Raw genomic sequence first — 121,896 nt, forward strand, 5'->3', positions numbered from 1 at the left:
CCTGAGTTAGTACACGTTAAATCCATAGAAATGCCATTTCACAAATCCTCCAGAGCCGTAAGCAGTACTCTGAAATGGCTAGTGCATAGCTAATTTTTCAGTATCTACGTGTTCCCATATGGAAAGACATTATGTAGAGACAGAACCAGAATTTAATGTTATGTTAGAATCATATCTCCTATGATACCAGCTGTGGCAAGTCTGGGTTTTTCAAAATGTATTGCAGGACTGAGATCTGTGAATTCAGGAGATCATAGGTGCATAACATTAGGTTATTTAGTTTTAGAAACGTTACAGTGTCAATAAATCCCAGCAGGATGTGTATCAGTGAGATATTGTAATGTTAAGTGTTCCATGAATCATTCAAAGCAGCACATCAGAAGTCCAATAATGCACAGTTTGGCACAGTGTATGACAGAGAAGAATGTGTTAGTTTGAAATGATTCATTTTAATTTTCTAACATTCTGTATTTCAGAACATGGACAGCTTCTGTTTGCACTAAGAAGAGATAGAGAAGAGCAAAGGTTATTTCTGTATTTCTGTTAGCATTTTCAGTGCATCTTTTAAAAATTAATTTTGACTTCTTTTAAGCAATCTGTGAAATGCCTGGTTCTTTTCTTCCTGCCACTGTAAAGTTCCTTCTTAAACTTCAGGAGCAAAGTTATTTGAACATCCTGCTTCACCTTAACAAAACAAAGCCAGCGATCCTAAAAGATTTACGTGTTTGATGAATTGTCTTATTGCAGCCGATGATGCTACTCATGTGAGTAAACTTAAATGTATATGCAAGTGTGCAAGATCAGGGCTCAAGTCAAAAGTATTGACCAAATCTTTGGATGTTTATGATAGAAAATGAAGGATGAAGTTGTGGGAGGAAAATAACCTTGTGGTTGTGGGATACTAAAGTTCTTGTGGCAAAAGAAAATTATGTAATTTGAAACTGCTCGTTTTTTTCTTCTAGCTGTCTCTCTTTCTCCTCCTTTGCCAGCTTTGTGGCATCTCACTTGCCTGCCTCTTTTTCAGGCAGATAAGATGCATTGAAGTGTTAATCTAATCTAAAAAAACTAAATTGTGAACGGTATTGCATTAAATGCCATCTGTGAAAGCTTACTGAGTGCCCTGGCCAGTCTGCAGTGCTGTCTTTCCTGCCCTGTTTTACTTAGTACTGCTATTAGAACTACTTGATAATTTTAACTGAAGAAGACTGAAATGTGAGATTCATTATGGCTTGAAATCTATTCTTATAAGACCATCATTTAAAGTACCCTGGACAACACTGAAGAAAGGCTGCTGGCACTGAGAAAGGATGAAAGGAAGAGCTTTCGGTTATATCTCAAGTCCAAAATTTCTTTGACGCCGTCCTCATTACCCTTACTGTTACCCCACCAATTTCGCTGAGCGCAAAAAGACAAAATGAGGTTTAGTACTTACCTAATGAAATGATTGTTCACAGAGATTATTTATCAGTGGCAATAAAGCTCTAGCTGCGTACCTTCAGTTGTATCATGGCAAAGGCTCGTTTAGTCAATAAACACCTCATGTTGCAGTGAGTAGTTCACTTTTCTGTTCTGATATGAAATAGATTTAGTGGTTGGAACCTGCATGCAATTTCCAGGCTGTATAGTCGCATCAGTATCAGGGAGGGCAACTTTATGTAAAGCTAAGAGCCTCTTGGCAAACATAAGACTTGAGATATTTCTTCAATCTCAAGTCGGAGCAAATGCCTGTAATCGTGCAGTGCGCTATAAAGTGATGCATAGTTTTATATACTTCTAATATCAGCATTGGTTTTTGGAAATAAAGTACTTGTAATACTGTATTTTAAATACTGATGTTTTCACAGCTTCTAATGATATATATGTAACATTTTTCTGATCTGAATATCTGCATCTCTGATCAAGTATGCTCATGTCATTTACCTTAAATATTATAAATCACTTCTTTTACATGATGATAATAATTTGTATCTTTTTATAATTCAATTTTTTAATACCAAAATATTTAAATTCCTTTAATGTATCTAGGCAGTAATGAATTGTAAAAAAAAAAAAAAATTATCTGCAGTGTTTTTTCTCTATAATAGGGTTTAAATTAAGAATTAAGATCTTGGCAGCTAGGGCTTATAGCACTGCAGAAGTATAGAAAATCCTACCAGTTCTGGGGTTTTTGCTAAAAGCATTTTTCTCAAGTGACAAACCCATGAATATTGAAACCTATGGCTAGCAGAAGTTACTCTTTTTTTTATAGTATGAGACCTATCACTTGTAATATTATGGGTAAAAGTCACCTAAGATCACAGAATCATAGAATCATAGAATCGTTAGGGCTGGAAGGGACCTTCAAAGGTCATCTAGTCCAACCCCCCTGCAAGGAACAGGGATATCTCCAACTAGATCAGGTTGCTCAGGGCCTCATCCAACCGATTTTTTTTTTTTTTTTTTTTTCAGCATATTTAATTATTCCCAAAGTAAAAATCACAGCATTATTTTCCTATACTCTATAATAAAAGAATCACTCTCTGATTCTCTCTCAGTCTATAAAGATATACATCTCCTCGTGATATATACATCTCTAGGAGGAGATATGTCAGTCTACCTATTTCGTGGTTGAGCAGCCTGGAAGTGACAAAATTTACCCTTTAATTATTATTCTAGGATTGAATTATGTAACTAAAGCAACTAAAAAAATATTAATGACTTGGCGAAAATGGTATTTAGGAGAAAAAAAAAAAAGATGTTTAGCAACAGATTTTGAAATAAAATGTTTTCATAGAATCAAAAAATGGAACATAGATCATTTTGATTTAGGGAGTACATTTCAAAGATTGCTTTATGATACCCTTAGGGAGAAGTGCATGGACAGCAACTGCAAAATAATTTCATTAAGTGTATGACTTTTTATAATTAGGCATTGCATTATTACAACAAGTAACTCTTAAATCTAGTATTTCATTTACAAAATAGACCAGAAGATTAATGTTTCTTAAGAAATCATTGTTTGGTATTTCTCTGACTTTCATCTATATAACTGTCTGAACTTGAGCAGAGCTAGTGTAAAATTCCTACCAGTTAGCCTTCTGCATTTGCAAAAGTGTGAATAAATACTCAGTGTTCAGGAAATCTTTTAGGCATCTCTTGCCTGGGAAAGAGGAAGAGCAAGAACACAGGTGTCACTGTGTCTTACCTACATCCATGGGAAAATACAGCTGGTGACATCTGTAGGTAGCACCATTCACACCATTCTCTTGAGTTCCTATATAGGACACTGTCTATTGTTCTTACCTTTATCCTACATCTGTACCCTCTTGTGTCACCTCCAGAAGGATGGCACAAATCTGAATGATGCCACTTTAGCTTTCAGGGAAACTTAATGTTAATTCTGTAGCTTGGACAGACAAAAGGTGCCATAAAGAGTAGCTGTCAACATCATTTCAGTCAAGCGTTACTCCAACTGGTGAAAGTCTTTGGAGGGGGAGAAACATGGAAAAAACCCATGAGTCTATTTGAAAGGGTTTCTGGATATGTTAGTTGTATTCCTTTTCCTCTGACCACTTTGGGACAGCTGCAGTGGTTAATTCCTCCCTTTCCTGTTGACCAAGCACAACCTATTTTAGTAGTTACTTTATCCTGTTTGTGCTCTTTATCCATACTTTCCAATGTCTGAGCTTTGTTAGTAGGCCAGTTTCTTCAAAGCGTTCCATTTTCTGATTAATGTACACCAACATGGTGCTGTTGCAATGTTTGGTGAGTTGACTTGTGAAGAAAGAAAATTTTCATTTTTCTTTTGCACACAAGCATTACTTTGAAGCTAAACATAACTAATTAATTTTGACATGTGTTTTATCAGAGTTCTTCTTTACCAAACCTACGTGTTGGCATATATGGTTCATACAAGTCGTTCTGACAGTTACATTTAACAGAGTGGAAAGATACAGCAAGGCTGAATGACACCCTGTGTACACGTCTGTATGATGGGAGTTCCTCATGGTAAATGTTTCTGTGATTCATGTTTTTATAAAGAATGCCAAAGGGATGACTACGGATATATCAGTTGTCATAACTTGTAGTTCAGTTAACAATAGTGGAGTAACTGTTTAAAAAAACAGCTATTGTACAGGAATGTCCAGTTATGTTTGCTTTGCAAGACTTCATGCAAGCATGACGTGGGTTGTCTTAGACAGTCTGTCTCGTGACTTTGGAATCGCTGCTCTTCTGCAAGTAAGAACAGATTTGTTGTTAAACAACCCTGTCTGCCGGCATTCCCGTGGTAGTATGTACTATTCTGACTGAACACCTTTTGAACAGCAGTGAAAGCTTTCTTTTAACTACATTGCTAGCATGCGGTGCTTAGTCACATGTCAATCTATGGAAATACATTGATGGAACTACAAGGAGATAAATTGTTCCGATATCCTGGACTTCTCAGGAGGACAGAACACATCGCTATAGTGGTTGCTTCTGAGGGCTTGAGGCTTCTTCTGACGTCATCAGCATGTAAGTCAGAAGTGGCTTTAGTAATACGAAAGCAGAGAAAAAGAAGTCATGTTACGTGATGCGTTGAGTCAGTTCAGTTAAACTGTTAGGAACTGCTTCTCTAGATCAAATGACAGTAGAGCTATTTCTTAATAGAAAGATATGATCAGAGTTGAACTGGTGAGATACTGTCTGCAACAATACTAATCAGAGAGGTCCCTAAAGCATTCCTGTTTGTGCACTTCCTTGCGTGAACGACTTAAATTCGTAGTAAGAAGTATGGATAATTTTTGTCATTATCAGTAATAATAACATCATTATCATAAAGAAGAACCACTAGTACCAATTACCAATTTAGCCTGTTCCTCTGTAATAAACTGGAGAGAGATGCCTGATTTACAAACAAGCCAAAAAGAATTTTGCTTCTATTCCCAAAACATAATGCTGAGAGGATATCATGAACAACAGGGGGAAACTCTCTGTTGAATTCATGCAGAGGGATGATTGACTGACTAGTAATCTCAAATATGGTATCTGGCTTGTAAATCTGTTTAATTATGTCCTAATTATGCAAGAACTATGAAGCTGATTTGAAAACAGTCGTTAGGTGAAGAAGTTTATTCTGACAAATTCAGGAGATTTTTCTTTTTCTTATTTTCAAGGTATCTGTTCCTCCCTTCCTGCAGGCTGACTTCTACACTATTCCGCATTAGGACTTTGATATAGTAATGCATTTCTGCAAACAGATAAGAGGCTATTTTTGACCACAAAACCGTGATGAAGTTGGTAAAAACAGAACAATCTTGCAAATGTATTGAGAGATCAGCAATCAACTGATAGGATTGGTGTTCAAAATGATGAAAAATAAGAAATCAGCATATATTGAAAATTAGGCTATAGATTAAGGAATATTTTCTTAAACAAAGAGGTGCTGATTTTAACTCACAGCAGTTCCTTATACAATTACTGTACATGTCTGTAAATAAACTATATCACTGGTGCGGGTTATTTTCATTAACATCCACATATAAATAAGTATTCATCCTAATATTAAGGAAGATTTGAGGAAACCAGTTTAAATATCTTGCTGCCCAAAGGGAAGGCAGAGACTTAATTCTGAATATTTGATTGAGACGGCTAAGCTGTGCTGGCAGCACTATGTACAAGTATGTAAACTTTTGGTTTCTCATGCTAACGTACCGAAAGTGAGAAATGATAGTGCTGAAGTCTGGAACCTAACATCAAACTGATGAGCTCTCAGAGCACACTTGCATAAAAAAAAATTAAGGTATTGCATTAAAAAGGATGAACTCTCTCAGAGGTGGTGAAAAGGTTGTGTAATGATTACCTATTTATGCATCTATTAATACTCAGATCTGGTTTTACTTAATAAATAGTAAAAGCAGCAATATTGTCATCACTTTTTTAAGAAATGTGGGCAGCTATTTTCTGTAGCTGTATTGCACAACTGTGCTTCTCTCCCCATCTTTCTGTGTCAATACTGAATCAAAATGTTATATTCTTTTTGATGTGACTGAAAATGTGGTAACAGTGCTGGATTAAAAAATCCCATGATACATACCTTCATAATCCTAATCCAGGATCTGCTACCTATGAGAACTAAAACTGAATAGGTACTCATATTCCATCCTTCTAAAGACTCTTAACATTACGTTGGTTCCAGGCAGAGAACGGAGTAAAGGAATGGATAATCTCTTCAGAATTTTTTGTATGCCTTTTACAGAGAATAGTGGATCAAGTGTTTTAAACAAAGGAAGGAAGGAAACTTTGGTTTCTTGCCAAGAGATTGAAACCTCCTGATCTCTTACCAAGTAAGTTTATTTTGCTGCCAACAAACAGTTTCCTCACCTTACACAGCTCCTTTCATCTGTGAAACTAAGAGCAGTGAGGGAAACAGGCTCTGCAGAACGGCACCACTGTAAGAATCTGCTCTAGTTAATGTAGGGACTGACTCACGTTCATTTTTAGATATGGAACAGAAAACATGCACAGTTACCCACAGTGTGGGCTGTCCTCAAATGGTTCCTAACCAAATTTTATTTTTCTCTAAGTTCATGAAAGTTGCTGGTTTTGTGAATGTTGATCTTCTACTGCACAAAAAGCATTTAACTGCCTTTACTATTGAATAAAATATGACGCTGATTTTCTGTTCTTTTAAAAAATGTTGAGATTTACCAAATTTAAGAAACAAAACTTCTTTGAAGTGAACTGAATGCATCAGTTCTGAGACTTGGCCTCCCTCAAAACTGGTGAGTTAGTTATGATGTAGTTTACACCGTATCTTTATTGTTTATACTAGTGATTTCAGAACAGTCTCTTAGCAGAGGTGGAGCACAAGTTCTTAGATATTTTGCATATCTCTTTTCAGTGGGAAAAAGATGAAGGTGTTTGGTTAAGTCTGAAGCAAAGGCTGGCTGTGGGTACCACACGGCATGGTTTTTAGTTTTATTATGCTAATAAATCCAAGAGCAGACATGATGAAATTATCTTCTGTGTAGCAATAGAGCACAAATCCTGTGCACTCCTTCAACCTTTTATCCCAATCATATTTATGCAGGGCTAATTAATTGAGGGATTAATCAGCTATGGGTGTCTGTTTAATCCTTAGTTTAGAAAAAATAGTTTTTTAATTTAATTACAATTTTAAGTTTAGTTTAAAAAGTTTTTAATTTGAGAATTATAAATTAAAACAATTATGGAAGGTACTACTTTTGAGAGGAGGAAGTTGTAATTGGTGAGCTGTATTAGCAAACATCTTCCAGTTTTTTACTGGATGGACACAGGGATAATTTGTTATTCTGAGATCCACGGAAGAGCTGCTACTCCAGACTATAAACCGTTGTTCTGAATTGACCATGATCTTGACATTACCTGAAAAATAAACATTTTAAAATCAGGTTAAGACAGGATGTACAGGGCTTTAAATCTTCATTTTAATCAGGAATGGCAGCAAATGCATTAATTGTGTTTTGTTCCTGCAGTCTTCCGGTAAGGAAAAAAATAGACTTATTCTGTAAAAGCCATTATTCTAAATGAACAATGTTTTTTTTTTTTTTTTACAATAGCAAGAGAGGAAATGCTGTTTGAATATTTTTTTTCCTTGTGAATACATTCTAATTTGTAGTAAACCAAATGAACAATCCTCTATTAATTTGTTTTTTCCTTAGCAGACTGCAATTAATGCTTCTACCAGCCAAACTGATAAATCAGAAAATGAAGAAATAATGTTTCAGACTTTGACGTATATCTCTGGGTCACCCAGATGATAATAACATATTTGGACTGTGTAGAAGAAATTAATTTCTTTTCCAACAATAAGTGAAAAACACTTACATAGCCTGCAACCATAAAGCTAGAGCTATGCCATCTGTCTTAACCGTGCGTACCAAGCTAACTGCAATGAAGTTTTGTGTAGTCATCTCTAAGAAGGATGGTCTATTTACCAGTTTCTCAGTTGCTCAATGCATGATTTAAAGATTATTGCATAGCCCTTTGTATAGTTTTCTGTTTCTAACTAAAACATACATGTTTTTGTCAACTTAAAGGGCTTTTATTTCATTAAAACAGCAAAGCAATGGGGAGGGAGCCACAGAAGGAGACACTTGAACAGCTTGAGAGCACAGTATATGTGCTCAGTAGAACTCAAAAAAATCTTTTCATTGCAAGAGTCTGTGTGATCACAGATGCTTATCTGTGTACTTCTAAGTGATAGCCTAAGGATTTTTTTAAAGGCTATCCTGCTGCTTCAAGTTCAGGCAGCAGCGTTTTTATTTACTTTGTGCTTGATGTCAACCTTTTTTAGAGCAAGACGAAGTCTTATGAAAGAGAAAGTTAGAAAAAAATATTTTTAACTGTACAGTAGGAAATGTCTTTAGAATTGCACATACCCTAATGAAAAAACATAGTCCCTCTTTTCTTATTTGAGCAACAGCCATGAGCTCTAGTGAAGGAATACTTCATACTTCCAGATGCCAGGAGGATTTATTCTGAAATAAGTTGTTTAAAAACAAAACAAGAAGTGTACTGAACCCAGCACTACTTGACTGAAATGGCACACAAACTTAGAAAGGTGAGTAATATGAAAGAAGGAATTTTTTTATTAATAGGAATCTTAATCAACTAACTAACTGTCTAGAAACTGATTTATTATGTACGATTTGACCTAAAAGAAGTGGAAATCTTATGTCTAGCAAACTCCAGAGTACGTATGTCACAATGGGATTTTATTTTTATTGGTATTACAGAAACCAAGTTAGAAAATAAGATATTCTAATTTTTTTTTTTCAGAGTTTACAATTCTAGCATTAAAATCAGGGAAAGTTTCTGTATGATTAACAATAGAGATCATATTTGACTATTCAAGACATCCGTTGTTGGGAATTCATCTCGTGGGTTTAGATTTTAAATGAGCCTTGCTGCATTTTTCCTGCTACTAAACTGTGCTGTTGAACAACTCAAATCACAGAGGACGTACTAAAACAGAAAAGAAAAAACTGGAACTGAAGAATTATGGCTAAATTGATTTCAGGAATTAAATTTTGTCTTGTCAGGAATATGTGTCATAATACATCTCATGTATCATTTTTAGCTGATTGTTACATTTACATATTCATATATATACTTTTCATATAATGGCATCATGTATATTTATCACTTCTAGCTGACAGAGCCCTGAGTCACCAAAGGCTATAAAGCAGACCTACTCGGTCTTTTTTAGAGTGAGCATGCTGAAAGAAGCCAAAAGCTTCCTATCTCTAAAGCGGGATGGTGTTAGCACACAAAATAGCAAACAAGAGCAAGAGAGTTCTTCATAGGGAAAGCTGAGGCTTATCAATGGAGTCTGATTAAAAAGTCTGAAATAACCTCCTGTCAGTGTTCCATAAAGGACGAATCCCTCCACTCAATTTTGCCTTCCATTTGGGCAACTTTCAGCAGCTTCTTAATCTGTACATAATTTACACAGCTCCCCATTAGGTTCCTATAGAAACACCCTATATGTCTAGGTTGGGCTCTGAGCCTTTTCTCTGCTGTAAGCAAACCCTTTTGTTTGTTTCAGCTTTTCCTGCCTGCTATTCCTTGCTTGCCGTGCCTCTGCCTGCCCTCCCCACCCTCTGCTCCAGAGCTGCTTCTCCAGAAAGGTCAGTGCTTCTCCAGGCAGCTCTCATCTCCTCAGGAGGCTGCAAGCAGAATAAGGGAAAGGGTAGTCTACCACTCTGCTCTCTATACCATTTGGATAATATACACACTTAGACTCGATGCATAAGCCAGAAACAAATTAGTAAAAGAAATACAGTCTTTGTCCCATCTTTAACTCTTCAGTGTTATTTTCCCACCTGCGTGTTAAGCACAGAATAAGAAATCTGCCCCAAAGGTAATTAAAATTGAAAGATGACAATGATAAAAATAGTAGAATACTCACAGCTTTGTAAATAAATGCAATGCAGGAAATTCAAATTAAATTATGATTTTTGCACAAAGATACAAACTCTTTCAAAGTTAACAGCTGAGGATTGCAAATGAAGTTTTGTATCTTTCCATTATCTAATGGCAAAACCTGAATTCCCACTGGCTTGCCCTAAATCCAGAATTTCTTAGGTCTGTGTTCAAGAACACTATTTAACAATAATTACTGACTGTTCCTTATTCTGTATAAACAATTCCTTCTCCCATCTAAATACAGAGTTTCCAATTTGTGGCTTATTTGTCTCCCAGTTTACTTAAGGGTATGTGGTAGATCAGAGTAGGTAGGTAAGATGAACTAAGTTTGTATCTTGGTAATTTGAGTTCTGAACCATTAAGTCAAGAAGCCTAATTTAATATAAAACTTTGAAATTAAGCCTCCTTCTAAGACTGTTTTAAAATAGAGAATGCATATTTGCAAGACACATTATAGCTGCCCTACTTAGACTTCACTGTGGGTATTGACATAATGACTTAGGGTGCTAACAAAAAAATCTCTCACTGAGATCGTCTCAACCGCTTGACAATCACCAGAGGTGAGGGAACAGGTATAACTGTGTTTCATGGTTAAACTTAAGGCGGATGTTTAGTATTTCCTGGGGTAGTATTTATTTGATTTGTTCTCAAAACCATCTCAAACAATGGTTTTGAGAAATCTGCTGTATAGCATACATTCTGTTAAGAAAATTAATTCATTGCCTGCTGTCCTCTGAAACAGCCTATGCAAATAACTGTTTCCTCTTCAGCGACTTTAGTGTTTTAAACATGATTAACTCTGTATATTTCTACTATAGTTATACAGGGTAACAGCAGTCATTCCTCTCAAGTATTGGTTAATAACCTTAATAACCTTTTCTGTGTGCCAAATTTCAGTAGTCCAACTTGACACAAGTGCAAGGATAGTAGCTTTACAGCAGCCTTAACACTGCAGAGGTCTTCAATGCAGTGACTACGTTTAGTATGTGTTTGAACGCCAAGAACACAGCCCTAGTCTCTATAGCACATATGAAGTACAGTTCCTTCATCAGCTTCATAAATAATCTTCCACACAGGGAAGATGCACTGTGATTTCTGCCAGAAATCACAACCAGATTTGCTCCTTAGGACGACTGTAAGTACTTTGTTTTATTTGTGTTATGGAATTACTCAAAAAAATCCATTTCTATGGCCCCAAATTTGTTAACAAGTAGATCTCGTAAATATAATCAATATGTCTTTGGACTGAATGTTAGAATGTGCAGTTATGGTTGCAGAAATCTACACAGATGGGCTTCTATTATAAATGATCTTCTCTTCTGTTAGCAAATAACTTAGTAAATAAATAAAAAATGAAGATTGATGGTATTATAACAACAAAGTACCCATTTAAATTACAGCAGCAGAGAACTGCAATAAAAAGGATGTAGAACATCTCAGTTTATAATACTCAGGGTTTTTTTTTGTAGTTTGAGATTTTATTTTCTCATAGGCTCTGTGATCATAACCACGTTTTGACAGGCTTTTCTTTCACATTTTCAGTGGACTAAATCCTGCTCGTACTACTCAAATACTTCCATTCCTTTATGGGAAATATCCCAGTGCTGTATGGGTAGTATCTCCCCATGCACAGAGGAACAGCATGGGGAGAGGCCACAGCAGTTTTACTTATTATGTGGACACTTGAGTGTGAATTTTTGTTGGTTTTATCTGCAGTATGAATCTGAAAAAAACTTTCCCCGAGACACTATCTATTTAAAAACTTGTATTTTACCATCATCTGGTAGTAACTACTGTTGCCCTTAAAGTATATGGAGATCAGTTAAATGTACTGGTTGAAGTATAGTTTTCTTTCAAAGGATTGTATCTGGCAGTAGGAGGTAGAATGAACATTTTTAGATTGTATTATGTTTAGAGAGCAATGGAAAGGGAGGCCTGTTGTGTATGCTTGTTCAAATGTGAGAGAAATTAAAAAATACAATTTAAAAATAATTTAAAGTCTCTATTGATGGCACTTTTGGGAAAATGTACCACTGGGAATGAAATCTACAGGAGCCTGCAGGATCAAAAGAAATGGGCATATGCATCCTATGTAGCTCTGATCCTCTTTTATATTCATAGGTTCATAGATTCATAGATTTCTAGGTTGGAAAAGACCTTAGAGATCATCCAGTCCAACCGTCCCTAATCTCCCATTAAACCATATCCTGAAGTAGTTCATCCACCCTTTTCTTAAACACATCCAGGGATGGGGACTCAACCACCTCCCTGGGCAGCCTATTCCAGTGGCTGACAACCCTTTCAGAGAAGAAATACTTCCTAACATCCAACCTGAATCTCCCCTGACTAAGCTTATAGCCATTTCCTCTTGTCCTATCACCCATCACTAATGTAAAGAGCCCTTCCCCCACCTCCCCACCATCCCTTCTCAAGTATTTGTAGGCTGTAATCAGGTCTCCCCTCAGCTTCCTCTTCTCCAGGCTAAACAGCCCCAACTCCCTCAGCGGCTCCCCATAAGTTTTATTTTCCAGCCCCTTGACCAGTTTAGTTGCCCTTCTCTGGACCCGCTCCAGGAGCTCAATATCCCTCTTAAAGCGAGGGGCCCAAAACTGGACACAATATTCCAGGTGCGGCCTCACCAGTGCCGAGTACAGGGGCAGGATCACTTCCCTGCTCCTGCTGGTCACACTATTCCTGATACACACCAGTATCCCATTGGCCATTTTGGCCACCTGGGCACACTGCTGGCTCATATCAAGCCGGTAGTCAACCAACACCCCCAAGTCCTTCTCCACCAGGCAGCTCTCCGGCCACTCTTCCCCGAGCCTGTAGCGATGCTTGGGGTTTTTACACCCCAAGTGAAGGACTCTGCACTTGGCCTTATTAAAGCTCATGCCATTGGCCTCAGCCCAACGATCCAGTCTGTTCAAATCCCTCTGAAGGGCCTCCCTACCCTTGAGCAGATTGACGCAGCCTCCCAGCTTGGTGTCGTCCACAAATTTACTGAGGGTACATTCAATCCGCTCATCCAGGTCATTGATAAAGATGTTAAACAGAACTGGACCCAGCACTGAGCCCTGGGGAACCCCACTGGGGACCGGCCTCCAGCTGGATTTAGCCCCATTTACCACCACTCTTTGGGCCCGGCCATCCAGCCAGTTTTTAACCCAAAGGAGGGTGTGCCTACCCAGGCCAGCAGTTACCAGTTTCTCAACCAGAACACTATGAGAAACTGTATCAAAGGCTTTACTGAGGTCAAGAAAAACTACTCTATTATTCCTGTAGTATTTGTTTATAAAACTATCTTATAGACTACAAAGTGTATCTACTACTCTTTCAATACCACAGTTAAAAATCAACAAAAATCATCTGCAAAGTGATTATAGTTTTCTTTAAAATGATTTAATAATTTGCTGTAAGGATAGTATAATCTTTAAAAAATGCTGTAAAAAAGTCAGACCAAAAATAGAGTAATGGTGGAATTCCCACACATTCAGACCAGAAAAGAAAATGCTGACTGTCATTTTCCATTTTGAAAAGTTCTCTTTTTTCCCAACGTCCTCTTTCAAAATCGTATGAATAAACAGATCGACTGCGTAACATAAAAAGTTAGCATTATCTCTGTTTGCAAGTCTCATGACTTTGTGTAGGCATTCCACAATCGTACTTACTGTAGGGATACTCCCTATGAATGAATCTATCAAGAACAGATGGATGTGGGACTTTACTGAAAAAACGCTGAGCATCTTCAATATCATTTGTGGTTAATGAGAGAAGAAGGTGGTTAGCTTTTTACCAACTCTAGCTCTCATGGAGTGGCAGAAATGTTGACCAAGAGCTACTGGATAACCTCAGGTGAATACATTAGTCAAGTGCTGTTCTTGTATACCAGCTGGTTAAATATTAAATATTGTTATTACTTCAGTTTGATGCCACCAGCACCAGGGTGTATGTATGTAATACGCACTATTGGGATTAGGAGGTAAAATGAAACATACCCAAAACAAGTAGGTTACAGTGTATTTTTCTAATAGTTAAAGGAGAACTATATGACAATGGTTTATATAATACAATGAACTTTTGCAAAGTAGTACATAAAAGCTAGCTTGCTGCAATTTTTTTTAGCTAATGTATGCTCAGAAGGACTAATAATAGGCCTTATGAGTCATAAGCATTCATTAAGTAAGCCACCAGAGTTTTAAAAACATAACAGTTGAGATCTAGTTTGTTTGAAGTGAACAAGTAAATTAGTATGTTTTAAAAAGTGGTGACTCTTTTAAAAACACTGTGATAATATGCTTCTAAATGTTTAAGACCCTTTATTCTGTGCAAAACTAGCATGTTAATTACTGGATTAGCAAAAATGTCTTTCAAGACCAACTTGAACCCATTGCTGGGTTTTGAAATGCTTTTGGAATGCTTGACTCCTTCATGATAATCCCAAGGGAAAATGGGTTAGTCTCACCCTTGTTTGTTTACTCAAGAAGGCGCAGTTTAGGCAAAGCATTTGGTCTTCAGTGAAGTGCTGCTTTTTACTTTAGTTGTCCAGCTGGCTTGATACGGGTACAATTAAATCAAATCATTTGTTCAAGATCACTGAGGGAATCAGTGACTTGACTGGGAGAAAAAAGTTGGACTGGGAAAACTCAAAATACTGGTTCCTGTTGTGGAACAGTTTCTCAGTAGCATTTAAATAAATTAGAGGGGCAACCTACTGTATTTCACAGTCATCTGCACAAACTACCAGCATTGTATAGACTAAATTTACATCAGTAGGAAAATGTAGATGTAGAGGGAAAACTAAATGAAAAAAAAATAACACTTTCCTGTGATAGGTATCTAAACAGACATACTAGATAAAGAACGGGAAAAGTTAAGTGAAAATTTGTCTTCCAAAGCTAATTGGTTTTGCAGGTGTCCCTTTTAGGGGAAAAGTTTGACTGTATAATGAGTCTTTCTTGGTTGTCTCTAGTCATTTATTAACCAACCTATATGAACTGTAATTGTAGGATTTTTCTAGTTGACAGGTGCTCAAAATTACATTGTAGGGTTTTTTTTGTTTAATTATCTTTTTGCATTTTTTAACAACCTAGAGACATGTCAGTCTATCATGAGACCATCATGCTGGTATGATACCACCGCTTTTATCCATAAGATTAGGTTACTGCAGAAGGCTTTTGCCTGCTGCAGGTATTGATTACTGATAAGAGCGATAAGTTATCACCTTCTATGATAACAGAAGACAAAGAGAGATGCACATTGGCTCATAATTGGCATCACAAAATTTGGTGGTAAAAGAATAGTGAAATTTAGCATTTTCTAATTTAGTTTCAGGGGCAGGACATGGTGCTTCAGCAAGGACAGAGACTCTTGCAATTGCTTTCTACTCCATCCTCACTTCCAAATCCTACCTCACTTCTCCAGGCCTCTCCTTCCCTCCAACATCAATTTTTCAAGAGTTTTCTATCTTCACAGGCTCTTCATTTCAGCCTCAGTCTCCTGGCTTAGCCAGTGCTGGCTTTCTCCTTGGCTTGCTGCCCAAGTCCCCTGCTGAACTCAGGATGTGGTTCTGCCAATCTAATTTTGGGCTGCTACTGAAAGGGGTAGTCCCATTCCTCCTACTGTCTGCCCTGGTCTCCCTTGTGAGCTGAGTCAGGGAACTAAACTTGCGTGAGTGGTTTTATTTCAATTCAGCTCCCTGATCAGGTCATTATGGGGTAAAATGAACACCAATGCTAAGACTCACAGCCAGGGTTGGAAGGGACAGTGGAATAAGGAGAGGAGGGACCGTCTCTTTCAGTAGCACTTCACAATTAATGTGAGTTTCATCATTAGGCTTAATTTTTGGCCCCAGACTCCTCACCCTGCCTTTCCTGTTCTTCATCTTCCCTCTTTAGCCCCTCTTCCTACTGGCTTCCCATTTGCCCCTGCCCTTTCTGCTCCCATCCCAGAGTTATCCATCAGCTAATGGCAGCCATCTTGCCCAGCTCCTTTTTCTGCCTCAGTCTTTGCACTTCACTGATCTCACGTAGACAGACCTTGTCAGTAACGGTCTCTGTGGTCCCTCACTCAGTTGCTGTTTACTCAAAATCAGAGAAAAATGCTTCAGCATTAAGAAAGATATTTTTATAAACTCTTCTCAAATCAGCTTCGATTAAGAAGCTCTTTTTGTCCATGAAAAAATTCTGAAAATTCTTAGCTCTGACTGCATGTGTTATAAAAATGAATAAAAACCCTAATAGGTATGAAGTGAAATTCCTACAAATTGAGCTTTCCTCACTTCAAGCCCTTTGTGTTAAAAATAAGCAGTGAAATAGTTTTCAACAATATTTAGAGACTGTCTTTCCTACCGTAAACAAATGCTGAATATCTGGGCAAAAGTCTCCTTTGCGTAGTGCAAGTCAACTCCCATTGACTTAACAGGAGTTGTCGTGCTATATATGAGAGCAGAATCTCGTCTCTGTGAATAAAGGAGTTTTTTCAAGAGCGAGGGGGCTCTGCACAATGAATGCCTTTTTACCAGCCCTTTCTGATTCATTGGCAAACTACCAAACACAAAAACTGTTTCTGTAGTCTTTCTACTCTAACAATGACAGACATTTTCTTTTTATTTTAGTGGGAAGTCTTTTGTGTTTTGTTGGATTTTTTTTTCCCTCATGAAAATGTGTGTCTTATGTTTCTTGGTATTTTGTACAATGAAATAGAAAGTATTTCTCAGTCATAATATTTTTTAAGTTGATCTTTCCTGAGTTTATCTTGTATCTTCTAGTTCCAGTTTAAAACTTAGCGGAGAATAAAGAAGCAGATTTGGGTCTAACTTGCGCATACGTTTCTTGCAATTCAAAAGCTGCTTTGAAACTAGGCTGGGCAAATCCTTGTGGAATTGTGATGCCAAAATTGTGTCTTTCTGTGGTCTGCCCTAGACCCAAACTAGAAAAGGAGGAGGTGGTTTTCCTAGTCATCGAGAATCCTCCAGTAGGCCAAAGTGAAATTCCCTTTAGCAACACAAAAGAAATTTAGCTTGTGCTAAGAACGGCCTTCTGTAGAGTTTCTGTACTGTAAACTGTAGCAATCTTGCTTCCTATTGTATTTTATTTTCTTCCAAGAGTTGTGTGTGACAATTTTTATAAAGAACTTAGCAGGTATCTTTATACAATTAATATTTTAGACGTTCGTGTTGTATGGTTTACATTTTTATCATCATCATCCACTATTTTCTTGATAAGAGAGTCAAGGTGGTTTTCTTCCTGTTGTGCTTTGGAAAACATATATAACCAATTACACCATTGCAAAGATCAGCTGTGCAGATAAAAATGCCTTTCCAGAGAAATAGGAAACTGTAAACTGAGGACCATTCCTAGTGCTGAATGCTCTGCTGAGGGGATGAGCCCAAACCATCAGACATCCATATTCAGGCCCACCAGTGTCATTCATCCATTTCTCTCTGTGGAACCCAACCAAATATTTCAGTGACCATCTGACTAAACATGGGCCAAAACCCTGTGGACAGCAGAGACAATCGGTCTTGCTTTCTGGACAGTGTCTGCATGTAGAGGATACTGCTGCTGACCTAGAACTTTGCATTGCAATATTATTTGACAGTAAGCAAAGTCTTGCTGCCTAACTGCCCACAACTGGATTTCTTCCAAAGCTGAAAAGAAACCTGTCTTGAAAAAGTATATTTAATCTCTTGTTCAAAACTCAAACAAAGGTGTACTCACTATCTCTCCTGATATAAACTACTTAAATATTTAATCGCCTTCACAGTCAGGAAATGTCAACATTAGGTTTGTCTAGCTACCGTTTCTAGCAGATGGATATCATTGCCTTTGCCAGCAAGACTGAAAAGGTCATACTGTCAAGACCTCTCTTCTATATTTAAGTACCTATTCAAAGTAATCCAGTCTTCTGTCAGGTTTTTTCTTTCAGAAGCTGAATAAGCTGAAATATAGAAGCTTCATATTGTAAGTTAGCTTGAATCCTTGGATCATTTTTCAGTACTCTTTGAACTATCACTAATATTTCCATTTTCCTGCTAGTGTAAATGTGCGCAGGGTTTTTGTAGTGTTTATTTGCTGATGTGTGCATAGAGATCTTCTTTGTAGAAGACAAGTTTTTGTGCATGCTAGATTGCATTAGTTCTTTTGCCACAGCATTGCCTGTGCTTTGCTGAACAAATGAGCACACCAATATTTCTACACATTATCACTGAAGACTTTATACAACCACCTAGACTGCTAACACAAAATACCTTCGGCTTAGGAATCAGCATCCCAAAGGATGCTGCTAGAAACACGTCAACTCATTGATATCTTGCCACTGACAATTACATTTTGAAATGTCAGTGAGCCAGTTTTTCAGTCCAGCTATTTCTGTATAAATCAGGTGTTTTGAATCAAAATGTCTTGTGGCACTAAATCAATAGCTTGGAGAAATCCAAGTTTAAAATGGAAGTGCAATTAGTTTTATCAGCTGAACATTTAATTATTAAAAAAAAAAAAAGATGTTTCTTCCTACTCTTCAGGGCCATGAGTGCACTAATAGGCCTTAATTGCCCTGACCAGTCTGTCTTGGCCCTCGCCCCCCACGGCCCTGGAGCCCCATTTCACTCCACCCGGCATCGCAAGAGATGTGCTGGTCTCCAGCCCCGGCTGTGCCTGCGCCTGGCCATTGGCCCTGCCGATCTGCACTCCGACTGCAGGGCTGATGTCCTGGGTTGGCCTCAGCCCTGGCTTCTTGTCTATCTCCCGCTGCCCCTCAGGCCTGCCCCATTCCCTGGCCGGGGGCAGTGGGATGGGCCGGCTACGAGGCCGTGTCCCACTCACCCACCCCGCAGGGTCCCCTGGGGCTCCTGGCCCGCAGGGAGCCACTGGCCTGCACTGCACCCTGACACTGCCTTGCATAAAAGATAATGTGACGATAAGGGATGTGGGCTGTCAAACACTGCACTGTGATTGCAGCTAATTGTACAGCAGAGAATGCCGTCGCCATTCATTACTTCTTATTAACAAAGAATGGAACATGGATGGACCTTTTCATTATTTTACCTTGGATCACTGCCTAGCTAATGGGTGTGTGTGTGTCCATGAGTCAATATATTTACCCTTTTATGTCTCAGAAACAGTTTGATTTCAGTGGGGATGAGGATCCACTGCTCAATCCAAGTCAGGCTGGGCTGCATGAGGCCACTGATTTTGGAAATGAGTATGATAGTTGTTATAGTCAAACTTGAGCCTCTGAACTCACTGGAGTTGGGCACAAAAAGATTCCTGTGTTTTACCATAATCAGACTGAAGAGTTTCACTGGTTCCTGGATAATATTAGTTCCTCTATACTTTGGTTTACCTTTTCTTTAATGTTTTTTAAATATGAATATATTTAAATGTTGAAATTTCATTGTGTAATGTAGGGCATGGTCATTCCTTAGAGGCAATGTAATGTTTTTTGTCTATATTAACTCCTCCAGTCTTTGAATCTAGATTCATTGTGTAATGTAATGTATTCAAAAATATTATCAATACTCATTCTGTAGCATTTTTACACACACGTGTTCTTTACCAAGGTGGTGGCACAGTCAAAGGGAGTTCCAGGATGAGAATTTCACATGCTTAACCCCTCTGTCTTCTGGTATTTTTCTAACATAGTTATGATTCCGTAACAGCTCCCGCAGAGCTGCACCTTGTGTCCTACGCAGGCACTCCCACACGGTCCGCTATCCGTCCAATGCTGTAAAAACACAACGGTGTCAGAAAACTAACCGCTTACAGGGCTGGGAGGGAGAAAACGGGACCGGTTCAGCGCGTGAAGGTGGCCCGGAGGAAGCACGAGACTTGGCGAGCAGCCCGGGCCGCACGAGGCTCTCCTCGCGCGTGGCCGGCAGGCGGCCGAGGCGGGACCCCCGGGCGGGGCTGTCCGCTGCGCGGGCGGGGGGGCGCCACAGGTGCGATTCAGGCCGCGGTCCGCTCCGCGGCACGCCGCGCTCTCCGGAGATGGCGCCGTCTCGCCGCCGGCGGCCGCAGCCGCACGCCGCCGGCCCAGAGCGCCTCAGAAACGCCGCCGCGGCGCCAGAGCCGCCCTCCCCGCTCCGCGGCGGTGGGTGATCCCGGCGCTGCCCGAAGCCCCCACCCGGCGCGGGAGCGGGCGCGAGGCAGAGCCGCGTGCCGGCGCGGCCCCGCGCCGCGAGCACGCGGCCGCTGGCCGCTAGGGGGCAGGCGCGCGGCTGGCCGGGATTGGCTGGCGGGGGCGGCACGATGTCGCGCCGAGTCCCGCCTCGCCGCGGAGGTGGGGAGGGCCGGTCCTGCGTGACTGGTCCCCCGCCCGCTCTCCCGCCGGGCGCCGCGGCGGCATTACTTAGCGGTTGGGAGCGGGCGCTCGCTGCGGCTTTCTCTGCCTGGGAGGCTTTGCCGCCGGGGTGCACGACGCGGCCGCTCCTCGCCTCACCATGTCCAAGGAAGCGAAGAAGCCCTTCCGCCAGAGCATGGCCGAGTGGCGGCAGTTCGTGTACAACCCCAACAGCGGCGAGTTCCTGGGGCGCACGGCGAAGAGCTGGGGTAAGGGCTGCCGCGGGGCGCAGGGGGAGGCGAGGCGAGCCGACCCAGGCCGCCGGCGAAGGCAAGGGGCGGCAGGGGACCAGGCCGAGCGCGGCGGGGGGCGGCCGCGGGAGGGCCCTGCGGCGATACGGGGGCGCGGAGCGGGATGTGGGGGCCGCGGCGGCCAGGTGAGGCGGCCCGCGAGGCCGCGGCGCACGCGCCCCGGTAACCGTTACAACCGCCGCCACCCGCCGGTCTAAAAATAGCTCCGGCCGTGACGGCGTGGGGGGGGCGGGAGGCGGGGGCGCCTCCTGGAGCAGGTGGGGGTCGGGGGAGGAAGAGGAGTTTCTGGGAGCGCGTCCCGAGCTGACTCACCCTCCCGCCCCAGTACGCAAATGCAGCAAATTGGGGCCGCAGGCTCCTCCTCCGCGGAGCGACGGGGGGGGGGGGCGGGGGGAGTCCGGGGCCGCCTCGGTGCGGCTGTGACGGGCTTCCGCCGCGGAGGTGCAGGGCCGGCTCCCGCCCCGCGCTTATCGCTCCCAGTCGATGGCAGCCTGTGTGCGTATCAGTGCAGCCGCTCCTCTCCATCCGTTCCTCACCGCCCCCCCGCCGCCCCCAGCGTCGCAGGAAACGAGAATGAATGAGCACGAATTGCCTTTGTACTTCTAGGCGGTAGCTGCGGATCAGAGATGGAAAACAAAACAACAAAAAAAAACCAACCAAAAAGTTTATGAGCCCCAATTCCAAATAGTCTGCAAAACCACGATCGTTGTGTGTCCTTGCGTGTCATTTCGCTAAACTTGTTCCAACACAGGGCTTCTGGCCCTTTTGTTTTTCTTACGAAGCTTTTAAATGAAATTTCTCCAGTGAAGCTTGCGAAGGCAGTGATTGTTTTCCTACTTTCAGGTAGTCTTCCCATTGCTTTTCTCTGAGCTGGAAAGCATGTTGTTATAATCTTGTTGCTTCCAGTAAAAATATTTGGATTTTCTGAGTATGTTTTCTCATATTAAACAGTTGTATAAATGCTTAATATTAGAATGTTTCTTTAGTCCTCATGGGACATATTTAACTGACTTCAGAAAATGCTGTCTCCTCCCAAAACCTGGATCTAGTTGGGATACTTAATAGTTGTGCTTACAAAACCAACAAGAATCTCAGCGTGGCGTAAAGGAGTGGGCCAATACATCCTTGGCCTTGACACAATCTCAATGGATACTAATGCTGAAATAGCGAGGAGGAGCCTTAGGCAGACTATATATGGGCTGTGCTTTCTTTGCGGTGCCAATGTCCCCTGTCTGTCAGGAGAGGGCCCTAGCGCTGAAACGAGTTCTCCTCCATTCAGATGGAAATAAGAGCTTGCGAGCTGCTCTGCCAGTTGAATAGCAAAGGAGAGGAAATTTCCACTAGGCTGTTGTCTGGTGATCTTTCTGTACAGGCAGGTTTCCTGAAGTGCGTGGGCTGGATGAATGGGTGTATGGATTGCACAAGTCTGTCTGTGTCATGCATCTGACGAACGCAAAGACTGTGGGCACGTTAGGAATAGCTTGTAACTTTTTGAAAAAAGTGAAGTCATGACAACCTTCTCTTTTTTAAGTCTATCTAGAAGGATACGTCACTTACAATGTTACTAGTCTGTGCTAGTCCAAGGCCAATAGATAACGCTTGAAATTGATACAACTTAGTTCTTAGTTGAGTTTCTACAGCCAGCTCCCTTCGAAAAGCTGGTTTTCCGTATTGAGAAAAATAGACTTACAGACTTAAATAGCAGTTTGAATGATTTTGCTTCATTAATAAGTTTTCTTAAGTAGTTTAGATGATTGGTGTGTGGTTATTGCTATCTACCTTTTCCTTAGCCTGGACATTGAGAGCTGACTGTTCAGCAACACTGTACGACTGTACGTTGTCAGTGTATTATTTGGTTGATATTTATTTGTCCTGGCACTTTGTAATTAACGTATTGTGCTTATTTAATTTATTTATATATATATATTAAATTATAGTCTTTGACTCTTTCGAGGTGGTGTGTGGCTTTCTGTTTGGTTTTTATTTTTTAATTGCAGAACAGTAATCGAATGGCTCTGTTGGTACGGAAGAAATGCCAGGGTTTGGTCTCACTTCTGCCCCTGCAGTACTGGTGTGAGCTTAGAGCAGTCTCACTGACTGTTGTTCCTTTTCTGTTGCTGGTGTCCCCTCTGAAAGGCAAGGAGGTAGGAGAGGAGAGCTCTGGCTGCCAGTCTGCTGGGCTGTGGTGTCTCCAGGGGCAGCATGATAAGAATCCAGTTGGCTCTGTTTGGTGCATGTTTCTCTTGTCTCAAGACAGCTTCTTCGCTGAAATAAGGTAGAAGTAGAGATAATCTGTTAAATAATTCTTCACAGTATGTGCATGTTTTGCTATAGTCTGAGACAGTCCTTATGTAAAGGAAGCTTATGTAAATGGTAACTGCAAGGCAGTCATTCTCTGTGAATCTGAGTGCTATAGCATCGGAGTACTTATCTTTGTCTGCCATTTCTACACCAGGATTTGTAAAAAGATCAAACACAAGCAGCTCCTATAGTCATTTGTCTTCTAGCAGAGGTAGGCTGCCTTTTAGAGTTCTGTAAAGAGTTGCCTTTTACAGTTTGGTAAGAACCCTGCGCTAATTCTCCTCTTACTGTAAAAAATGAGAGATTTTTACTTTATTTTTCTCAGACTTGAGGAATAATTCCGTTTGAATCTTTCACAAATTAGTATCCAAATCTAACAAAAGAAAACCCTCACCAAAACCCTTACCTTTTTAATTATCTGGCATAATCATTTGTTGTATTAAAGAGACAGAAAATATTGGAAAAAGCTGTTGATGACTTGAGTTGGTGATGTTCTCAGCAACAAGGCATGAGGGGAGCTAATAGTCCTAGTAGAGGTAATGGGAAGGAGAGTCAGTTCTGGGGTTCCACACAGGGTGTAATCAGGTAGGGCAAAGAAAGGAGAACTTGGAAGACTGCCGTGTGGGGCCTTGTAAGTAAAAGGAAGATTAGCATCTGGCTCTGCCTGTAATGGCAGGGTGCTGTGCCTGCCTAGAATTATAGCAAGAACAGAGTGAGATCATCATGAAAGTATTGTAAGGAGATGCTCGCTACACACTCAAACGTGTGCGTAATCTCACAGTACGGAGAGTAAGTTCTTTTTACACAAGGTTACAGAAAAATAATTTGTGCCCAAGAAAAAAGAAAAAAAGGCAATGTACAGTCTAGCAGTACTTCATTTAGGGTCACACTAGATGTCACATCAAGCCTATTTTAGCCTTTCTGTAAAGCTAGCTGTGTCAAGGTGTTCGAGGTAGAGGCAGCATTGCCTTGAAGTACCTAGAAATTTGAACCTACTGCATATTATTTTGAATGCTTAGCTGTATCCTTCAGTGCACAAATATGTGCTTGAAATTAAAAAAACAACAAACAAAAAAACCACAAAAAACCCCACCAACAAAACCCAACACTTTATTTTTAGGAAACCTTTCCACCATGTCAGTGGATATACAGTCTTGTCAGTCACTGTAACAAAAGATCTAGTTTTGCTTCTGTGTAGTCTTCACTGAGTTCTTACTGGGACATACAGTGCTGTCAAAGTTTTAACTGCTTTTCCGACTTGATTCCTGTGTGTTCTTTATCAGTGTTTTGAGCAGAGTTTTGTTGTGATTTAGCTTTCTTCACAGGTAGTGTAATATTAAACATTCTGGCATCGCTGTCTGCCATTGCAGTAGAAGCACTTGCACATCCAAGTTTTGAATTGGAGAGAGAGACAGTGCTCTTTTTTCTTGTTGTGGCAGATGAACAGTTCATGTAAAAATTCCTGCACAGCCAGGAATATGACTGCAGTCAAAATCTTACTAAACTTTTCCATGATACTGCCTATCGTAAGAAGTGAATATTTGAGAAATCAGTAGAGTGTTTTATTTTCCATGACAGATTGCTTTGAAGAAAGGACGTTTCCCTTTTCTTGTTGCAGGTATCGGTAAGCTCTGGTGAGGATATTTAGGGGGTGTGGGAGGTTTCTGAGTTGTAAATGTTTAATCATGACATTAAGCACCGGCTTTTGTGATCCTTTGCAAGTGTTGCACTTGACAATTTTCATCTCCTGAAGTGTTTAGCCATGTTGTATGTGTAGTCCTGGTTTATTATGAAATAAACTGTAACACAGAACCAAGGTTTTATTTCTTCCTGAAGTCTTCTTTCCCTCTTTCTTCCTCTCCCTCCCCCTACCATCCCCAAAAGTTGGAAAACAGTAATTTTCAGATGGCTAGGGAATAAAGTTGAAACGTGATTAGTGCTTATCTAATATATATAGTTATGTCAGTTTAAGGCAAGGAAGTCCATCTGCAGGTGGACCAAAAGTCTTTGATGTTGCTGGCACTGGTGGTAGTCACTTGTAACGTTACTTAGGTATTTGAATCCCACTAGTTAAAGATACTGAAGAATGTTCATGCAGGTGATATGATGAATGCAGCATGGAATTCAACAAACCATAAAGACATCCTTTCCTTTTCATTATTGCAGATAATCTTGAATAGTTGCTTCCATATCTGTTGTGAGAGTGTTTATATTGATACCTGTATGTATCTACCTATGTACTGCATAAAGGTAGATCACTTTTGCCATGTAAAGTTTGGAAAGCTTGTGTTCATCATGGAAATGATGGCCAGATATATGATATCTTACATTCACCAGAGTCAAAAATTCTAATTTTTATAGTGGAGAAGTGTTTTGATTCCTGAAAATGAACTCCAACTAATGTTGACACCAACATGTTGATTCAGAAATAGCAATTTTCCAGATTTGACTGGTGCTTGTCAATGTGGTTAGGATATGAAGGATCTTTGGTACTGTGATGCCCTGCAAAAAGAACACGCCCCCCCCCCCCCCCCAAAAAAAAAAAAAAAAGCCAACTGAGTAAATTGTAGTGCAGAATTTTGGTATTGACAGTTTTCCTTGTGTGATAGTGTCAAAGGCTAGGAGATTCAGGTTTGGTGTAGCAAGATGTTCTGCAACAATTGAACTGAGTGCCTGTTAGATGTGGTAGCTGTACTTGGAGTAAACGTGGAGGATAGCTTTCCACTGCTACTTGGGTGCATCTTGTTTCCTGAAAAGAAATCCAGTGTTCTGTGAAGTTATTTTGGCAGAGCTTCTTGACAGGTTATGGCTTGTTCACTGCGATTAGCTTAGGATAATTAATACTAATAGGCTCACAAAGAGCAGCTTACTCAGTTTTGGGCGGTTGGAAGCTGCAGAGAGGTTTTTTGTTGTTTGTTTTTTCCCTCCTTTTAATGTGGCAAAGTAGCATAAATGGGGCAGTTTAGCCTAGTGGTCAGTGTTCTGCAGTGCATTTGCAAGCTGTATTAAAATAAAGATTAAAAATAATATGTGTGAGCACGCATGTGCACTTTGCTGGGCTGGGGCTGTGAATAGAAGCCGTCTTTCTAGCCTTGTTACTGCTGCAGCCCTGTGGGTGTGATGTTGCTGGTAGGGACAGGGACTTCGTAAGGAACTGTTCACACTGCAGTCTCCGCCACGGAGCTGATCACTGCGTTTTAGACGTTGGGGTTCCTCTTGTTTTCCCCAGTATTGGCACTCCCTTTGTGGGCATGAGGGCTCCCCAGGGACTGCCTGCACGTAGCAGTTCTGCCCCGCTGCAGCTCTTGGCAGGGGAGGGGGACCCCAACAGCCGGGAGAGAGCTGCAGCAGGCTCAGATCAGCTCTTCAGGGTGCTTTAAAATGAGGTCAAGGCCAGTATTGCAGATGTGATGGTAGTGTAGGCCCAAGGCAGTGCTATACTTAGGGTCACGTCTGCTTAGAAGTGCACCGCCATGGTGCTGTTATGTCCATCGGTAATAAACAAGTGGGCAGGGTTATTTTTTTATTTGTTTTTTACCCAGTGAAGTTGGGCATTGTCTTTTGGAAATTAAAATACAGATGTATTCTGAAATAGCTCAATGGAAAAGATTTCCCTGGCTTTCTTGCTTTTATACTAGTTGCTACAGAAGCTGCTTGTCTTGTCAAACTTCTTTTCTGTTCCATTGGAATTGATTGATGAATGTCTTGGTCACTTGATGGAAAGTGTACTTTTTAGACAGCTTGATGAAAGTGTATTCCAGAATTGATTAATTTGTAGGTATTAAAATGAGAGCTGACCAAAGGTTTTGTAAGGGAGACTTTTTGTTTGTTTTTGTGGTGCCCGAAATACGTTGTGATGCCCAGAAGATCATTGCTCTGTTTTGGATCCTATTAAACCAATTGTAAGCTTATAGGTAAAGCAAATTGATGGCGTGCCAAATACAGTTGCAATTTCCGTAATGGCTTTTGCTGATTAGGATTTCTACTATGTGTTTTCATATGCTCTTTTCAGCTCTAAGTAGCTTCTAAATAGCCTTAGAAATAGTTTATAATAGATGTCTAGCTGCCTTGTTCATTATAGAGTAAGCTTGTTCTTGTGTTCACTTACTTTGCTACTTAACTTCTAATCACTGTGTTGTATCTTACATCTCAGTGGTTCCCAAGTGTATTTTAAATAGCTGATTGCTTTCAGATTATTGCAGATTCGTAAGTAACTTTATCAATTTGTGAAACTGAAAACTAGAACCAAACCAAAATCCAGTAACATTCAGCTGGTTGCGGCAGAGAACTTATGTTACGGTAAAGATAATTTGGGAACCTCTTCATTATTTTAATATATGAACACTGAATTTTTTCAGGAGAAGTGATACAGGTACTTACATCTTTAGCAGTCATGGACTACTGGAGGCTGTGGTACATTAAAAGATATTTCAGTGCAACATGCAAACATAGTTTGTGGGACAGGAGCTAGCCATTGTTGCTTTAATGAGATACACTAATATGGGTCCATCAAGGTCAAAAAACAATGCAAGAATACAAAACCTTTTTTGAAAACTTAGTCACTGAGATAGTTGAGCTGTCCCAAATTTTAAAATGTTTTTAAATGAGGGTTATACATTGTACCTCTGAGAAAAAGGGCAGAGAGTTCTTTGAAAATCTGTGCAGCTGATCTGAGTATTATCTCTAAAGTGAGATTTTAACTTTGGCCTGTCTGTTACCTCCTCTTTTCAGTAAACAACTGATCTGCATATCCAGAGTGTGTGTCTGTGCATGCCTAATGAAAAACAGGACGATGGGGAAGAACAGGGAACACTTAGCAATTTGTTGCAGCTAAGTGATGGAGAGGTACAGCGTTGTAATAGGCTGTTTCCTTGGGGCTGTTTCCTGAGGTTTTGAGGAGCTCTTTGTTAAGCAACTGTCAAGTTGAAGCTTGTATTTGGTGAAATCCAGGAACGCTGCCTGGTCCCTGGGGTAGATTGGTTAAAGCAGGTGGATTTGTTAGGCAAAGACTTTTGATAAGCCTGAATAGAAGGCTTGGTTTGTTTTCAAAAATACGCAGCAGAAAGCATTTTCATCTTGAGAAGTTTCTTGTAACAGGATGTACGTGTGTGTGAATGCTTTGTGTGGAGTTCTCTCAAATATCAAGTATGTTATTAAAGCACCAATTGCTTCCTACCTGTTCTGAATCCAGTATAATAATTTTATCTTTTCACTCAGTTCTTTCTTCTTCCCTACTATCCCTTCCTTTCCAGATACAAAACTATTAATTCCGTTAAATGAGTTAAACTTTTTTTTTTCCTTAATGGACTGCTTAGTCATCTTTACCAGCTTTCCTATATAGCCCAAAGAGCAGTTTTTAGTGCTTCTTTCCTAAAAATAGAGATGCTAAAATACCCTGTAAATTTTAAGAGCCAGAAAGTACGAAGAAAACTTTTTTGCACTTATTATTCTGTGCTGTATGATACGTATGTATGCTAGAAGCATATTGATTTGTAACTGCAGTTAGGAGTGGCAAGGGATTGGAGGAGGGCAACCAAAACCAAACCTTGTATTGCTTCTTTCCCATTTTGATTTTCAAAACAGGTAATGGAATTAGCTGAAACAAAAATAGTAATTTCACCTTTTTCTTTACAGGTTTGATCTTACTATTCTATCTGGTATTTTATGGCTTCCTAGCAGCACTCTTCACATTCACAATGTGGGTTATGCTTCAGACACTGAGCAGTGATATACCGAAATATCGTGACCGGATTTCTAGTCCAGGTAACAGTGTGTTGACTTTTTCATAAACCTTTGTCTGGTTTAACAGCGAAGTTTTTTAGAGTTTGTTTAAAGCATGAACTGCCTATGGGAAGGTGTGGTTATTATTCAATTACTTGCAAGTTTCAGAGGTAAAACTTGTTATGTGGCAAGTTTTATACATTCATCGCATAAATTCAGTCTTTTCGTGTGTATGGGCTAACTTTTGCTGGTTTTGCTCTAAGTTCTTTTCAGTTGAATTTGTCATGTATGTAGACTGTAATTTTACCTGCACGTCCACACAACATGCTTGTTGCAGAAGTGGAATTATCATTTAATCAAATTGCTTTAAAGATCCTATAAATCAGTTCTCTTGGATCAGATGGAAGGCCACCTGTGATTAGTATTTGATACTTAAAAAGGCTGTACAATGGGGGTGATCTGCTCAAAAGCGTGTAAGGACTATGATATGAAAGCCAATACAGCTGATACTGATACAGAGTTTTCATTGTAGTATTAGATAGCTTTCAACCAACATGAAATGTCTGTGGATTCCAAGAGTTGTTGACCTATTATACAGGGATCCACTGAAGAGAGAGGGCTCCATTTTATGATGAAGTTAAGTCCATGTAACATGTAGCTGCCACTAGAAGTGGTGTCTTGCTTCCTGGAACTACTGCTTCCTTTTTGTGTATGCCCACCCAGTCCCACTGTTGGCTGGTTCAAGGATCTATATGTGACAGAAAAAAAGCCCTGCACAAATAAAAATGAATAATAGGGTGGTTGTCTTTTTTATTTTTTTCTATTTTTTTTTCCTTTTTGATTTTTTTTTTTCCTAGATTGGTTTAAATATATCACACAAATCTGTCATTATAGGGTCTATTTTGGTGTATCACCATATTGGAAAAAAATGAAGGATTTTCACTCTGAAAGATTTAAAAGATGCTTCTGCATACTTTAACTACACCAAAGAGATTAGTGTTTTCTAGTTACTCTTTCTGGAGATGTGTAAGTATTTGATTTGTATACGCAACTTAAATGATTGAGCCACCTGAAAATTTGATAAGATACCTCAAATTTTATAATAACTTTGCTTAGGGTACAACTTTGTGTGTAAACCACAACAAAACTAAATGGCTATGCAATATTAATATTTTGTTGGAAGCTAGGTGACATTGTTTTTCAAAATACTTTTTCCTGGTTTTGAACTCCAAACCCTTAAAATTAACCAGCATCTTGCAGCTGCATCAACACTTAAGCTGATACAGTAATCTCTGTGTGAGCAGTTTGCAACTGGGCCAATGTGATAAATGTTGCTGGATTCTGAAAAGAACTTGTTTTGATGTAGTGTTCAGGCCTGCTCGAACAAGTGTCCCCTTCTTGTAAGAGATTCTTGAGGATTTGTGCTGTTTTTTCAAGCTAAGAATGGGCTAAATGTTGGAAAGAATAATAATAATAAGACATCCTTCATTTAAAAAAATAGAAATAAAAAAAAGATAAAAACAGAAGAAAGGTGACTTAGCTGACTGTTTCTCCCCATTTGCTTTGTGGTAGTCAGAACCTTGGTAGTGGTTGGAGCTGTGGGCAGCTGTGACTTAGTACTGGACTTGAGTGACGTTTTTTCTCTTGTGCCTCCTGCAGTTAAGGGTATTAATTGTCCTTTGTTTTAAAATAAGTCATAAGGAATGTTTGTTTTAAAAAGTATGTATGCCAGAATTAGTTTTTAATTTAAGAGTTCCTATAATGTTTCTGAATTTTTTTTTTAATTAATGATGTCTTTAATTACTCATACGTAAAAGTTATTAAAATTGGTTATTTCTGTTTTAATGTTTCTCTTTAACTCTGTCATTTTTCACTTGCAGTGAAACATGTCATGTTCCTGGCTGTAAAACTTTAGATTATAAAAAAAAATTCTACACACAAAACCTGGATGGCGTAGGTCAAAGGTTTTACTCTTGTGTTAAACTTGGAAATCTCACAGTTGATTTGTTTTATAATTGATATTTGACTTGCATTGTACACTGGGATATAATAGTATCAATCAAATCCAGATGATTTAAAAACTCTTTTTAAATCCCCCTCGGAATTGCAAGATAATGTAATTTCTGCTAGAATCCTAGATGTGATCCTATGTTGAGGCTGCTAATTCTTTCCCTCTAGAAGAGCCCAAATCCTGCATCTCTTACAGTCTATGCATCAGTCCTTCTTCAAATAGCTTTTTCTGTAGAATTTACACCGTAGTCTCTAGGCAGACTCTGATCCACTGGAACTGGAGCAGTCTCTTCCTTTTAGGAAGTTTTGAAGTTCCCCTGAAGCAATAAATCTCTCCAAATTATTGTTTCATTCAATGATAACTAGTTAGTTACTTTTTCGTATTCACTTTGAAAAATAGCATCCAAGTCCTTCATTTACAGTATAATTTTACAGATAACAACAATCTCTTCTCCTCCAAAACCCTTTAGTGTGTAAAACCCCTTCAGCAATTTTTCAGCCCTGTTACTAATTATCTTGTATTTTGTTGAATCCCAGTTCAGTGTGGAGGCCAGATGACGACTGTAATGGTGCAAAGTAATTTGCAGTCAAAAATGGTATTGGTAGTTTTATATGGACTGTCAGTCATTAAGGTGTTTAGTTCTGTCTTGCCTGGAAATAATTTAACTGCTGCTAATGCAGAAAGGAGGATTTATGAGAAATCCTACCAAAAACATAGAGTAAAAAACCATTAAATTATATCTGGGGTTTTTTTAGAATCTGAAATATGTTTTGTCTATCATAAATTTCTAGTATATACCTTTATTATTTCCCAATTTGAGGTATTTGTAATAATTTCTGCCTTTGGATGAGTAGCTTGGTCATTTCTATAGGTGAATTCTTATTAGACCAGGGCTGCTTAATTGCACTTTCTATATGCTTTCCAAAAGCTTACTGTGATTGATTAACTACAGTAATGTATTAAGAATCCAACATTAAGACAATTTATCCAATTTTGTCTTCTCACTGTAGCCTTACCTTCTCAAACGTTTATTTTGTATAAAGAAAGCCTGATTTTATTTTTATTTTTTGATTTTGGGAGAAGAGGGTTTTTTTTCTGCCTTAAATTGTATTCATTTGGGAATCTAGTTTTAATTGGTTTTGCTGGAGGGTAGGAAACTACATGGCATCCTAAGCTGATACAATTAGTTGCTGCTGTAATTGCACTTCTTCCCTTATGCCAAATTTGATGTTGATCAAGCCCTTTTAATATTCTAACTTAGAAGAAAACTAATCTAATAAAAAATAGGTTGGGTTGGTTTGTTGTGTTGTGTTTTTCTTTTCTGGAACTGCAGTGTCAGTTCTCAGCTATACTAGAAGAGACAGATGCATGGACACTCATCTTTTAATCACAACTGCAGGGTTTTTATCCATTCTCATAATTTATATTAACTAAGAGTTACCTTAAGGTCGTGTGAATAAAGCAATCAATCGTATACCCCTTTTTGAACAGATTTGATCTCATCTGCAACATCTGGTGGTGTAGTGCTATTTCTTCTGCTACTGAAGCTGTGATGAATAGTAGTAGCATTAGCTATCCATGTTAGTGACAACTCCTGATAGTACAAGGCTGTATGTATTAACAGAGAATGCCTTTTGTTTTTACCCACTACAAAAAAATCCCTAAGATTTAAGTCTGTACCTTTCTTTACCCGTATCCTGGGAAGAAGGTCAGCTCACCTCTGTCAAGGGCCCAAACTTCGTGTCAGTGTCTGCCTTTTTCGTTCCTCAACACAAAGCTGGACTTCAGCATTCGGCAATCTGTGTCCTTGTTTCTCCTGCCGGTCCAGCTCCTTGGCTGTAGGCTGCTCCTGTTCCAGCACCCTCAGCCAGCAGCTGAGCATGGGCAGCCGTAGGCGCCCGCTGCAGCAGACGAGGAGCCTTCCCGCTGCGGGGTCTGGCGCCAGCAGCCTGGGAGACAGCTCCAGAGCTTTCCTAGTTACCACAGCCTGGCTAAGGTGCACCCCTTCTGAGTTACAGGCGTGCAGCGGTTTGATAAAGTTTATGAAACAGATGACATGTAAACTTTCTGTTTGGGGAGAAGGGGGAGAGGGCTTGTCTGTTTTGATTGGGAAATCTTTCAAGCCATCTTTATGCATTATAAAGTTTATAAAAATACTTTGTTTCTTGTGGGTTTCTATGAGAATAATACAATCATAGCTTCTCTCTACATTGCCTAAAGCTTTGAAGCATAGCTTTAACTGGAGGCTTTGTGGGTGTGGTTTTTGGTACTTTTTCAGTTATTTTTCAAGTTTAATTTGCTGACTGTGGAAAGTGGGAAGTGAATCAGTAAAATTCTTTGATTGAAAATGATTAAGTTGCTGATTTTGCTATTTCTAATCAGTTGGATTTGGTTTGTGAATTGCAGTTATACATTGGATTGAATTTAAGTATTAATTCATGTAATGTTGATTTTGATAACTGACTTAAAACAAAAACTACGTTCCAGTAGTGAGGAATATAGAGGTAACATTGATGTTTCTTTACAGATAGGTATTTCCAATTTATGGATATGATTTTTGGGTAGGTTAGAGTGGGATAGGAAAGAGACGTTGTTTAGTTCTTTACTTGCACTTTTTCTTTTTAAGGACTCATGATTTCACCAAAGCCAGACACTGCATTGGAATTTTACTTTAACAAGAGTGACGCCCAGTCATATGCAGAATATGTTTCTACACTTAGAAAATTTCTTGAATGTAAGTAAGTTACTTAGAACTTCCTAAGTAATTTAGGAATCTTAGTGTTGAGCACATTAGTTTCTTTTTTGCTTGTAGTTACCAATTGCTAATGAAAACTGATGCAAGTTTAGGCTTACTCTAGATATATGTGTTATTAAAGTATATACTTTACAGAAAATTGTAAGTATTGGTATCTATATTGAACAGGGAGCCTGAGGAACAGTGGAGAACATAATGGAGAGCTTTGGGTCCTAATCCAGTGTTTTGGTGACATGATTGTTTAAATCCTACAAGATGTAGAAATTACATATGCCGAAAGAATTCAGTGTAAAATAACATAGGTCATGTTTTTGGAGGCAAAGTTTAGTAAGACTTAACTGATCAGTCTTCATCTAAGTGGCTTGGTAACTGAGTAAGAGTCCTGTAGTCTTAAAAACTTGGGTGTTTGCGTGCTTAAAATAATGAGGCACACAAAGATTGCAATTTAATTAAATTGTATATTATTCATAATAATTAGATGTGAATAGATGAGTGTTTGTCACAATGTAATCTGCATACTTGTGAAACACAAGAAAGTCAGAAAAAAGTTATACTACCTGATGTAAATGTAGAGGCAACTTAATATTAGTCATTGAAATACTTGAAGTTTTCTTGTGTGTTTACAAAAGAAACAGATGCAAAGGGAAAACTGTTCTAGTTTCCAGGTAAAAACTTGATTGTTTATATTTTAATACATTACTAGTTTAATACATTATTAGTTTAGAATACATAATTAGTTTAGAATTAGTTTATGTACAGAAATTAATGAAGCTGTGATTATTGATACAATTTGAAAAGCAGGACAGCATTATTTCTTTTGTAATACTCTTTTTGTTCTTTCATTTAAGTACATTTAAGTACACTTCTCGATAGGCTTTGAAAAAGTGCTTGTTAAAATGCATATGAGAGACATAGTGCTCTGAAAATAGTCCTTTGAGACTAGACTAGACTCCTAGACAAATAACAACTATAAATTAGATGTTTATATACAGACTTCTGCAGTTTTGGGCTACTTGTATGCTTTATACCATTGATTTATAAGCTGTTTATGTTTCATAGCATATGATGATTCAAAGCAATCTCAAAACATAAACTGTACACCAGGAAGGATTTTTGATCAGAATGATGTTGCTGTCAAAAAGGCATGTCGATTTAACCTTTCTGAGCTTGGACAGTGCTCTGGAAAGGAGGACAAGACCTTTGGCTATTCTAAAGGAACTCCGTGTGTGCTTGTGAAAGTGAACAGAGTAAGTGCCTACTTATTTTTTAATTCTTAGTCTAAGTGCTTCCAGCTACCACTATATGAAAAATGATAGTAGAAAAGGACTGAAGTACATGTTCAGTTTGCTTCTCGAGATATTTGCATTTCTGGAATAGCGTAATTTACTGAAATATCTAGCAATTCATATGTTTGAGAGTGTAATGGAGTGAGCTTTTTGCGCATTCCAATACTTAGAAGTATTTGGCTTTGATTGCTTGGATCAGGCTATCTGAAACCCCTGTTTTAAGGAGTACAGTGTTCTTTGGGTTTGTTTACTGTTCTGTGTAAAAGGTTCTAAACCACTATGCAGGTAAAGTGTGTTTTACTTCATGTCTGCGTTCTAGAAATGTAATTAGAATGTCATACGTTCTGTGACTCCTAAACTGTGTAAGGTGATGCAAACTTTACTGAGTAAGTATTGGACCTTTCAGTGATGTTATACGTTAGTTGAACTGCTAAGTGGTTTGAGCCATTAATGTTACACACTGAATATAAAATAAAAAAATTGTCCTTTCTGTGGCCTCTGTAACTATTTGAGCTTTAACTTAACAGTGCTTTAAATCTTAGTCCTGGTCTAAAATTGTGCTTCATATAAAAATGACACTAGATAGAATTGCTTCCTGTATGAACTGTCATATTAAGTGGGGGAAAAGTTCAAATTCGGTCTGTAAAGTTGGAAAGGGAAAGAAAGTCTATAAATATTTTAACTTTCTCTCCTTTAGATAATTGGATTAAAGCCTGAAGGGGAACCACATATACAATGTACATCTAAGGTCAGTTCTGAAATAAGTGTGCAGTTAATTTTCCTTGTGATTAGGATAAAAAGTGAAGTATTATACTGTGTCAGAACATATATTTCACTCTGTTCCTTTCTTGTTACACTTTGTACTCTTTTTTCTTTGTTTTCATCTTATTATATGTCCCGTTAAGTTTTAGTGTGTTTAATTTCTTCAGTGTACTTATAAAAATACTTTTTTTGTTGTTGTGTTTTCGTCTTTAAATGTATTTGAGCTACCTGACTTGCTTTAGAGTCAATGAAAATGCATACATGTAATTTGTGGTCTTTCTTTCTTATTTATTTGTTTCTTTTTCTATCTATTTATTTATTGTAAGTTGTATTTTATTTTCCCATTTCATAACCTATATTTTTATTTTTTTCTCCATGCTGCAAGAGCACCTTAGACAATTTTATAAATGATGGGTAAGACACAGTGTGGAAACTAATGTTACTGTTCAAGTAAAAGTTGCCTTCAAATAACAGCTAATTTGTGCATATTTGTTGTGTACCAATGGATTTACACAAATGTATTATGGCAACTATATATTTAGTTTGACTTCTGCGTATTTTTCCTAGACTGCTTGGGAACTGTGAAAGTCTTGGTAAATTAGTAGCTTGAGCAAGGGATTGAGTCATGGCTTTTAGCTTGAGGTGGTTGTTAAAAACACATGCTGGGAAATTTCAGCAATTAATGAGACAAATACTGTAGGTGTTCCTGCCTTCATCCTAGGTACCTGTGGTAGGCATAAATTTTAATACTTGATTTTTGTGGCATCTTTGAAAGTTTTGATCTCCCCATGACAATCTGTTGCAAGTAAAGGTGATTCCTTCTCTTATTTGAGACTGATTTGTCTTCATTCTTAAAAATATTGTTCTGTTGAAGGAGATAATTTGTTCTTTAGAATAAAGCAATGAAGTTCCTTCTACTTTTACTAGTACTCTTTCTTCTTTGACTTTTCTAGTTCATCACTTTTCATAATGTGTTACCCTAAACAGACAGAAGTTTGTCTCTAGCTGAGATATTGTTAATGACAGAATTTTCCCCTGTCATCACATTGGAAGTAGTAATGTCTCTTGAGGTGCATTTGCCATTTGTAATACATTGAGTCTTATATTAATCGTTTTACTACTTAGATCTTTCTTTTGGCGATTTCCCAGTATGTATTTGTATATGTAATTTCTTAAAGCTCAGAGCTTTGAATTTCATGTTGCTATTTTTGCCCCTAGCCCTGTAATTTTTCATAATCATTTTAATGGGATCAAGTTTTCTGAACTATTTTGAACTGCTTTCAGCTTGGTGCCATCAATGAGTGAATTTTCTTTTACATCTCGCAAATCGTTATCGAAAACACTGAATAGAGGCCAGGATGGTCATCTTCATTTCCACTTGAAATGCCTTGTGAGATGTTGAGAACTAACATTCAAGTGGTTTATAAAATATCGATGGTAATCCTATGTTTTTATGATCGTATTTCTTCAGCTTTCTTCTATGAGACAGTGGTAAAATTTATACTAAGAAAGCCACAGATGATGCTTTTTCTTATCCTCTTAGCTGATTTCACTAGCAAAAGAGTAAGTTTGATAAGAACTTAGTTGATCCTGGTGGCATTTTTTTGCTATTTTTTTACCCTTTGAGATACTTACACATAAATTGTATTGTATGTTGTGCTATGTATTTTCTTGCATCCTCTTTCTTTAAAAATAAAGTACTGCTTTTTAACATATCCAGTTAGAATTTCTCTGATCTACCTAAGTGTGGTGGTTTTAAATTTTAAGATTACTAATCTTAACTAGTTCTTTAGTGACTTCCAGGGAAAATACTTGTCAGGCTTTGCCACTTTGAATGCATCTACTTTATCTTAAATTAGCCTATTCTTGGCCTAGCTCATCATGATTTACTTGCTTCGGAAAGCTTAAGTATTGGTTACAATTCATCCTTCTCTGTGGACAACAAAGTAGAGAAGCAGCATGAAGAACTTTCATTTTCTCCTTTTTTCTATGTTTCATTTTTACAAAACTTGTCCTTCTTTCTGTTATACCCCTTACTTGTTGAAACTCTTTAAATGAAAGGATTACACTATTCTTTACACCAGTTTATGAGGCCTTGTTTCCAATTCTACTTTTATTTCTTTGACTCTTTAGGATATGAGTGCTGTGTAATGGTCTCTTCCTCTTCTGTGGTGGATAAGGTTACCTGGAAATAATATGTTGTGGCTCTTCTGGGTTGTCTTGATGCAAGGGTGTGAATTGTGACCCTCTTGTGTGCACACTGGAAAGACGGAGAAGAAAGGCCAATAGGCTTTTGTGCCTTTTGCAGATGAATTTATAATCACGTCGCATCTGCGGCTGTAGTTGTATGTTCCCTAAACACTGGCTCATAACAAAAGTTGAAGTGTAGTGGTCATTTGGACTTCTCTATTACTTACTCAGGATGTTTACCTAGTCTTTAAATAACTGATGTGTTCTGTTGTGGTGTTTTGGGATTTTTTTTTTTTTTTCTTTCTGCATTGCTCTCAGCAAATGTAGATTAAAAAATTCAAGGTGTACTGCAAAATTTAATCCAGGTGACACACATTTCTGAAAATGAAGCCTGTGCTAGTATTAGCTTCACAGAATACATGAGCATGTTTGTGTAGTTTATAGCACAAATGCAACTTACTAGTAATTTTAAATTTTACATCAGAAATCTTTAACATCTGAGTGACAAAGATAGATTTTGCTTAAAAGGCGATTTAATTGAGCAGAGTGGAAATCCTACTATCATGGGGGGTTTTTTGTTTGTTTTGGTTTTTTTTTTTTTGTTTGTGGGTTTTTAGCCTGTGAATTTGCTGTTTACCAATTTTTCTGTCCCCTTAATCCATGTTTTAAAATATTTCTTGTTCTTTATAGTTAGAGTTTTTACATATATTGATAATAAAATGGAGAAGTATCTGCCTGTACTTAACACAATCTTTTAAATGGAAAAAAATATTTTTTTAATTAAGAAAACAAGTCTCCCAAATACAAAACAAGGTTAATAGCTTCTGTCTGCACATCCTGCCAGTCTTTGCCACCTGAAACGTCATTTAAGGTTTTCACTTTAAAATTTATGTTCTTCAAGCATTCTCCTGTGAGGCGATTCTTCTTTCTTCTCCCTGCACCTTTCTTACGGGATTTTTTTAAAACAGAAAATTTTTAGATAGATCTGGGATTTCAAAGTCAGCACACTTGATAGCTGGGGATGCTCCTTCCTTTGCTCCCACACAGTGGTAGGTCTCATCACTGTAATTTCTGTGGATTAGGCATGTGAGTCTTCGCAGTGTCAGACACTAATTACAGCTGGTGCTTCCTCCTGCACCCTGAGGGAACTGACCTGCTGTAGTCTTGAGGATCTCCACAAAGAGAAACAAGCCGAAAAAGGATTGTATTTCCAAGAAGTTTGAAGATCAGCATTTTAGGTCTTAGTTCTGGGATGGAGGTGCACAATTTCATGTGCACTGGAACATCTTGCAGCAGTATTCTTTCAAGTTAAAACTACCTTTACTGAAAACTGGTAGATTAGATGCATGAGATATTTTTTTTTAACCACAAAAAAATAAAAATAGCCTTAATTCCAAAACATGTATATTCTGCTGTTTAGTGACGATCTTGACTTTGTATTAGGTATCGCCTTCTAGTTTACCAGAACTAACAATGGCTGTATGAATGACACTACATGCCTTGCTGTTGTCAACATACTCAGCATCTGGGTTACCTTGCATTTTGGGACAGAAATCTTAGATGTGTTACAGTTTCTACTAGTGGATACTGCTCTTATCTATGTAATGATACCATTTCTTCTTCTCAAATGATTACAGACCAGTCTTACCCAGGTTCTTTCCTTGGGTCTTTGTACATTGTTTTAACATCTGAAAAATTATTCTTTCTAAGCCATAGTCTTAATAAAGACTCAGTAAGTGAGGTGGAAGTCTATCTGTCCAGCTAAGTGGTCTGATTTTTAGATTTGCTGACTGCCTGCAACTCTTTGTGGAAATTATAAATGGCAAACAGAAAAAGCGGCACTCAGTAATGGACTGATTCCTGAAGCTCTTCAGCAAATGCAGCTTGTTTAGGTGTTTGGTTTTGTTGTTTTATTTTCCAAATTTTGTAGGGAAATTAATTAGGATTAACTAATTATTAAAGAAAACCCTAAACCCATAGCAGTTGCATGAGATGAGCAGTTGCATGTCCCAGAACCTCTCTGCTATTGCCTTGATAGCCTAATGTGTGTATATTCATGACTGCATGCATGCCTTGTATTTACCTGCTCCAGAAAGCTCTATTCCTATTTATCTTTCTTATGTTATTCTGTGTTCTGATTTTTTTAATAATTATTTCAGAAATATATTTGAAAAATTACTATTTTCAGCTGCATGAGCTTTAAATAAAATAAAGAACAATGGTGAAAAGCAACACGTTTCTACTTAGTAATTAAATTTGCTAGCTCAAGGTCCAAAATACTTAATAAACGTATACTGAATAACTGCAATAATTTAGACTGTAAAGGAACATGAATGTGGCCATATCCTAAACAATATATCATATGTTCTTTTGAGGGGGTGAGGAGAAGGTATTCTTAAGCTGTGGTTTATTCTTTGCTATTTTTTGATCTTTTTACTCCTTTTTTGCTTAGTTCTATTACTGCAGTTTTCTTCTGAACTTTGTAGTGTATCATTTTAAAATTGCAGCTGTTGTATATGGTTGGATAGAAAAACAATGAAAGTTACTAATGCACTTTGCACTTGTGAATTACACTTACGTTTACCTTATTATAGAAAGTTACATTAGATGTAGGCATTTCATAGTGACTTGTATAGTCATTGTCTATGTCTTTCATAGACAACTTGTAGTAGTCTGACATCCTGCCAGGATACAGAATCCTGAGGAATATTGTATACAAGGAGATGTGTCTGTGTATTGCTATACTGACAGCCTGTGTCTGGGATGGCTGAATCATATCCACATATTTTGTATATCATACAGATCAGGTGACTCCCTAGTCAGAAATTAGGCAGCAACTTTGTAGGTAGCTGCTTCTTATTACAAGGTTTGGGATTATAGGGGAAAGTTTAACGATAAGGCATGCATGTGTATATTGTTCCTCTAAGGGGGCAATGATACTCAGAAATTCCAGTAACATCACCATTTTAAACTTAAGTTTCCTTTTAGGTAGCCTGTGTTCCAAGGCTAGCTGAAAAAATATTAGGAATAATACACCATTGCAGGGAGTGGGGCTATAGTTCTTTGTGAAGGTTTGTACTGTTCCAAACTTGAGAGGCTCAAAAACTTGGCATTAAACAGAAATTAATCTTTAATTTAAATACAGATGTGCTGTTGCGTCACCAAAATATACAGACTTGCTTGTGGATACTTGGGATTTTAGCTTACATATGGGGTTTTTTTTGGTGGTTGTTAAATTATTAATTGCAAAAAATATCCTCTTCCCCCTCCCTTTTTCTTTGACTCATAAGGGAAACATGAAGTCAAGGTGTCTCAACTTGATTACTAATTTAAATACTACTGGTAATAATCCTTACTGTAGCAGATGTGTGCTGCATGTAACTGTTTGCCAAAAATAATCTATTTTGGAAATTATTCTAAGAGTTTGTAGCTCAGTTGCCTTTTTTTTAAGGATCTTGCACTTTATCATTATGTTATAATTCTAATTTTATATTCATTTTTATGCAAGCAAATGTTAACTTTTAATTTTGTTGCTATCTCAAATCACAGGAAGAAGGCATGGTTGAGATAAATTATTTTCCTCCTGGAGGCATGATTGATTTAATGTACTTTCCATACTATGGGAAAAGCTTGCATGTAAGTATGCCTTAATGATAGTCTTTATTTTGTAAATGTTTTGTTTCTGTTTACATTTACAATTACTAATATAATATTGATTCCGAAGTTTGAACTTTGTAATGAGGTGCTCATAAGGAATATTACATATGCAGGAGATTAGAGATAGCCTTTAGCAGACCGAAGGAAATAAACAGGGCACTGTCCTAGTGAAGAAGAGGCTGTATACTAGCAATGTTAAGGGCATCTGCTGCTTTTTAGTCACTGGTATCTTTTGGAATCTTTTTGAATGCAGGCAAAGGCAGGAAAAGTAACTGGTTCTTCGGATTACAATACAATTTCTAAGAGTTAATCCTTGGGTTTTATGTATAGGATATTAAGTTTCTAATTCGTTATGGTATTATTGATTATATTCCTTTGTGGCTCTGCAGTCATGTTTTCTATTTGCTCTGTTTTATAAAAGAGCACTTCAAGGTAGCAAATAGATTTTATTATTATTATTATCATTATTTTTATTATTTTATTTTTCTAGTCTTTGTTTTTCTTTGCTTGCTCCATTTATCCTCATTGAATTCTGACATAAACTTTATTTATCTAATTGAAGAACACTTAAGTTTAAAAAAAAAAAACAAGCTCACTACTTTATGGACACAGAATATGTAGAGTTACAACTCCAATTTCTTTTCAAACTTGAATTTAGGTTTTTTTTTTCTTTTCTTGCATCAACTTGTGAAAATCTGTACTATCAAATATAAAATTGCCTCTTATTGACCAAGTTACTTAGTCTAATAAACATCTTCACTGTTCACCATTGAAGATAGAAGCACTTTTTAAACATAAATCTGTTAGTTTACCATAGTATAACACAGTGGTTGGTTGTAATATTCCCAAAGTGATTTTTGTACTAAATGATTTCTTTATCAATTTTATTTTTCCAGTGTACTCTATACTTACTTGCAGCAGTTCACATAACCATTTTTTATCCTTGCATGGCTTTTGCCAAAGGGGAAGGAGTTGGTTTTTCTTCAACATTTGCTTTCATATTATTTATGGGTAGTTCAGTGTTTTTCATTTTGTTGCCAGATTTTTTGAATTGGTAAACAATCCATTTTCTTAGACATACAAGATTAGAGAAGGACTGTCAATGTGTGCTTCCAACAAGCACAGTCAGTCCATACTCTGTTCCCCTTCTTGGAATGAATGAATAGGGAAAGAGCGCACTGCTTTCCTAAGAAATGCAAAATACAACATCAGTAGACCTTGAGACGTCAGGAGCTAGTTTGTACCAAAGGCAGAATGAAGAACATTCCTGACAAAATTCCTGTCTTCCTGCTATACTGAGGGAAAAGGAAAGGCTATGAAAGGAGGGTAATGAAGTCAGGCAAAACTCAATGCTATTCTGTGCTTGACTGAGGTGGTTAAAAGAAAGATTTACTTTTTTAAAAATTAAACTTTTATATTTTTAGTTAGTTTTTGGTTCAATGTCTTTTCATGCTCACTTTGCATGTGGGATAGGAGCTATGTTTTGAGGGATTCTTGGCTTATGTGAGGCTCACTTCTTGTAACATCAGTATATCGTGAAAAAGACGCAGTAAGAAGAGTCGTGAGAGGTTGAGGTATTTGACTTGGTCTTAAGAGACTGGATTGACTTCTTGGCTATACAACCGAATTTTTATATTATATCAGTGTGGGATTGTTGAATTACTTTATTCTGTAAAGGCGTTAAGAAGACGTAACTAATCTTGCTGCTCTTGTGCTAAGGTAGGAGCCATAAAAGTACTAATATCTACAATTTTATGGTCCAGAATGGTTTTTTGCCTTTTGCCACTCGGCACAGTGAGCCCAACTCCCTGACCTTAGGGAATGTTACCTTTTTTTAGATGATCTGTAATGCTTAATGAGGATGCTGTTTCTCTTCCCCCCTCCCCTACAACCTTATATTGAATAAAAGTCCATTCTGGTATCATCTGTCTTACACAAATTTCTATGATGTTTTGATCTATTTGAAAAATGTTGGCGATGAGAGGACTTCTCTGAGGAAACACAGGAACTGTATTTCTGATTTTTAGAAAACTCAGTTAGTGCCTCAAATCTGGTATCACCCTTACAACTGGAGAATTTTGAGAGTGCTTTGCCTAGCTGTATTTCCTCCTCCCAGTTTGAAGTTTATGGGAGCACAGGAAAATTTCTGATCCAGTAAAATCACTATCCAAGGAAAACAGTTATTTCAAATCTACTTCTTCCTAGTACTTCACATTAAAGATTTTAGCACATCAGCTTACATGCCATCATTCTTTTTAAATGAGATTTTTAGTCTGTAGTTCTTTCTTTGGTAGAGAAGTAGAGAAGATAGCCTAAAAATAACAGAAATGTATTTAGGAGTCTCTTAATGAGAAAAAAAAAATAACCCAAATTTTTGTGCAATTAAAACTTAAGGCTTATACTTTTATAATACTGTAGTGTCTTGTTTAGTCCACTGGCTTATATGAATTTTTACCAAGAAAATAATTTTGCTTAATCAGCAGTCAGCAGTATTGACCTAAAAGCTATACATAAATTACAGAAATACTTAATGAAAATGTGTATAATAAATAAGCTCTTATGTAATTCTTGAGCACTTTACAAGATAGTTCAAGTTGTCCTAACTGAATTCAACTTGAGAAATAATATTGGGTTGACAAAAAAAATTAATTCTGCCTTCATTCTTACATTTTAATTTTTATTATAGCGTATGGAGTCAAGAATTGTAATTGTTCCATTAAATGTGATTGACCAGGATATTGTCAGTATGTTTAAGGAAAGATTTCTGTGTAAATCTATCAAACAGATGACACATTTTAGAATGGATTGTTGCTGAACAAGTAAATGGGATAGAGTGTTTACTAGTATTTGTTGAATCATGGTTTTGGCAAAAACCACGTAAAAACATGCTAGAAAAGTTATGTTCTACAGCAGATTTAAAAAAACCCCACAAACACCCAAAAACAACAAAAGCCAAAAACAAACAGAAGAGAATAGAATCGATAGGAAAGAAGACTGTCATTTCAGAGGCTGTTTCAATTAGAGGTTTGTAGAAAAATTGGACACAATGTAATAGAAAGAGGTGAAGTCATATGCCTCTTGAAGATACTGTCTGTGACTTAAATGTTGATTCTTAGTGAAGAAATAGTATGAAGAATGTATACCCGACTGTCTAACTTGGAAAAAAAAGTCTTACCTGAGTCAGATTGGGCTTTGAAAGGTTGGGTTCTTAATTAGCTTTTTTTCTTTAACTGTTCTGATGGATTATATGTTAATTTAAATGCTAATTTACTCTGGTATCTCAAATATTTTCCCCATCTTTCTGTTTACTAGGCTCACTATTTACAGCCTCTAGTGGCTGTTCAACTAGCAATTAACTCCAACAGTACCAAAGAAGAAATAGCAATTGAGTGTAAGATCCTGGGCTCACCTAATTTAAAAAATGAAGATGATCGTGACAAGTTTCTGGGACGAATTGCCTTCAAAGTTCAGATGACTGAATAGCAGGAGTAAAAAATTCTCCACAAAGTAAACATTGTGTTGTCTGTTTTGTATCAGCTGGACATGCCATTCTAGGATGTGAGACCACCTTGGAGAATGTTAAGGTGGTTTATGGCGTTCAGGGTAGCATAATAATATGCTTTCAAATCCTATGTTTAAAATCCCTTAAAATAAATGCCTATCCTGCTTCTGCCTGCCCCATTGGAACAGTGTACAGACTATAGTCATGTCATAGGGATCTGTAAATAGCTGTTTTCAAACACATAATAATGGTGACCTTTGTCCTGTTCTAAAATGTGGTTTCATCCCCCAAGTGAGTGTCTCAAGCTTAATGTGCTGTGCTATGTAAATATTGCATTGATTTAACACTGGTTTAACTGTCATATCTCAATGCTGACACAGTTATAGGGATAAACAATAAATGGTACCTGGTTGACATAGTGATTTTTTGGTAAGAGTAAACACCTCCAACGTAAACTGTGTGTATGGGAGTGGGTGGGTGGATGGCTGGCTGTGTGGAGAGGCCTTAAATTGTAGACTGGGTGGCGTGGGAGAATTTAAATGGCGTTTAAGAGTTGGTATGGATTTCTGAAAGTAAGTGCTCAACTAGTACTTCCTTGTGCTTGTCACCGTGCAAGTATTGTGTATATGTAATACTTGGTATAGAGTTTGGTATTCTAGCTGAGGAATTGAATCTTTCTTCGTGTTGTTAATTGCTTGCAATATGTGGAGCACAAATAAAATCTATACAATATTTTAAAACTTTTTAGTTCAGAAATATCAATATACAATGATTTAAATTGTTTAGGGTCCTGGTAACAGTTGTACAACAGAGCTGCTTGAAAGAAACGGCCTCACTATTGTGGGAATAGGCTTTCATTTTCCAATTAAAAAATTTCCTGAAGAAACTCTGTTTAAAATAAAGAAACAAAGGATTGTCTTGATTAAACATTCCTGTTTAATTTATACACTTTGTTTCGTTGTATCATTTTAACATGCTTCACGTCTTTATCTGCTCTTTCATTTTGGATTTTATGTGTATTTCCTCATCATCCATTTAGAAAATTGGTGTCATCAACTCTTTATAGAAATATCCTATCAACTTGGAGAGGATTACTTGCAGTTTAACTTAAATATTTTTATTAATCTGGTTGCTAAAATGACTACAGATGTAGACTGGTTTATTTGTGGCTGTTTCTCACATTAAACCAAGTTGGCCCATTATACTGGGTTATAACTTCTGCAGTTGTGCTGACATGGGACTTATATTACTCTTCCCTCATGTTTTTGTTTGTTTCTTTTGGTGTTGGGTTTTTTTTTTTGAGCACATGGTTCACATTCTGATGTCTTCTCAATATTGAAGACCACAGCAAATCAGCATTTGTGTAAATACCTGTATGTTCTGCTAGTCAGGCCTAAATTTGTTACTTAACATGCTTTTATGCCTAATTCTTATAGTGACTTTTAATATGTTATTTAAACAAATTAAATGAATCATTACTAAAATTCAAGATCAAATCTTAATGCCCTGCTTTGAAAATGTCTGAGGCCAATCTGTGCCACATTTTTTAACACCTGTGCAAGCTTATACTGGTGCACAGTTGGAGGAAGCTGCTCTTAATGGGACTTGAACAGTGTGTTAAACCTCATGACAAATAGATTTATACTGATCTAATACCATTCAGCATGCTTTGTTGTCTACAAAAGAAAAACTGTTATTCCTTAAAATATACAATGGATACTTTTGTAATAATAGCATGCATTAATACTGAATAAGAATGTTCTTTCAAAATATTCCATTACTAATGTTTTAAATTGTGCACTTTTAGAGCTGGGATACCTGGGTTCTTGAAGATGTGACTAATTGCTTCTCTGTATATTAATACTGCCTGAAAATATTTTAATAGTCCTGAAGAAACTTAAATTGTAGATGTTGCACCTGAAAATGAAAAGGACTACCTTCATGTAAAAAAAATTTTGCATTTGTGTTTACTTAGGAATGGTAAGAAGTTCTGGAGAAACACTTGGTTTTCAAATGAGCTGATTTTTGCAACAATTTCTCTTTCAACTTATCTATATAAACAAAGCATGAAATGGCAACTCTTCACCAGCACTTTTCAGACAGGTAGAACTCAATAAACTCCTGTTCTCCCTAGATTTTGTAGAAGTGGTTTTTTTTTTTTTTTAATTTAATCACATAAGGATTATCAGTTGGGGGGGGAACCTTTGAAAGGGTTCAGGTATCAAAATCAGCATGTAAAATGTATGTAGGTAATGAGTCTAGTGTTAAACTATTTAATTAAACTGAACTATTTCCTCAGTTTTATTTCTATGTCTTAAGAATTTGAGTAAGTGAATGATATAGCAGTTATTTATAAACGGATGTATTAACTATTAGGACATGATAAAATTTCTTATTTTCTTCATGTGAAATTTGCAGTAAATGTTCCTTGGACTTAATTTTAAATTATGATTAAAGATTTAAATTTACTAACTTGTTACCTGAAACCTGTAATGTTTAACTTTTATACTCGCAAATACTTACTTGTCTTATTGGGTAACTTTTAGTGCCTTTCAGTCTGGAACAAGGACTTTTAAACACTGTGAAATTACCAGTTGTTGCAGGTGCTGTTCCAAACCACCGTGAAAACCTACTTATATCCAATTCACTTGAGGTACCTTCTTCGCTTTGCTGTGCCCCATTCCCACTCCCCCCACGAGCACATACTGCAGCGTTAAAGGGGAAGCTGAAGAGAAGACTGTTAAGAGGCAAAATTAGCTGAAGGTTTTATTTACAGTGATCATGCAGTAGATAAGATGATTCCTTGAGGACAAATGATGTTTAGCACTGAGCAGCAATTACTTCCTGCTGGAGATGATGCTGCTTTTAGGACACTAGTAATGAAAACAAAGACACCCTTTCCTTTAGTACTGAAATGTCCTCTCCAGTAGTTCCCAAGCAGCAGAGAGAAAAATTAAAAATATGGATGCAAATGTAGAGTAGAAGGAAGAGTTGTAGAGTAAAGGAGTTGTGAATCTATATAGAGACAAAGACAAGAGATGAGGGGGAGGGTGGTGGTGGTGTTTTTTTTAATCTCCTGCACCCTGCCTCTCTCTCAATAGGAGATTTGGAAAGGAAAAATACATTTCTCTTCACCAAGCCCTCCTGACTGATTTCCTACAATGTTTTAAATGCCATGTTCTCGGAAACCTGGCACTGAACCTCGATTTTTCCCATTTCAGGATTTTTTCTTCCTCTCTGTGAAGCTTATTCATCATAACTTTTGGATTATATGAGGCAAATAGAGCTTGAAACGGAACATGAATTTTTGTGTATTTAAACATTCAGAGAGTACACTTTTGTCTTCTTGCAAAATAAGATGGGTCTCCTGTGATGGCGAAAAATATCTTAATTGTATAATTTAAGGCTGAACTGAAAAATTAGATTTAGATCCTAAGAGTATGTGGATTTCTAAACCTCAGAATGCTTGAAGCTTCATTCTTAAGTTTATCTTTTTGCAATTATTCAGAGCTTTGTCTTCCCTGTTAGTGAAAAATGCATTCATGCTAAATCTGTCAAATTACTGAACCCTTGTAATGAATTTATGTTAATGTTTGTAGTCAATATACCTGAAAACTAGTGCTTTTTCTCTTATAGAAGAAATCATTCTGTTAATACCATCTACATGAAAAATCTTTAATTTAGATTTTTTTTTTGGCATTGTATTAATAGCATATTCAAGACATAAATTTGTTCAGAAACAACTGTTTGATTTTGCCCGTAGGTCAGATCTAGCTCTGTACCTGTTGAGAGCAGAAGAAACTTCACCTACAACAGGCAAGACTCTGGTCTCCCTTTGCTACAAGCTGTTGCAAACTGGGAAATGGTCTGAGGTGATGGTGCTTTCTACCCATGCTGTACGCTGGGGGAATATAATATTCAGCCCACCCTCTACATCAATACTGAGTTGTTTTTCTGGTTTAGTGTTTATTTTTTTCTTCTAGGTAAGAATAACATGGGTTTTCCTTCCAGTTCACTTTTGAAGAATATCCCTTCTGTATTGGGAGCTTCACTGGTGTTAGCTATGCTGGGGGGAAGAATAGTTGAACTAACTTTTAACCTCAGCTGTTTCACATCACGAAGTTTTGTCCTGATACTTGTTTGGTTACAGGTGTTGGGCTGCATCAAAAACATGACTCCTCTTTTACCTTCGAGAGTTACCTGACTGTGAAGTCAGTGTTGCTGTAGACAAAGATTCCATCATAGAGGCTAGATTTTACAGTAGTCTTAGTTGCCTTTCCGTTAAAATACATAGAGTCACTGTCATTGTCTTGTTAGAAGATGCATTTTATACAAAAGATCAGAGTGAGTTCCCTTATAGAATACTTTCCGTAGTTTTTCTTCCTGTCTAAATGGGAGGGAAGAAAATCAGAGAAAAGCTAAGCTGAAAATTCAGGTTATTGCATTTTGAAGTCTGTTATTCTGGCGACTGTGATTCTTAACGTAAAATCAGTGCAACATGAGGGTTATCAGAAGCTTGCATGTCACTGTGTAGTTTGTTTGAATCAAATAGCTCTAATAATTCATGACTAAAAGTAAGACTTTTTTTGTCTCTTTAAATCTCAGGCAAGCACCTAAAGAAGCCAATAAAGGAAATTTCAAAGTTATGTTCACTAGCATGTATTTAAGTCTTTTTATGTGATGCAACTTTGAACAGTGAGTATTGCATGTAGCTGTGGAAGCAGTGCCTCATTTTGATTTTGCATTAACTGAAGGGAATTGCTAAGAGTTTAATCTGGATTTGACAACAATTCCTTAAAAAGGCTGATAGGTTTCAATATATTTGAAACAAAAAATGCAGTCCAATATTTTATTTTAGTAAGTATACTTTGCTATGTATATTATGTGTTAGAGAGGATTATAATCTTTTGCATTTGCTTTACAGTTGTATGGAATAAAAATGTGCCCTTCTAGTACCCAAATATTCTGTGACTTGTGAGCATGTTAACGCTATTTCTGTTTTTCTGACACAAGAGAGCCCCTACAGTGATAACTCCTCCAGGGTTTATTGTCCCTAACAAGGTCTCTGTTAAACCCGCTGTGGCTGTAGATTCTAACTTCAGAAACTGCCACTTTGCTATTCATTACAAAGGAGACAGATGCACTTACTTAACCTTTTAAATATTTTAATGGCTATTACTTAGTACCAAGTTGTCTAAACACTTGAAGTGTTCTTGTGAATGAAATAAAGCATAATGCATCAGAGCTTGAGGGAGTTTTAGTGTAAGGAACGGTATTTGGTTAACTCCTGACTTTTTGCTCCTTTTGGCTATTAAAAGTTTAGGGAGAGGTTAGCATGGAATTAGCACAGTATCTGTAATTCTGAAAATTTTTCTCTAAATTTGTTTGGGTTTAGAAACTTAGACACTACTTACAAGTGGTAGTAAATTTCAGTCCAATTGGTTTAAATTTTAGTTTAAAACAAATCCGCAGATAAGGTATAACTGATTACAAATCTTAATCTATTCTTAAGAAAAGTTGCACAAGTGGCTCTGCCTTCTGTTGATCTGGCAGGTATAGTGGCAGCTCATTATTTTGTCCTACTAAATTCCTGCACAAACTGCTCAATAATTCATTGAGCTATTCACTTAAGGCCATCTATAGCCACAAGTGTAAAGTTAGGAGCTTCCAGAGACTTTTCCCCTGTTGCCTCACCCTCTGCATTTCAACTGACTAAAGCCCAGCATGGTGAGCCAATAAAGTACAGAGAAGATTAGCTGCTAAAAAAAAGTGAAATGGGATTTTTGACTTCGTAAGAAAACAATAGAAAATAAATCCACCTCTCAAAAATTAAAGCTGAATTCAGATCAATTTTTCCAGGTGGTCAGAAGTATCTTTCTTACTTCACTTGCTGTTTTACATGTATGTCCTTTCAGAGGATGGTGCATGGATGTATACGTCGCATGGCGAGAACAAGTACCATCTCCTGAGGCCAGCCATACAGTTTGAATTGGATGAGTTTGCCGTCACATTGACCAGACTTGCAGGTTTGTTATAGTGCAGTCTCATCTTCAGGCTTATAACCCTTGTGGTATGGAAGAGAAAGGAAGTTGTGTTGAGGATGTAAGCTTTGAAAGAGGGGAAATGTTCCTATAGGTAGTTCCCTCAGTCTAGGTTTACAGCTCTATATGCTTATGGATTGAGGAAACTCTTTTTTGCCAAAGGTAACAATAGCTTTTAAGAAAAGGAGAATGTAGTGTGGACTGGTTGGGAACTGGGGAGTGTGAGGCATGGGACAGGGAAGGTTTGTAATGTTTCTGTGGATTGTATAGTAAGGCAAGGCATTTCAGAAAAACAGAAAAGAAAGATCATTGGGGGCACTGTAGTAGTAAGGTACAAATTATACTGGAATGTCAGGGCAGAAGTGATAACTATTTAAGAAACAAGGCAAAATAGCTGTCGGTGAATAATAGTGGATGTCATTTGGACTTAATTATTTTGGCTGCATGGGAAAAGTGCTATAGGGTTAAATTAGTAATCAGCTATCAAGACTGTATGGTATCAAGTACATGAGATTTTAATGTCAAAATCATATCTAAATCTCTTAAGGTGAGAGAGCATTATTCCATTAATGCGGGATATAGAATGACCAAAGAAGATACAGGAGGTGATAAAACCACTAGGTCAGAATAGGGAGATGTTCTGACCACTGACACAGAACACACGTATGTAAGTAAACAAGTCAGACGATGGTGTCTATTGTGTTTGCTTCAGCCACGTTTAAAACTTTTCCTGATGTCTTAATAACAGAACTGGGGGAGGACAAAAAAAAAACCCCAACACAACGTTCCAGGATTGTTCTGAAAAAAAAGCACTCTCTAGATCTTGAACTTTAACATATTTTGAAGTGACAAGTGTCTGCAGGCCCACTCAAATAACTGTGGTCAGACACCTTAACTGGATCACAAATTTTAGATGTTTACACTGTGGAATGTGACTTCTAACTTTTAAAATCACTATATCGGAGTCTTGTTTCTCATATGGGTGAAGGAAGATGGATAGTCATCCCAATTTTTTTCTTGCTACTTCCCCCCTGTTCAAATATTAGTTCTGATTAATAGTGGGAATATTTCTATTTGCTATCTTTCCTTTAGTAGTGGTGTTTAGCTCCCCAGCTGTTCATATTTGCAAGTGGAATAACAGAAGAGTATCAAAGATCCTCCTTGATAAGACCTTTAGAGTTCCTCAAAGACCTTTGGTTTATTGCTAGAGTTCAGGAGCATGTGTAGAAGACGACAGCTTTCTTCTCCAATATGGCTGTCTGGTGGGGCAAAAGAAAAGATCTATGTATCGCTAACCCTGTAGTGTTTTATCATAACACACAAAAGCCTTAATCTGAGGTGTTAAGCGGTGGACTTCAGGAAACTGCAGCCTAGACAGCTTGAGAAAGAGCGCACAGGTCAGTGTTACGTAACAGCTTACTAACTTTTTGAAATAGTGTGTACAGTCTCTAGCTGAAAATAATAGGTATGATGATTGATCTGGATGCTCCTAATGGTTTGGCAAATACCTTGAAAATTAAAGTTGGGGTTTTTTTGTCACCTACATTTTTGTAGACCAATGTATTTGTCTAAAGACTTGCTTCCTGCTGCAATGTAACACAGTCAAGCAGAAAGCTGCTGCAGTGGATGTCGTGTTTCCAAATGCCCCAATGCGTTAAAGTAGGTCAAAAATTGCATAAGATACCATTACTGGAAACTGCTGTAGGCTGACTTGCATATAAAAACTCAGCAGTGCGACTAGCAAATGCACTCTGACAAACAGAAACACAGCCATGACTTAAAATATGACAAGAGAGTTCTCTGAAATCTCCCTAGGACATGAATGGCTGTTGGAATCATGAGATGTCTTTGCCCCTTGAGTTCATGTTCCTGCTATCTACTGAGCCAGCCGCCTGCCTGGCTTGTCAGAGGTTTCATGTTGTTCTTGTCTGCAGGCAGCTCAGGCACAAGGCTCCTTAACTCGTTCTGGATTGCAAAAGATGTATTCTATATTTTCCTGCTTACCAGGCTCCTCTTAGCAACAAACATACATAGCACAGTGAAAATCATGTCAAGTGAAGAATCTATAATAGCTCTTCCAGTTTCTGCACACAGGAGCAGCCACTGCTGTTCACTGGAACACTAATGTGCCCTGTGGAGTGCTGAGCAGAGTACAGTGCTTGCGTTTTCCCTCTTTTGAAGCACTGTTTCACAGCTTCAGTACAGAGAGGGAATACATGCCTAGGTATCCAATTTATATTCTACCTTCTTTATGGAGTTACAAAAATGTGTAAATGGAGAAGAAAAAAAAATAATTCTGGAAATACGTAGTACCACCTTCAAAAGCTTGTCAGTGTGCATTCTTTTTCTGGTATGTGTGCATGGTGTACCCATGAAACCAGATGCCCTTGGTTAGCAATGTCTGTCAGCCCACTGAGCTTCCATGCCCTTGTACATCTTCACTACATTGGGCAGCATTGAGAACAAGATGGGGGCCACTTACCTTCAAGTTTTGTACCTTTTAAGAGTCTGACTGCTGGTGAGGGCAGTCTTCTGTATTTTTTTTCTTAATACTGATATTTTCATATCATTTTTTTCTAAAACAAGTTTAAGTAGTTGAATAGAAACATGAAAAAAAATCTCTTTGAGGGATTATATCCATTAGCAATCAGAGCACAGTATATTTGTAATTATATTTATTTGTAATTATCTTTTAGTGCAGTATATTTATTTTAACTGAACAGTTTATTAGTCATAAAATATATTTTTCCAAAGGTTTGAAATAAGGGTAGTCCTCTGTGAAATGAATTAATGAGTCCTATGTCTGAGTCTGGCAAGAATTCTTTGGACTCTGCAGTTATTTATGAAAAATCTTCGGCAATGAGTATTGCTTTATTTCCTGGAAACGTGTCTCTGATGATATACCCATTTGTTATCATGCCAATCACACATTTCCCATATTTAAATAGATGGCTCAATACCAGTCATCTCAGGAACACACACAATCATACATGGGCTTGAAGGGTCCTCAGTTAATGTACAAACCTGACCAGGTCTCTGCCAGTGCAAAAGCTTCTGCCCCTCATTTGCTGCCCAAGGGCCAACAAATACTGCTGTGATAAATGCTCTGACATAGTTGACTCAGTCATGTGGCAATGGACCCTAGACAGAATAGACCCATCATTCAATCAATTTAATAGTCTTAATATATTGCCTGTTGGAGAAAACTGTAGGTAGGAGCTTGGCAGAACATGAGTAAAGTTTGTAAGCCTAGAACATTTCCAACTTGGCTTTAGTTGTGCTAATGAGATGATGAGAAAATATCAAAGGTGAGAGGGTTTGAAAGTAATAACAACAATAAAAATCTTGGCCTTACATCAGAATGGCTGGCCTGACTGCAAACAGCTGTGTTCATTTACATCTCCTACACAGGTGTCTTATTAGCAATAGGTGTAGCAGCTTCTTCTACAATTTGGTTAATTTACTATTAATTACTTTGTTATGGTAATGTGAAAATGTTATCTTAGTGTTAAGAATATGATTTAAAAAAAAAAAGAGGTCTCCCTTAAAGGGTGTTTTGCAAGCGCTGGAGACTTACCATCTTGTTTTCGTCTGCAGATTCTCCAGAGCTATTTTTATTTTTTGACTCTCCAATGTATTTAAAACAGTTAAGGTTTTTCACCTACAGAGGTTCGCCACCCATTAGATCCAAGTGCTTAATTGAATCACTTATTTTTTCTCTATTACCATATAGATTTCACACGCTTCATGTATTCTCCCTGTCATGGTTATTCTGTATTACTCTGATTGTATTTTCAGAATTTTCAAGCAACGGCCCTTCTTTCTCATGGTGAGAAGTCACGCTCTATGGGAGTGGCTCCCTGAATTTCATAAATCCAGGCAGGGAGTCCATACAAGGACTAACAGTTGGAGAAGTCCAGGCACTGCTGTGGAAGGCTTTAAAAGGAGAATAGGTTAACGCATCTATCAGAAACTGTTGGGTTTTGGCCACTTTTTCTTAATTATATTTTAATAAAAATAGACTCTCCAATTCCAGCAGCGGAACACTGCTGACCTACAGCATGCTTCAAACTCTGGAATTTCCTGTGAAAGTCCTAAAATAATTCTAATGGTGGCTTGTGATGATGGGGCTTGTTTTGAGCGGGGATGATGGCAGCCAGGGCACGCTCCCTGAGCGTGTCAGCGCAGCTGAGGAGCCCCACTGCAGACAGCGACAGGAGGGGTCCCCTGCAGAGGAGGGGGTCCGGGTCCTCCTCCTCCTCCCCGGTCGGTACCAGCCGACATCACCCGGCGAAGGACGCGTGTGTCGATTCCTCTTCCAGACTTGCACCACATCGCTGAGCGACTGGAGTCGTGCCGCAGGCAGCCGTCAGCCAGCGACTGTAAGAGGTTCAGTTCGGTGAAGAGGGGCTGCCGCTCAAGCTTTGCTAATTCCAAACCCTTCAAAGATCAAGAATGTTTATAAAAGGCTGATTAGGCTTTTCTTTGCCTTCTGGTTCTGAGCCTATTTCACTCCTACAGGGACGGTTCTACGCCAGTTCGTTTGCTGCAAAACCGGGTGTTGAGCACCGCGGGTGCTCCCCCGGGCAGCCCCGCCGGGAGACGAGGGACGGCCCCGCGGCCTCCGCCACCGCTCGTTCGTGCTGATTTTTGATAGAAATTCGACGGGACTTCAAAAAATGTAAAAAACCTGCTGTTAAACCCGCCATCGCGTGCCCCTGCCCCGCTGGCAGGTGGGAGCCGCGGGGGCCGCCGCCGCGCGGCCGGGGCAGGGGCGCTGGCGCGCGCCGCGGCCGTTGGCCGTGTGGGGGGAGCGCGAGGGGCTGTCGGAGCGGCCCGGCGGGATCGCCGCTCCGCGGGACGGACCGGGGCAGCGCAGGTGGCGGCGGCGGCGGCAGGTGGGGCAGGCCGCGGCGGGCAGCTGGTCCCGGGGCGGGGGCGAAGGGGAGAAGGGAGAGCTGCCCGCGCCGGGCCGCGCCTCGGGAGCGGTGAGAGGGCAGCGGTGGAGCGGCCGCAGAGCTGCGTGTGCCGGGCCGGCCGGGCAGCGTCTGGCGGCGACGGAGCCGCACGGCACCCCGGGGCTGGGAGAACGAGCGGCCTCCGTCAGACGGAGGGGCCGAGCAGGTGGAGCCCGTGTGTGCCCGGTGCAGCTGTAGCCAGGGGAGGGCGGTCCGTCGGTGGTTCGGGCCGTGCGGTGCGTTTCGGCCTTCTTCTCTGCAGGTGTGGGGATGATGTGGAAAATAAGCGTAGCTGGGTGATACCGCAGGTGTGAAAGCTCCACACGTGACGTTGCTTTCTGGGAAATGAGCGCAAAGCCAGCTTGGGAAGCGTTAAGGCAGGGGCAGGTGGCGTTGCGTTGCACCGTGTGTGGAGTACGGCGTGGGTGTCCTGCTGGCCTTGGGCAGCAGCCTGTTGCCGCGCGGTGTCCCCGTTGTCACGGTAAGTGCCAGAGCTCTCCGCTTGCGGGGCGCGCTGTAGGCACCTCGCTCAGGCGCAGCTGTGCCTCCGAGCCGGTGTTCCCGAGGTGCCAGGAGCTCCGCGTCCTCGTGTTTGAGAGCAGACCGAGCTGGTGAGCGGGTATTGCTCTATCACTGAAACAGGAACAAAGCAGATAGGAGCAAATGGGGGAACTTGGCAAATACAGGGTATTTCCTAAAGAGAGGGACGTAGCATTTTGGAAAGGAGAATAATACGGCTCATCTGGTCTTAAGTTGCTATTCTGCAATGGCAGATTCAAAGCATAAGAACTGTCTCTTAACAAAATACATGAACATGCAAACATCTCGTTTTCTGATGCTTGACTAAGGTGTGGCCTTAAAGCATGCTGGCAACTGTGGAAGCTTCACTTCCCCACCCACCCCCCTCTTAAAAAAAATAAATCTTACCTTTACTCTAGAGGAGCTTTCTGTGGGGTGCAAATTACAGCATGTGAGCTGTCTGTGGTGAGTTCACACCCTTTCTTGCCTTGCAGTAACTTGTTCTTGTCCATGCCCTCAAACTAGTCCTGTTAATGAGAGCTCTGAATGCTATTTAATTTCGTTCTGGAAAGCCGGAGGCTTTAAATTGTGCACAGGTTAAATGCTAGAACACTTCCCCATTGTCTGTGTGGTTTAGTCATTTGAAATGCTTTTTAACTCCTAAACATGCTAAGGAATTTGTCTTTGTGGTGCTTTTTTATTAAAAATAACTATTTTGTTTATGCTAGTAGCTGCTGTAGAAATGTAGTCTGCTGCTTTTTACATAATATGGTATTAAAGAGGATTTTTGTTATTTAATATTTAAAAAATAATGATCAATGAATGGTGATAGATGAGTTAAATATTTGTGTATTGTCATAGCTGCATAATCTGAACTTTAAAGATGATGAAAACTTGGGTTAGCACAGATCATTTGAGCCAAAGGAGCATTGGTTTCGTGTGTTGTAAAACAACAGTGCTTAGGTAACTGCCATTTTGTAACTCTGTTTGCTGCCTTATGCTGGAAGAACACGAATGCTTGTGTTTGCCAGTACTTCCTCCTTTTGGTGTCATCTCGGTGTTGCAGGCTTTTACATTATTTCCAGCTCAGCTATGCTGAGGACAATTGTTTTCAGTTACCGTTGTGGATCTGTGAGTTCTCTGAATGACTGGTGAGGGGTTCTCGAAACTGACGAAATCAAGCCTGCAGTCAGTTGTCTGCATAGCAGCTTTAAGAACCAATAGGCAGGAATGCAAATCCTGCAGCGACTTGTGGCTTTTTCAGTATAACAGCTTGTTCTAACCCCTGCGACAGACAAGAGGTACTGTTTGCCCGGCGAAATACATAGGAACGGTTTCTTGTGTTTTGTTACCCTTGAAGAGTGGTTTCAGCAAGGAGATGTCCCAGTGATGTTAGGTTTCTGAGCCTTTTAAATGACCTGCAGTTGGAGCAACAGAATAGGAACTCAGTGTTACGTAGGACCCCAAGAGCAGAGATATGTTGTTCTGAGGAGGGACGGGCGCACTGCAGTAATGCTGAACCGTGCTCAGGAGCAACCTACACGAGTCACACGCAGTCAGGGACACGACTCGTGACAGCAGACTCCCACAATGAAGTATTGTTCACATTTATCTCCTATTCTACACTTGGGGTTGAGACAAAGTTTAATTAATAATAAACCTACACAAATTTGGTGGATTTCTTTTTCTGGTCTCCCTGAATGTTTTGAGATCTTTTTGTTTTCTAATGGAATGTGTGTAATTCAGCAAAATACCATTTTAAAGACCTTTTTTTTTAACCAAGGAAAAGATTTCTTGTTGTCTTAGTGTTTCTGTTGTTAGTGTTACCACGGAGCACCTTAATGCTGCAGCAGCTACCATTGCTTGATTCCTTTTTTTAGAAAACATAGAGTTTTATGTGAAGAAAAATATAAAAGTTGGTATGATGCTATCTTATTGGACAGTCAAAGGAAATTCTAACCAAAAGCATTTGTAATATCAGAGAACGCTATTTGCAGACTTCTCTCTTCTTAGAAGTACTCGGCACGATTCTCTTCCTTAGAAGAAAAAGAATAAAAGGGCTTTTATTCTTTAACATTTTCTCAGTCTCTATGCTGGGTTCTGGGGGGGGGAAATCCCCAGGTGAAAATGTGACACAAAGAAATAGTCGTTTACAACAAAAATCTGTCCTTTTGGATTCTTTAGAGGAGAGTGTGTATTCCAACCAGCTTCACCATTAGTTCAATGTTCCAGAATCCTTCTGGTAGCAACTTACATAGCACTGACTCGGAAGGAGGTACAGATTTTTAGACTTTTTTTTTTTTTCTTTAAATAAGCAGTATCTTTATTACTAAGACCAAGACTGTACCCTCTCGTTTCTTCAATTGTGTCTTGCTCATAAAAACCACATAACAAGAGTTTTTAGCTAGTTATTTGGGGCTAACTGGAGTCTGCCAAATCTATTCATGAAAATGCCTTCTCAAATATGCCAAAGCATGTTAAATGAAAGGGCTGGAGTTCCTATGTATTGCACAAGAAGGAATTTACAGTTTTGCAAGTTGTTTCCTACTGTCTTTTACTTTCAGCTTGTTTGAGATTAAAAATACTGAGTTATGGGTCTTCTGTGCATGTGAGGAAAAACAAGCACTGTGAAATTACTTGGTGTTTTTTTATTCGGTGGAGTTGGAAAGCCAGCACACACGATGAAGAGGGACTGTGTTTAATGCTTCCTAAATTATTATCGTTTGGATTCTCACTAACAAAAATATGGGGAAGGGGGTTGGAAGGATATGTGTTCAGAGCCTGTATAGAGGATTTTGCATGAGACACAAGGGTAGCACACAGAGAACTGGAACACAGCATGCTGAGGAGAACACTGTGAATTCCCTCCTAGCAGACCTGACTTAAATAGAAAGACCTAAAACTTTTAAGACAGAATGAAAAGGCCGGTGTGAAACATGCATTTAGTTTGATGTGGAAATTGATGAGCTGTTTCTGAGGCCTTCTTTTAGATATAGATTGGGTGCATGTCTTGATGAGATAGGGATAATATTCCTAAATGTTTTGTGAGTTACTTTGTCAAAATGTAATAATATCAGAAAACTGGCATCTTTCCCTGGGTAATGACATATTAAGTTTCTCTGAGTGGTACACTAACCAATGAGGCTGCAATTGCTAGATTTTTATATTTATTTTCAAAACACCAAAGGATGCAATATTTCCTGGATATTAAATCATACAGTAGAGGGTTTCCCTTTTTTTTAATGAGGTACACATACTGTCTATATCAACCTTGAGCAATTTTTTTTCCACAATGTTTTCTCAAAAACAAGCCCAGTCCTGTTGCCTTGAAATTCTTTTATTCGGTTGTTCTACAGTTAAGCTTTATGTTCCTGTTCACAGACAACTGGATGTTTTTTCTCCAGAGCATACGTAGTTTTCACTTCAGTCAGACTTGTCTGCTATCCACCCCCATTTTGCAATGTACAATTCCCACTTGCAGCATTTTCAGTAAACATGGGATCAACTGAGTATACAGAAATAGCTTCTTCTATAAAATTTCCATTAAAAAAATAACAAGTTTTTATTTACAAAGTGTTTGCTACTGCAAAGTAATATTTCCTATTGGTTCAAATATACTATTTGCTAATGCCAGTGTTCCTATTAGGAAAGTAAAAATTTGTATATCCATTTTTCTTTGTATCTTTTTCATTGTTTAAAGCACATACAATACTACCACTTTTTTTTTTTTTTTTACACTATTCCTAGCCAATGTGGTAGTAGAAACTAACACTATTTGATCAGGACAAAAAGTCAGCATAGCTTCCTAGCAGTCTTTCTGCAAAAATAAAACTTTAGTTTATAATTTAAAGGTATTTAGAAGGAAAGAAATCTATGGAGAATTCAAAAATATGCAGCAAATTGTTTAAAAGATGAACGGGCAACTTGGACTTTCCCAAAGACTTAGGAGTTTTGCACAAGAAGAGGGGAGACAAATCTCTGCCAGAGTGTTCATGTGACACTTTATGCCAATACATGGGTTGGAGGAGGGGCAGAGTAAGATGAGTGCATTAAAAAATTAATTAAAACTTAAAATCTCATATAGTTAGCATCCTCATAAATTGGATTTGTCAGTGTGTCTTTTCTTCCTACCCACCATGTTTACAAACCCTCATTTGAGCTCAGCATTGAAAGAGGTCATAAAATAGCTTTGTCCATTGGAAAAAAAAAAAAGAGAGAGTCTTATTTCATTTAAAAGTACTGGACTTTAAGTGTTTTTTCCATACTAGACATAAAAAGAAAGTGTCTCTACAGCTTACTTCCATGTAGAATATAGCAGATGTTAGAAAGTGCTACTGTAACGGAGGGCGGATGGACCTGCCGCGTTTTTCACATACTGCACGTTGCAGTGGCTCTGTAACATTGGTTGTTGTATACGTCAGCGTTAACTCATTGCCAAGGGATTGATCTAGTGCCAGATCATTTAAGTATTCCAACAGACACGCACTGTTGTGAAAACTGTGCCTGATGTAGGATAACCCGATGTAGGGTACACAAAGGTTAGTAGTGACTTGGTCCCAGGGCATTAGTTGCAGACAGGACCTGAGGAACGAGGATGAACTCTCATCCTTGTTCTCACAGGTTTGTTCAAAGTAGGATTAATTTTTTTCACAGAAGGTGCTTGTGAGATACAGTGCCATGACATTTGCATGTACTTCTCTGAAGTAACTTTCATATATAGCCTGGCCTTGGAGACGAGGGAATGTGCCAGAAACTTGTGTGATGGGTTGTAATTCAGCTGGTGTTTTCCTAGGGAAATGCTGGGAGATCCTTAATCCCTGCATTAGTACAACACAATCTACTAATTCTTGAAGTTACATTAGATCTAGATTTAACAAGCCCACCAAAAAAAAATGGAGCCTGACATTGTGGACTTAACCTTTTCTGGTCAATGTTTTAATGTTTGTGGCTGTTCAGAATAATTGCGTGACCTAAAAATGTCAATGGGAAGGGCTACGGATCTGTGGTGGTTTTTTTCCTCTTTGACTGCCTTGACACCTTCTGGGTGTGCCATTGCTGCCTCATGGAAGCCACAAGAACCAGATAGTGCTAGGGATTCATTGCTCTGTTTCAGTCAGTCTGGATAATGAGAATGGGCTAAAAACTAGTCACTGTTAAAGACTTTTAGGAAAAAGTTTCCTATATACTACATAGATGAGTCTGACTTACATCTATAACTGGCTTTAAATTTTACATAGCTGTACCCTGCTATTCCATGGTGTTAATATATCTAAAGTGCCGATGCCTGGAGAGCTTTTAAGAATTTAAGATTGGCATTTAGAGAAGTCAGAAGATTAAGTGGCTGCCACTTATCCTAGCCAATACTAAGAAGAGACGCAAGTCTGGGCTACTGGGAGGTTCCTGTATCTGCTTGGAATTATCATGGCACTCCTATAGATACCAATCTGATCTGTGTCATCCATTCTTTTCTTATTGGAGAAAGCAAAAATTAAATTAATCATTTGCTCCACGTTGTTCCTGGGATTTGGATGGTTAGATCTCAGGTGTTTCTCCTGCCCAATTTTGAGCAAGGAGTTTTGGTGTCCTGCGGCTTAGGTGGGTATCCTAAATGTTGGATTCTTGGGTAATGTCAAAAAGACGTAAGCAGAAAGAAAACAGTTTGGGTTTTGGCTGATCTTTGGGGTAGGCCAGACAAGGTAGGTAGGAGTATTAAAGATGCAGAATGAATACGCTCTCTCTCAACAGCTGCGATAAACAGCCCCTTCAATCATTACTTACTATCAGACTGCTTTTATGAGCATTCCCCCACCAGTTCCAGCTGGGTTAGGTATCCATGGATGCCAACTCAGGTAATTAGATTGAACGAGCTAGCAAGTACTTGTACAAGCAGCTCTACAGGGACGTGAAAGGATGGTAATACTTAGCAGAGGGAATGAACAACTGGGAGTTAACATTGGTTGTGAGGATTTTTTTGGCAGTACACCTGAGTCCAGGGGAAAAGAGTTGCTCACAACATCTTAGAAATATTCACCAGACTAAATTCTAACAGCTAAATAGGAAAGAGATAATCTGATTTGGGAACTTGGTAAAGGCTAAGGAATGAGCGTTCCAGAAGGTTCATGGTATCAGGATTTGGTTATGTGAACACCTGCCAGCAGAAAATTATTTAGAGCTGTTAACATGCTTGCATGGGCAGGTGTGTGATAATGAGAAATTACAAATGATTTATTGGCATATTACTTCTAGTCATAGGTCAGAATTCAAGAAGTGGCATATTTAAAAAGAGAGAAACTGAATAAGCATACCAACAGTCCTTAGCCTCCTCCTCGTGTTCATCGGTAATGCTGCAATAGGCACTGAGACGCCTTCTGCCATAAAGTATGCCTTGCAGTAACTCGCCTACAGCATTTCTTTCTTTAAAATCAATTAAGCTTGTAGTAAGCAGAAGGATGTCACCTCAAAGTATGACTATTACTAGATTTTTTTTTTAATAAAAATTTAAAAAAGCTCATGTAGTCTTTTCCTAGCTCCATGATATCTTATTTAAAATACTTATGTTCCTGAGAGACTCTTGTAATGAAAAGACACAAATTCGGTGGGTCAGTCAGAAGATAACTTTTTTTGTTTGTTTACTATATACTATACCCTGTGGTTACTATCTTTGTTTTTAAAGGAATCAAAAACCCAAATATCTTTAACTCACTAAAAGGAAAGTTGTCTTGATAAGCTCTCTGGATTATTTTCAGCTGAAAAGAATCAGTTAATTACAGAAATTAGTACTGCCTGGTGTTCAAATGTGATTAAGTTTCAGCCATGCTCTTGAATTAAAATGGTGGATGTAGCCAGAAGAAAAACCACTTGACATTTAAAACCTTAACTGTGGAATTCTAAATTCTACCATCATTTTATGTATGAACTTGAGGGTTTTGTTTTTCTTAAGAAAAAAAAAATATTTGGTTATTAGGCCTTTTTACATGTTACTTCAGGCTTACTCAGTTGATCAGCACAAGTCCTTCTGCGGGTATTCTGTGTACTCAGCAATTTCCAGGAGCTCAAAAGGATTAGGAGTATTTGCAAGCTATAGTTTAAAAAAAAATAAACAAAAACCTTAACCAAAATGGAAATACCTACAGTGTGGCTTGTACTAGCTTTAATGAAGTTAGTTAGAATCATACCTTCAGTTAAACTGGTATAGTTTGCTTTAGTCTTTACTTAAATATACAGACTTTCTTAGATTAGGTGGATTGTTGCCATTAATTCCAGTGTTGAAATGAGAAGACTGGCACAACTTAATAGGATTTTGTAAAACTAAAATCCACAAACATTATGTCAGATTTCCACATAACAGAAAAATGCTGTCTCCCACTCATATTTAGTTTGTGGTGCTGACAAGTTTTTGTAGGTCAAATTTAGATTTTTCAAGCACCATAAAGCTGTTTACTGCAATATATATAAAAGCATTTACACAGCATTATATTGCTTGAGCCAAGTGTCTTCTGAATGTGTAACCATGAAATAGCGTTCCAAGTCACAGAAATATGTCACGTGAAAATTTAAATGTGAACTTTGTCTTATTAGAGATACCATCTAGTACCAGTTGCTACTTGTTTCATATCAACAAATGTCAAGGATATTGCATGAGACAGGAGAGGATGATGGTAACCGAGTAGAAAATGGGAAAACCAGTCTTGTTAATGACCATTTTATTCTGGAAAATATCTGCTGCTGGCTTTCAGAGGGCAGGAAGGCCTGTGCGTTGAAGCAACTGAGCACAACTACTGCCATTAGTTTAGTGGGAGCTGTGCGGTTGCTTAATATTCTCAGTCCCCTTGTTATCCATAACTGCTCACAGCTGCATTTTGCGAGGTTCTGCATTTACCTGTGTTATTCTGGGGTTTTTTGTGTTTGTTTTTTTTAAATATGTCAGCTAAGATCAACAAGGATGATTGAAAAGCTTGCCTGGGATCATACACTAGTGACTATGGCTGGATAAGGCCCAAAATTCTCCTAGTTCCCAGACTTTAGTGTAACCACAAGACCGCAGTGCTTTAGTTGAACTTCATCCTCAACTGGAACTTGGCACAAAGAATTCCAAGGAAAGAATTTCCTTTTGAAGTCTCTTCTAAATGTTCTAACTTGTTTTGTCCTTTGTATTCAACTAGTTTAGGAAAAATAACTTTTAAAGTCTTAGTTGATCTGTCTAAAGAAATGTTATGTGCCCCTGGATTTTTTTTTTCTATTTTTTTTAGAGAAAGTTGAAAGCTTGAAGTTTGCCAGAAAGCAGTTGTGCAGTCTGCTGGTTTGAAGGCATGGATATGAGTGGAGGGAAGATACCACTGGAGATCTTCCTCTTGTAAAGCAGAAAGCACGCTGACTATTAATAAAATACATTCCATTTCTGGGCAGGAAGCCTTTTTTTGCCAGGTTCTTATAGTTCAAAGTGCTCCACGTCAGCATTGTTCAGTATTTTGCTGGTTTTAGTTTTTACACAGATCTTGAGTGGGAAAGGTGGAGAAAGTGTAAAGTTAAATGTGCCCCTAATGGAGGAAGAGGGGAATAATAACTTCAGAAAATGTTCCCTTCTTTAAGACTTCCTGAGGATCCTGCATGTATCAGGTATCTTTGATCTGCCCTCTCCAAAGAAAGCTGAATGACAGGACAGTTTTTGAAAAAACAATGGGTTTTTAAGTATAAGAGTAATTACCTGTTTAAATGAAATGTAATTCATGAAGCTGACAATTCTATAGTAATAAGCCTGGAGTATCTGTTACCTTCTCCTCCTCTTATTTCAGAAGTGAGCCACTTCAGTCAAGTGCACTGACTCTCCTGCAAGAATATTATTTTGTATTTGTAAAGCTTTTCTTCATGGAGAGGTAGTGTTATAGATTTGGTTGACGTGAGGTGGTGTAAATCCCTCAGTCTGCTGTTGCTTGTGAGCCATAAGCACAGGACAGTCCTAACAGTCTTGCCCAGAGGGTGAATAACATGGTAGGCATATAAGAATTCTTTTAATTTGTGCATTTGCAACTCATTTATGTAAGCAAGATAGCTCTACTTGCTCAGTCAAGAGCTGCACCTAAAGAATGGTGCTGCCTTAACTGTACCTCAAATGCAGGAGTTGGAACTATCTGTGAAAAGTTTCTAAATTTTTAATGCAAACATGCAGGTGTGCGTGTATGCTCCTCGCAGTTCTTCCTGTCCTGGGTGTAGCTAGTCATGAGCTACCTCCTGTACTACAGCCAGGCAGCTTTTTAGCTGGAGCCTCAGTGTATCTCACTGGCTCAGGCTTGGTGCTTTTGGATCTGGTTGGCTTGAGCGCAGGTTTGTCTGTAAAATGATGTGGTCACACGCTACACTGTGCTGGAGTAATGGCCACGGCAGCCATTGCTCAAGCAAATAACAGTATTACAAGCTGCCTGATCTTGTAGCTGAATAACGGAGCCAACGTCACCGAGCTCTGACAGCTAATGCACTGGTGCTTAGAAACAGGTCAGCTATTTACATACAGTACAAAAACTAAAAAGAAGGAACACCATTTTAAACTGGATTTACCTAATTAAAAATAGTCAACTTCAAGACTAGTTAAAATACTGGCTGTTAGAACACCATAGGAAGAGTACATCTACAGTGTGTGTTGCTCTGTTATTCAAGTTTTTTTTTTAAAAAGGTCTTTATAATTCGATGTGATGTTAACTATGGAACATGGAGCCTCCTGTTGCAAGTCTTAATTTAACAGTTCAAATGGGATTTGTATTGTGTACCTATAGCCACAAATTATTTTAAGAAGTGGCTTGATGCTATTGTTTTCAAAGGCGTACCAAGGTGAGTGCAACACAAGTTAATTTTAAGAAAGTGAGTCTACCATAATCCAAGCTGATTAGAATGCAAAACACGAAATGATGTATTGTTGAAATTGTTTTTTCCTAAGAACCTCAACCTATGACTTTAAAAGTTACATGACCTACCCACCCTGAATTTGAAAATACTGCCGTGAAAACGTGCTGCCTGAGATCTTTAACAGAGGCCTTTTTTAAAAAAAAACCAACACATGCTATAAAATCAAGGGAGTTACAAAGTTAGAACAGTAAAGGAGAAGCTATACTGAATACGCTATAATCTAGAAATACAATTCTTAAACTTCTATTCCTTGAAAAAAGCTGGTGCAGAGAATACTGCTGGTTTTATCCTGACTGTTTAATAATGGCTAAGAATAATCACTTAGTAATAATAAATTAGGTCTGCAGTATAAATGAACATATGAACCTTTCAAAAGAGGCATACTAATGTTACTTTTAGAGTATCTAAAATGGATTTAAACTGTTTCAAGATTCATTTAATCACTTGCAATTTATATTACTTTAAGAATCTTCTATACAGCAAGTTGAACAGAAAAAAGCAAACATTCTAACAGCCCCTTTTCCCTAGAACAATTTTCGTATAAGTAGATAGTTTTAAATAGCTATTTTAGCGCATTTGCGCGTGCTTTCTCCCCCACTTTTTCTAAAGGTAGCACAGCCAAAAGACAATGCAAGAATTGGCGTTTGTTTGTTGACCGACTCTGTTTTCTTCTCCATCTGGTAAAGATAAAGGGAAGACAGAGACCTGAGACAGAATGTCCCAAAAAGGAAAATGTGAACTTGATGTTTACTTTTCCAGATCTCCAGGGACTTGGTTCTTTTCCTTGGTTATAGTTGATAAAAACCACTTTGCTCTGTGTCTGCATGTCACTGCACTGTTCAGTTACAAAAAGTTTTCAATTTCAGCTGTGGATGAATTTGTTTGGAAGCTTCCATTGTGCTTCACCAAACACAGTGCAAACCAAGGCAAGAAACTTAAGTAAAATCCAAACAGGAGCTCCCATTAAGAATATTCTTGAGCAGCATTTTGTATGTTCTGTTTTCTACTGTCCTTATTCTGGGGCAGAAGAATCCTCATCTTCATCTTCTTCGTCTTCATCATTGAATGAGCATGGAGTTTCTCCCCGTGATTCGGAGTAGCGTGATGTTGCACTGCTGGACTGTTGACTGCTAGGGGCAAGAAACTGCCCAGTTGCTAAGGCCACTTCAGCATCCAGACACAACCCTGGATTCTCGCTATCAAAACAACAGAAATGGCGAGGTTTAGAGGATTTCTCATGAAGTTTTAAGCTTTCTTTTTGGCTTTTCTTTCTTTCTTTCTTTTTTTCTTTTTGGCTCAGCTTTTCCTTTAGTTAAAAATTTGCTACCATCAAGGAAATTTCCAACAGCTTTACATTAAACACAGCTAATAGTTGTTGCCATGAAAATGCCTAAAATATTGCAAAGTCAAATAAAAAAGATTACTGGGTGGCTTTTTTTTTTCTCATAACCAACTAGAAGAATTGTTCAAGCCAAAGAAAACTTAAACAAGAATAAATCAAGTTTTGTCAATACACAGAACTGTCTGCAAAATGAAATTAAGCTATTAAATGCCATGAGAAAGAACCTCTTCCAGAATAATCTCTCCTTCCAGTTTTTTAAGGTACAGGTAACCTCCAAGCAAAGCATGGTTGTTGAGGTGTGGCCTTTTTGGATTTGTTTTCTGGTAGCGGTGGTGGTTTTTCATTTGGTTGGTTGGTTTTCAATTTAAAATTATGATTAGACTGTGCCGACTAAACTTCTTTCATGAGAGCTTAAGCAGTAGTGTGTTTAGACACCAAACATTCTTTTGTATTTTTCGGAGGTATCACAGGCTTTTTTCCACATGTAATTCCCTATTTGTAGTCCGTGCCCAGGCAAGAATTTAAGGTTAATCAGGAAAACTCTGTCCTTGTAATAATGGCTTGGAAGTTACTCTGTTCTTTCGAAACAGCTACAAAATAGCTAGTATGTTCAAAATTCAAAGCATGTTGATTTGACCTTTCAAATGTAATTATCAAGACAGACAATAAGAGACTTTTTCACAATCAAAAATCAACCATAATAGAAAACATCTCATTTCCTGCATGTAAACTGTATGAAACAGGGAGGTTACTGAAAGTACCACCAGCATGTATCACTATCCTTGAATAAAACTTTATTTACCTTGATTTAGTATCAGAAGTGCCTCCTGCTATCTCTAAATGGGAAACTGCTTGTGCTGAACTTGAAAGGAACCCTTGGTTTATCCATGAAAATCCTGTAGACATATCTAGAAGAAAGCATAATTGTATTTATGATTGTTAAATTTTTTCTTTCTTTTAGAATCTTAAACTTTGCACTCTCTTTGCAGTTAGGATTCCTTAGTTTAGAAGAGAAGGTACTAGTAGCTGGAGTTGGTTTTTATACTATAGATATGTCATGTTTAATCAAGATGAAATTACATATATACACACCCTGCAGTGTTTGTGAATGGACTCAAGCCTTCCACTCAGAACTGGGGTTATTTCTGTGAAGCTTTTCCCTCTGAAGAGAATTCCCACTGCAGATGACCCCCGGCTAGGAGCCATATGCAATCACGGGTACCTAAAATAGAGTGTTGGAGTCCTTCATGGAAACTTACTGCTACAGATTGATCCTATCCAATGCCCTAATAGCTCTAAGGGCCTTTGCTGTTGCTTTTGGTGAAGGTATAAATGGAATTGTACTTGTCAAGATTGGGGATACTGCAGTGAAGCCACCAAGGCAGTGTGCATTGTTGTGTGTGTTCTGATGGCCAAAGGCAGTTTCACTGTAGTGGTTTCACAGCTGGCTGTAACACAGCTTCCTCGTCTATTCTGACACTGACTAGAGCTGGCCATCAGCTGTGGACATGAACAGACTATGTCGAAGGTCTTCTGCCAAGAGGATAAGAGAGTGAGCTTGTATCTGGACTGTCTAGTTCTTTTTTCATGGTGCTCACATGTGCTTCCAGATGGATGTATTAAACCCGGAGTTACAGCCCTTACTATTATTTTATTTTCTTCACCTAAAAAACCCGTTCTGTACTGCATGATGGCAGTAAAATGGGATTGCGCTATTCATATTTTATCTAGAGTTGTTCTGTAAGAGCAGCTAAGAAGAATAACTAAACGTGTTTGTTACATACGCTTTCTCATTTGTCCTTCTGTGTTCCTGTTAAGCATTGGCTCCTTGGTTCGACAGTGTACTGTCTAGCACAGGGACTGTTTTAAGCAGGTTGTCAGAGCCATGCAATTTGGCTCACCATCCATTGAGATCTACAGGCTACGTTGTTTTGTGCTGCGGAGACTTGTTAGCAGCAAGGTATTTAAATGACACATTACAAAGTGTGGCTAGCAAGGTTGGTGTTCCTGCCAGCAGAGTCTTTGGAATTTAACAGAAAACATTAATAAGTGGCAGCTTTAGGGTGACCGATGAGAACAGATGAATATGGACAAGCTGGATGGCATCCACTAAGATTGCCCTAAATGAAGGTTTGTTTTTACAGAGAACACGTTCTGGCAGTCTCCTCCTGCCTTTGCAGGAGGCGGCCAAACCACTTGGAGTGATTGCATCGTATTTAGACTAATAAAGTGGATTAGGATGTATCGCAGTGTTGTTTCCTGGTCTTTTGAAGGGGTGTACCTGTGTGTACATGCGTAATATTCCAGAAGAATAACAAGTCACTGCTAGTAATCTGGCATTTTATTAGCATTTTGGGATAATAGCTAGCTAGCTTTTCTTTTTGAAGGGGAAGGTGAAGGAAAGTATGGATTTTACACATAAAGTGGAAAGATGATTCATAGATGCATATCCCTGCCTTGTACTTTCATTGCCTTATTTTCTAAATTGTATTTTCCAGTGGGCTCTGAGAAACTAGGGAAAAGAGGAAGTTTGTGACAGATGGGGACTTTAAGAAGCTATTTCCAGTCTGGAAAGGACTGTCAAAACAGAAGTTTGCCTACAATGAAAGGACTTACTACTTCTAGCAGAGTAATATATTGCTAATAGCTAGACTTATGAACAAGGGAAAGCAGCTTGGAAAAACCTTCCGAAGGTGGTACAGTCCAATCCAAGAGTGGCATCCTTACCATGAACTAGGGGTATCTTGCAGGAGATACGCTTGGTAGAAATATGTACTTCACATGAGAAGGCTGTAAAGGAATACTCTTGGTAGCCTTTAGTAGTTAATGCAAAAGCACTGCATAGGATTATTGTTGATAGCTGAACAAGCTCATTCATTCAATGGGTACTCTTTTATCTTCAGCTCCTCTGCTCGCTGCTTTACTGGGATACAAGTGAGATGTTACCACAACTATTAGTGCCTCAGAATTTTTATTTCCTGCTTTTTTTTATCTGTAGTCTCATTTCTAGGCATAAGGACTCAACTGACAAATGTAGGACTTAGTTTTGCATTAACTTGCCTGTATTATATGCCTGGCTTAAATGGCACAGGATGTTACTTTGGATATGGTTCTACAAGAGTTTATGCTTGTCTCAATCAGGGGTGTATTTCTGCTTATCCATCAATCTATCCCTCCGTTACACTTGAACTGTTCTGGCTTGAGCTCTTAGCCAGATAGTTCTACTTGCTAAGTTGTCAGAAGCTCCTCTGTCAGATAAAATCCGTGCAGTTTAGTACCCTGAACCAGCTCCGGAAAAGGGCAGAGGAAAGTAACTGTGTCAAAATGAAGAAATGGGCAGGAATGTGTAATTAGGATGGTGACCCCAGGATGCCATCTTAAGCTGGTGTGTCATGTTAGAAACAACATTGCTCCTTTCATAGTAAGAATCTGGCAAGTATTGTGGCTGTAGCGCAGACTGCTGCACGTCAATCACTTGTTCTGGATTACCTATTTAGCTAAAGCAACACTCAATGTTAACTTCTGCTGTAAGTTATGGTTAAGCTGCTGTATCCTCTGCTGTTGCTGCCTTTTGAGAAACAAGCAGGAGTAAGGTCAAATCATGTCAGTTTTAGAAGTCTGCATCAATTACGACAATCAAGCAAGAGAAAAATGTGTTACGAACATCATTTAAGATATATAGAATATTTTTCTATATGCTGTTCATATGCCTTAGCTTCTGCTGATTTCAATGGCAGACACCTGGGGATCATACCAATGTAGTACTTAAAATACATATTAAAAAAAAAAAACAACACTTTTTCGCTAAAACATCATGAAACTGTAGAAAATATAGAAAACACTTTTATCAAATGAGAGCACTTGAAGAATGACTAAAATACATGATCTTCCAGAAGAGAAAATAAACTAATAAGGTTTTGATGCACACAACATCAATTCAGCAGTTCCAAGCAAATTATTTGGCACGTTTAATGCAACTAGAAGTTGCTATTTTTTAAAAGCTGAGATGGGCTTTTTTGTCACTTTTAAATTTCTTTCATTGAACTGGTTTAAACTTGGATTCTTCCAACTGTTTCTCCAGTCCTATTAGCAAGCATTACAATACAAACTATTGCTAGTGTTTGGAAGTCAGTGATTTCCTGAAAAAAAGACCAGACTAAGGTCAAACAAACACTGCATAGGAGATGACTTACCTACTTAAGGCATATTAGAACAGGATGGTTTCTACAGCTGTTGAGTTCATGGAGTCAGATATTGTGGGAGGACTTTAATCTTGATTGTAATAAATCTACTCAGTGAACAAATAAGAGACCTTGATTTGTGCTTCTTGTATAGTGGTAATGGAAGCCAGCGTACTTAAAAGTGCCATCATGAGAGGTATGGAAGTAACCATGAATTCTAGAAACCGGTGATGAGCCTTCCATTTCACTACTCTTGCAGTTTAAGAAACAACGTGTAAGACTGCCAAGGTTAAAACGGGAAGTTATACTTACCCAAAAATATGTAATTGGGGAAATGCTGGCTTTCCAAGTATTGCGCCAAACATTTAAATCTGTTTCCCTTGTTTGTCAGTTACTGCCATTAGAAACCTCTGCTATGCAATTCATACCCTTTAACTGTAGATTTGTGTTGTGTAATTAGGTAGCAAGCAACAGATAGAAGAAACCTTTAAAATGAACATATGTGCTCTAGTAACTACACTCCTGGACTAATTTTTTCAGAGGCTGAAACAGCTGAATGCAACCCATGTCTGAAGAGAACATCACCTGCCTCAATGCATTTTAAGTGAAAAATAAAATCAATGCATTTCTTATGATTAAAATTCTAGATAGGTTTCTGGCTGCTGGTCTGCTACTAGGCAAATAACCCTAATCACAACATGATTTAAGAATATTCAATCTTAGAATCTGTTCATTTCTGTTTAATTTCTTTGAAAGAGAGTACTAGTTTCTCACTTGCACAGGAACATCACAGTTGTTTTGCCTTACTGCTTTCAATAAAAAACCTCACCAGCAGTACATTGCTGTAACTGAGGTTTTTCAAAACAAACTAAAATGAACTACTAATCACTAGTTTAGACATGTACATTAAAAGCTGGTTTTACTCAGTAAATAGTATAATGATAGGTTTTTGGCACATGTAAAGAAGCTCTATTCTCTAAAGACAAAATAATGCAAGTTTAAAATGAAATAGAAATTTTAATTTGCCCCTTGATACATGACAGTAATTAAGTGCCTTGAAGACTGCAACACTATTAAGAGATGTGGGTTCTGCTCCTTCCGCCTTTTTGCATCGACGGTAAATCATGTGGTGAGTAATTTTTAGTTGAATGAACCTGCAAGGAACAAATGAAGAGTTCCTTCAACTTCTCTTTTTGGCACCAGTGCAGCCTTATAAAGACTTGCTGTGTAATTTCAAACTTGACCAAAATTAAAATATGAAATCGTAGTTTTAAAACCCACAGGACAAGGGGACCAGGAAAACACAAGTGTTGGTAAACACAAGCGCATTTGATGTAGTCTGAAATGTTAAGCCATTTCAAATGTACTAATTTTAGTAACTGTAACTGAATTCTAATTTATATCCAGCAGTATTTTGATATCACAAATTTTAAGAAACTGTTTCATTCTTAACTCTCTCACATAGTATAATCAAGAATCAAAACCACCTACTCAGCTTCCTGAGTACTTAACTATATTTTTCTTAGGAAAATAAAATAGCCTTTTAAATATAAAGCCTGCATTTAAAAGATCCTGTCATGAAGATTAAATGTTGGCAACAGAAAGGAGTAAACTTTAGGGAAGTTTTAAAAAAATTAAGTCAAATGTTCAAAGTTTCCAACCTCCTGTGTGAAAGAGTTTTATACTACTGTAATTTAAACAAGACAAGCCAAGTTAGTATAGAGAAGTCAGGGCAATAGCTGTGTTCCCCCTTTCTTCAAAAATGAAGATCTGCATACAGAAGTTCATTGGGTAACACTTCTTTTACAGATTAAGTCCCTCCAGAAACTTGAGAAAATGCTGGGCTAAGTTTCAGCTTTGGGCAGAGCAAGAAGAATGCAGTCTGACAGTAACTAAAGGAAGTGAGTACAAATTTTAGCAGCTCTAGTCCAATGATGCAACACTGAAGGAGATCTAGGTTTGAGAGTATTTAAGTGTGACCTGTTCAAATAGTATGACTAGGGCAGGTAAAAGCCTCTGCATGGGACACCTGTCCTGGAACTCTTTGGAGCCTCTTGCTTTATTTAGAGAAGCTCACTTCTCAGATGGCACCTGCTGGCCAAGTGTTATCTAAGTCTCACTGTTTTACACGTTAAGTAAAAGTGTAGAAATGACTGGACACACGAGAGCCTACCATCCCTGCACTGAGAGTACACTGAGCAGGTCTACACGGACAGACAGAGATACGGAGAATTCTTAGCAGCGCTCACCTACCTTAGGAAAAGTCAAGTGTGAATGCAGCTGGGTCACGTATGGATTACACTCAACCAGTTCAAGATGCTCTTTTTCTTTCCTTGTCCTCCTCAACTTGGAAAGAGCTGCCTTCATCCAGTTTGCTCCTCCACACATCCACAGTTATTCAAAATTAATACTAACCCATGAAAATCTGTTCTTGGTGTCAATTTAGTTATTTAAGAAGTAATTTCTTCATAACGCAGCTCACTCAGAAGTTTGTTGTTATAAATCAGTGTGAATTAAATTTATAGGACTATGATAAACCCTCCAAAGTTAACTGTAAAAACAACTCGTTTATGTACCAACCCTACTAGCTCACATGTAACTTCAAACGTTACGTACCTACATAGATTAACATCACTAAATTTGCTTCAGTTAACTAATGTTACAAATTTGATCAGGAAAAATATTTCAAGTCTCATCTAACTTACCTGTGATGTAGCCTTCTAAAGCTTTTGGCACCAGTGATTTTGCAGTCCTTAGGTCCTCAGCTGAGCATTTGCCTGCCTCAAGCCCAAAGGACATTCCCATTCTCTTCAGCACCTCACTGTCGTCATGAATCTCAAAAGCGTTATCGAAATTAAAGAGGTATTCAAATCTGCATGTAAAAAGTCAAAGTGAGATGGCTTAGAAAAGAGCACAGCTATACCTTTTTCTGCCTATTTTTCCTTGTTTTTGGTATCCACTGAAGTGTCTAGATTCTTTGTTATCTGTAAAGGGTTCTCAAAGAAAAAAAGGTGCAGCAAACACTTCTCTTCTGCTCTGTGACTGGCATGCTTACAAGGTTTAAAACGGCACTTTCTCAATTAATGTAACTTCACCACTGTAGGAAGAAAGTCTAAAATTTTCTACCTCATTAAACAGATTCAAAGGGGAAGAGGGAGGCTTCACTAAACATGAACCCTCACTTGTACTAAACTGAATACTTTTAAAGGTCACCTGCAGCCCTGGCATCAAAATAACTATTTTGGTTTTGCTTCTTTTGCATTTCACTTTCTGTTCTAATGTGCAACACTCCTCCTGTGAACTGACCTATTTTCCTTGGTATAACTTTGCTTTTTTGACACGTTTGGATGCAGCTCACAAAGCAGTCTGTTCAGAGTCCTGTACGTTCACAACTTACCATTTCTGCTGCAGGACTCTCAAAATGTTTTTCATGGCATATAAAAGCGGAAATAGTGATATAAACTTAATATAGCTTTAAGAAAAGCAGGGGCATCTAGACTGACCTAATGCTATGATTACAGGCTATTAAAAGCCTGGACAGCACTGGTCCAGGGACTACAATATAAGGCTAGTTCCCAGTGCCTCATTTTGTGCTCACAAAACCTTTATCCCAGGAAAAGGAACCCATCCATGAGAAACCATCTTTAAAAGGAAAGTCACCAGCTGTCCAAGCTGGTGTTACATATGGATTTTCTTGATAGGTTTTATTAATACTCATTTTCTTATACCTTATCCAATAACTTTGGAAAAGTTCCATCTTTTGTGCCTAGACACAAAATTTTCATCTAGAAATCTACACTGTTTGTAATAGGTGTACTCGTCAGTTACAGGCATCATTTCTTTTGTGACTCATACGGTATTATTGTGCAGCTATATTTATTTAAGCATAACCACATTAAAAGGGAAAATAAGATGTGTCACTATACCTTTAACTGGTACAATTACACTCCTGCTACCTAGACTGGTGCAGCTCAAGACATGCAACTGTGCTTACAGAAACAGGGGATGCGAGACCACTGTCACACCACGTCACTACCAGCAAGCTGTGTGCTAAGTAACAACTGAATTCAGCATTTATGGTACGGGATTAAAGGCTGTATTTATGGATAGCTCTGCATTTATCCTCCCATGTGTTGTGGTCAAATACCAGATGTTCGAAAGGAACGCAACTCCTTTTTGCCCCCTGCAAGTTTCCAAAGAATCTTAAAGAAATACAGTTTCTGGTAACCTGCAGCCTCTACCTGTCTACCTTTGCCATTAACAGCTATTTGAGGGTTTTCTTTCAGGGACTTGACATGACCTCTTTTTGACTTGCACAACATCAAGTGCTATGATCTGCACAGACTGTTACAAAAACACTTGAATTCTTTTTGTCTAAAACTTGTCACCTGGTATCTTCTGTTAATGTCTCAAGTTTAAGAAGCAATTCTGTACAGCTCTTCTCTATGCACATTCCCCCGTGTCATCCATGATTTTACAGACACCTATGAGTCCACTGTCTTCTCTTTTTGAGGCCAAAGAGTCCATCTGTTCCTTCTGTAAAAGCCTTTCCATAGCTTCAGTCATGTTGCTGCCTTCTGTGCCTCTCTTCTGGTGATGCTGTACTTTTTCCAACAAGACAGCACAGAGTATTCCAGATAAGAGCACTATACTCATCTAGTTTAACATTGTATTCCTTGCTTTTTTTCCCCTAGTAATTCCCAGCATTATTTTGGCTGTTATTGAGAAATCAACTTTTGTTCTCATAGAATGATCTACTGTGCCGCGATCTTATTATTTAGTGCTAAAAGCCAGGTCCACAGGCCAATAGAGTTCCTGTCCGTTTCCCATGGTAATGGCAAGTTTGATCAAGAATGAATTTATTTTGGATTTTTTGCTCTTGCAGGCGATTCTTTCTCTAGAACATCTCTATTCTAATAGGAAGTGCGGAAGATTTTGCCATTGGAGATACAATGCTGTACATTAGAAAAAACATGTAGGCTCTTGTACCCTTAATTTTCCAGGTTTCTGATACGTCTGTTGTGTGTGAATGCTTCTTTAAAACTAGGTATTCTGGTTTCTCTCTTCTTTATCCTAAGATCAAGAGCATTTACATAGAAGCACTAAATACATTTTTCCTGTTTAAATGAGACTTACTTGTTCAGATGTCTCATCTTTTCAACATAATTTTTAACTTCTTCCTTTTTATCTGAAGGGTCTGCTTTTCTTTACTCCAGCTTCAGAAATGTCATTCCCAGTACGTTGCTTGTCACCTGTCTGCCTTCTCAAACTTGAAAAAAACCTTGCCCAATAACCTCTTTGTTTAACGTGTAAGAAACTTCATTCTATTTTGTCTGAAGCCTGTCCTTGCATAAGAAAAAACTGAGAAGACAGAAACCTATGTTCCTCATGATGCTAAATCCCCCTTATATGTACCACTGTTCCAAGCAATTATTTTCTTTTGGAAGATGCTCCATAAATAGTTTTGAGTAGCTAATGCTGGGAGTTTATCTGTTCATTGGACTTTCTAATGTCACCTGCTGCTGCATCATAAATACCAACCAACCAATGCTTTATATAAATGTTATTTGGGAGAAGAAAAGAAAATGGAAGCCCATTACAACAGTGGGTTATTAACTGAGGCTGAAACCACATGAAGGGCCAACACTCAAGTTGACCAGTAATAGGGTTAGACAGCACAAACACTCTCCAATGAAATACAGAATTTGAGTTCTCCAAACTGAGACCACTTTTGCCAGCTGCTTTATTTAGCAGATCGATGTAACAGTGGTTTAAATACCAGCAGTTTCTGGCAGTGTTTATCTACATACTGCTGCTGCCACTAGTCACTTGCACAAATAATAACCACAGTGAAAAGCTTTTTTTAATTTGGGTTGTACACCTAATGATCTTCAGATGATAGTAGTATTGAGGCTGGGTTATATAAACTGAAATATCAACAAATTAGGTAGTTTTGGTGTGCTCAGTTTTAGCAGTAGTGTTTTCTTATAGTTTGAGATTGTAGAAGTGTGTTAACCCTTCTCTAGATCCCAAATACCAGTTTAAACACTGGCAACTTCAAAGCAGCAGTTCTGAAGTTTCAGTACGAAACTGTTCAACTTTTTAATGACTTAAAGCCTAAATATAGAGCCCTGTTTAAGAGTACAGTAAGAACTGTATAGTATGCCTATAAAATGAGGATATAGTTAAGCTAAAACAATATCCATCCCAAAATTCACAACTTGCTGAACTGCAGTGCTGACAGGAGTATTCCAAAAGCTCTGTCACCGAATGTACTGGACTTCGGTCTTATTTTCTACAAAAAATTGAAGTTCAATAGTACTGCTTTTTTGCATGTTAGTGCCTAGGTTACTAGAGACTGCCTATTTTTGCTGTATGCTAATTGACATGAAGTTCAATACAGGATTTGTATACCACAGAGTGGCACCTGTAATCTACAGTATTAAAGCAAATCCAGCTATTTTCAGCTAATAAACTAGGTGTGATCCAATTCACAGTTAACGAAACAGTGCCTCATACTTCCAGCTATTATTTTTCACAGGATGACATGCATAATCACACAGAAGTACATAAGTGGAAGATTTTCGTATTAATATGAGGACAACTGTAGCAGTTTGCTTACAAAGACAATACTACAAATTTCTAGGTAATTTCCTTCCTTTTATTCTTTCAAAGAGCTAGGTGCAATCTTTTTGCTCTTAAAAGACACTTTCAAAGTTGTTATACCACCTCTAGGATGTTACTTTGTGTTACGTTCACCTTGTGTTTCTGACTAAATACATTTATGGCATGTTAGGAACACGAATTAAGAAGCACTACTGCTTCGTTAAAGGCTAGTGCTGTCCTTGGATATCATTTCATTCAGTTATTTCTCCAGGGCTGTGAGCGCTCTCTGAAACGTCACTCTGAGGTGCCTTTTACAACAGCACAAGTCAGCTTGTTTTACCTAGTGGCTGTAAAGAAGTGTTGATAAACTTGTTCCTGTTACTACTGCAGTTGCATTAAACATTTTTTAAAAAAAACAAAACATCCCCCTGAAATGACAGTAGTGAATTCAAATACATAATTACTTTTAGTAAACTATTTTTCTAAAGAAAAATTCTAGTCCACAAGAAAAAAAATCTAAAAATTGATTCCATAAACACTCACTTATCACTTGATATGCTGCAGTCTATAACTGTTCTTTTGCTAGTGTTGACTATTAAGAAAGGCAGCTGTATTGTTGAGTTCAAAGCTGGAGGGCCTTGATTTTGTTGTTCATTCTGCTGATTTCTTTGTACCAAGTTTTTGAATGCTATTTGCTGGAGAAAGAAAGAAAAAATGATCACTGACAATAAAAGAGAAGACATCAGAATGCCCAGGAAGTGGAACTTCTTAGCTCTTATTTCCTAACTCAATACCTCCAGTAATTTTCTGTCAGAAAGTTAAGTTGTGGCCTGACTTCTTCTTTGCACTAGTGAAGCTCACCAGGAACAGAAGTTACAACACAAATTTTTCACACATATCCTAACGGCTATGCCCCCCACCCCAATCCCTGGAGAAGAAACCAGAAGAGAGTGATAAAGCTTGGTGGAGAAGGCTTCCCCATTCCTCTATGAAAAGGCACTGGAGTCAGAGGCCGTCTCTGGTATTTGATGTGTGTAATTACCTCAGACTCAGAGCTAGTTATAGTGAAACAAAAGTTAACAGAAATGGCAGCATTCCCCCACTTCCCATGATCCATATTCTCTTCCCCTTCTCATCCATCACCCTCTTTTCTCTCCTCAAAAGAGTTAGTTTTGAAATTCTCCCCTGAAAGTTGTTAAACAGATTTGTGGTATCACTCGCTCTCTACTGAACTCTTGTATCTCTGACTGCATGTGTATGAAAATATGCGTTTTTAGGAAGTGTTTTTTGAGGGATTGGAAGTCTGTGTACTTACCCACTTTGAGGCACTACTTATTCCCCTTAAGGGGAAGATGGATAGACAGAATGAGTCTCAAAGGACTGGTAAACCATTTGCCAGTGAACATAATCAAGGAAATAATGACAGCTGTAGATAGTAGGGAGTGCAACTCTGTCATTTTCAGACTAATAATTAGGAGGGCCCGAGTTGCCTTTTTTCACTAGGATAATTTCACATTACTCTTAGAGAAGCTGCTAATTTATTATGTCAGACAGGATCAGAATTGTGCCCTAAGTAGAGAAACTGTTCCTGATGATGGAAAAAAGGAGAAGCATCAAATATTTAAGTTTCAGTGCATATGTAATTACATGAAAATTGTATCAATACAGTTGCACCAGGAAGAAAATAGACCCTTATCACCTGTTTGCATTTAAATTACTGAAAGTCTGCACAGACCAAAGCACTTAAGAATGCTCATAACTATTTATAAAATGTTACTTTATAAGCAAAGATGCATTTTAAATATATTTCTGCAATCAAAGCCAAAACTCTAGTCATCTCAAAGGTGCATGTCAGAATGTAAGAGAGCTGGATTTGCCAGTCTTCCATTTTTAGGATCCAGAAAGGTCATCTCCCCGAAACAACTCTGCACACATTTACACAAGTTCAGCTGTAAATTTCATAGCTTAGAATCAAAGAGAAATTTTGCAATAAGGACTACTTAGAGAAGGTAACTCTGGGAGGACTTGGAATCAACAAAGGGGACCCATGAGTTGTTCCCATTCCCACTAATGTTGACAAAGCCTCAGCAGAACACTTAAAAAACCTTGTGGCATGCAGATGCTGCACACTGTTTTACAACAGGTAAAAATGAACCAGAAAGTGAGGGTAAGGGGTTCCCCTACTAGAATCCAGAAGGGTTGCCAGCATGAAGCTTTTCTTCCCTAGTATAATCATAGCTACTAAATACATCTAGAAATAATTTCAGAAGTTCTAACATGTCAGATTCACACTTGATAACTGCATTTATAGAAAAAAAAAAAAAAATTAAATATACCTGCAGCAGCAGTTCTTGTAGTTGGGCTCGCTTCTGTTTTATCCTTTCAATCCGCTTCTGTTTTTCTATCTTAAAGCATAAATGTAAATGCATCAAGATGATTACTTAGTTACCTTGTCTGTTCTGGCTAACTAAACAGGGTTACAGTTACGTCAGTGTGCTAGCACCATTGGCAAAATCCATACTTTCTTTGTAAATGGTGGAGAATTCCATGGCACAGTAAGTACATTGCACAAGTCTCTTGGCCATATGCATTTGCCATATATTTGCTTCTTTTTCAAACAGACTAATCGCATAGTTACATGAGTTTCTCCATAACACAGGTCTGACAAACCGTCATTTCTTTCTTGGACAACAATTTTAATTCCAGTAAAGAATCAATCATTACAAGACACTGTATTCTTTTGCCCACCCATTCCTCTTCTTTTGTATTGTGTGCTGAGTGCCGACTAGCACCACATTAAATGCTTGCCTGAGGTGGTGCTTTGTTGTTTTTTTTTCCCTTCTACTGTTCTGCCAGCTACAAGCCACTAGACATAAACCTGTGGAGACTGAGCTCAGGATCATCACCTGCATCTTTCCAGTGACCTCTGCGTTTTGTTGGACTACTCATTTGAGACTTGATAAAACTGACAAGATTTCAGCAGTAAAAAGGGGGTAGAGGTAACATTTCCTACATGAGCGCGGAATCCACTTCTTGCAACAGTTTTGCTCACGTCATTTGATGGGGCAAAGCTATCTTCAACATAAACACACAGTGTTTGGGACACTAGTAGTGCTGGATGTCTACTGCCACTGCAGATACAACCAACGGTGTTTCAGTTGTGTTCTGGGGCAATACTAAGAATTGGACAATAGTCATCACATTTATAAGGTATTCTTCCTCATCATCCTGTTGATGCCAGCACCGGAACACTGCTCCCAAAAATATTACCTTTTCATTCAACCACTGAAGCTAAATGATGCAGTCTTTTAAAATTTAGCTGGCCTAAACGCTCCCTATTTTATTTACAATGTTGCTTTGTGGTGGTCCCCTCCCTTTAATCTTAAACTGCATCCTTCAGAACACAGTAGACTATTTTCTCTGCTGGAACAAATATAACTCTTAAAACCAATAAAGATATAATTTAGACATGGTTTCTATATAACAAACGCTTTTGTACTGATTTCTCATTTTTGTACTAGTAATCTTATTACAGAATTACACCATAAGAAGAGTTGGCGCTTTATACAGCTTTAGAAGCAAAATGAATTCTGATTTTCACACCATGAAAATGCAGCTTTATTTTCTATTATGTCATAGGAAGCAACACTTTAAGAAAATATGCCTGGCTTCCATTTTGTGCGTAAATAATTAGAGCCTGAAAGAGTGAATAGCATATGATCATTGTAGATGACAATGAAATTCCAGTTCCATGTTTGTAACAGTAACCTATACTGAAGATAATACATTCACATGAATGCATGTAAAATGTAGATTTAACCATAATTTAAAAAAAAAAAAAAAGAATCCTGGACTATAACGATTGGGCATTATATGCCCGATACTCCTTGGGTGGATGTATTTTCCGAGTTGCTCTAATGAAGAAGGATAGTAAAAGCTTTTTTTCTTACTACATTTAGAAAGACAATTCATGTAAATGAACCTGCACAAAAAAGACTGGTTTGTACTGGAGAGGTACCCTACAAACATTTTAAGATATTTAAAGTCACAAGTATCACATAGTAGCTATTAAAATGTATTTACAGGCAGTCATTACAGAACTCTGCCGTAAATACAGTAACTTGTGCTTTTTATTTACGGAGCATTTGGCCTGAAGGAGAAGCATGTATTTATTTGTGCATATAAATTTTGGCATCCTTGCAAAAACATGGTAACTCTTAGCCTGCTGGAAAAATCATGGAAATAACCTAAGTAAAACGTCATTTTCCCCCCTGCCAGTTCATGACTAGTATTTGATATCCTAGCAAGAATTATTTTTCAATTTAATTTCCTTTGAATGGCATTTCCAAGTACATGCATTAAAGGAAAATTGATCTCCTTTCAAATGTATACCATTTTGTAAGGACAGCTGCACCACAAATTATTTTGACTTTGTTCTGCTTAATTCAGGCTACTACAGACTTCAATCTTAAAAGTTATATCTGATTTAATCAATGTCTATTTCTGTAAGATAAACAGGTTTTTTAAACTTAATGTAACGTATACTAAATAAAACTGAAATAAACATATTCTTTCAGCTTATTAAAATATCCAAAGTTATATTTTAATATAAATTCATTTTATATGAATCAAAATCAATGAGGTTCAAATTGAGAAAAAACCCTCTTCTAGAGTAGAGCAGCTTCATTATCACAGCCCATGAACCACACAGAATTTCCCACCTCACTTTACCTCTAGATTCTGACATTCCTGAGCTGAGTTTGTAGGAAGGCCGATCCATCTGATTTCCTTCTTCTCCTTTGAAATTATGTTCATTGCCATCAGGACATTAAGGGCATCGTAAACTCTCCGTCTAATATTTTTCTGATCATAAGCCTGCTAAGAAAACAATGCAGCATTAATTGCAACAGAACTCAAAAAGGAAAAAAAAAAATCAAACACATCTGTCATAGATATGTAGAAGGTAAAAAGCCAAAACGGCAGTTTAAGTCAGAGTGGTATTACATGATGCCTTCAGCTGTGCTACCACCTGATATCACATGAGGTGTTTGGTCGCAAATGGAACCTTCAGGCCTGCTTGACACCTCTGTGCAGAAAATTCCCATCGTGGCAAGCAGTTGAAAAGCCTGACTGGGCCACTTATGGTGGGTACAAGAGGAGCATTTTTTTGAAATAGAGAACTCTGCCAAAAGAAATCTATTTTGTTTATAATTTAGAGGGAGTTCAAATCTTCATTTTAATTATGTATTTTTAAATTGAGAGGGTAAGTCTTCATATTTGGGAAGTAGTTAAGTGAAGGAAAGTATGGAACATGGCAGGACAGCACAGAAATGGAAGGAACAGAATTCCACGATAAACCAGACAATTTTGTAATAGTATTACAGATTTCAACACGTATTTGCTTACCGAATCTGTAGCTAGGTGGCTGTTAGAATTTGTGAATTCTGATACCAGCTCATCAGCGACTTCATTGTACGAAGTTGTTCCTTTACGTTGAACTTTTTCACATACTTTCATTGAAAAATGCCTGAGACCCTTCCCATTTTTATCTCCTTTTTTGCTTCTCTTACTGAAGGGAGAAAAGTGGTTATTTTAATACACTGAATCTTAATAAGCTACTTTTTTACACAGCAAAAGGTCTACCTTTTGCAACAGGAATCAGGACTCGTGACATTACGTACTGCTTGAATGAAAAATAAAACTGTTACGCTTTTTTGAATGTTTCTTGTTTCTTACAAGTTGGCAAAAAAGTACACGGGAGCCCTTTCTCGGCGATTTCTACGTTGATAGTATTGGAACACATGCTACTGGGCAGATGTGTAAAAAACTGGATTTGTAATTCATCTCCAGGTAGTTTCACAAAAGAACAATCAAAAAAAGGGAGAAAACCTCACAGGCTGTTTATGTCCCTGGAAGCCAGATTTACAGGGAACTCTCATGGTTGTGCTTAAAATAGACAGGCTCAGACATCCCTATTTACAATACAGCAAAAGATCCCTTAATTCTCCAAGTGACCAAGTTTAGTGTCTGTGCCACCACAGTTAAGACTGAGATACAAGAATCTCTTTTATGGAGAGTAAGTACATACTCATTGGTTTTTATGGTGCCAAATTAGTAACTGTCACGGTTATCTTCCATTCACTCTCTTCCCCCAGAAAAGCACAACCTTAAATAATGGTAATGGAAAAAACAGGAGCAATTGATTTCATCACACAAGCTAGATTTGGATGCATATTTCAACAGAAGCTTTTAAAAAGCTCAGCTGTATTGCTGGGGTTTTTTAATTACAGTTTTACAGCTTGGTTTGATAATATGTTTCAGGGAGATCTGTTATTTTACAGAAAAAGGCTTAGTTCTGTCAACAGTAACAAGCTAAGGAAAACATTAAAATATAAGAATGCTTTTCAAAATTTTGAATATATTTAAGAAAATAAAACATTGGAAAGAAGGGCAGCAGAGAAGGAAGAGTGGAAAGGAATACCGGAAGATTTGAACAAAAAAAACCACACTCCTGATCTCTTTGCAGATATTCAAGTTGAGTAACCCCTGACTGGTAAACAAATAAAACCACCTTGAATGCATTTAAAGAAGTTTTGGAAGCAAAGGAAAAGATCATCTGTTTACAAGTATTTGTCACATTGAAAACTAGAACAGTTCTGTTTCTGAAGATGCATTGTGTTTGTTTTTCACAACTTCCAGTATCATCTGTAACAGCAAATATGTTAATCAGGAAGAGTAATGAATTATAACTACAAGGAATAGCATACAACATAGCTTCTATGTGGAGGAGTGAAAGTGGGAACTGGACACCCATCTCTCTGAAGGGCAGATCTGAAGCAATAAACCAGGTATAACTCTATACATAAAATATATGTTCGATAATACTCACCTTTCTGAAAAATCTGATTCTATAAATTCTCGAGTCCGTTTCCTGTCCCTAAGGAAAAACAATTCAAACTTAGGTAAGAATAATATTATATATTTCAACCAACAACATCAGTATATTTGGGACCTGACAATGTTACGCAGGGAGCTGAATGGAAGTGGTGGGTGGGTGCCTGTGCCACGAAAGGCTGCCCGTGTGCGGGAGTGCAATCCAGAACCCATCCAGCCTTCTGCCGGCGGGATCCTGCCCATGGTGCTTAACCCAGGTCTGAGCACAGCAGGGCCAGGCAGGGGCCGCACTGGGCTGGAACCAGGCTCCAGAGGCGGCAGTACCGCGTCAGGCAGTTTTACAGCTCGGTTCGATAGTGTGTTTCAGAGACATCTATTGTTTTGCAAAAAAAGGCCTGGTTCTGTCAGCAGTAACAAACTAAAGAAAACATGAAAATAGAAGAATGCTTTTCAAACTTTTGACTCCATTTAAGAAAACAGAACACTGGAAAGAAAGGCAGAAGAGAAGGAAGAGTGGAAAGGAATGCCCAAAGATAGGCTGAACAAAACCCCCACACTCCTGATCCCTTTGCAGATATTCAAGTTGAGTAACCCCTGATAGGTAAACAAGGTTGATGCACTGCAACTCTGGGAATCTCCATCACCTGGGTTTGGATGGAGCTTAAGAAAGCTCATGGACATTGATTCTGTTTTAGCAAACTGTGCACAGACACTATAGCTTTTCTCTCCTCTGGCTACTGAAATAATTTCTGCCTGGCCTCCCATTTCACAAAATTTGCAGAAACAAAGTATTCCTTGACAACTCCTTTTTGAAATAAAGTCAGAACTAAATAGATTCAAAAGATATCTGAGGAGATAAACACATACTCAGCAAAAAGAAAAATCAAGCTTAAAAACTGCTCAACTGGTCATGCAGTTTATTGACTCGATGGTGGGAATATAGCGACTGGGAAGTACAAGCCTATGACAGTCCTTGCTTACAGCACAGAATGAAGAAAGTCAAGGTACCAACATTATACTCCCATTTCTGCTATGTCCTAGATGCTCCATTTTCCCATCTCTAAAGCTGGAAAGCTACTACTGACTTTCATCACCTGTTTAGAAAAATTAACCCAGATACAGAAATAAATTACTTTTTCAGAGGCAAAGCACTGCAGCTGTCTCAAAACAGATAAGCTCAGCAGTACTAGTATAAAAAAAAATATATATATAATGAAACACTGTAAAGACCAGAATTCCTTAGAAGAGATGAAGAGAGTCATATTACTTTGGAGCACCTCAGAACTCCATGAAAACTTGTTGCTGCTGTAAAACAGTAATAAGAATATGACACTGATTACATGCAAAATTATTCTTAAATGCCTCTTGAAGTGTTTTTGACAGTCTCTCCCCCTGTTGGGACCTGCTGATACACTCAACAGCAAAGCTACCTGGACACAGCATGAACTTACGAAAAAAATAAAGGCTTCTTTTAACAGGGCTCATGAATTTGTGACTCTCCATTTTCACAAAGAAACAGATACTGCCATAAATCAAAATTAAAACAGACAGTGAAGTGACTGGTGCTTGTACTTCTGTGTTCTCATCCTCCAGACTTCAAAAGTGCACAATAGGCTATTAGTTGTGCCAAGAACTAGAGGCCATAAGCCAACGTATAGATACAACAGCATATATGAAGGAAAAAAATCAGAACAGATCCTCAAATATCTTTAAATAAAATCAAAATCTTACCCTGGGACCCAGCCAGAAGCTTCTGTTATGTGTGTCTGTGTGACCATTGTTGGAGCTGGGTTATATTGACTCCCAATCAGAACACTCCCTGAATTGGTCAGTCTTTGTGATGTGCTTATGATCTGTGAAATTTAGAAATAAAAAAAACACAGCTCTCTTAAGAAAACGGAGGTTACCACAGCCCAAAATTCATACTAAGCACAGTACTAATAAAAAAGAGTAATTCTGTACCAGATGCAAGCTGCAGTCAAAATATACAGAAGAGATGCCATCAGAAGATCTTCATACATTAAAGAAATTACAATGCTGTTAAGTTTTCTACTAATTGCACCATATGACTGTATTACTCATATGGACAAGATCTAGACAAATAGAAATAATTACTAGGTACAGCAGATAGGATCTAGACCTATACACATCTAATTGTTTCTTCCAGAGTACGTCTGTCTAGGCAATCCTCTGTAATCTATAAAGCCTCCTTTGCAATGGGTTTGCCTCTTCTCATTGTCTGTCTTTGGTACCAAAGACAATCTGAACTGCAGGCAAAATACTCCCTGCAGTTTCTAGCATTCACAAGATCTCACAGCATGCCAGCAAGCTAATAGTACAACATTGTACCTATGGAATTAAATGTACAGTCTGTGCAGTATAGACAGAATTTACATCTGCTCAAACCTGGGGAAACTGTATGTACAATGGCTGTTAACACTAAGACACTTGGTCTCAATTTTTTAATCACATCTAAGTTCATTCTTTAAAGTAGTTCACCAGAAGAATTTAGATAGTACTTAAAAATGAAAGAGTATTAATTAGTTAATCTTTACAATTAGGCACATGTTAAATTGTTTTGATTCCAGTATGGTGAGATTCATACAAAAGCTTCTTGGACAATACTTTCTACTCATATAGCTTAAACTTTCTTTTACTTACCTCCATTTGTTAGTGATATTTTGAGTACCTACTGTATTAAACTTTGTAGTTTCCTTTAGTAAACTTACCCAAGACCCATGTAAGTATGTGGCAGATACTTTGTTTGGTATCTGTCAATATTGTTAAAACAAGCAGAAAAAATGGTATCTGAAGAATTTTCCATTTCTGTAGCTCAATGAGCATTACTTCACATCCCTCCTGACACTACACCATCACTACATTTATGTATTTTTTATCTTAAAGACATAAATTTATCTTACTTATTTTTGCAAGCGGATAGCTTGACAGAAGCAAGCGAAACCAGAAATTTAGGAAAACCAAAACACAGGTACAAGTTAGATACTGACTGGTTGATACTGGAGAACAAAAGCCCTCCGGCTGCTTTACACACTGCATGCAGGCGCAGGAAAGGCATCGACTTTTATCAGCTTACAGCTACGTTGGCTTAAAGTCAGAAACGTTTTGTGATAGAATGATTAATTTTCAAAAGCTTGCTCAAGTTCAGCACTGGTGTAACACCAGTGAGAATCAGTGATACAGTGTTTCAATTAAACATCAATCCAATCCAGGAACTTTCTGCTTCAATTTCTTGCACCACTATAAAAAATGTTTACTTGCAGTAAGCATATGGTTCTGGCAGCATATGGCAGACATATGCCAAGGGGAAGAGATTTTAAATATTTTGCATACTGAACTGCGTTTCACCACACTGCACCCTCTCTGAGGTTTCACATCATTCTACTGATGTCTTATAAATCATAGATCAAATGTGTCAGAAAAGAGTATCTTACGTCTGAATTCATAATTTTGTTGTGACAGCCACTACAATGAACCGAGGTGGCAAAATCATGTTCGGGTGTTCCCAAGACCGACCTGTCCCATATCTTTCTATCCCTTGGTGCCATCTCGTGGAGATGGACACCAGCAGCACCCGCTCCAAGGAGCCCCATTCCCATGGCAGCCACGCCGCTCGGGTAGTGCCCTGTTCGATGGCAGGCACATGTGGCAGTTGCACAGGCACAAAAATCCACCTGTCTACAGCCTGTTGTTAAAGCTGCAAGTTTTGGACGCAGGGACACAACGTCACGGGTACACAAACCAATGCTATTGCAGTGTCACTTTTAAATTTACTACTCAATGTTTGCTTTCACAAAAAATGCTACACGGTATTTGCAGAGGACTAATTCCATCTTAACAGCAAACGTTTTTCCAGTGTGCCTGAAGTAATCACATAAATTCACTGCGTAGAATACAAAAGAAAACCACACCCTTATTTAGCAAATAAGAGCACCTGTAGGACGTGTCAAATCCCTCTAATTAGCACTAACGTTTTATCAATAATAGGCTGTTAAATTTACACCGACAGACTGAATCTAAAGAACCTGTAACAAACACTCACATGCAAGCATCCAGCCAGCAAACTGTGCTGATTTCACCCTGGCACTGCCCAGCCCCAAGGGATTCAGACCCACGGCCACCGTGCAGCCAACAGCCCGCTCCACTGATCCCGAGGGCTGTGTGCTGGTTTGAGGGACCTGGAGCAGCTGCAAGGGCTGTAACTGCAGAGGTTAAATAAAACCAAAACCTGCTCACGGCAGCACGGTGTTGCTAACCCAGGTGAGATGCCGAAGGAGTGCCAACGTTCCCACTATCAAGAACTTGTGAACATTCTCTAAAAGGTCTGGCACACAACACAGCCGTACGCTGCATGTCTTAGGAGGCCAGTGTTAATGGCTATTTAATAAGAAAATGTTTTCTAAATACAGATCTATCCTTGCAAAGCAGCAGAATAAAATAATAATTAAAGAATTATTTTAAAATAAAATAAGAATACAAATTACAGAAAACAGAATCTGTGTCTCACACCATGCAGTAGTTTTTGCAACTTCTACCTGCTGTAGAACCTAAACCATAACTAGGGTTCATTTAAACCAAAAGCAGGGGCTTGAGAAGTCACTTGTAAGAGTAGGAACTGCATTAACTGACTGTTCTCCCCTGTTCTTGGCTGTTATTTGTTGCATTCAAAAAATATATCTTTTTTAGCAGGACTATTGTAGAGAAAGGCTACAGGGCACATGCTCCAGCAATACTTGCATCAGCACCGAGACACTGAGGAACACTATGCTCTGGCAGACAGCTCATGGCCAGTACTTCTGACGGAGAGCTCTACACAGTGGAGAATGAAGCTCGGGGGGCCTGGCTGCAATGCTTGTGCCCATCTGTCCAACTGGGATAAAAGCCATTGAAGAACAGTAATAACTGCTGATGCGAAAATTATTTAGAAAAGACATCAAATGGTTCTTGTACTCAGGCTGAGGGCTTGGCAAGTAGGCATCAGGTTACTAGAAACTGTTCACTGTACTGCCTACTTAGTTCTCTGGCCACCAGAAAACTGAAAATTTTTCTCAAAATTAGATGCAAAATCCTTGAAACAGCAAGATACACTCACATACAGTTATCATTTACAGGAAAAGACAGTTTTAAGAAGAGTAGTTTCAACAAGTAAAATCTCTAGTGACTCATCCGAGACATTTAGTCTTCGGCAATGATGGAGATTTACTGGTGAGAACATGACTCAAAATATTCAAAGAGTATCTGTACCATTCTTAATGAGATTTTTTTTTTTCTTAATACACTTTTGAGTAATAGTTAAAATGTTGACTGGTACGTTGTTTCATTTTCCATGCAAAGCCAGGAAGTCAAGTATCCTCTAAGGTCACATACCAGATGGCTGTTGGGACTGGCAGTTCTGGCATGCCAAGCGTGCGGTACCCACACGGCACCACCCTTCCAACCAGGTGGGGCGCTTCGGCAGCCTTTGCGCTGAGGCAGGAAGCAGCAAGTTCCCAGCACTGTTCACATCTTTGTTTTTCGCATTTCCATATTACATCAACAGGAAGTCACAGAGCTAGTTACACAAGGGAGCACCACCGGAGTTGCAAAACTTACCATTTGGGGTCCAACATTCACATTGATTGGTCCTAAGGTTTTTGGCAAAATCTTAGTTGGGGAATTGGTGCTGGAAACTGGTAATGTGATTATTGAAATATTACCTAAAAAAGCAGTAAAAGAGAGTTTAAAATTACTTCCTTAGTAACCTATGAATAACACTTTGGGAAATTCTCACATCATTTTAACGCTCTGGACTCGGGTTAACTGTTTTGTCTCGTACACTGCAAACACACTCTCACATAACAGCCTCCAGACCTTTTAGCAAATGTCACAAGGACACCTCACAAACACCTTCGCTATTTTATCTTTAAAATTACATGTTAGCATTTTATTTCCAGAAACAATTTCTTCTTGCCTACAACAAAGAGCACACAGCCTGCCATATCTGAGCATTAGAAGTTAAATTAAGAGCACACTTCTAGAAAGAAGTCAGCATACAAATCCTATTTAGAATCATAGCACACGTACAAAATATGTATCCATATATCTTCATGGCCTTAACCATTCCTACACTCAACCATTCCTTGACTATACTGAAGTATTCTGTAAACACCAGTGAAGTAAGCCTATCACAGCCCGTCACCGTACAGATGGAGTAAGTGACGCCTTTACAACTGACCCAGAGAGAACAGGCAGCTGGATGCCAAGATAAAGCCAACCATGCCATCTGGAACCCGGTGCGTTCTCATCCCAAGATGTTTAGCACCTGTGTGATCCCAGACTGCTTACAGATCTAACTCATCCTGCCTTCACATAGATAAGCGCGGCTCTATGCTGAGAGCCTCACAAATGCTGCCGTTCTTCCTCTGCTCCAAATTTTATCTTGTAATCTTGATTATTCAGACTTAATGTCTTTATCAAAACTGTCATGCAGCACTACCATTAGCCCATGAGTGTTCAAACTGTTTTACACAAGCCACTCAAAGTGGTGAACGCACTTATCTGTTGACATTGTGGCAGCAGCGGCTCCTGTCTCTCTGACAGTCTCAAAGCAAGAGAGCCGGGAATCAATCACATACCTGCCCCCATCCTTATACACAGCCCTGCTCAAAACGGGGAATGACTGTGATGGGTCTGGAGGCAGAATCAAATACAAGGAAGAGCTGCCACTGCCTCATAATCCAGAGCCAGCTTGGGTCTAGCTGGGGTCATGAGCTGTAAGGACAAGGATTGGCTCCTGAAGAGCTCCTTACACTCTCTGGCACTAGCGGAGAGAAGTCATCTGAGGTGACCGGGTCCTTCAGAACAGCGCAGACACCAGCCCTCACCACCGCCCTGCCCTGCCCTCCTTCCACAGCAGCTGGCCAACATTCAGCTTAGCCCAGACAGTCCCAAGCTGACTCAGCAGTGTTAGACATTTCTGCTCCTTGGTCTTTTCTCGTATAACCTGTTCGCCTCCACTGCCCACTTTTCTCACTTGGTCTCGAACTGTGGGTTTTGGTTGGTTGTTTTTTTAATACACCTATGTTCTGCCATGAGGTAACTGGAAAATCATAAATTCAACAGCGTGACTTCTCTGTAATACAAAGCAGCAGCAACATAAAGGAGAGAAAAAGAATACTTAAAAAAGGATCTTCTGTAGCTACAGCACAGAACTAGAAAAGATGTAGACATACGTAGAGTCTCACCTTTATAAAAAATGAACAGAGATATGACAAATATTTACGATTTGAGACAAGGATGTTCCAATGTTCTGAGTAAGTTCCTTTGGCATCTGGAGTAGCACTACTACTTAATATTCATTGGCCAAAAGGCAGACCTGTATCTGAGAACATCTTCAGAAGAAGCTTGCTTCTTCTCTATTCAATAAATTGAATGATTTATTCAGTCATCTAACTCACCTAGAAAAAAACCCTTATAAAACCCACACACTCACAAACCCACCCCACAGTAAATCCTTGCTCTATTATGAAGCACCTTTTGTGAGGTAGTGCCAGAGAGCAGAAGACAACAGCAAGTCATGATTGACATATACGTGTTCCCATTTTGAGCTCAAAATAGTTCTCTAAACTGGCCAGTTACTTGTCAATTTTATTTCTGCTACAGGATTTTGCCCAGGATTTGCTAAACCGTGCTAAAATATTCTCATCAAAACCTAGTCTCCTCTCTCCTTGCAGGCTGTTGTCATCAATGACGTGCCTGTCACTTCCCACTACTTCTGTAGAAATTTTCCTCTTTTCTGCTGCAGCTGAAACTTTTGATCCTTTTTAGTCCAAGATCAGCTCTCATGCTATTTCTCCTTGTCCCTTTACTTACCAGGGTAAAGAAATAAATTACTGTCTCTGGTGCTGACAACATAAGGTCACCTGGCAAAGTGCAGTGGAATTCTGAAACGCCAGCATTTGGCTTACAGTTCTCTTACCACAGGGCTACATCAGAGTCATCTCCAGCGACGCTTCCTGGCCTGCAAGAGGCTCAGGAACGCCATGTTTCACAACGCGAGTTTGAGCCGTGTCAGACTTACTGTACCGTACGATCAGCACTGCTGGTGCACAGTCAGTCAAACGTAGGCCTCTGCCCACTGTCCCACATCCATCGCTGTGCACATGGTTGGTTTCTTTCTCAACACGTGGCCTGTAGATTGTCATCTATTTGCACTGAATAGTTTCCAACGTATGTATGTATATACCTCCCCTCACACACATCTGCAGGCTCCCTGAAAACCGTAGCTTAAAAATACAACACACATGGCCAAAGTTACATACAACCACCAAATTCACTGGAAAAAACACTAATTAAGAGCTACTGCTGCACTGTGCCTTCATTTACATGTATGCACTCACCATTAATGAGTTGTTCAAATTAGTTGATCTGGAATTTAAAAAAGACAAACACATATGACATGTTTAAAAGTCTTTTTCGCTAGTTTCTGTCAGTAGGAAAGATCTTCACCTTCTGATCCCTACACAAATGCCCTCGTTTGGCAGCAGCAGTGTCAAAATGATCTTTAGAAAGTTTTCCATGTTTCCCTGCCCTTGTCTTTCCTTTTAAATTTCTTTGTGGGTAAGTACAAATATGTCAATGTGTAGACTTTTCAACACAGATAGGATGGAAAGGGACTAGTTTATGAGTAAGGTCTCTCATCCACCATGGACAAAAGGAAAGAGCAACCACATTTTTCACAATAAGAGGTCATCTGTGTGTCAGCAGTTAAAAAAACCAGTAAACAGAAAGTTTTATCACTTATGAATAAAATATTCCCTCCCTTCTGTTTTCTTTTTTTCAAAAATCATGTCATAGTCCAGATACTCATGTGACTTCAACTGTTCCAAATTCCCATCTCTCTTCACAGCAAACATGACAGTTGGTTCAGTTAGTTACTGCAAAAAGTTAACGTGTTTCCAAAGCTTCCAAAGAGACCACCCCAACCTGAAGAGACAGATTTTGCAGTCAATATCACCAGTGTCACTACTCTTCTCTAAATAAAGAGAAATCCAACTTCCAAGAGCATCCTGTCCTGCCCGTGGCCTTCATGGAGTGGCAGCGCAGATCCGTGGGACACAGTTGCCACTGAAAGACCTGGAGCTGGCCAGGACTGATCCCAGCGCAATAAAAACATCACCACAAACTGGAAACTGCCAACACAAGTACAACCAGCTCAGACAGCAGGCACTTGCTCGCTAAGATGACTAGCTGTATTTTACACCAAATTTTCAAGGTTAGTGCAGCTGTGTTAGCTGAAGAGCTGGTAATTTCTAAAGTTTTGAAGGCAAGGTAGTCTTACAAAAAAGCAAGCATCAACAGGAACAATCTCTTCAAGTCTTATTTATAAAACAGCATAGAAAAAGTAGGAGGAAGCTGTTTGTCGATCATCTAAACAATATTCAACTTAAAGCTGAAATATCACCAAACTAATTATATATACTCTATCACATAGCAATTGTAAAGGTGTTAAACATGATCAAACTCCAAATAAATGCCAATTCTTAATAACGCCCATCACTTGGGCACAAACAAGACCACACTGCCTTATGTTGCACTGAAAAACAGCAGTGCCTACAGTGATACGCTGAATACAATGGGACTCATCAGCCGCCTAGTCACGGCAGTCTTATTGCATGGATGGAAAAGGTCAGCAGAGATGGATCGAACTGGAATGATTTGTATAATAATACGCAATTCTTATCTAATGTTTCTCAGCAGTACTTTCAAAGCACAAAGGAGGTCACTGTCATTCCCATTTTACCTATGGAAAACCGAGAACATGGGAAAGAAACCCACTTAAAAATGCTCATAGAGGATTTAACTGCAATATATATAAAACCACCAGAAACTGAGCATGCTCATCTCTGATGCAAATTCAAAAGAAAAATCTGTCAGTGGACATACGTATGTTTCTCTTAGAACAAAAGCACTTTGCTTCTACATAAATTATTTTTCCATCCCCCAGTCACCACTACTGTTGTTTCTCATGGAGAAAAAACAGTGTTGCTATTATTTTATATTTAGAAAAACATGATCACTACATAACTATTATTCTTCCTGGCATTTGCGAAGTATTTTTACTTGCACCCACAAAGCACAATTCAATTTAAATGATCTTCAGCTGCAAGCAGTCACAGAACAACGTCATTCGTGTTTACGTGCATGTAGGCTCACATGCACACACTAACTTACCATCCCACAAGACTAACTTTAAATTGTTATATGGCATCCCAAATAGCTTAACTTCACACCAACATGGACACATATACAAACAGGAATCTAAAAGAGATTTTAGTGGGGTTTTTTTCCTGTATAACTAAATCTGTTTGGTGCAGCTTCGTTGCAAAGATAACCAGAAACAATGTCAACTGGACAATCTATAGAATCTGTCACAGCCGGTTTGAAGGAAACCATAGCTGATGGGAATCACAAACCAACCAGCTGGAGTCACACACAATACGTCCCTCAACAAAAAAAAGTCTTTGAATTTTTAGACAAAACACCAGGGAAGTGCTGGTAATGTGGATTTCATATTCAGAGCTCTGAAACAAACGTCCACATTTTTTAAAGCGTATCATTGAACAGCCATTTTAAATAATACCGCCTATGGCTTGATGGTAATGGCAAAAAGTCCCAGTTCAGAGTTGTAAAATATTGGAAGTCCATTAGGATATTTAGCAATAACATATGTGATGTGTCCTCAGGCTCCTTTGTTACACAAAACCACAAACTGATCTCCAAGATCAGGGTACAGCATTATAAAAGCATACAGAAAAACTCAATTATTAATATGCTATTAGTATGCATGTATTTTCTTGGTACATTTCTTCATTCATTTATTGCACAAGCTTACTAGGCTATAAACATAACTGTAAAAATTCTATAGTCCGTAGAAGCACATACATACCTAGAAATACATGAAATTGAAGAGATTTGTAGAAAAGAATAAAATGGGGCAGACGATATTTCAGTATACTTCAGGCTTACACTGGGCAGTACATTTTCAGCCTTTTACTGTTCCATTTGAGAAAAATTTATAGGAGTGAACAGTTGCATGAATCTCAAAGTACCAAGTGTAGGCCTGCTGATAACCAGTTCTGTTGCCTTCATCATTTTAGCAGATCTCTTCAAGCACACAATGAACACCCAGCACTCTTCTGGCCTGGAGCTGGAACCCTCTGTAAGGCCCTGGTCAGATATTCAGCACACTGCCACTAAAATTCGTTTATGTAGACCCCATCACCACTGAGCATTCCTGTCTGCAAGCCAGCACAGCCACGGATGGCTATGGCTGTGCAGTGAACTTGCCTTCTTTTCCTTTGGCAAGGGGGAACAATGGGTATTTTTTGGCTGAATCTATTCCTGGTTCCAGTGAACTGCTCAGCCACAAACACAGCTATAATGGCACTAGGCAAAGGAAAATGTTTAAAAGCAGCTGAGAGGTGACCAGAGCCAACTCAACTGGCACTGTTGCAAGAGATGATGTCTATCAAAGCAAGCAAAACATTACATCGTAAAGTAATGCAGAAAATGGTTAAAATGTTATTTAAAAAAAAAAAAAAAGAGAGAGAAAGAAAGAGGGAGACACCCACCTTACTGCTTCCATTACAGCAACACAGGCATGTGGCAGTCCTGTGCACTGAGAAGTTTCTAAAACTAAAACATCAGCCCTATCAGGGCTTAGTAAAAATTAGGTACTTCATAAAAAAAAGACGTATTGAAACAAAGTTCATTATGAATTATTAAAAGTTAAGATTCCCGCCCAAAGCAGTCTGGGTTGCAATTTGATCTAATTAAGGGATCTTCCATCATGGAGCCTGTTGCGAGACTGGTGGTCTAGAGCTGGACTCCCTTTTCCCTCCACAGCAACAAACAGAGACCACCATGTAAATTCATAGAGTTTAAGAATATAGTAACAAAAAAGTAATAACTAAGGACAGTGTGATTCAACAAAATTATTGTGTTAGTCTACATTACACATTTTAAGATGAGAATCAAATATGTCACTCATAGTCAACCAGTTGAAAACTGTTGCTTCTTTCTTCCACACCCTATTAACTAAGAACTGTCAACTCACTGTTCATAGACAAAAGTGGATTGGTACCCAGTGTCTTTTCTGGGATACAGACACACTGGGTCAGCCAACAGATTTTGTTTAGAAGGCAAACACAACAGTTAACCTGTGAAATAAACTCATTTTTAATGTGCAAGAGTATTCCCCATGAAAGATAACAAAACGTGATTTCAGTAACTTTTGTATTTTTTTTTTTTACAGGCACTTACAAACTTAGAGTTCTTTACATTTTCTGGTTATTATCTATTGAAAATTAAGCTTGTGCTCCAGGTGACTTCTCTGTATATTTAATTGATCTGATTTACTTTTGGCAATATCCCTTACTGGCATGTCGTTTACATCAAGTACTTCTAAAATAAGCTTAAAGTGTGCCAAAACCAGACCTCAGAAACAGTATAATTAAAAATGCAACCTATTAAATACAAGTTAATCCTTAATAGACTCTTTTCCATTTATGTCATATGTATTACTTCTTCATTCCTACCAGCAGCTATGAGTTTTAAATGAAACGACCTTGTTACAGGAGACATCTTGTTTTTTTCAGAATCAAATTCTCATTGGGAGTTTTCTGGCTCAAAGTCTGGTAAGATTTTTTTTTTTCCCCAAAATCTAGCCTTCCTGACAATTTCTACTGATTTTGCTGTTCGTTTTGTTGTAACTGTAGAAATTCTGAACAAACTCCAACTTCTCAAGTTTATGAAAAACATCAACTCATATCTAACCTCTTCCCTGCCCTCAAACCTAAACTAACTTTTCTTGGTAAACTATGTATTTAACATGCAAAGCTACAAGAGTCTGCAGACAGAATCGCAGAAGCATTGGGAGGGACCTCTGGAGGTCATCTTGTCCAATATCCCTGCTCAAGCCAGGTCAGCCAAAGCACACTGCCCAAGACCATATCCAGACATCTTCTGAATTATCTCTAAGGATGGAGACTCCGTAATCTCTTTGGGGAATCTGGGCCAGTGGTTGGTCACCCTCGCAATAAAAAAAAACCCCAACATTTCCTGATGTTCAGAGAAAACCTCTTGTGTTTCAGTCTGTGCCCATGCCTCTGGGCTTGTCACTGAGCACCACTGAAAAGACTCTGGCTCCATCCTCTTGTGCACCCTCCCTTCAGGTATTCATTGCCAAGTTTCCCCCGAGCCTTCTCTCTCCAGACTGAACAGTCTCAGCTCTCAGCCTTTCCTCGTATGAGAGATGTTTCAGTCCCTTCATGGCCCACGGTTGGCCTCTCTCCGCGATGTCTGTCTCTCTTTCACTGGGGAGCGCCGCACCTGGGCTCGGTGCTCCAGAAGTGGCCTCACCAGGGCTGAGCGGAGGGCAAGGGCCACCTCCCTGGGCCTGCTCTAACACTGCTCCCCGCGCAGCCCACAACACCGCTACCCCTCCCTGTGGCAAGGGCCCACTGCTGGCTCGTGGTCACCTTGCTCCCCACCAGCACCCCCGCGTCCCTTTCTGCAGCGCTGCTGTCCCGGTGCAGGGGCTGTTCCCGCGCCTCTCCAAAGCGCAGGCACCGCCGCCCCCCGCGAAGCGCCGCCGTGCTCGGTCTGAACGCGGCGAGCCCGGCCGTACCGCGCCGTTACCCGCGGGCAGCGCGCGGCGCGGCCAGGCGAGAGCAATCGCGCGCCGAGCCGGGCCGAGCGGAGCAGGTGGCGGGGCCCGCGGGGCCGGTGCCAGAGCCGCACCAGCGCGACAGGCGGCACAGTCCCACAGCTGCCTTAGGAAACGCTCTCCTCTTCCGCGTGTGCCGCTCTAAATACTGTCCTTCGGGATGACATTCCCAAATTTAAACAGGCAGTTGCCGTTCAGCCCGCCCCGCGCGGCAGCCGAAGGACTCGAGAGTGGCTTTGCCCGGCTACAGGCTCAGGGCACGGAACGCCAGCGCTGGCGGGAGCGGAGCGGACACCAAACCCCGCGGCAGCCGAGGCTGCTCCGTGCCAAGCTCAGGGGGCTTTGCCAGAGCAGGAGCTGCAGCGGCCGGCAGCCGGACGGACCGTCCTGCCCTCCGCGGTGGGCGCCGGCAGCGGCCCCTCCGCCCCGGCCCGTCCTGCAGAACGGCGCGCGTCAAGTGGAAGTCTTGGAGTTCTCTTGTTTTGTTCAAAGGAATCTTTAGGACACGCTGTCCCTTCACCTGTCGCTGCAGAAGGCAACATCTGAACTAATTTCAGGTGTGCTGAATGAGAGTGCTCACCTGGCACCACGTGAGCAATTTACAGCTCAATTTACAGCTGTAAAAAACTCTCAATTTACAGCTGAGAAGCAGCACCTGCTTTGATTACTAAAATGATTTCGCAATAATATCAGATTGCAAACCTTGATTTCATTACAGGGCTTCATACCTCAGCAACGCCAGTGCTCAAAAGATCAGGTAGCCTCGGAATTGCTCCTTAAACTAGAATGGAGCCCTCAAAGCTGCAGACATCCACTTGGATGCACAAAGGGCAGGCGAGGTGGCTTTATGGGAGAAGAGACCAAGTGATAATATAGATGTGCCCTCTGCTTGGAATCCACAGGAAAAGATTTGATTTTCCATTTTTATAATACATACGAACAGGATTACAAAACTGGAAGTGTTTAACTTACTGACTGGGCATGTCTCCCAGTCAGATTAAATTTTAAATTCTCCTGGAATTTAAATCACGTGCAACTTTTCAACATGAACTCTATGATATGTCTGATTTGATTCATTCTCAGCTTGAAACCATCACCCCAAAACCACAACAGAACTGTCACTATCCAACTCAATCCCAAACCTTATTATACCTGTTTAAGAACTAACTTGAACTATTTTACTTAAAAATTTTAACAGAATAGGCCAACTCCACAAAGACATCTTGCTGTGTAAACCAGGATTTTGTCCAAATAAGGGAGTAACTTAGTTGTTGTCAGTTAACTTTATTAGGCACCAAAGTTCTGCCTACACCCAGGAGTGTGTCAATCCAGTTAGCATGGAGCACACCAGGAGTTTCTCACAACAGGCACAATCCATGATAAAACACTAGCAGAACACCGAAGACATACGTACAGATCTATCCCCAAGGCTAAGAACAGCAACAATCATCTTTGTTCTCCAAAACATGAGAGGAAGCATCCCTTTTGTGTTCAGTAACCCCAGAGTATTCATTCACTAAAGAATGAGACCCAGGGCCAACTTTTTCTGTCTGGGAGAATTAAAATGCAGGAATTATTCCTACAGGAATAATTTTAATCACTAGTCTGCCAGGCACTTTCAGATAAGGAAATGAAGCATAGTCAGCCCAGCTTGCCATAGCTGAACAATTCCGACTGTAACAATAAGAATCTACTACATCAAAGACTGAGTGATAACGTGAATGAAAACAACTTTCAGAAAGGAAATATCCAGACTGTGCTATGTGGACTACTCAAAATATTTTACTCTGTGACTGTCCTTGCTACAAGCAGTCCCTGGCATTAGGTAAGTTCCCTGGCCATTAGTCAAGAGCCATCCACATGTGGCGTTCTCTCTCAGATCCAATGAGTGTTCACATCAAGCAGAGGAAACAAGCTCCAAATGGAGATCCTTTAGCCAGGAGAGCCTGTTGCCTACGAGTTAAAGGCAACAAATGTAGTAAAGTGAATTGTCTGTTGAATGGGAATTGTTCGCTACACAAAGTGAACAACATTCTGAGTTAATGCTCTGGTGAGCACTGTGATATTTCTTCTAGGCACACCTAAAAAGAAAAATCTAGTTCCCTTCAGAATTAGGCACTAAGTCTTTTTATGAGGATTACAAATTTGAATATATGGGCTTTGGTTCTGCAATCATCACATTTAAAACATCAAACTCCTTAGTAAATCTGTATTGCATTTAGATACACTGAGTACTAGAAATGCTTCTTTTAACCAAACATCATCTATACAAGGAATAAAAAAATACTGCAAGTATTTTAAGTCTGATGCACCTAAACTGTTGTAACAAGCAAAAAATCCTTCTTCCAGCTAATACACATATTTGTTTATTGCAATGGTTAACAGCAAACCAGTATTTACTTCGAAAGGTTGATTGAAGCGTTTCCTGAATTGTAAAGCCTCAAGTTTTCTAATATTGATAAGGAGCTGAAGTTTTATTTTATTGGAATCCCATAGCTGCTCTGACTGCAAACACAGTTTTAGAGTCAAAAGTGATTATCTAGAAATGCTAAGAATAAACATGATAGGACAAAATGTAATTATTACTGTAAACTGTCCAGAAGGCTTATAAAAGTACCACAAGATATCACTGACTATGGAGTCGTGCTTATCCTTCTCTCTCATTGGACTGCAACAGAGTCTGGGTGCGGCGTGGAAATCAGGAAATTCAGCACATTATTGGCCATCAAGGAAAAAAAAAAGGACTTATTTTATCCTCTATTTTTACTGCACTCTCTTTTCCCCTCTGAAAACCTGAAGATCTTCCAACCTGTTACTGATACTTGCATGTCAGTAATAAAACATTTACCAGTGTGGCTGTATGAAATACATTTTGAACATTCAAATTCTGAGTCTCCCAAAACTGAACCAACCATATGCACTGAAATCAGCAATAATACTTTACTAACTTAGTAAACACAAGAGAGAAATAAGTCTTAATGTATGCTGCTTCTCTATGTATACAAGTAGCATTCTCTTACCTTTTGTTGGACTCCGGTTCTGATCTATAAATCCTTTTAAGTCTCCATTTGTGGAAGTCACACTAACCTAAACAAAACATTTTAAAAATATCATTTTAAAACATGATAAACCTTTCCATGTTTTCTAGCATGCAAATAACAGTATTATGAAAGTAATCTGTTCTGCATTTCTGAAACATCATAATCCCATAGATAGTAAAGTCTAACAAGAACAGGAGATTCAAAGCAAAGGATCCGAGTCATTTACTGTGTATATATGAAGACAAACTCTAATTTTAACTAAGTTGTTACCTAAAAAAACCAAACCCTAAATATTCTGATACTGTACTATACATGACCCAAGCAGCACATTCTGGCTCTTATGGTGCAAGTCACTGTCCTGTCCATGTCAAACAGAGCAGATGCCATCAATGACACAGCAGATATCTGCCTCATGTCCAGGATTCTCAGTACTAAGCTGAATAGTCTGCAGGTCTGAGATGTGACTGTTGATGCATTTTAAATACATTCCCCAGTCTTCAGAGATAAACTGATTTACCCTGAGGGTAAATGACCAGAGACATGGAGAACTTAAACCATACACAGAATGGTGCATCTCAGATTTTGGCATGCACACAATGCCTAGAAAGGTGGAGTTTGTACAGAAAAACGCAACATTACTGTTCCTGGATGAGGGAGGAGGAGATGGAAAGCCCCTCCAGATCCCAGCTAACAAGGGACCGGCCCAGCAGCAGTCAGTAATGGTAAGGCATTCTGCAGTGTCAGAGCATTGTGCTTGTACCACCTGGGTAACCTCTGTTCAACAAAGCATTTTGTTTTGCTTCCAAGATGGAAGCTGTGATAAGCACTAAGGGATTGAGCTCTGTTGGAGCAGTAGGGTATTAAATTAAATACTACAAAACTTCCTTCTAAAATACTGTAAAATTCAAGTTCTTCTGTAAGTAATTGGGACAAAGGGTTCAGGTATCCAAGTTAAGAAAAACCAATCATGCAATCAAGGATCAAATATTTGCTTTACTTTACAGATGTATGTAGTAATACTGGAACATATGCTAGGGCTGCTCACAGAATTTTAATCATACTGAACTCGAAAAATCATTTAGTTGCAGACAAATTAAACAGTAGTAACGTAACACTAAAATAAACTACACATGAACAAAAAATACCTACTACAAACATTGAATCGCTCAGTTCTACTAGAGAACTTGTATTTGGCAAGTGATTATTGAAGGGGAAAATCTGCACACAGCATGGTGACACTCTTTTGAAACTACTTCTATTAAGATTTTTTCACTATCAGGAGCAACATACAAACCTTAACTGTTGCTGCACTACCCTGATGGTAAAACACTGCCCAAATGAGCTGTTACGTGCTTCTGTAAAACAAGCCCTCGGAGATGCTCAAAGTAGGTCATCAGTTTATCTCAAACGCTGGCTGTATCAGACTTTCTCTTGCCTGTCACACCCAACTAGATGGTCATATGCTATTTCCAACTGGCAACCACATGCTTTGGTTAATGCAGACTATGGTACCACCAGAAGTTGCTTCTGAAAAAGTAGTCTGTCTCATTTTCCCCTCTCTGTTTTCACTTTTGTCTCCCACCAGGTGGCAGCGGTGCAGAGGCAATGCAGCAGGGCTGGGGAGGACGTGACCAGGAACGCCTGGGTTTGAGCGGTGGAAAGAGGAGGAAGACATGAAAACAAAAGCAAAACAGCTCCCATCACGTTTTGGTAGCGGGTCCATACGGAAAGCAACAGCATTCTCATATTCTTCCCCCCGGGTGCGTGGGCGGCAAGGGAAGCTCATGTGATTCCTTACACTGAAAACGTATTCTTGAGGAGATCTTTAAAATAGAGGTTGGAAAGTTTAGTAAATTGCATAGCATATAGCATAGAAAGGGCGTTAATGACTGCGAAGCCAAGATAAAGAGCCAGCACTCTTGGATCATACTGCTGCTGCCTTTGTACAGGGAGTAACAGTATCAGCTCCTCCCTAGAACCCCTGCCTCTGCAGGAAATAGAAGAACACAAATAGAGAAAATTTTAATTCAGAGAAGGAACAGGGGAGCCACAGGTATAAATATCAATTTAAGGGCCTTAACTCATTCCAAGAGAAAGGACAAGAATTACAATTCCCATGAACATCTTCAGAGACAGCACTGCAATTTGTTCACAGCTGAACCTTAAGCTCTAGATTTACAACTGCACGTTTCCCTACTGATCCATATCGGTGCTGCAGTTCAACACTGAAGATGATCTACATACGCACTGTCAGCCCAAGGCGACCCTCCAGCCATTATGAAAATTCATCCACATTTAATTCTCTGAAAGTTTTGGATTATTAACTGATTTAATATTTAAGGAAATGTAACAAAAAACTTGAGGGTTTTTTTTTGTGCATCTTGTACTTCAGAGATCCAAATGATACAGAATTATAGCAGAATTTCTGTTTGCATAGAAATATGTATTTTCATGATGATGGTCCTAGTAACACATTTATAAAGAGCATCCAATGAACAGGAGCACTTCTCTCAATTTTATAATATTTGTATCTAAGTTTAGAAGAGCTTGACAACAAACTTGAATTTCATGAGAACTTAAATGATAAGTGTGGCAGATCTAAAGGAATTTGTTTCTCTTACAGAAGAATTATCGTAACTAAGCCCTACGAAGAAGCAAAGTGTGATGCAGTATTACAATACTGCAGCAGAATGAGAACTTCGTAGTATTTCATTTTGATGTCAGAGAGGTCCCAGGCCGTGTTGTTATCTGGAGACTGTACCGCCCTCTGCTTTTGCGAATCTTGTCACTTAACCACTCTTAAGCTGCAAACAGTAAACAATCCAATGCTTACATAGGTATCATTTATTACTTTTTGTACAGCTCATGTGATATTTCTGCTTTATAACACTGCCCCAGAGGGTCTGGATGACTGGGTATGGCAGGAGCTGGACTCTTGCTTCTGTCCACCTGCAGCAAGCTGAATCCCGCCATGAGTAAGATGAAGCAAACACCTGGCAGGCCTTTGCATCCTATTAAATATTTTCATCAAGTTTTTTTTCCCCTTTCCTAGTAGGTGACTAAGAAGTTTCCAAATGAGACAAGGGGAAAGAAAAAAAGAATTACAACAAGAGTCTTGGATGGGGCAAACTGTCATGAGCTGCTCTTGTAGCTTATCAGCCTTCTCCACTGCTTGACATACTGCTCAGGTAGCAAGTCTCCACCTGCAATCCATCTCTTTCCTTACAGAAATTAACTTTCCCATTAACCTAAAGACTGTTTGCTCTCTCTGCCCCAGATTTAATCCAGATTATAGCATGTAAAAGTTGTAAACAGGCAAGGGATCCATTTACTGGCTGTTAATCCATTACCTGTTTTTCTTACACCTGTAAGCCCTAACAGACTCACTTGTAGACAGACCGTAGCAGTATCACTTACAGAAGCAACTCAGGTAGGATCTAAAAAAGGTGCTCTCATAATAAACTAAAAGAAACCTGCATAGACTATCAATGCAGAACAGCTAGTGTCCTTTGTATTGTTTTTGAAGAGTTTCCTGTATAAGACAGGTGTTAAGGCTTGTTTAAGTCCTTCTTGTCCAACTTCAGCAGTTAAACTCACTTGTTTTCTTCCATATTGATATGTGAAAGGAGGACTATTATAGCCATTTAACTGATCTCATCTATGACAAGACAACCACCCTCTGAGAAGCCGTGACAAATAACTCTGCAAGCACATGCATATAAATTCAGATCAGATAATCAAAAGCCTTATTAAAATAATCTGCTTGAGTCATATTATTTATTTTGTCCTAAAAATAAGTTTACCACAAGTATTTGCTCATTTTTAATCCATTTCTCAATACTGTTTTGGTGCCTTCTTACCTGAAGGACAGATAGGAATGGAAGTATAAAGTAGGCAAGAAAAATGCATTTTATGATACAAGCAAAGAATGAAAGAACCCATTATGACAGGGTGATTTATATTACATCTGGGTACAATGTGTATGCTAAGCATGTAAACATCAAATCCCCAAGAGAATCCATAACTTTTATTCAACATTTTATTTTTCATGGTTTAGTTGGATTTGTTTTCTAAGGAAGGTCAAATTACCCATAAGCAATGTTCCACAAGTAGATTCTAGAAAGCGTTCTGCACTTAGAGGAAGTGAGTAGTGAGCCCAGTCTTTATAACTCTCCCATCACATACTCAAAAAGTTAGCAAGGAAAAACAGTGATGGGGAACCTTATTCATCTTACATACACATTCAATCTATGGAAACATTTTGCCATGTGCTTGAAGCGCAAGCTTCCTTGGAGACAAGGCTGCTCAAGAGAGCTTATGCATGTGAGATGCAAAGACATTTTAGCCTAAACCCACTGCACTTTGTTCTTGCAGTGCGTTAGGAGCACAAACATCCCTACATTACTGTGTCCCAGTTGAGGGGTAGTGATTTCAGAACATAGAGGTGACAGCTTCCTGATGTGTATATGTCTGATGAAAGATACATGCCCTTTAAGAGTTTCCCAGAAGATGTCCAAATTACAGTACTTTAAAGTTCCCTTTCCTTGAGGCTTCAACAAAAAGAAAAAAAAAAGATGGAAATACTTCTGCAGAAAAGCTCTCTCCCTCAAATTACTCTGCAGATTATAAAAATATTTTAGACAGTGTAACAGACAAACATGCTACGTTTGAAACAGGTTTTAAGCTGCAGAAATCCATAGACATATACTAAACCCTGGAACTCTGCAAATTGAGAAGCATTCTTGGGCCTTCTAACAGCAATAGAAAACACTAGGGCTGACACCATTGGCCTGAGTGTGCAGTTCTGAGTAATTAAGGTTGGAAAATCTTGAAAAACTGCTACAAGGACAGAAAGCATATGACCACCCTTGTTTTTACACCATTATTTATTTTGCAAATCTTTTGAACAGGTATACTTAACATGAAAACTGAGTTCTATTTTCATCTGCATCACAGTAACTGATTTTTTTAAAATAAACTCATAAATATTAAATACCTAGGTTTGCATAGTTTAATATGCAAAATTTGAAAGCATGCATACCAATACAACATGTATTCTATGAAATAACTATAGCCTTGCATTAAAGAAAACAGCAGCAAAAACGTATTTCTATATTCAGCACAAGTGTAGGCTGCCCAGACTGAATGTTGTATGTCTGTCCTCAGAGCTTTTCAAAATCCAAAGCCCTGAGCAAAGCACCAAGCAACTAGGTTCTGAATTCAATGTCAAAGAGCTTTAAGCAAAGCACCAGAGTAGATGGCCTCCTGAGATACCTTCCAACCTGTGTCACTCTATGACTCTATCACATGACACTCCATGGTTTTATTGACATTGATATTTATCCTTTGACTGCATTGAACAAAAGGTCAAAACCACAAATGATTTGTATTTGTGCACCTGTCCTACACACATCAGCAGAATTACCTATTTACACTACAGTTGAATATGGCCTATATAATAAGTGAATCTAAGGGCTTTGCATATACACATCAATTTATTTTTTGGCTTGGTCAGCTTTAATCAAACAGTCAGACATAAGACTTACACTCCAAATGAAACTATTAACAAAGCCAACAGAAAAGAAATTTCTGAGACGTTAGAATTATTTTTAACCAAACTATGCCCTTGGCATCAATCTAAAGAAATATGCACAAAAGCTTTTGCAGTTACTGAACAGATAGCCATCCTAGAGTTACCTGCACTTTTGTTGTGGGGTACTTCTTTAGTCATGTTGGTTCCTAAATCTGTTCAGATTCAATTGGACTGCAGGATGCTCTATCAAAGGCAGTCAAAAGGTAAATTGCCAAGGGCCCAAAGTCATACTCAACTCACTGACCACCAAACTCAATCAGAACTGTTCTCTATACAAATTGTGTACCTCAGGAAGCACAGCTCATTAGGCAGAAAACTAAGGTCAGGATGTTAAAAACTCAGGATAGAGGAGTCAAATATAGAGCCTCGCTACAGGCTTGTTAATGCAGCAGATGAAGAAACACAAAGGCACTTGGTCTTACAGAAACCAAGAGTGTACCGACATTAGTAAAGAAATATGCCATCCTTCTGTTCTTTCCTGAGTTTTGAGACTCGGACTCAGTAGAAGGATTTTACTGGTGCAAAGGTGAGACGCTTCAACAAATTGAGCGTCTCTCTGATCATTTTGGAACAATGTTAGAGGAATCACAGAATCATACAATATCTCAAGTTGGAAGGGACACGTAAAGATCAATAAGGAAACAGCATAAAGCACTGCCCCAGTTGTCAACCTGACCTATAGCTGAGTAAACTCCCCATCCTTAAAGAGCTTCTAACCAGTTTAAATTTATCAAAATATTGCAGATGATGATAGTGGGGTATACAAAAATCAGACAAGATTTTTGAAATTGAAGGTCTTTGTGTTTGATTTCTTCTATGGACAAATACAAGAAATCAAACACAAAGATCTTCACATTCGGAAAGCCAGAAGTGACTGGCAGCATGCCAATACAAAAAGTAATACAGGTTGTAGAAGTATACTTACATTTTTTGCCGTCATGTCAGACAATATTGCTTTATATTCTGTAAAACCATTAGATATCCCTTTTCATCTTCACAGAATCTTTAAAATGAACATTCTGTAAGAAAGTCAATAAAATATCTTAGTTAAAATATATTTTCAGTTACTTCTCTAGCTGAAACCCTGCATCTCCAGAGGATAGATTTACATATTTTTTTTTTTACTTTTTGATAAAGTCAATCACCACAATAGTAAAATTCTGCATGCATACTAGAAATGTACATTGCTTGGAACAGGCAGAGATGTAATCTTCTAAATATAAAGGCCCAACTTACATAGAGGCGTAACTATATTAATTTGCTAGCAAAGCATGTCATACCATTGCTAAAGTCTTGTAATTAAAACCATGCCATCATTTGCATCTAATACCGATTGACTCTAAAAACTGGAAGTGAATTAATTATCTCCGTCAAGTCTTTAACCTCCAACAACAGAGAAAGCTTCTAATTCCATCACTGCAGACATTCAAAGATCTTGATAAAAAGTAGGAAATACTATGAAATGTACATACACAGTAAACATTAGGTATTTTTAGGAAACATCAAAGAAGAAACATTCCAGTTCTTATCTTTTTAATATTTTCAGGCTTTTTATTAACCCTATATAATTAGAATTATAATATTAGAATTCCAGGAAAAGAAAAACATTTTGGTACACTGAAAAATACTTAGTGACTTCTTTTTGAAATCAAAGCTTCCAGATGTCTTACAGAACATAGAGCAAGTTACAAATCAACGCAAAGCACAAACCATTTTAAAGATAGAATTAACTTGACAAAGCCCTTAAATACTTTGAAAGCACTTTATAAGTACAACTTGCTGATAAAAAATGGACCACAAAAGACAACCGAATTGCACCTGGATGTATAAGAGAGGGAGAACTGTTCACACTTTCAAGCGTGGAATCAATTCAGTAAAATCTTTCAGAAGATGCTTTAACCAGTTACCAAGTATGAGTCATGACCACTTACAGCAGAACTCACCAGCTACCAAACCAGGGTGCAATTCATGCTATTTCCTCTGTATTTTGACCTACACCAAGTCTGAGAATGGTCAATGTCTTCACCTCCCTTTTAGGAAAGTGCCAAAATTTTTTCAGTAGTGTGCATAGGTAATGGGGACCTCTACCATCACTGCATTAGTGGTTTTGGACAATCCAGAAGAATTTTAAATTCTAAGATGTTTCTATAGATTTCTTGGTTTATTCAGACATTGTAACAATTAAACTGTTATAAGAGTCAGTGGAAAACATTTTACTCAGCTTAGAGGCGTTCTCTATTTCCTGTTGAATGAGTTGTATTTATCTTCCTTAGTGCTTCAATTCATTGCAGCTATAACTAAGCAATTACTCCAGCATGCGAACACCACACAATTCTGTCTAAGACATTCTCCCATGAAAACTTGTAACTTTTAGTTTCACAACAAAACATCCAAGAAATATGATGCATTTTTCTCTGCCTTCAGAGAGGACGCTGTAGAGAGATATCGATTCACACCCTAGGGAAAGGGGCTACTAGATCTGTGTAGCAATCCTGAAACCTGAAGAAGAGCCACCAAAAAGCCATAAAGCTACAGTGGTCATGGCAAAAAGCAAATACCAAATCCTTGCATTGTGTCTGAAAATTATGATCTATGTGCCTTTTCTTTTTCCAACTTCCTCCTCCCTCCACACAAACTCTCCAAATACATCATCTGGAGCTCTGGCCAAAATTCATGATGCAGTTTGACCTCCCTCTCTTGCTTTAAGAGGCTTTATGAGTAATTTACTCGAGTAAAACATAGTTAAGAACACATTTGCTAAGCAGTTTTAACCCGTTTACAGATAAGCAAACTAGTTTCATCTTTGACGAGTTATTTGCTGTCAGACTCAGTGATCCAGAAGGTATTGTCCATAAACTATTACAGTCCTTTGCCACAATGCTCTTCAGCCAGTACGAACAGTTGGTATTCTTCCAGCTTTATGAACACATTTTGTCAAACTCAAGAAGACAGACTTTGTGACCCCACCATCTGCCATGACCTCTTGTCAGGTTCAGACAAAAGAACCTACACAGATGGCCTCAAAATGGAGATTCTCTTCATTCCCAATTGCTGTTTGACAGCTTGCACCACACAGATAGAGAAACATAAAACTCAAACCTTTTTGTTCTTTAGCTGGTTTCTACTGAAATTAAGCTGCATAAGGACAGGTTTAGAGCCCAAAGCACATGAGACAAAGATTGCTTTATTTGAAATAACGTTGTCCCTTCATAATCTAAGCTTTGGTTTATAATCCACTCCTGTAATTTTGCCTTTTGGTCAAATATCATACAGTTCAGTGAGCCAACTGAACTGTCTGACTTAGTAAACTTTGAGTTGTAGTTTCTTCTAGGACATATGTTGCCTAATCACTTATGCCAATGACATTAAAAAGCCAGTTTGGGCAATAAATTTACAAAAGCCCAGATAATCAAGCTCTAGTTACAACGGAACAGTACAAGAGTGTTTATCTGTACCTATTCTCGTTACAAGTTAAAAGCCAGATCTGTTCTGAAGTTTCAGTGACACAGAAGCTGAATCCCAGTATAAGAAAATGCAAAACAGGAAACAGTTATCTGCAGTAAAATATTATATTCCTTCGTAAGTTTATTTTCTATGGTACAAAGTCTTATTTTTAAATCATCCCTTTAAGATACACATGCTGCCTAAAACCTAATGGTAGAAAAGAATAAAGCCCGGTACCATGACAGTCTATTTTCTGCCCCTGAAAATTAAGTTTTACCAAACTTATCCTGGTTTTCTTTAGCTTTCTCAAATTCTTATCAGTACCTCACATATCCCACCTTCACACACACCAGCACCACACAAAGAGGCCACTTCCACTTCACAACAGAAACTGTCATTTATGTAAATACTACATTGGTAGTAAACACATACAAATTAAGACAGCTATGGGACAATTACCTAAACTGTTATGATAAAGAGTCTTCATGGAACACAGAAAAAAATATGGAGATATTTTAGTATAGATTTTTATCATCACCAAGGAATGATTTTTCATTTACTTGATCAAGAATATTGCAAAGTGAAAATTATTCCAAGTAACTGGGTCAGCTAAGAGGAAAGAAAGTCTCATCAGTTTCAAGAAAAAGAAACCTGTGTAACACCAGCCTTTCCACTAGAAATTAGTTTCTATTCTTCACACCCCTCTCCATAGTACTAACTTTCAAGCTACGGTACTACAAAGCTGATTTCAGAGGACAGCAGTAACAAAAAAAGATTCCTTATTAATCAGTACAAGCTCAGTTTTAAACCACTAATTTATGCACAGCATCTACATGGATTAGACCACCTGTTACACATATGTTGCTTCATTGTGTCTCAGTTTTCAGACTAGTAAAATTTCAAAATTACAAAGCACTTATCAGAAATCCACCTGCTCCCAGGAAGCGTTTCCCCATCTTGTTCCTAAAAAATATTTCAATATCCAACTCATTTCTGAAGCAATTGAGATTGAAAGGACCAATTGTAATGAAAATATCTGTATGTACTAGCCAGATTAATTTCTTGGTACCCCAAGAAACAGAAATACAACTTTGTTATCAAATTTCTGCAATTTAAATTACAGATTTACAGATCCTCCATAAGAGGATTCCATTGATCTGTCAACTTTTCCCCCCAAGTCCTCTTCAGATGACTTAGTCCCAGTTTTATTCTTTATTTATGTACACAAGAAATAAACTTGGCCTACTGCAAAAGACAGAAATACCCATGTCCATATAAAATTCAGTTTGTCACTTAATAAAGAACTTCAGAAAGTCAGCTAAGGGGTGTATTCAACAAGTTGCGCATACAGAGTGGGAAATAAATCACTATCTTCAATTATCACACATTAATCTTTACTTTGAAAATAATATTAGAAAGTAGCTCTTAGGAAACATTTGAAACAAATTCCCACCATGATGTGCACATTGAAGGTCTTGGAGGTACTACAACTTATTTTTCCAGCTTTTACTGTGAACAACTGCATGCTGTCAAAAAAGCCCTAGTAGGTAACAGACAAAGTGATTAAAGAGACTGAACAAAGGAAATCCAAGTGACTGCTAAATGATATTAGGAGTTTTTAGCAATATAAAATAACTTGAGTAGTGAGTTTAAAAGCTTCATTGTTTAATCATTTTTACTTAAAAGACTGCAACCTATGATTCAAAGTACAGAAGTTTTCACTACATGACACAAAAATGAAATAAGCATGGCTGCTCTAACCCAAGGTGCCAACGGAAGACATAACTACCTGAACCTAATTTGAAAGTGAAGATCTCATCTTGTAGTTTGGGGGAATCAGCTGACACACAAGAAATCAGAAGGAACAAAACCAAATAAGTACCTACAATTCACGAGGTTCTCCTAAATTGCTGTGATGGAGCAAAATGCCAACGTATCATCAGAACAAATTAACCAACACCTCCTGACAAGAGCAGAAATTATGACTCAAGTTTACACAGCACAAAGAATCTGGAAATACAGACAAGGCCTACATGCAAGTTCAATTAGTATAAACCGTAGCACTTAAGCTATATAATGAACAACCAACATTTAGTGTGCTTTGCTAAAAGCATGTCAGGGGAAATGTCCCTGTAAGAACCTCATATATTGAGGCAACGAATCCATCAGATCCCTTTCAATACTCTCAGACTTCATCTCAAAGGCTACATCCCCATTTCTCCCACTACTCACTATATTTACTCTCACTGTTGCACATATTATGACGTAACTAGCAAAAGCACTGTTGATGGAAGCTACTGAATATCTTGAATCCCAGGGATGAAAACAGGACTGAGTGGATGTACAAGTGACAAGAACACACAACACAGGAATAAAATCCAACGCTGATCAAACACTCCCCTAGATGAAAGTGTCCAAAGTCTCCACGCACTTAACTGCACTGCTGAGCACCAAGCCCTGCTGCTGGTCCAGCCCTGACAGTGCTGAGACCCAAATCCCATCAAACTGGTGCTAGACGTTCCTTCCCTCAAGGGGCTCAGTTTCTTAGCCATGCTCTTAGAAATGCTCCATGTCATGCAAGTTCTATCAGTAAACTATATGTCCCAAAACAGGAGCAGCACTCATGGCTTATTTGAAAATCAGTCAGGTGAAGCACATCCCTTGTTGCTCAAGTAAAGAGGACATTACATTAAACATGTGGAATAATTCCCAAGTGCTTGAACCTTTGAAGGCTCTTTTAATTCCCCAAACCAGCTAACTGTCATTCAAGATAAAGTACGTAGGGTTTGACATCAGAACAGTGGATCACATTCATGCAGCACTTAAAGTAAGATAATCTAAAATTTATTTTTGACAACTTACTTTTATTAGCACAGATATGCACAGACACATTTTAAATTAACAGAAATTTAGTTGCAGTTCTTTTAAGTAGACGATCTATTCTATAAGCTCAGCTTTTGTTCTCTAACTAGATTTCTAGCCCAGGGTTTTTTCCATAGCTGACTACTATGCAGGACACAACATTTGGGAGTCTACTGCTTCAGTGGAAAGAGGGAGGTACAACTTCAGTTCAGAGTAAAGAGCACACTGTGTTTTCACAAACATACTTTTGCCTAAGAAATTTCATTTTAGCAATGGATTGACATTTGAAAAAAACTGTGATCTATATGAATCACTGCAAAACATCTTGGTAAGACAGTCTTTGTGCATTGCCAATAATCCATTAGCTCCTCTTTCAATTAAGCTCAGCTGAAAAGGGCATCTTTTTGACTACTGACACTTCAAATAAGCTTCTTGCTACCACCAGCTCATCTACTGTATGATACATCAGAGAATGCCTTAGATATTAATCTGGTCTTGTAATGAGTTTTAATTTTGAGATTTTAAAATTTCCAGAGTCATCAGTACATAGACAAATACATGGAACTGTTTAACCATCCTGTTGAGATACACTTTTGCCTACACCCCGCAGCTGGAAGGATCTTAATATCTAATGAACTGAAGATAATTTTATATTTGTATTTAATTAAAGATCACCAAGTTATATAGGAATAAAGTACTTGATGATGGAGAGAGACTTAGCAACTATTTCCTATGTTTTCCTTATAATTTGCTAGAAGCTTTGTTCTAGCTTAAAGCGACTATTACCTCTAGTCTTGCATGGATTGAAGATTATGACAGTATTCACTGAAGGGTAAAGGTTACAAAAAATGTCATACTTCTTTAGTTATAATTCAGTATAAAGGCAAAAAGGGATTTTTCGAGTGATGCACAAGCTCTCAAATACGGATTATAGCACAAAAAATTACCTAAAGGGTATGATTCCATGAAACAATTTGCACTAATGTAAGATCTTACCCCACTCTCATTGATAAAAGGGATATTCTGCTTTTCCCTACTTCTTCCACTTGCCCTTCCTTCCCCACGCTACGTGCTCTCAACAACTCCCATTTCTACTTGACCCTCTCAGTGAGCCAATTTAGTACTAATACTGTCAGAATAGCAACAATGGGGCTGAAAGGGGGAAGAAGAAAGTTTTCGATACGCTGCAAACCACTCACAGCTCAGGTGACCATCGAGGCCTGGGCACAGGACAGGACTAACCCTTCAGATTTAGCAAGCTGTTTGATCAGTTCAGTCTGGTTTGCAGAACCACATCATGACTCCATTTCTGAAAAAAGACATTTATGATCTCCTGAAAATTTACTTATGGGTTGAAATGTGGCAAAGGTTTGGATATGGTTTGTTTGTATGAAGACTACTCCATGCTTTTGAAGAGTTCACTGGAGTGTGTGCATGCTTCAAAAATCCAATAGGAACAAGTGGTATGTTTTGTCTTCAGATCATAGTTTTCCAAATTCTTACACAGCAAGAAGCAGGATGAATAATTTGCTCTTGATAGACAACAGAAGCCTGCTGTTACACAGAATCAATACACAGCTTGAAGTTTTATCAGTTGTATGTATGAAGTGATGGGTTTTTAAAAAATTGTTTAAATGTATTTGCAATTCTAAGTTGAATTTTAAATAAACTGAAGCTTACGACAATTGGATTGCATATTTAAGAGAACAGAAACATACTGGTCAAGTTTATAATGAAGGGAAAAGTTACCTAACTTTTTCCTTACGATAAACAGAGAGCCCATGCACACAAAGGTTTTTGATTTCACTCTGAGGACATAAGCTCACTTTCATTTGCAGTTCCTAATCTGGTTCATAATTATTGGTCATGTTACCACCATCATTTCTGCTGCAGGTCAACTACAGTTATTCTGGTAATTACAACTATTGCTCATATGGGAAAGGTTTAATACTTGGATGACCATTACGGTTCACAAGTGACTTTTAATATGTTAATGTATTGGCATTCACAAGCCTCCATGAGCAAATACCGATACATTTGCTTTAAGACTTTAATTTCCACAAATATCATTATAATAGCTGCTACCAAGCTGAAGCATTCATCTGTACAACTTCACTGGAAGTTCATAGGCTGAAAGACAGCGTGTATCTGTAGCAACCTGCTGATTTCATTCTGAACGTGTGACCTTACTTTTCTTGATTTTTTCCACTTACATCTTGAGCTGAAATTCCCAGTAACTAAACAGTGAATGGAAATGGTCACTTATTCACGCAGAAAACATCTGCTAACACCTACCATGGGGAAATGGATTATCAGTTCCTATCAAAGCAACCTTTTCATGCACCCTGCCAGATGATAGTCATCCACGAGAGGTTAGTAAGGGACTCTGCTGAACAAAAGAACTAAAGAGATTGTAAGACAGAACTGAATCGTTTGCTCTTCCCACCCAAACTGAGACAAACCTGGCAGCAACAGGAACCTGATGAAACAGGAGAAACCTGACTTGCCAAACAGAGGAGCATGTCCTAACTTCCAGAAGAAAAAAATAAATTAAGCTGCAAGACCAAAGTTACATTCATAAACGGACTTCTGTCTACAGAAGTTAACAAAAATCTCATGTTCGGGATGCAGGCACTCCATTCACTGTTAGGAAAAAATCAGCTACCTAGGGATAGAAGAAGCATAATCTCAACCACTATCACTGCCTACTCTTACCACTGTTTGTGTAAAACCTGATGGTCAGGGGATGTCTCACTGATCGAAATAATGTAAAATCAGTCAAAAGACAAGGAACATCACCTTTATAAAACTGATTATTTCCAGAAGTTATGTTAACCAACAGCATGTTCAGAAGCTTTTTACAAAACTTGGCTGTTGAGGTTTATCAAATATCCTAAGGACTGTAAACCAGGAAGATCACAGTGCCATGACAATTCCAGATAGTGCCTTTAAAGACACCTCTAAAGGAGCTCCCTCTGCAATTCATGCTTATGTGATCTGGGAAGTTAATAATATCAAGTTGTCTTCTACCTCTCTTTTAAACATTATGACCAAGTCAGAAAGAATGAAATTCTGCCAACACCTGAACTGCTGCAGTTCACAACCAAGCATACTAACAAAACCAAACACTGATCTTTTTCCAGCTTAGTTTCAGTCTCTATTGTGACAGCGAATACTAGATGTGAGCTGGCTAAAACATTATTTTATCACTAGGTTAGTGCTGCAAAAATCTAACAAGTTCTATAGGTTTCAGTAAAGATAAATATTCTCAAAAGCGGCTTCAGTAGGCTGCGGATTTTGCAAATTGTGTTCTGAAAGGCTAGGAGTTTCTTCAACAGTACTAAGCAAATAGCTAGATCTAGGAGAAGTTATTTCCAAATATCATCCCTTTTCATTTAATTACTATTCTGTATTTCACTAGAAACATGATACTCTGGAAGGCTGTGCTTTTGTTACAGATTCTACTAAAGCATACAGTAGGATATACTAGTATACACATTATTAGCATATATTATAATATATAGTAGTCTGGCAAACTGAACTATCACAGGCATGCAGTTTGATTTACTAGACTGATTTTTATGCTTCTAATATTGAAAAGTATAAAGGTAAACTTGAACAGTCTGTAAAGACCTTTATTGTAAACTATCACTGCACACAGGAAAACAGACAAAGTAGCAAAAATGTTCCTTTAATCAAACTGTAAGAGTAAGATCACTTACTACTGCCTCACCTTCTTGCAAAAGAATTAACCTCATTCTAATACTGGATGTTACAAAAAGTACACGAAGAATCCAACCAGGAAGTTGTTATAAAACTGTCACTGCCTACCACACCTGCACCTTCCTACAGTATTTCCTAGCACATACCTAGTTTTTCAGACCCTGCGGCAGGCATTTATACTGTCAGCTTTGACACAACATGTGTACTTTTACCACACCGAGACATTTAGATTGTTTTCCACTGAATACCTAAAATTTTATTATAAACCTGTCTGATTCCAGTGGCTTCTTGGCTTTGCACACAAGAACTCCACAAGTGCACTTCCTTGCACCAGACTAGACAGTTTATTTTCCCTATTTTAAGATTCACTGTTGATTCATTAGTGTTCCCATCTTGTGAACACGATCAGAAAGGTTGAGGAGAAATTCTTCATCATAACACTAAAAAAATATGTAGAAAAAGCAAACAATTTAAGAAATTGTCACTTAATAAAGACATCACTACAAATACTATTTTAAGGTAGCACATCAGAAGAAATGCAATTCCAAGAACTGAATTAGACTAGCTATAACTAAAGAACTCATTCTGCTCCATATTAGGATGCAGAAGTTCAAATATTACTACCTCCACAGCACGGGCCGCAGCTTTCCTCCCCTAACCATATCAGGTCACTATTCTTCTATTGCTTTTAGAGATTTGCACTAAACTTTCCGGTAGGCACAGTGAAGAGGTCTGCACACTTAAACCAAACAACATTATAAATGCTTGAAGGGGATGGAAAGTTGGAATTTTGCTTCCTATTTTTTCACTCAACCTGTAACAACACTTTTAGGCAAACCCACTGAAAGATCTTCACTGTGAGGGTGCTCAGAACTGTGCAGGAAGTATGTCCAGATGCACAAGAGGCCCCTACAGCAGCGTCCAACATACACAAGAGCAGATGAAGATAAAGAATTCTCCTGTAGTATTGACATCCGTTGCAAAACAGCACTGTGCCTTTTGCCCATCTGAATTGTTTGGCTCATCCCTTTCTCACTGGATAGCTGCTGTCAAGATGCTATATTGGAAACTGCACCTTACTGCTTTGCAAAGTGAGGTTGCCAGTCAGAACCCTCTGCAGCAATAAAGACCATTCCTATCAGTGATGTATGCTTTCTGTAAAGTTAATGACATCAATATAGTACAAGTGAAATGGTTTCTTTTTGTTGTGTTACAACAGTGATTTCTGTACCAACAGAAAGTAGTTAAAAGAAAGCCCAACAATTTGACAGTAAATAATTCACCCACGAGACAATCTCGCTAATATTTAATAATTCTCAGTTTTTTCCTTAGCAGAGAACTAAATCATTTGACCTCTTACTCTTTCCTCTTCTAGAGGCACTAGACTCACTTCACAACAAGTTTTCAAAGCAGAATTTGTCCTTTTTAACTCTTGTGATCACCTGTCCTGCCAAATCTTCTCCTTTCTGTAACGCAAACTTGTCCTTACTCTTTCATGTTTCTTTAAAGTGCTGTAGCTAGCACCCTATATGCTATTTTGAACAAAGTTCCTGAAATTCAGTACTTCACCATGTACAAAACATCTCTGAGTACAGATAGCCTTGGAACAAATATGGGCTGTGAAACACAGTTCTGCATTTGTTCTGCAACACCGATCACCCATCATGAGTCTTTGCCCTATGTAAACATGTCATGCATTTTTTGTATAAGGCAGGATATAATCAAATTAACTAAAGGTAATTTGGGATGGGTAAAGGAATGGAGAAAAATTTATTTATTTCTTTTAAATAGCATCAATCTATACTAGCATAAAATTATTTTTTAATCAAAGATTAGAATAAGTTGCAATTAGTTACACCATCACACAACCTCCAATATTTTGCTCTAGTTTTCGTCAGCATAATTAAGCTACATCAGTGATGGTAGTTGAAAAAAAACCTAAACTATCAGCTGTTAAAAGTATTAATGAAGAGTCATGGAAATAATTGAACTGATTTTCAAATTCTGAAAACTGATCACGTAATTATTTTTTTTTTAGTTTTTACACAGTATGTTAAATCATATCGATTTAAACTATTCGTTCTCTCTGTCAATTCAAAAATTTACAAGGAAAAATGAAAACCAAAGTCCCTTCTACAGAGGAAAACAGCACAACTTCTGATACATAGCGGAGCGTCGTCCCTTTACTTAATGAGGGCACACGCTCTCAGATGCGGTTTTCTTCCACGTTTCAAGGAAGTTGGCTTATTCCGTATTTTCCTCCTATTGTTTCCATTCCCAATTCCGAAAGACAGTATTTATATTTTGATTCCCCTCTACCATTAAACCCTTTAGGGCCGAAAGTCAGGGAAGGCCTGTAACCCAAGGGGCGCAGGAAGAGGCTTTCGGTGAAGTTTTGTTGTTGTTGCTGCCGGACTAGCCCTCCCCCGACACGACCCGTGAGTCAGAACAACCACGCCGTGAAGTTCGAGCTATGCTCTGCACGGCCACGAGCTTCCCCCGCCCCTTCCCGAGCTTCAGCTCCCGCAGGCGGGGGCCGGTCGCGCCCGCCGCCCCCAGGGCCGCCCCCCGCCCGCACACACGCCGCGCGCCGGCCAGGCCCGCCGCTCTCGGCGTGCTCCCCACAATGGAGGAGGGTGACCGGCGGCGCGCAAGGCGGCTGTCACAGCCGGCCGGGCACGCCGCCGCCCCGCGGCCGCCCGCAGGTGTCAGGCACCGGCTCCGCTCCCTCCCGCCGCGCAACCCCCCCCCCCCCCCCCCGCCCCGCAACGTGCGGCACGGCGAGGGCGGGGGGCGGAAAAGAGACCGAGCCTCCAGACGGCGCGGCAGGGGGCAGCCGTAAAACGCCGCGGGGCGGGGGGGGGAAGCGGCGCCCCGGCCCGCCAGGAAGAAAGGCGCTGCCCCTCCCTCACGGCCCCGCAGCCCCCCTCCCCCGACCTGGCTCCCCGCTCACCCGCAGGCCCGGTCGCGGCGAGGGAAAAGGGGGAGGGAAGACGGCAGCGCGGGCCGGGCCTAGACAGCAGCGCTGAGGCGACGAGACGGCGACGGTCCCTCAGCAGCCGCCGCGGCAGCGAGCCAGCCGCTCCGCCCGGCCCCGCGCGCCGACGACGCCTCTCGGCCGGGCCGGCGCCGCGCACCCGCCGCTCGCGAGGCGGCCCCAGAGACGGGAGCCCGCGAGGCCAGCCCGCGAGCCCCGGCGCGCGGCGGCGCCAGCCCCCGCCGTACCCCCAGCCCTCCGCCCTCCACCCCCCCCCCCCGCGCCCGGCCCCACTCGCCGCCTCGCTCCGCGCCGCCGCCGCGCCGTGCGCTGCCCGGGTCCTTCTCCCCCGCACAAGCTTGGCGGCGTCTGGCAACGGGAGGCGCCTATTGGCCGCCGCACCGCGTGAGGTCAGGCGCTCCCCCCGCGCTATTGGCTTGAGCCCGTGTGTGTACACACACCACCCGCCAATCCGCGGGGCGACGGCGAGGGGGGCGGAGCGGAAGGGCGTGGCCGGCCGAGACCGGGGGCCACCGCCTCCTCTGGCGGCCCCGGGGCGGAGGGCGGTGCTCTGCGGCTGCCATCAGCCGGGGGGCGGCGGCGGCGGGACGCGCGGGCCCCCGGTGGGCGCCGGGAGTAGGGGCCAGCCGCTGCGGGGGGCTCGGCGCTCGCCGACAGCCACCGCCCGCCGAACCTGCCCTGACGGGCGCCCAGGTGCAGGCGCTGCCGGTCGGTATACAGTATCTGGATTTGTATTTCTGTACATCGAACGGCGCCGCGGTGTCTGCAGGCAGGGGCCGTGCCGGGCTCCGTTCCGCTTATCTGAGGGACGCTGGCGTGGTTGTGCTGTGAGGATGCAAAGTTCAGCCCCGCCGCGGGTTTGGCCGCCTCAGCTGAAGGAACATCCCGCCTCTGGCGCGGGGAGCGCGGTCAGGACCGAGCCGAGGGGCGGCGGCGACCGCACGGTCTCCGGCGAACCTCGGAGAGGAGACGGTTTCCTTTTCTAACGTGCCCTGCAGCAGCTCCGTAACTTACTTCCTGTGACACAAAGGCTCTGGTCGCAAAGAGCTGGTGTTACCGGTGAGCGGTTACCGCGCCCCGCACGCTGCTCCCCAGCACCTCGGAGTAACTCCTCAGGAGCCGCTCCTCGGAGCAGCGGGTGGTGCTGAATACGGCCCCGAGAAACTGATTCCTGGCTGTAGTCGCAGAGGCCATTATTAAAGCTTTAAGAAGTATTTGCTTTCAACATTTCCGTATCTTTTTTAAAAATTGATTTCAATAAAGCAGGATTAAGTAGTATTAAGTATGAACAGAAAACATAAAAAAAGTAAAATCAGCAGTAGTTCTAGTCAAAGCAACGATGCAACGTTTGTTAAAGTCTGTCT

The 121,896-nt window shown here is 39.2% G+C and overlaps 2 protein-coding genes across 6 annotated transcripts; one reads left to right on the plus strand and one right to left on the minus strand.

Annotated features, from left to right (window-relative positions):
* The first annotated feature begins 20,285 nt into the window (after window positions 1-20,285).
* ATP1B3 (ATPase Na+/K+ transporting subunit beta 3) lies at window positions 20,286-46,951 on the plus strand. The gene is made up of 7 exons (XM_086618628.1): window positions 20,286-20,480; window positions 28,458-28,586; window positions 33,182-33,289; window positions 34,370-34,557; window positions 35,294-35,344; window positions 41,098-41,184; window positions 44,518-46,951. The coding sequence occupies exons 1-7, from the start codon at window positions 20,372-20,374 to the stop codon at window positions 44,686-44,688; spliced, it is 843 nt and encodes a 280-aa protein (XP_086474754.1). The 5' UTR covers window positions 20,286-20,371; the 3' UTR covers window positions 44,689-46,951.
* A 14,454-nt stretch (window positions 46,952-61,405) lies between these two features.
* On the minus strand, window positions 61,406-108,460 carry TFDP2 (transcription factor Dp-2). 5 transcript variants are annotated; one of them, XM_086618653.1, is made up of 12 exons: window positions 108,431-108,460; window positions 101,892-101,958; window positions 90,756-90,859; window positions 86,877-86,998; window positions 85,141-85,188; window positions 83,658-83,820; window positions 82,983-83,126; window positions 80,588-80,656; window positions 78,795-78,946; window positions 74,351-74,517; window positions 68,267-68,372; window positions 61,406-67,318 (listed from the first exon to the last, which is right to left on the minus strand). In XM_086618653.1, the coding sequence occupies exons 1-12, from the start codon at window positions 108,443-108,445 to the stop codon at window positions 67,135-67,137; spliced, it is 1,341 nt and encodes a 446-aa protein (XP_086474779.1). In that variant the 5' UTR covers window positions 108,446-108,460; the 3' UTR covers window positions 61,406-67,134. The 5 variants fall into 5 exon arrangements, with proteins under 5 accessions (XP_086474779.1, XP_086474778.1, XP_009978741.1 ...); XM_086618652.1 differs by having other exon boundaries at window positions 82,983-83,129; XM_086618654.1 differs by lacking the exons at window positions 61,406-67,318; window positions 68,267-68,372 and adding an exon at window positions 73,798-74,023 and having other exon boundaries at window positions 82,983-83,129.
* Between the last annotated feature and the right edge of the window lie 13,436 nt (window positions 108,461-121,896).

The sequence above is a fragment of the Tauraco erythrolophus genome, chromosome 11, assembly GCF_009769465.1.
Source record: "Tauraco erythrolophus isolate bTauEry1 chromosome 11, bTauEry1.pri, whole genome shotgun sequence".
NCBI lineage: Eukaryota > Metazoa > Chordata > Aves > Musophagiformes > Musophagidae > Tauraco > Tauraco erythrolophus.

Coding starts and splice junctions, on each gene's coding strand:
- TFDP2 (XM_086618652.1), bottom strand. Junction 86,999..90,755: donor TGAATGTTGGACCCCAAATG/GTAAGTTTTGCA, acceptor TAAATTTCACAG/ATCATAAGCACATCACAAAG. Junction 85,189..86,876: donor GCTTCTGGCTGGGTCCCAGG/GTAAGATTTTGA, acceptor GTTTTTCCTTAG/GGACAGGAAACGGACTCGAG.
- ATP1B3 (XM_086618628.1), top strand. CDS start 20,372: ATGTCCAAGGAAGCGAAGAAGCCCTTCCGCCAGAGCATGGCCGAGTGG. Junction 28,587..33,181: donor TGACCGGATTTCTAGTCCAG/GTAACAGTGTGT, acceptor TTTCTTTTTAAG/GACTCATGATTTCACCAAAG. Junction 34,558..35,293: donor TGCTTGTGAAAGTGAACAGA/GTAAGTGCCTAC, acceptor TCTCTCCTTTAG/ATAATTGGATTAAAGCCTGA.